This window comes from Coloeus monedula, assembly GCF_965178545.1.
Source record: "Coloeus monedula genome assembly, chromosome: 27".
Classification (NCBI taxonomy): Eukaryota; Metazoa; Chordata; class Aves; order Passeriformes; family Corvidae; genus Coloeus; species Coloeus monedula.
In genome coordinates, this window is record NC_138807.1 from 6,474,921 (window position 1) to 6,596,816 (window position 121,896).

General features: G+C 45.9%; 6 protein-coding genes across 10 annotated transcripts; 4 read left to right on the forward strand and 2 right to left on the reverse strand.

Annotated features, from left to right (window-relative positions):
* Positions 1-66,399: 66,399 nt before the first annotated feature.
* On the reverse strand, positions 66,400-66,672 carry TINCR (TINCR ubiquitin domain containing; the record flags this gene model as incomplete). The annotated part of the gene is made up of 1 exon (XM_082297919.1): positions 66,400-66,672. Exon 1 carries the CDS (start codon positions 66,661-66,663, stop codon positions 66,400-66,402), a length of 264 nt encoding a protein of 87 aa, XP_082154045.1. The 5' UTR covers positions 66,664-66,672.
* Positions 66,673-77,467: 10,795 nt separating this feature from the next.
* On the forward strand, positions 77,468-85,991 carry TPM4 (tropomyosin 4; the record flags this gene model as incomplete). 4 transcript variants are annotated; one of them, XM_082298085.1, is made up of 9 exons in its annotated part: positions 77,468-77,585; positions 79,539-79,660; positions 82,581-82,714; positions 82,986-83,103; positions 83,527-83,597; positions 83,783-83,858; positions 84,149-84,211; positions 84,293-84,362; positions 85,584-85,991. In XM_082298085.1, the coding sequence occupies 9 exons, from the start codon at positions 77,468-77,470 to the stop codon at positions 85,664-85,666; spliced, it is 855 nt and encodes a 284-aa protein (XP_082154211.1). In that variant the 3' UTR covers positions 85,667-85,991. The 4 variants fall into 4 exon arrangements, with proteins under 4 accessions (XP_082154211.1, XP_082154210.1, XP_082154212.1 ...); XM_082298084.1 differs by lacking the exon at positions 85,584-85,991 and adding an exon at positions 84,873-85,472; XM_082298086.1 differs by lacking the exons at positions 77,468-77,585; positions 79,539-79,660 and adding an exon at positions 80,430-80,580.
* Positions 85,992-86,215: 224 nt separating this feature from the next.
* Positions 86,216-93,984, forward strand: RAB8A (RAB8A, member RAS oncogene family; the record flags this gene model as incomplete). The annotated part of the gene is made up of 8 exons (XM_082298073.1): positions 86,216-86,375; positions 86,730-86,790; positions 87,023-87,083; positions 87,443-87,520; positions 87,936-88,025; positions 88,660-88,725; positions 89,081-89,131; positions 90,047-93,984. 8 exons carry the CDS (start codon positions 86,216-86,218, stop codon positions 90,137-90,139), a joined length of 660 nt encoding a protein of 219 aa, XP_082154199.1. The 3' UTR covers positions 90,140-93,984.
* A 659-nt stretch (positions 93,985-94,643) lies between these two features.
* CIB3 (calcium and integrin binding family member 3) lies at positions 94,644-97,987 on the reverse strand (the record flags this gene model as incomplete). 2 transcript variants are annotated; one of them, XM_082298132.1, is made up of 6 exons in its annotated part: positions 94,644-94,665; positions 95,159-95,354; positions 96,091-96,238; positions 96,597-96,708; positions 97,564-97,598; positions 97,915-97,987. In XM_082298132.1, 6 exons carry the CDS (start codon positions 97,963-97,965, stop codon positions 94,644-94,646), a joined length of 564 nt encoding a protein of 187 aa, XP_082154258.1. The 2 variants fall into 2 exon arrangements, with proteins under 2 accessions (XP_082154258.1, XP_082154259.1); XM_082298133.1 differs by lacking the exons at positions 96,597-96,708; positions 97,564-97,598 and having other exon boundaries at positions 97,915-97,965.
* A 2,096-nt stretch (positions 97,988-100,083) lies between these two features.
* Positions 100,084-101,489, forward strand: FAM32A (family with sequence similarity 32 member A). Its single transcript, XM_082298113.1, has 4 exons — positions 100,084-100,193; positions 100,316-100,454; positions 100,548-100,601; positions 100,761-101,489. The coding sequence occupies exons 1-4, from the start codon at positions 100,117-100,119 to the stop codon at positions 100,827-100,829; spliced, it is 339 nt and encodes a 112-aa protein (XP_082154239.1). The 5' UTR covers positions 100,084-100,116; the 3' UTR covers positions 100,830-101,489.
* A 520-nt stretch (positions 101,490-102,009) lies between these two features.
* Positions 102,010-110,620, forward strand: AP1M1 (adaptor related protein complex 1 subunit mu 1). Its single transcript, XM_082298112.1, has 12 exons — positions 102,010-102,113; positions 102,643-102,799; positions 103,178-103,245; positions 103,786-103,916; positions 104,065-104,212; positions 104,547-104,673; positions 105,389-105,531; positions 106,226-106,297; positions 106,579-106,737; positions 107,350-107,475; positions 107,682-107,757; positions 108,706-110,620. Exons 1-12 carry the CDS (start codon positions 102,072-102,074, stop codon positions 108,726-108,728), a joined length of 1,272 nt encoding a protein of 423 aa, XP_082154238.1. The 5' UTR covers positions 102,010-102,071; the 3' UTR covers positions 108,729-110,620.
* The last annotated feature ends 11,276 nt before the right edge of the window (positions 110,621-121,896 follow it).

The following is a 121,896-nucleotide window of genomic DNA, read 5'->3' on the forward strand; positions in this document are numbered from 1 at the left end:
AAAGCCAACCAGAAACTAAGCAAAGTCCATTAAGATCATCCATGGTAACTCTCCATTTAGCCTGTTCTTTAAAGAAACTGGCTGGACATCTGTAATGTGTTTTCTCTGTAGACAGATAATTCTGAAGGTAGAACCCAGTCTCCAAAGAGATTTAAGCTTTCTTAAAAGGAAGCAAACGACTCTGTGTCGTGCCACATAAGACATTAATCATTAAATGTTACTGTGCCGGTTTGGCCAAATTTAGAAATATATCCTCTGAGAGAAGGCAGGTCATCACCCCTCCCCCACCAGGTTCGGGAAAAAATTAATTTTCCTCAAAGGAAAGTGAAAGAGATAAAAACTATTTATTTAACAAACACACAGGAAAAGGAAAATACTGCTAAATAATAAAAATCTCTCACTGTGGAGAAAAAACCTGGGAAAGTGTTCGAGTCCTCCCTTTGGCCCCCTCGGAGCTGGGGCTTGGCCCAGGGCCAGGCCCTCTGTGCTCAGTGGAAAGTCCTCCCAATGTGCTCTGATATTGAAGCAGTCCAGTAGAAAAGGGAGAAAATCCGAAATTCCAGGGAAGGAAAAAAATTCAACTCTCAGTCTCTCCCCGGAGAAAAAGAAGCTGAAACTGGCCAAAAACTGACCCGGGAGCCGCAAGCTGGGTGCCTTCTCCCTCCCCTGCCACAGCTGGGAAAAAAAAAAAGTCCCTATCTGTGTGTGACCTTGAACAAGCTGCAAACTGCTTTGAAAAAGTTTTGCTCAGTTTTTCCTTCCCTCTCTCAGGCTCAGTTTAGAGGCATAGAAAGGCACAAGAATTAATTTCTGGGCATAGGCAGCAATATGGGATACACATCATAAGGTCACCCCAAGACAGTTACGCGGATGACTGGGGAAAGAGGCCATTTGTTACAGGAGGGAGAAGACAGAAAGTAGGGACTTTTTTTGGCTGTGCTGCCAGGAGAGCCAATTCCCATCTGTGGGTTTGATGCATTGTTTCATAAGTAACAGTGTTGGTTTTGCACGGGAGCAGCTCTCGGAAACCATAACGTTTAATGCAGAATGAAATGTACTCGAGGAGAGAGGTTCTCTGTGCTATTTTTGCCATTGGTGGAAAAGGATGTGTCTCACAGTTGCTCTCCCTAGTGCCCTCAGCTCCTGCAGCAAAGACATCCGTTTGTTTGTGGTCCTTGTATCAAATGTTGCTCTATGCACCAGAGACCATCTCTGGGATATTTTTGTCTTCAAAAACTGTTGCCATTGCACAAAGTGAGCCAGAAAATACACACATTGTGTTGTCCTGGGCAAGAGATGTTATTTTTGTTCTTTCTTCCTTGGTATGAGTCTTTTTGAAAGCAAAAGCAATTTGGGCTAATGGAACTTGCTGTTTGTGGGCAGGAAAGAACGCACAGCACTGGAAGCGTTGGAAAATGCAGCTGTTGTGGGGATCCTGGATTTATGCTGGTGTAGAGCAACAAGTTCTGGATGTAGAGCAGTTTCCCAAAGGTGGTTCCCAAGACAGAGAGCCATGCCGTGAAACCTGGTCACCATCCTCCACAAAATGACTCAGGTGATGTCCCAGGGTGTGGAATTCTACATTTTGCTGCTCAGTGCTCTGGCTTTTTGACTACAGTAGGAAATATTGTAGACGGAGTTGGAGGTTTTGTAGACTGCTCTTGTTAGGAGCAAGCTAATGATGAGGTCAAGGACCCTTGAGGCAACTTTCCTTACATGAATGTACAAAGGTCTGGTTTTTAGATCGGGGAGAAACTCCACAGCATAAAGCAACAGCTCCAAACTTTTCATACATAAACACAACTCCGAAACATGTTCCGTGTGTCTGCCTCCCCACAAGACACACATGGTTGTGTTTGGCTTTCCCTTGCTACTCCTTTTATCACTCCCTCTCCAAATTAAGCCAGAAATTCTTCTCTCCAAAGTATTCCACTCAGAGCAGCTCTGCATTTCCTTCCTATTTTCAGTGAGTGCATGCACTTAACTGCAGCTCTCTTATTGAGGAGTAACAGTTAAAAACTACCAGTTTCAGTGTGGTTTATCCCAATCTGGAGTAAAAGCCTGACCATCCCATTAGAGATGGTTCTGCTTTGCATGCAGGAAATGTTCCCAGAATGCTGCGTTACCCTCTGGCACGTTTACCTCTCCATGGACATAATCAAAGCTCTAGCTATCACTGCTCTACTGTCTAGCACAGCTCCTCCTAATGATAATATTTTTCTCATCTTAAAACAACTCGAACAATCATGACTAAGTACCCAGCAGGTCAGTTGGGAATAATCAGGTTTCTGCCTTCATCTTTCAAAGGGAGCAATGCCTGTCAGGCATCTCAGGGTCTCTTTGTCACATACCCAGGCTTTTGGGGGAATTGCCATTAATGGCTGAGAACGTGCCTTGGCTTTTCTCTTAGTCTCTTATCACATGATTAGCTAATGTCTGTGAAGCCCAGGAGGACTGGGTAATGATAAGGGATCATCAGGAGAGATGGAAAGATAGATATTGTTCTCTAAGAAGCCGTTAGGGTTTCTTCCGAGATAATTATCTCCTGCTCTCTTCAAGACTCTTCTCTCACAGGCCCCTGGAACTCCCCTGAGTCCTCCCACCTGTGATGGGGCACAGCAGAGCAACAGAGGGGCAGTTGGTGACTGGATCTCCTCAACCCTGTGGAGATGGTGCTGGGTGTGAGTGTGAGCAACCCACACCCTCCTGCTCAGCCTGGGCCATTGAGACTTGCACAGCCCCTGCAGCCTCTGGCTCCAGGATCCCAAGTACCATGTGGGGTTGGAGATCATCCTCCTTGTGTGGGGCATCATCAGCCTCACTGGTAGAGGTGGATTTTAGATTCCCCTTTTCCTTTTCCCTGCTCCACAGGGGGCTGGAAGAGCAGAGCAAACATCCTGCTGAGTGTCTGTGTCTCGGCACACGGAGCAGTTGGGCAGTCGCAGGCGATGGAGCAGTTTGAGACATTCCTTTCTATCAGCTGCTATAACCTGTCTCATCTGAGACAGTCACCCACAGTGCGTGCACATTCCCAGCTGTTCCAGTGGAAAATGAGACTGATTCCTCTAATCTGCCTCTCCCCATGACTACAGCTCAGGGATCCCTGGGGCAATCATTTCTTCAGAGCTGATGCTTTGGAGAACAATCATTCATACCCCACGAAACAAGTGTCAGGTCTCCAGCAGAGCAGGAAGGGCAGAAGCAGCTATCCTGAAACAGCTGGTGGTTTGGAACTGAGGAATTGGAAATGGGTTCAAGGTTTCCTTCACATTTTGGTGGTTGCAACACAAGCCACAAAGGAGGAGGATTGGAAAAGCACTGACTCCCAAACCACAGCATCGTCAGGGGTAGTTCCGGGCTACCGCAAGTGGAGTGGACTGGGGACTCCAGCACACAGGAGATGAGGCCAGTCCTGCTGGTTCTCCTTCCTCCTGCTCTTCTTGCTGTTACGGGCACGGTTACCTTGGATTCACTCTTTAGAGGCTCTGTCTGTGCTGCTGACTATCCAGTTCATTATCTGGTTGTAATTGTTTTGTCTTCCCTGATCTTTTGTTCACCTGTGATGAGTGTACAATCAGTTTTTCTCTGCTCTGACATGAGTTACAGGCCTTTTGAACCCTGACTGATTAAAGTTTCTTCCTTCTTCAAGTAAATTGGTTCCCATAGAGCTGTCCACTAGTGTGACTCCCTTCACTATCCAAACCACATCTTCCCAGCTGACAGATGGATCGCTCAAGGGTTTGTGGTCATTTTGCCAGCCTTAGAAGTTTGGGGGTGATTATATTCCCAACCTGGTCAACTTGCTTTTGTTGTTTTCTGGGATGTTTCTTTTTCCACTCTATGTATTAGTGACTGATGTCCAGCCTTAGGCCCAACTCTTCTCATCCTACTGGAGCCGCAGCTGTGAGAGAATATTACTGTTATCTATGACCTGAGTTGCACTTTTGAGGCCCCTTCCTGGCTGATATTAGTGTGAGGATCTGCCCCCAACCTTCACTGCAGCTCAGTGAGGAATGGATTCCTGAATAGGAGCTGAAACCTGCAAGGCACTGCACCATTGCACCTGATCGTTTTTATTTTTGTACATAAAAGTACAGAGAATGGTGCAACCCAAAGAAAATTTGAAGGATTATGCTTGAGAGACTGTGCTGAAAGGGGGAAGGTGAGTACAGATGAGGTGTGGCCAATGCCACACTCCATCCCAGAGTCGTACCTGTGTCCTGTGCAGCCTGGAAATCCCTGCGTGGTACCCTCTGCAAGGGCTGGGATGACAGTTCATATGTGCACAGCTCAACAAGGGTGGATTAAACTCGGCTTCATTATTTTCAGAGGCTTCTGCAGCCCTTGCCCGGCTAGCAAAAATGTTTGGGAATTTGGCCAGTAACTGTGTTAACTGGATAGTAGGTTGGGTATTTATTTGAATGTCAATTTGGACAGAAATCAATTAAAAAAAAAAACCTCTTAATATGAAACTGAATAATGAAGCAGTAGTAGAATCAGACATTTTTAGCAGAAAGAAATGCTTTTTTATTACTTAAAAACAAGCTTAAATTAACAACTGCAGATAATGATTCCCTGGAGCTAGATAAGGGGTTGAGGATCATTGCTCCCAGTGATGACAGGCTACTCACTAAATTTGGTGAGTTACGTTTCTAGTTGAGGTTTCATAGCTCTGATGCATTGTCTCCAAGTGAGCGAGACTTGGTCGACTGGCAAGCCAAATGACTCACAAGTTGACCGGAAGAATAGCTTTCCCCCCTCAGCTTCCATTGGGTAAATGATATTTGGAAACCACCAGCTATGTGACAAATTGTAAGATTCATATCATTTGAAGAAGTGGAAAAGATGAGTGTAATCTGGAGACAAATGATCTTGTGTCCCAGGTTTCTGGCAGAGGAGCTGTGCGCTGATGTCATTTCAGAGGCTGCTGCTGCTCATTGTGGCTTTGGGAAGTGCTGAGAGTGACACCTATTTTGGAAAGACAGGTCTAGAGCATGTGGCATCATGCACGAAAACCCATGATGATAAGAAGAGACTGAGGGTATCCCTGGTCCTTGCTGATCCATCTCATCCCCACGGGCACACGGAGCACTGCTCTGACAGGGCTCTGGGCGTGCAAAGCGCCTTGTGGATCTGATCTGGCTGAACACCAACCCAGCAAAATAAGTTTTTCTTTTCAGGCGATCCACTTTCCCAGCCCTTTTCTCAGCCTGTCCACATGCCTGGATGGGTCAGCACAGTGCAGGATAATGAGAGGACAGGGATGAAGAGAAGAGTGTGGATGCAATTGGCTGAATTTGCCACTGAAGGTTCCATCAACCAAAGCCACAGCTCAGTTCTCTCATTGCCTGAATACACATTAGAGCAAAGTGATGCTACCCACTGCTTTCCAGAGGGTTCAGTGTCAATGGATTAGACGTGCACTTAGATTAGAAGTCGGATTTCAGTGGAGTTCTGCCTCAATAGCAGCTTTGTGAGACAAGATGAGAGTGAGTTAGTGACAAAAAGCTAAAAGTATCAAACAACTCTGGCAAAATGAGGATGGCCAGTTACAGCAAACCTTCATGGAGACATTTGTCCCAGCACAGGGTGACTGTGGCCAGCCCAGAACAGGTACCAGAGTCCAGCTGCAAGGCACCAGAAAATCCTAGAATAATTTAGAATCAGTCACATTTTCATCCAAATGTCACAGAGGGAAAGTTTCTTTAATGTTTTTGGTATATTTAATGGTGTCTGAGCTTAAAATAAACCTACTAAAAGCTCAGCTTCACCTTGGATTGCAGGTCCTCTGTAATCATTTGCATTGGTAAGAGTGGTGTAATTCGCATTTCATTTATGCCCAGGCCACGGCGCAGGCAGCAGGAGGGGAATGTGGCCTCTTTTCTCACTAGAAACTCTAATGTTTCCAGCTCCAAGTTGGACACTGTTGCAGGGTTTTGTGAGTCTTGTTTGCCTCTACTTAGAAGAACAAAAAGTAATTCATAACTCAAGTGCAACTAGTAGGGAAAACAGAGCAATTTGCATTGAAACTTCCATTTACAGGGTAGTTAAAGCTGCCTGGTTTGCTGTGCATGTGGGGTTGGGGTACCCCAAGCAGATCATGCGTGCACAGCCACAGAAAGGAGCTGGGGCCAGTGGAACACCCGTCCTGGGATTGCTGGTGACTCCCATGTCCATAGGCTGCACATTATAAATTGTTACTTTGCTTGGAAGTATTTGTGCCCTTGTCCCTGCTAGTATTTACTGGAGCCTGTCTCACCGTAAACATCCCCCTATTGATGCTGTTAGACATAAACCAACTCGGGTAAATCCAGTGCAGACAAGGATATACTGGAGAAACATGGACTAAAGCCTGTCAGATTTATTTTTATTTATGTCGATTTCTACACACATAAAGCAGCTCTGCAAGACTTTGAAGGAACCGGGGAGATTCATGTTGTATCCCCCCATACCCTCAGGAGCTGCATGCAAAGCTACACACTGGGTTTTGACAGCAAGGATTGAGCCCACAGCCTCAGGTTAAAGCTAAATTATTTGAGCAAGAGAAACAATCCGCAGACTGTGAAAAACAGCTTAAAGCCACTCATATCTGAAATATAGAAAGCTTCAGCCAGTGCTTACTGAAGCCAGTGGCTCTCTTGGCTGCAGTGGGTTTGGCTGCATGAAGATGACCCGTTCCCACCCCTGAGGTCTGCAGGTACCCAGGGAAAAGGGGCTGTTCCAGACACAACTGTCTAAGACCCATCTGTGGTTGCATGTCTAGAGCAGAGCTCTATTACATTCCAAGGAATCCATTACATTCCAAGGAACAAACTATCTTCATCCTCCTTCCTTCCCTGCTTCAGCATGTGGGACAAGGAGGTGGCTGTTCCAACAACAAATATCCCCAATCTTGTTTTTATGTGCACAAGTAATTCTGTTTCAGTGAAAGGCTGCTGGAGTTGTTCCCTGTCCATCAGCCTGATAGTGGTGATTTATTGGTGAGATACGGAACTATTTCTGTCTTATCTACTTGGAGCAAAACGCTCAGGAGCTGCTGTTTCTCAGTCAGGTCTGAGTGGATTCATAGCTGAGGGAGCCATGGCCTCTCCTGGCAATCTGGGGTGCTTTGCTGTCCCCATGGGATTCATCTGTAGCCCATGCTGTTTTTTCCAGACCCAGGACTGCAAACATTTCACATGTTGGGGCAAGAATAACAACTGCCTTTCTCAGCAAATATAACCCTGCACTATTTACAGTGCCTCTGACTCAAAATCTCCCCCTTTTAATTTCTGCTTCCTTCTCTTCAGAGTTATCCAGAAGAGCACCAGTGGATGCAGGATTCTCTGCAGCCACCTGGTGAAGCTGAGCTGTCAGCTCTGGATGCCCTGGCAGCTCCAGAGCCCCCTGTATCCAGGAGGTGGATGTTGGGTGAGCTGGCACAGCTCCAGGGTAGGTGCTGGGAGCACATGCACAAGGTCTCTGCTCTCTGGCTGGCATCCACATTGCCTCTGCCTCGAATCCCGTGGCTAACGCTTCCTTAATTTGCTCATCAGTAAAGTCCTTGACATCGCTCCACTGAATTACGGTTTAATTGTGTGAGCTTCCCTGATAATGCCATTCACTGACATAAGGCTCAGTATAAAATGTTGATTTCTTGGTTGCCTGTAGCTGTGGTAGTGATGCTCCATAGCCATATGACAATGACTGTGACTTCGGGCAGGAGGATTATAGGAGGTGACACTCCACACTTCAAATCCTGAGCGAACAGAAACAGGCAGTGCTCCTGTCAGTGATAAAGGTGGGGAAATTGAGGCAGGGGACAGCTAAAGTTGATTCTCTGTTAGCAGAATGGAAGAGAAAAGGAGAACATGGAACATTCTCCTCAAAAAATCTCTGGGATTTCTAAATTGTTTTTCCAAAGAAATAATTTCTTTATTTTCTTTGCAAAAAGGTCCCATGAAAGGACAAGTTTTTTATTTCAAGAACATTTTACTTTAGGATCTTTCTGACAGTCCTAAACAAAAGTTGAGTGTTCTGGACACTACTTTTCAATACTTTGAAATTAATGACTAATGTTAAGTATTGTAGTCACTGATTATTTGGGAAGAGAGATCAAGTCCCTGGATCTGCAGGGGCCCAGAGAAGCCCCACCGCATCCCCATCCCTGGAAGTGTTCAAGGCGAAGCTGGATGTGGCTCTGAGCAACCTGGTCTAGTGGAAGGTGTCCCTGCCCATGGCAAGGGGTGGAACAAGATGATATTTAAAGTCCCTTCCAACCCAGGCCATTGTGTTATTCTGTTAAGTGTCCTGTGTCCCACACTGTGCCAGCAGGATTGGAAATCCTGAGGCTGAGGGGAGGCATCACATGGGGAAGGTGCCACTGAGAATGTTTTGGGGTAAAGATCTTTAGCAAAGACTCCTGTTCTGAAGATTTTTCTGCCTCTCCTTCAGGTCAGGCCTCTGCAGCCTGCTCAGGAGAGCTGTGTGTGTCTTTGGGTCTGCACTGGTGTTGTCATGTCTGACACTAATGGAGAGGATGTGTTTCTCCATTAGAACTTTCCTGACTGTGAAGTGATTTCCACTTTGCTGGTAGTTCCTGGTTCCCTGTGGTTAAGTGAGGACTTTGGAGACTAAAGTCTGTCAGGTATGGATCAAGGTCAGGAGACCTGCTTTTGATTCTAAAGATTTTAATTAACTTTGCACCACATAGAACCTGGGCATGCTTGAAAAGAAATATAGATAAATTTTACATTTAAATATTTGAATAGTGTCTATAAATTATGGTGGCTGTAAAAAAGCCCTGCTCAGGCAGGCTGCAGGAAGAGAAGAGATTTGCATAGCAGAATAATTGGTTTTGCAAATAAATCTGGTTCTTGAAATTTGTAGATTAGCAATAATATGTCTCCAGATGAGAAGGAAAGGTCATGGATGAATAAAGCAACAATTAAACTTTCAGGAGATTATTAAACTAAACACAAACCTGGCTAAATGCGTATGAGAGAATGTCAATAAAGGACAGGAGTGGCCTGTCAGGACTTGGGAGCCTCCAGGATATTAATGTTACTTGGAGATCTTTTCTCCCCATGCAGCTGCTCTTCTTGAAGTAACAGCCTTTGCAGATTCCTCCCTAATCTGGACAATCCATTAAATAACCCAGTTAATTTAAGCCATTTAAATCCAATAAGGCTGGTGTGTAATGCTATAAAACTCTAAACAAAATCCTTGGAGAATTACCACGTTAACTGTTGCACTGCAGGCTCCATCCATGCCTGATGCTGGCAAGAAGGTGCCTCACAGGGAGACAAGGAGGGAATCCTGAGGTTGTGGAAAGGTGGGGTTTGTTCTGAGTCTGAAAGAAAAAAGAACAGAACGGAAAAGCAGTACTTTCCAAATGGACCATGAAATAGATCTTTTATGACAAGGGGAATGAAGGACGGTGGAAATTCTCATTTCAAAGGATTGAAAAGTAGTGTCCAGAGTATGCCCTCAACTTTTGTTTGGGACTTTCAGAAAGATCCTAAAGTAAAATGTTCCTGAAATAAAAAACTTGTCCTTTCATGGGACCCTTTTTGCAAAGAAAATAAAGAAATTATTTCTTTGGAAAAACAATTTAGAAATCCCAGAGATTTTTTGAGGAGAATGTTCCATGTTCTCCTTTTCTCTGCACCTCTGCTAACAGAGACCGTGGGAGGCACAGGGCTGACCACGCTCCAGACACCTTCAAATCCACCTCTGAGCTTCCTCCCACAGCTGGATCTGAAAGAAAGCAGGTGCATGAGGTGGTGAGGGGGAAGGCCATGCCCACCTTCTCCTACCTTGGAGCTTCATAGAGATCAAAGTCCCTGGTGCTCAGCACGGCTCCTGCTGTGTGAGCAGCAGGAATCACGTATGATCTCCAGCCCAGTGCACCACAGATGAAACCTTCAGCAGGAGGTGACTCCCTGGGTTGTTACCTGTCCTCACCTACCAGAACGCCACATTTTCCCAGGGGAAAGAGGGCAGTGGGAGCAGAGGAAAGGAAAGCTTTCAATGATTTTTAATTCCCTCTCTCTCCCAAATGTCAGGAGGGGGACAGGAGTTAAGACATAAGGTGGGAAAATAAAGAGTCCCAGTGGATTTTACTGGACCAAGGCTCAGCCCTAACCAAGCTTTCCCAAGCCTGGTGCCCTTGACATCAGAAAACTTCCTCCTCCAAGCATATTCTGCTTCTAAATGCCAGGTCTGGATGGCCCCATACTGTAAATGGCTGCCTGTTGCCTAGTTTCCAAGCAGCTTCTCTCCCTCCCCTTGCACACAGACAGACACTGTAGGTGGCTAAAAAAACCAATACACACAGGGAGCCCTTCTCCTAGAAACAGAGCCCAGACATGAAACAACCCTGCCAAGACAAAACATGCCACCACATACCTCATTTTCCCTTTGGGGATCATAGAGGAGTTGCATATGACAGATGTGAGTCATATTGCTGAGTGCAGGTCTGGGAGATGCTCAGATATTCACTTGAGGAGGGCAGGAAAAGGATCAGATGGAGCAATAACTCTCTGTGCTGCAGTGCTCCTCTTTGTGAGCTCTGAGGGTGTTTTACAAAGGAAGACAGTGTCAGGATCCTTGTTTTAAGAGGGGTGCTGAGAGGAAGCATAAATTCTCCAAGGCCACACAGCCTCCAGTGTCAGAGCAAGGGTGAGAGCCCAGGGTACCCAGCCTTGCACAGCACCCGGGGCAAGGCTGCCCCAGCCATGTTCTTGACAGTGGCCTTATTGCCTGAGCAAAAGACTGCTGAACCCACAGGTTCAGCCTGCAAAATCCAGGATTTCTCTTCTTTAATTATGCTCTCCGCAGATCAGGGGGGAATACCTGCCCCTGCTCCTCAGGAGCGTGGCCACGTACAGGCTTGTTCAGGGCATTTCGTTCCTTGAAATGATTCATTTGTATGTAAAATCATATTAGCCTTTATTGGCTGTCTCCACAGACCCTCCCAGCACAGACAGCTCTAAACCTTGAAGTGCCATTAATCTTTGGTGTGCTCTGCCTGCTCTCTTTTGTGGTACCTTGTGGCTGGTGACCTCCAGCAGAGGATTTTTGTTGTTCTCTTTGCCCTGGAGCCCTGGTAGAATCTGCAGCAGCTGGTACTGATCTTCCTGGAGTGGGAGGGAAAACAGGGGGTTCAAGGCACCTTCACTGCATTGACAGCTGAACACTGAGCTGCTTTTCCCTGGGCAGGAGATAATTGCTGGGGAAAGGCCAAGTCCTGGCACAGTGGGGAGGGCCAGGAAAATTCCTGCTGAAGTTCTTGTCAGAGTTGACGTTGAGCGAGTCAAGGCAGCCTGTGATGGTTGTGTCTCTACAGTGCCTGGCACAGGGGGGCTGCCTCTGCCCATGGGCCAGGGGCACCATAGGCAGCCAAAGATGATGATCAGGTGAGGCTGAGAGCAACTAGAAACTCAGTAATAGTTTTACTGCAGATTTATGATTTGAGGCTCAGGTATTGATAAAAGTCAAGCCAAATTTATGTGTGTCAATAGATGGGCACATTCATGTTAGGAGGCACTGGTTCTTCGAAGGAGACAGTGGCAAAATCTGTGTTTCTCTCAAGGTTAAAGATGGCTTTTTGGGACCAGGGGGACCACAATCACCTCACCTGCTGAGCAGTTTTCCCTGGCAGCTCTGGAGACACTCTGGGTGCTGGGAGAGAGGCAACTTGGGAGGGAAATCCAAAGCAAAACTTGAAGCATCCTGTCCACCCGTGGCTCAGGGAAAGGCTACTGCTAGGATCTCTCTGGCTCAGTCCCTTCTGGGGTGGTGTGCAGTAAGGTTTGAGATAACATTTCAGATATTCTCTTCATTACAGCGTCTGCCAACCCTGATCAAATATGTATTTTTGCCATTTCTCTTGGGATGTAGCCTTTTTGAAACCTCTGCCTCTGTCAGATTACAGTTGAATTGGCCAGTGAGTTCAAAGGTATGGGGGATAAGGAAAAAGGGAAAGGATATAAATGCACACACGAGTGTGCACACACACTGATCACTTAAACCTGGTTTGACAGGAGACCAGGCTGACATTAAATCTATTTGGCAATTTGCTGGCTCTGTTGAGACCAGGTGATGAGTTGCAAACTTGCTGATTTAGGAAGGAGGAAAGTTGCATTGTTGCTGCTCATGTCAAACCATATCACATTCCCTCCTTCTCGTGCTGGCATGAGAACAGCACAGGACACTCCGGGGCTGTGCTGTCTGCAGACATGTCCTGCTCCTGATCCCTGCCCTCACTGATCATGTCTTTGTGGGCCTGACTCAGGTTTCCTGCGTCACATGGAACCTTTGCAGATGCCAGAGCTGTGGCACTGTTTACAGAGAGGAACATGCTGTCTGCCTCAATTAATTCAAGCAGTTCTCTGCTGTGCTCAGGCAGGATTGATCTTTATAGGGGGTACCATGGGAAGCAGAAATAGATGCTGGAGTCTCTTGCCATTTGAACCTGAGGAAAGCACAAGCCACACTCAGAAATCAGTGGTGCTACATCAAGCTGACATTGCCATGGCCAGGAACTGCCTCTGTTAAAGACACTTCTGAAGGAGACGCTGCAGTCTTTCAGCAGAGAGGAGAGGTTGCAGGGGACTATTCTGTGCAAGGGGGAAAGGGGAAAAGGTCCCCCTAATTACTTACTTCCTGAGTGGATGCAGGGACAGAAATCTTCATTGTGCCTGAAGAGCTCCTGGAGGAGCAATCCTGCGAATCAAAAATGGTGTTTGTTACCCTTTTTCTAAACTACAGCCGATCTGGATCCCTTCAGCTCTACTATCACTTGCCACTTTCTGCCAGGCTTCAGAAGTGGAAGACAAAAGAGATTTTATTTTCCCTCCTTCAGTCTTTGGGTGAGAGCCATCAGAAAGCAAACGAGGCAGAGCTGGTGACACAAAAGTTGTCAACATTTGCTTGGTGAGCGCGTGTAAGCTTGGCCAGGTGTGAAGCAGGATTTGGTGGTGAAGGTGTTGCATTCTTAGTCCCTAAAGAGCACCTGAGGTCACAGGCCAGGGAGGGATTGTCCCGCCCTGCTCTGCACTGGGGCAGCCTCACCTCCAGTGCTGGGGGCACTCTGGGCACCACAAGATCAGAAGGATCCAAAGCTGTTGGAGAGTGTCCAAAGGAGGGACACGGAGCTGGGGAAGGTCTGAGGAGCGGCTGAGGGCACTTGGCTCGTTCAGCTGCAGCAGAGGAGACTGAGGGGAGGCTCCTGGGGGCTGCAGCTCCTCCCGAGGGGAGGCGGAGGGGCAGGGGCTGAGCTCTGCTCTGGGACAGGGACAGGAGCCCAGGGAACGGCTGGAGCTGGGTCAGGGCTGGCCATGGAGCTCAGGGAAAGGTTCTTCCCCCCGAGGCTGCTGGGCACTGCCCAGGCTCCCCAGGGAATGGGCCCGGCCCCGAGGCTGCCAGAGCTGCAGGAGCGTTTGGACAGCGCTCTCAGGGATGCCCAGGCTGGGGTTGTTGGGGTGTCTGTGCAGGGCCAGGAGCTGGACTCAATGACCCCTGTGTGTCCCTCCCAGCTCAGGACATTCTATGATTCTATGACCCACACACAGCCCCAAAAATCAGAAGCTGCTTTTAGAAATGTTCATGTGTGAATCAGGGCCTCTGACTGTATGTTGCTTTTGCATCAGCTGGGAAACCATAAGGAGGTTTTCATAACCATCATTAGGAATTTGCTTTAGGAAAAATATACTGAGAGTCAGTGTGGCTTGTTAGATAGCCAGACTGTGAGACAGCTGGGCTGAGGGCAGCATGGAAATTGCTCTTCTGGCTAAGGACCGCAGCTGAGTGAGAAATCTCTAATTTGTTTCATGGCTTTGACTGGAGGAAACTGGAGAGTGATGGGTATGGGGGGAGACCACCTGAAACAAAGTTTTTTTCCATTATCCCTTGCCCAAGTAAAAATAATTGGCCTCCAAAAGTTGTGCCTGTTCCCCATCAAAACAAAAGATTCTGTTGCTTTCTTGGATGCATTTACCCTGTTGTTGCAGTTCCACACAAAATGCCCTTTTTTTTCAAAGCAAAGTATTGAGAAGATTTTGCTGCTTCAAAAGAGGAATTTTCCCACATTGCCGTTTTGACCTAAGTGCATGAGCAGTTCTTGCTGACCTGCAACCCAAAGTACATTTTTTTTCAGTAAGTGGGGAAAAAACCCTAGCCGGTCTCTGAGGGATTAAAGGTTTGGCCAAGACTGAGCAATTGTTCCATCAAAACAGCGGGTGGGAGATGCTGTCAGAGAACTTCCCATTTCTTTGGCTGAGGGTCTTCCCTTTTGTATTTTGTTTGCTTGTTTGTACTTGGGTGTGGAAGCAGTGTCAGACACAGCAATGTCAGGGCGTTTCATACAGTTAAGGAGCAAACTAACCATGTCCCCACCATCCCTCCCCCTGCCCTGGATGTGATGCTCCCTGGGGCTCCCTGGAGTTCCTGTAAATCCCAGGAGGTTGGATGCCCTTGTCTGAGGCTGGAGGGCTGCCATCAAAGAGATGCTTTTGGGCTGTTTCAGTGAATTTGTCACTTCTGGGGCAGACTTTCCTTGCCATGGCAGGGGGAAATCCATCAGTGCTCATTGCTGTTGATGTCAAAAGCCACTGCGTGACCCCAGGGGTGTCTCCTAGGTGTTGGTGACAGCAGGTCTGGCAGCAGAAGGGTTGGAGCACACGTTGTTTCTTCTTGAGCTGGCAGAGTGGTAGCGAGAGACGAGCCTTTGAAAAGCATAACAGCCTTCCAGGGAAACAGGCAACAGGGATCCCTGCTGTTGCTTGAGGTGCTGCATTCTCCATTGCACACTAGCAGGGAACATGTGGGCAAGCCCAGGGGCCCAGTGGCTGCAATCACCAAGGAGAGCTCGAAGTCAAGGATCATCATCTAATTAGTCCATGAAATACTTAGCAAGGTTATTTTTATCTCAAGCCCTTCAGAACATACATAATCATTCCACCTTAAGTCTTTCAAAACTTGGTCTCTATGGAAACCCTGATATAAACGACTGCTCATTTCATTTCAGAACGTCTGAGCTGTGTTGCAGCCTCCCCATGTGTGTGGCCACACTTACATGTGTACGCACCCACCCCACACTGATCTGCATTCTTTCCTGCTGGTCTTCCTCTCTACCCTTCAGATAACAGCACTTGGGGTTTATTTCTTCCAAGCACTGCATATTTAGATCTGCAAACCTCTAAGGAATTTTTGTTTCCAAACTGGAGGGAGGCGGGAGTGAGAGAGAAGGTAGAAATCTTTGTGACGCTTGAGTTGATGTTCAGCCCGCTCTTGTGGGATTTGGGCAGAAACCTGTAGGATGCTGCTTGTGGCTCCATGAGCCATCTAAACAGAGTTTAATGTGTGAGAAAGCCACTTTCCTGATAATCCTCTCATATTCACGAGAGTGTTACTGATTTCTCTATATTTCACTTGTGAACACAAGAGGGCCACGTTTGGTGGGAAATAAAAGGCTGCCAGCAGCTTTGGGAAGGGAAGAGGGGGGAACTGACTGGAAGAAACATTGAGCTTAAGTGCATGTGGCTCCGAGATGGTCGGGCTGGGGTAGGATGCAGTGCCTGACTGATGATTAGCTGCATCCCAGGCACAACAGCATCAGCCCCTGCTTCCCTTCTGCTGTTCTGCCCCTCTGTCAGTCCCACCACTGAGGCAGATGAATACATTTTCGATTTAACAAACCTGTCCTCCCTGCACTCAGGGCTGTCATTCCCTTTCTCTACAGTGGGAAACTGAAGCATAGGCAAGTTGCAGTTTCAATCCACCACAGAACAAAAAATAAGCCTTAGCACGCTGCTTTTAAGCAGCTTGCGGATAGCGACCTACAACAGGACTGAGTTGCCTTGGGTCTTATGGGTGTGCCATGGGGAGATTTTCCTCTCTGTTCCAGGAAGATCTCTGCTTTATGTAGGTGCCTGCATTTTCTTCATGCTGGGGACAGCCATGAGGGATCAGGGATATGGCTGGTACATCCAGGGGTGTTGAGCAGGCTGGGAAGGTGGCAGATGGGCTCTGCAAGCAGGGCCAGCTGCAGCCACAGGCAGCTGGGCAGCCACTGCTCCACCCCGTGAGTAACTCCGCAGCAGTGACACCAGAGAGCACCAGCCCCGGGTGGCCCAGTCGCCCTCTCCTCTCCCCTTGTTAAATCTCTGTCTGCTGCTCCCAGGGGAGGAGGCCACTGCATACAACTGTGACTTCTGTGAACTGTTGGGTTTGTTAAATCTGATTCCATGTGCCTTCTGGAGAGCTCCCTGCTTGCTGTACATGCTAGTAGGAAAGGATATCACAGGAGGTAGTAGAGCTTTACCCTATACCTACTCAACACTTGTGTTAATGTAAGATGTCTCTGCACCATGTGGTGCTGCTGAGAAGGAGTGAGGCTGAGAGCTGGAGAAAACCCTCTGAGAATAAACCAGAACAGAATCCCTTTGAGCAATGGCATAGGTCTCCAAGGACAGCTGTCTTTTTCCTAAAAACGCCTCTTCTAAGCCCTCAGCTAATTCCCTGCTTCTCCCCTGTCCTTCCACCCCTCCAGGCCAGCTGAATGGCTGCAGGACATCCAGGGGGATGCTAGCTCCCTCACCACCCTCCCTGTTGCAGTCTCCTCTTTGGGAATGTTTCAGAGCTTCTCCAGCAATTTTAGCTCTGCCCTCATTTCAGTGTCCCATTTGCTGACAAGTCCCTAAGGACTTGACTGCCACCACCCCCAGAAGGCTGCCAGGGAGGAGTATGGCCCACTCCTGCAGGCAGAGGAGGCTTGTTCGCATGCTCAGTATAAAAGGCAATTTCATTAGTTTGCAGCCCTGGTTGGGAACCAGAACTGGCACCAGAGATTGTTTTCATGAATAACACCCTGGCAAAATACAACTGGTAGCAGCTTGGGTGGGATATATATTTAATCTGCCCCCTCTCATTTTTGGATTGGCAAACTGGCAGGTGCAGAGTGGTTGCCTGTCACTCACTGTGGGTGCCATGGGTCACACCAGGGTGCCTGGCACACCACCGGGCTGTGGTCCTATGCTCTGCATGTCCATTGGATCAACAGCTGGCACAGAGACAGGGCTCAGGGTCTTTGTATCACATTCCATGTGGACTGCTGGCAGGACAGACACTCAGAATCATAGAATCATTAAGGTTGGAAAAGACCTCCAAGACCGTCAAGTCCAAGCTTTGACCTAATCTCACTATGCCCACTAACGGTATCAGAAAGTGCTACAGCAACTCGTTTTTTGAACAAAAGTGCCCTGCTGACTAAGGTGTAGTGAGAAAACCTAGAAAATGAGAGGTTTTTAAGAAAGAGGTAAAACTGGATCACCTTCAAATTGCCTTCACTTCATGCACTGGGCTGATATCTGTTTGTTCTCTGCAGAGTCCTACAGAGCTTGTAGCCTTTTGAGAGAAGGCAGTGTTTCGTCTTCTACACAATTAAGAAGAAACTGGAATAGCAATACCAAGGACTTCATAGAGACATTCAACATCTCAGCATAAACTCTCAGCCTGTGAAGAAATCCTGTTTTCTGCCTATCTCAGGAGTATCTAGGCAGCATCCAGAAATCACTGCTTACAGTTTTCTGCTGTGAGCACAAATGCCACTCATCGGTGCTGCACGGAAGCATGGCAGAGGTTAAACTTTAGAGCTTGAGCATGAAGTCCCTTCCTTGGCTTCTGCTGCTGCAGCAGGCTCAGTTTCTCAGGCTGCATGAGCTTTTCCAAGCTGCCAGAGTTATTTAGGAGCTCACAGGTAAGTTCATGGAGTGCAGCAAGTTGTGCACCATCTCCTTTGCACAGCTGTGCTGCAAGGCAAGGGGAGTTCGCTGAGGTTTAAACCGGGGGCAGCTTCCAAGCTGCCAGATCAGGGCTAAGACACTCTTCGGGCCTAGGAAAGAGGGGACCCAGCATAACCCTTTGCTCTGGCTACACAAACATGCCCTAATCCCACAAAAGCTCTCACCAGCAGGATTTTCCATACTGGTCTCCAGTGGGATGAATGCTCTCACTGAATCTGGCTGGAAGGTTTTTCTTCCAAGAACCTTATTCTCAGTGAGAAGAATGCCATGTGCTGTTCTCCAAGGCAAGATTTCTTGATTTGATCTTTATTTAGAAGAGGGAGAAATTATGGCAAGAAATGGGGAAAACTCTGGCAAATCAGAAGAGAAATTTCAGTGATAGGCAGCGGGACTAAGCCCCACAACCTTGGGGGTGCTGCTCAGCCCTAGCTGAGAGGCTGTTCTCTCCTGTGGGTTTATGGAGCAGAGCCTTTTACAGAGCTCTGTTTACAGAGACAAAGCACTTTCCAAGGTGACTCATTCACCTTGGATTGGAGGCAGCTCTCCTCATTGCTGTGCTGGAGAAACGTGTAAAGACCAGTGGCCTTCCCTTAACCGTTGAGATGATATCACTCGCCAGAAACAGCATCCAATTTCCTGATCCTATGTTTGAACAACAAACAAATAAGATATGAGCACTGGAGCTACAGGCACATCTTCTTCATAAATATCAAGAGGCATGAGGCTCTGGCATTAAACACCCAACTCTAAATAATGCCTCGAGCCAGAATTGTTACCCGCTACCTTGAATACAGCCCCACTCCATCAGCAGGTTACAATAATAACAAATAAAACACGGAATTATAGCTGTGCAATACTTGAAAATGAGTCTGTCACTTTGCGTCTGGGCTGGAAATCAATCACCAAGTCTTCGAATCAGGTTCTGCTATTAAGGGCTGAAAGCAGGAAAGATTAAAGACACGTCCCTGAAAGTCTCTTTCCTCAGGTATGCTGATCTTCCACAATTCTGAATGGATCTTTTTTCTTTCCTTTCCTGTGACTTCTGTCATTGTCGTCTGAGTGGTATCCTTTGGGGCTGTTATTATTAACTAGTACATGTTAAAAGGATCTGTTTCATAGATGGGCAGGGAAGGGGGAGATTAAATTCATTTGTCTCTATAGGTAGGGTAACAGGCACATGCAAGACTCCAGTTCTCCTTCACAGCAACAAAATGGAGGAGTAGATGGAGCCCCAAAGTTTGCAACACCCTTTCTACTGACTGCAATCCCATTGCCTGCATCTCGTCCTGTGGAATCCTCTTGGGCCTCAGAGCCAGTTCTACCAAAAGATTTCTGGAGAGGAGGGAGCATAGCCAGAGCAGTGTTGTGTCGGGGGTACGGCAGTACATCGGCACACTGAAATCCATGTTCCAAACCTTGGCTTTCTGCAGCAATGTCAGTGCATCCCTGTAAACAGCATTTTGCTTCCTGTCATGGGAAACAAGGCCCTGGGAAGGAGTGAAATATCTTTGTGCAGGAACTACATTTGCAGGGATCCAACACCTCTTGGCAGCTGTTCCTCAAGGTTCCAATTGGCACTGCCTCCTCTTGCTTTCTTCTGGTTATTTAAAAGAGGTTTCTTCCCTCCACTCCCATCATCCCGTGGTGACTAGAGCAGAGGAAGGGGGTGTTCTGAAGTGGGCAGGAGCCCAATGAACTCTAGGGGAAGGGGCTCCCATCTCCTTGAGTGACAGTAATTGCTACTTGCTGTGTCAAGCAGTGCGTGCTGGAAGCACAGGCAGGGCTCTGCATGACTCAACAGGTTTCTCTGTTTAAATATCTTTTAAACTTACAAAACGAAGTGCTTTTTGCCTTTACTCTTCCCTCCCTCTGCTTCCCCATTGAGTGCTTTGAAAGAGCTTTGTTTTAACTAAACAGCATTTTACATTTCATGCAGAACCATCGTGTTCCGCACGTTTGTTTTCCCTCCGCCGTGACAGGCTCTGACATTATTTTGATGAGAAGATTCCTCAGCATTTTGAAACGATGTTCAGTCTTCCCTTGCTTGGGGTTGTTTTTTAACTCTCTGAGCTTCAGCAGCCCTATAGCAGCTCCTGAGGGAATCTGATTAAATCTGGGGAGCTCCAGTGACCAATTCCCTTTTCTTCTTCACTTCACAGTCTGCAAAGGGCTTACAATATTTTGTCCACCCAGGGAAATTCCCTCATGTGGTTGTACCGGATGGATTATTCTGCTGTAGATATGCTGGATTAGTGGCCTGTAGGGCTGAATTTCGATTGGAATAGTAAATCCTTGACATACAGGCAAATCCTCATGGAGAGACATTTCCTTTACCACAGAAGATAGGAAGAAAGGTGCTTTGCCAAATACAAGGAAAACCTTCATTATCTTGGCAAAAGGACATAATACAAATGATTCCTTCATTGCAGGGGCAAAGGTGTGTGGAGGCAGACAGGGTGCTGGGGAAGGTGGGGGGGGGCTGCAGGGAGGGAAAGACGGTCGTGTTTTCTCAGGTCTGATCAACATGAGGATCCCAGCAAAGCTGACTTGAGAGTGTCTGTTCAGGGACTGGCTTTGGAGCAAGTTTCAGCCTGATTGTAGCCTGATTTCACAGACAGATGCCTGATTCTGTAGCGTTTCCTCTGCAGCAGTTTCCCCCAGTAGCTGAGGTTGTCTGGCTGAAAGAGGGAATGGGGACGACTCCAGGACATATCTTTGAACTGCTGCCACCTGAGGCTCGGTGCTTCTGCTCCCTTCTGCCAACACCTGACTTGTGTCACTTGTCCAATACACAAAGATGCAGTTGCCCATCAGGGTCTTGAAACCTATCCCCGTGGACCTCATAATCTATTCAAACACCAATCATGGGTTTTTCAGCTTCATCAAACTGTTGGCTGTCCTAAAGACCTGTTTGGGAATGCAGGCAGTGTGTCCTGCAACCAGTTGCCCTGCCCTGAGCTTTGGGATGGTGAGTGTCCTCCCATCATTGCCCTGTTGCCATGAATTCCATTCCCTTTGCTTTGATTGAGATCAGGAATTTAATTCTGTCTTCCTGTGGGGTGGGCAAAAAATAGAGGAGGAATAAAGGGAAGACAAGGAAGGTGCTTAAAGACCAGCTGTAGTTTGTGCTTGAAATTGGAAGCTTTTCAAAGCCTTCCAAAGGAGCTTAGAGGAGTCCACAGGTAGGACATGCTTTCGAATTTCCTGGCATCTCTTAATCATTAGCTGCATCCAAGGGGAATTAAAGAATGTCAATCAACATAAGTTATTTTTCCTGGGAGCATCAGCAGGGTGGGCAGTTTTTGTTGTAACTTAAGCAGGAAATTGAAATATCAGCATCGGAGTGTGAAATACGCCATTGCAGAGAACTCTTCTTCGTAATGCAGGAGTAGGAATGGAAAGAAGATTACACACTATTAGTCCCACTAGAGTTTTGCTCTTAATCTGCCTTAAATTGAAAAATTGTTTGGAAGTGTTAACAGTTGTCTTGTGCCATAAAATGGGGGGGTATCACAGGCATGTGGCACCCAAAGTGTTGAGACCAGAGGGGTCTCGGCACGGAACAGCTGAGGTTCACATTTCCCAGGGGTTCACCTGCTCGCCTTCACTGTTGTAGCAGAGCAAGGTGGTCTTCACTGTGTCACTGTGGCCCTTTGTGGAGCAGAAAAGCAAACTCAGCCTCACGGGACAGTGTGCCAGGAGGGCACATGGCAGGAGGCTGCAGGGCTGAGCATCCTCATGTCTCACCTCATCACTTAGTCCCTTTCTGGGACAGACCCTTTCTTCTCAGGCCTCAGAGCTGCATCGTATCTCATAACAAGAAGGTAAATCTTGAGCCACATTAGGGGTGTTTGATTCAATTTGAGGCACTTGAATACGCACTTTAATTGAATCCCTAATATTTTGAAAGCAGGGAGGGCTGTCCTTCCATCAGAACAAAAGAAAGGCATTTGGTTAACACTCAGGAAAAAAAAAACTCCAAGAAAACATTTTCCTGGCGCTAGTGTATTGTTTTGTTTCACTTGTGCATAATCATTTCTCCCAATAACATTGAAAGATTTCATTTGGGCTTTTATTGTATTAAAATATTAACTGTGGAATATAAAATTATAATAAAACATTAGCATTAATATTTTAATACAATCCAAAGGTTGAAACAAAACATTAAAACTGCAGAGGAAGCGTAGGGTGGGGAAGGCAGCATACAGACAAGGGAGGTTTATGCACATCATCAGCTGGGTCTGTCTTCTCTGCATCCCAATTATCCTGACGTGCCCACTGTACCCAGGCGGGCCTGCTGCTTCCTCAGCATCGGGGAAGCTCCTTCTTTCTTTAGATTTAGGAAGAGACTTGGGCAAGAAGAAAAAAGTGTCCTCACTATTTTTGTAAATGAATGACTCCTGATCTTTAAGTTCACACCAAGGAGACAGATGCACACAGAGGCCCAGTGCTCTGGGGCACTGTGAAGAATGTCACTGAGCTTGGAATACATGGAAGAAGAAATTTCCTTGCAGGGAGAGAGTTTCTATCTACAGTATGTCAAGAGGAAAAGGAAAGAAGAAGAAAAGCCTCTGAGGGGTAATTTTTATAGCATGCATTGAGAGAAGAGACAAAGTTTGAAGGCTCCCAACAGCTGATGATCTGCACAGTTCCTGCTACCTTTCTGCTTGGAAGAGTATGAATGGTTCAGAGCAAATGAAGGCATAATGTTATTTACCAGCCCTGGCTTTATTAGGGACATTCATTCTCTTGCTCATAACCTGCCCTTTTATTTTGAAAGGAGCAAGGACATGGACAGATGTGTGGTGAGATTATTTACTCTGCCTCAGGTGTTCTCAGCCCACTTGGGATTTGGGGATCTGCTCTTGGTGCACAGGGCTGGTGGCTGCACACACAGCCAGAATAGCTGTGTGTGACCCCACAGCCGGTGGGAAATCAAAGCTGTGTTTCAGATACTGACAGTCCCCCAGAGAAGTATTGATTTCAGTGGGAACTTTGGCTGCCAGGGAGCCAGGGCAAGGAAGGGCTCACACATGGGGTTCATTTTCTTTAGGTGTGTCCTAAAGACACAATTAGTAACTGGCCCCACTGGGCAGTAATGAAATATCCACTGAGGTTGGAAACTAGTTGGACTGTTTGAACCAAGAAGCCCTGAATTTCCCCATTAAGGTGTCCACTGCTAACAGAATTAAGCCTTATATTACTGGGCAGAAGACTAATGGGTTGGAGAAGCCTCCAGAAAACTGCCTTGCCTCTTTCTCTCAGACATGAAATTTGTGGTCATGGATTTTCTGATCTTTGTTTTCTGCTGTGCTTAGCCCAGGTTTCCTGGTGCGGGGCAGAACCTGCTACTTTTTCTTAAACCTTCAGTCAAAGCTTGGGGGTTTTGGCCTCTGGTTTGCTCAGAGGTGAGCTCCGGCCATGGAAACAGAGCTTTGGAGAGGCATCATCTTTCCAGTGGAGTTTGATGCTGTATTTAACTCCTGCTGAGGAGAAGACTTTGAACAGAGAACTTCTTCTGGCCTTTGGTTGTGCCTCTGAAGCTTTGTTCTCCAGTGACTGATGGGTGAACAAAAGCCCTGGAAAGTGCCCAAAGCCTCAAAGAAAGCAAGGAACTTTAAAAACTCACAGCGGGCTTTCGGGAAAGTGCTGAGGAGAGCCGGGAGGGAGGGAGGGACACCTGAGACGCTGCCTGGAAGCAGGCACCTCTCTGTCTCCCACATCCACTCTGGCCACACTGCTCAGTCCAGACTGGTGCAGTGCCTCTGCTTCTCAGTCAGGCCAGTGTGACTGGGCACTGCATCACCCATCCCTGCAGCCCTCTTCTTCTTCACCCTCACACCTCAGGACTGGTCCAGCGCAGGGTTTGCAGGAGAGCCGTGGTTTGTGTGGGCTTTGGCAGAGGCTTGGAATGTGCCTCAGAGACTTCCCAAACAGCAGTGGATTAGCCAGGGCTGGGTCAGGGCCTCTCAAACCCTCTGAGCTCATCCACTGCCGGTCTGAAAAATCCACTTTTCACTGCTTTCTGTTAGAGACTCTTCACCACCAGCTGCCAGGGCTGTGTTGGAATCAGCTGAGGAAGAGGGAGGAGACACATTATTTCTTCTATTGGAAATGATAAAAGGGAAAGGCACAAGGGATGAAGGAAGTTGTGCTGATTAGAAGAGGCTCTGCCTTTGAACCATTATCACCATTTTGGTGATAATTTTGGACATCATCTGTGTCTCACAGCTGGACATATGGCAGTAGATTCCTGGAGCAGCAGCACAGCCATTTCACACAGCAATTACCCTCACCAAATCCTTAGAGACTGCAATGGCAGTTTGAAGCACACAACCTTTGTGCTTAGGGGGTCACTTTTGGGGTCATGCTGGACCTCACAGAGCTTCCAAGGAGAGGAGCTGAGTCCCCACCTAACTTATTGCATATGGGGTGAGTCAGTTTGGACCCATTTGTCCCTCTCCTCTGGTGCCTCAGGAACTTGGGAGAAGCAGATCACTCACAGATAACTGGGATCTCCAGCACATTTGTGCCAGAAATCTGCCAGCTTATAATTAGCCTCTATGAATAATTCATGGCAGACACTGCGTCCATCAGACCTGACAGCCGTAATCGTTTTGCCAGCAAAATATGGGGTTTGTCTTATTTGTGAAAATGATTCAAGCAGCTTTTTTGGGGTTTTCTGAATAGAAAAGGGAATGGTACATGTGTCCATGCCTGTACACAAATATATATACTATGTACAAAAATATAAAACCAGATATATCCGCCAGGCACACACACATGTATATGCTCTGCATGATCACTCTGTAATAGAATCTCTGTTTGGATATCATGAATCAAACCTCTCAGTGATGTAATTGATTAAGCCAATGGCATTGCAGCAGGAATGAAGACATATTTATATCTGCTCTCTTTTACAGTCTAAAAATACACTGCAATTCTGAATGGATGTGTTTTTAGGCAGATGGATGAGTTTTTAGGGAGCTGCATTTAGAAATACCTCCAGTCCCGTATTTTGTTGTTGTTTTTGGAAAGCAGGGAAGGAGATCAGTCTTGGGGTCCTGTCAGGAGCCTTCAGATGTCCTCTCTCTTTAATGCTCCATCACACTCTCTCTCTCTGTGCTTTCATTCTTAAATACGGTATGTGTCCAGGCTTTATTAATTTATAAAATAGCTGATGGTGCTGGGGAATGAATAGGGCTAGGAAATATCTGACATGGCAATCAGGACTGCTATCACAGTGAGGCCTGATTTTTGCTGGAAGGCAATTTGCTGTAAACCACCAAGGTTAATTGATTGCAGGGGGGGCATGGGGGAGGGGGGAAAGGAAAGAAAAGAAAACCCCCTCACAAATTATTTGGGCAAAAATTCTCTTCTTGCCGTGGTGTAAATCTGGAGCAGATCCTCTGATGTTTGCATGGCTATCTGTTGTATATGACAAGGCCCTTCCAAGCACGCTGAGGATGGTATTGCAGGCAAAGGTGTGTGTTGCAGACCAGCAGTTTCCTCAAAATACAGCCTCTCTTTATTGCTGCACACTCTAATTCCAGAGGCGCATCACAGGATCAGTGGTGTTTCTCTCCATTGGAAGGGAGATGGCACAGCCCAAGAGGCACTGGGCTGCCTGAAGGTGTCACATGGTTTTCAGTCCAGTTGTGTCAGGATGATGAAAAATCATCTCCATGTTTTTTCCTCTTGTTTTTTGGCATTTTGCTTTTCTCCCTGCTCCTCTGAGTTGTGCTATTCAGTCCTTTGATGTCGCTGCACTTAAGTGAAGGGTTGGGTCAATGCAAACAGGGCTGAAAAAGCTGAGAGTGATCTCAAGGGTGGAAAGAGGTTTAGTCTGGGAGAGCAAGGACTCTCTTCCTGGGCTGGTAAGGGATGAACTGCTGGTCGGCAGAATCGAGCAGGAGACGTGATGCCCAGGCTCTCCCTCTGCTGTCACATGTGACCGCACACCCTTGGGAAAACCCACCTGCTCTCAAAGAGCACAGACCTCCCACAGACATATTTTGCAGCAATATCAAAGGCATTTGACCATGCACCTCAGAAAGTGCTGGGAAAATGGGCAAGGTCACAGTCCTGGTACAGTATCCCCAGGCTGCTGGACCCCAGGAAGGCAGCAGACACACTGGCCCCAGAGCAGGATGGTGGATGTTACTCCATCCCAACTCGCCTTTGCCTGCCAGCAGCTTTAAAACAAGGCAGTGGAGACTGACTTCTATAATGCTCCACAGTGACAAACAACAGCGGGAGAGGCACTGGCAGAGGGTCACAAGTGTTTCCAGCTCCTTTCCCCATCTCTACTCAGTGATCCCAGGCAGAGGTGTGACACCACCTGCTAACACACTGCTCAAGATGACTGATCCAAGTAGAAGTGACAGCTCTTGGCAACAACACATCACAAGCCTTAAAATTCAACCCAGGTCCTCCAAAATGTTCAGCTGAGTTTTAGAAAGGTGAATTCTCGCTGCTGCCCCTATCTCCTCATCCTCAACGCAATGATGGAGGAGGATGGACCACAAAACCCTCTGAATTCTCTTGCTCTAGTAGGGAACATGGCCATGGCTGTGGAGTTGGGAAGAAGGTCTGTCTAATACAGCAGGCTCCGGAGGCAGCTTTGGGCTGTTCCTCCTAAACAGCCTATGTCATAGCCTAGATGTGGTGCATAAACCCATCTCTTCCTCCCCATCTCCAGAGCAATGAGAGACACCCAGGTAATCACAGGCATTGGGTTCATGCTGTGTGCCAGGAGGGACACAGGTACATTTTAGGACCAGGTGTATTTATCTTTACATCCTCCCAGCCCAGCAGCACGAGCTCTGAGTGAGGTTATGGGGATGTGGAGAAGGATGGGAAGTGCAAGTGAGGGTGGAAGCATGTCCCTGACCATGCATGAGGAGCCAGAACATGTGTGGGAGGTGGAATGTGGAGAGGAAGCAGGTGAGTGGAGGGCCGGGTGAGTGTGTGAGTGTTGTGTCTGCATAAGGGCTTCCAATGGCCCCATTAGAAAGAACACAGAGCACTGGAACCCCAGTTGCTTTCTTCCTCTCAGACAGCATTTAAATGCCAACACACTAAGAAATATGATGCATTATTTAAAAGCCACTGTACTTGACCCTACAAAGAGCTTTTCTACCACCTGAATGTCAAGGAGAAAGAAGTTGCTGTTTCACTGATGACGAGTGCATCAACCTCCTTCTCATTTACAGTGTGACCAAGGTGAGAGGCAAAGAGCTGCTGAGAGTGGGTGTGGGTGCATGAGGGGACAGGTACGAGACCATCACAGTCACCCCACTGCAGCAACCCAGGGAGCTGACGCTCAGGACTGGGGAAGGTAAGTGAGGGGAAGATCAGTCCCCAGGGAAGGAGTACAAGTTTAGGAGCGGTAGCTCTTAGAGGAAGATGTTCAGAGCTGTTGAGGCAAGTCTGTTGTTTGGGCTTGGTGGTTCTTAGTGCTGGCACTGACTCACCAGTTAGGCCGATGTGTCTGCCCATCCCTCAGAGCAAGCAAGCCACAATCCGTGGTTGCAGTGCCCAGTGAGGCTGGACACATGCTGGGGCTGGGGCTGGAGCTGGTGTGGGAAGAGGTGTTGGGCCATTTGGTCCTCACTGTCTGGAGCTGCTCCTCAGCAATATTTCGCCTGCTGCCTCTCTCCCTTTTCTTGGGGCAAAGCAGGTTTGGCCTTGGGTTTTATACTGCTTGTTTACCAAGCTGCAAACCCTTCTTTCTTGCTGATCGATGCTAGAAAATAAAACGTTTCCAACCTCCTGTCCTGTTCTCTGGCTTCAGAAGAGACTTGTCCATTCTCAGAAACTTTCAATGAAACTCCTTACAAGGCTGTGAGTCATTATCTGCAAGTCACCGTTGGAACAAGGTTGTGAGCAGTAGCAAAAGTCAGAAACTCAGATCTCTCTGTAAGCAAAAATCCTCAATCACTTTATAAGCAACCAGTGGTATATGTCTGTATCTAGTAAATGTTGTTTCGAAGATGAGAAAAGGTCACCAGTTAAAGCGGTGGCATTTCACCCCTTATGACCTCACTAGAGGTTTTTCCCAAGTTAATCACCAGTTTTATTTATTTAACAATGAGACTGACTTTTTTCCCCCATGGCTGCACAAAACATGAACCAAAGCACTCTTTGCAGGATGAGATGTGTCACATAAAGAGGAGAAGTGTTTAGTGCTGAGATGCTTTTCATATTCAAAACACATGAAAGGTGGCACGTAGTAAAAGTGAGAATTAAGCTGCTGGGTGTGTTGGTGATGTGAGAGCATCGGTAACTGATTGACCCAGACCACATTCTGCTTCAAGACTACTTAAACTCTTTCTTGGGCCCAATTTGTTCTGCTAATTCTGTCTTGTCGTCTTTAATGCTGCCAGATCAAAGGGTCAGTGCAAACAGGGTAGAGAGGAACAGGATCAAGCAGGTCAACTGGGAGATCCAGAATCATTGTGAAAAATAGAGTTTTACTGGGCAGGGCCATTAAGTCAGGTACTGGGAGGTTATGATCACAGCCAGTTTTGGATAGCAGCTATAAAGCTGCATTAAGGAGACCGGCTGTGGTTTGGGAAGCTGTGCTTCCAGCCCTGCTGAAAGCCATGGAGTCCTCTGAGATGGTCAGTGGGTGCTCCTGCCATTCTGGGTGGGACATGAGTCTGGCACTGAGCAGATGGCTTGGGCATCCCCACACCTGTCACACAGCTGGGGGAGACCCCACATCACGTCCAGGCATCTTGGGGTGCTCACAGGAGCAGAACATCACCAGCTCGCTGTCCTGGGTAATGTGAGTGGAATTTTTCAAGACTTGGTTGTTAGAAAGAATCATAGAATCACAGGCTGGTTTTTGTTTGAAGGGATCTTAAAGCTTATCTTTTTCCAAGCCCCCTGCCATAGGCAGGGACACCTTCCGCTAGACCAGGTAGCTTACTGCCTCAAATAATTGGAGCTGTCTTGGGTACAGGCTGTGTGTCTTTTTCTTATCCTTCACTCCACGGTGACTTTTGAAAGCCCTGGGTGAGGCACCGACAATAGTCAGCAGCACATGATGAGGAGAAGACTGCGGGTTGTTCTCTTCCACTCGTGGGCAGTTTGGAAATACCTCTTGGGCACGGTCATGCTTTTAGCACCTGCAAAGAGAGACATATTTGTGCTTCCCTCTTTTATTTATACTGTGGAAGGATGAAAAAGTCACAACTATAGTATTTGCAAGTGCCAAAATTACTGTATTTCATCTCTCCTACACTGGTAATGATGCTGTGTCCTGGTTCCCTGCTGCTGCCACTCCAGGCAAGGCTATCAGGTGACACGTGGACGAAAGGTTACCTAAACCTAGCAAGAATGGACTCAGGTTTGGAGTGCAGTAATCAAAAAGTGAAATTTCCCAAGCACTTTTGGAGTAGCTGCAATGTTTTTGGCTTGTATTTAGGCACCTAACCCAGACTGAAACTTACAGCAAAGCTTAGTCTCCTTGCAAGAGTCTTTAAAACTTGTTCTCAGAATCCAACATGGATTATAAATCATTAGAACAGATGAGGAGAGATCCAGAATGGATGAGGCATCAGTAAAACAGATTAGTTAGAATATAGAACGGATCTAAAAGCATGAACAGCTAGGGAGATTATTAGTTGAAGAAGATGAGATTAGATAGAACAGCTCTTCTGCTACCCTGGCTTTCCTGTTCAGTCTCACAGCCAAAAGCAGCTTGTGCAACAATGCCAAAAATCAAAACATGCTTCCTCCAGGATTCAAAATCCACCAGCATTTGAATTTGTCCAGAACCCTGTCTTCACCCCAGCCTGCCTGTCTGTTGTGAGATGGATAAAGAACACAGAGGAAGGAAAGGTGAGTGTAGCAGTCAGCAAGGGGTTTTCTAGAGTTGGGGTGCAATGAGCAACCACCTGTGAGTTCAACTTTAGTTTTCTGGAGCTAAAAAAGAGGGAATGAGTCCAGAGAGACAAGATCACTCAGTGCTTGGGGTTTTATGTATCTTCTACACACCAGCAGTTGTTGGAGTTGACCCTTTGGGTATCTTGCTTACTGTGGCTGGAGATTTTTAATGTTTGTTTTTCCAGAAGCAATAATTCCAGTGGATGGAAATGCACTTAAATCTTCTTAGGCAATTAACTCACTTGCTTTGGTTCATGCTATTACTGGAAAACACTATCCTTTTCTTTATATTAAAGAGAGATTTGCAGAGAGGAGGTGGCAATGAGACCCTTCAAGTGGGCCAGGAACTGTTCATCTGGCAGGAGTGAGCTGAGCACTTGCTTGCAGACACCACACATAAACCATGGAATCACCTTGTTAACCCACTTTCCAGCAGCCACTTCCCAGACTCCTGCCTGCTCTGGAATATTCATGTGTTCATGGATCATTTTAATGAACTTACCAACATATTCATAAGCTATCAGTTGAACACTTACTAATAATTTTTAATAATTATGCTTTGGGATCATCTCAAATGTGATTCCTCGTAAATGTGTTGTAAAGATGACACCTCCCCTCTGTGTTTGACCAGCTCAGTTCACAGGGTAAGATGCCTCTGCAAGGTGGGAGGCTCCTTCCGTCCCATCCTACCTAGCCCTCAGCCATATCTTGCTCAGCTCTTACCAGGCAGCATATTCTTCTTCCCTGCGTACTGGGAAAGGAGCTAGTAGGAGAAAAGTGCAGAATTTACTGGGTGATGGTTCACATTACCAAGGCAAATGAGTGCTGCAGGGCAGCAGCATGAACAGCCATGGCAGATCCTCGCTGCAAATGTTACAGGGATTTCCAGATGAGAATTAATGGACTTTCCTTGGCTAGCGTAGGAGAAAATGTTCTACGTGTGGTTGTTTATTATTTCTGTTACAGTCACTGTTCTTGCTTATTGCTTCCATCTGTTGGCATCAAACTATTGGCTCTTGTCTTATCACTGGGATGTAAACCCTTCACGGGCAGAGAGCATGGTTTGGTGAGAGGCAGAACAAAAGCGACTGGAGAAATTTAGGTGTTTAAAGACTGGGGTGCCTTAGAATCAGTTCCAGAGAGGAACTCAGATACTTAATACCCAGAGGTTTCATTTGGGAGGAAATATGTTTGATGGCCTGAAATATTAAATGCATAAACTGTTACCTCTTAAGTCTTGTGAAGTCATTTGCTGCAGACCATCGTATCTTCAGCTGGTGCCTTGGGACATCATTGCCTTTGTTGCTCGGGGTTCTCGGGGAACCGATCAACCCAGACCAACTCCTGCTTAAAGACCACGTAAACTCCTACTTGGGCAGAAGTTGTTCTGCTAATTCTGCCTTGCTGTCCTTAATGTTGCTAGATTAGACAGGACAGAATCAAGCAGGTCAACTGGGAGATCCAGAATCACTGTGAAAAATAAAGCCACTCTCCAGGCCGTGTCTGCATCCAGTGAAAGAAACAGCGGCTGATTTTGAGGGAGCCATGAGACCCACTGGTGGCTATAAGACTCCACAAACAAAACTCTCTATCCATGCAGGCAAGCACTGTCCCTCCACTGCCCCAAGGAATCCTCCAGATAATCCCATGCAGGTGGCACAAGCATTGCCATTTATCCACAGTGGTTTGGAAAACTTGGCAGGAATGGGAGATGCTGCACTAGGTTGTGTGCTGTTTTACAAATTTTAATCCTCACTTTGAATTTTCCAGCAGAATGGGTTTGTTCTGCCTCTGGGCTGGAGGGAAACTTCTTTTCGTTACCCTGGAAACATGAAGACGACAGATCCATCGTTCGTTGGCAAGAGGGAGAGGATGAGAGAGAAGTACGTGACAAAAAAGCGTGAGTAAGAAGGCCTTTCAGAGGTGCCATCTTGATCTGCTGCTTCAAGGCTGGGAGCAGGGGGAGTGCTGAAGGTACCACCAGTGCTCAGGATTCCCCAGCACTTGCTTGGCTCTCCTGTAGCAACCAACTCACTGGAGTAATTTTGCTCAACTTTGACAATAAAGCAGCGGGTGATGGATTAACGTTAATAACTGCTTGCTCCCTTCCCAGCTCGGGCAGCCTGGAGTCAGCTCATACTTTACATCCTCAGTCTCTTACCTCATTTGAACCTATGGTGTTATGTATGCAGAGCACACCCAAAGGTCAAAGAGCTGCTCTGTGAGGAAATGGCTGAGCTGCTGGACAACAGCTCGTGTCCTGATACTGTAGATGGGAACAGGAGGAATCCAGGCACGCCCACTTGGAAGCCACTTCCCCTCCACAGGGAGCCCATGAGGACATCGAGGCAATCCACCTGATTAAAGTCAGGCGGAGTTTACATCTCCTGGTTAACTGGCTTTGTGAGGAAGGCAGTAGGTTGTTCTTGTCCAAGCAGTCACAAAAGAAGCTGTAACATGCAGTGTGGGAAAACTGACCACGGGCACAAGACACGGGATAGGGAAGGGATTGGGCTCTGTATATCTCTGCTGCTCTTGCAGAGAGCCAGCAGTGAAATGTGCCCTTGGCTCCAGGTGAGGCTGGAGCATTTCTGGGTGTTGTGTCCTTGGTGGCAGCTTCATAACAAACTGGAGAAGTTTTCTATTCTGGATTCTGAAGTCCAGCACAAGCAGCTGGGGGAGAGCTGCAGCTTGCTGTGAGCTGTATCCCTTGGTATACACATCCCTACACATCCACACTGCCAAGCTTGAACTTAGGGCAGGGATCTGCACTCAGCTCTTGAATTACTTGGTGTCACCACTTGTCCTGGAGGGTACAGGGCAAGGAAACCCACGGTGCCACAGAATCCCTTTTCTTTTGCTGTGAACTAAGAGCTCTGGAGAGGATAAACCACTTCTCAGTGTCTTGGTGAGCTCATAATTAAATTATTCAAATAAAAGAATGTATTTCTGCCCCTCCCACTGAACGTGCAGGAGTTAGATTCAGGAATATTCTTTTTTCGTGATGGAAAGAGCAGGTGGAAAGGATATTGCAATGCAACATTCAGCTGCTTAACACCAGGATATGTAGTTCCTGCCCCACTAAGTTCCCTGTGCTCACCTCCTGGTTCCACACCTTGATGATATAAGTCCCCTTCCTGCACTTTGTCTCCCTTCTGCCCTCCAAAGCACCAGCTCATATTAATCTTCTCTCTCCTTGCTGAGTTGCAAAGTGCTTAAAGGCAAGGTCTCCATTTTCTTGCTCCTATGAAGTCCCCTGTGCTCTCATGGCACTATGCAAATAAATACATGGTAATGAGCAAACACCTCTCATCCACACTGCTCCCGGGGACAGGGAACCTGGGGTTCACCCCAGAGCTTGCAGGAGTGCCAAGGAAAAGGTGCAGAATCACAGAATAGTTTGGTTTGGTGGGATCTTAAAGTGGCCCCAACTTCTGCCATGGCAGGGACACCTTCCACTAAACCAGGGTGCTCCAAGACCCATCCAGCCTGGCCCTGGACACTTCCAGAGATGGAGCAGCCACAGCTTCTCTGAGAAACCTGTGCAGCTTCGTTATCCATCTTCCCCCCTCTCTACCTCACACTGCTCCTCCCTGCTGCCACAGTTTTGCCTTTATGTCTCCAGTTTTCCACTTGTCACTGTCCTGTGTCCCCATCTTCCGTCGCCACCCTGCTTCTCCCAGCACTATTCTGAGAACAGCCTCAGCTCCTCTACAGTCCAGGGAGGAAGGGAAAACTGAAAGGAAGCCTTTCCCTTGAAGAAGGACGATAACCAGCATGGGCCAGGTAAAAGTTGTTGGTTTGGTGGGTATGGGAGGAGCTGCATGTGCTGAGATCTGCAGGCTGCAGTCGCAGCGCAGCTCTGAGCTCAGCTGGATTTTAACCTGCCACTGCCATCTGCGGGGCTGTTGGTGCCAGCAGCAGAGCCCGGCAGTCTCGGGAGGATGCTGAGCTGCGTTACGGTTATTATCCTCTTCCCCAAGGAAGTTTGCAGTCCCTTTTCTCTCCCTTGCCCTGTTGCTGGAGCAGTGTCAGTGGAGCTGCCAGGCAGAGTAGCAGCAGCAAGAGACAAGTGCAGCAAATGCTGTTTGACAGTGTGCTTTGGATGCATTTCAGGTGAAAACACAAAAAACCCCGGAGCGTGTTTGATCTTGGGTGTACCTGCCTTCCATATTCATGTTCGTGCTCCTCCATGTCATTAGGGGATTAAAGCATCGTTAGCACACAACGAAAGCCTTTGATAACACCCTGCCCTGTGCTCCTCCTTGTCTTTCCTTTTGGCATTTCTCCTGCCCCATCCTCTTTCCTTTTTTGCCCTCTTCTCTCTCTCTTTCTCTCTCTTTTTTTCTTTTTTTTTTTTTTTTAATTAATCTACTCTTTTTCAACCTTCCTTATTTTTCTTCCCAGTAATTTAATGGATGCTGGGGAGTAACACCTCACCAAGATACAATACAGTGGAAAGGACTGATTCTGACTGTTCTTACACCAGTGGGGATATTGCTTTTAGTGTGACAAACTAGAGGCAGCATCACCCAGTGCAAATCCGTGCAGCTGTATCCAAGTCCACAGCAGCTCTGGGAGAGCAGAGGACACTGCAGCTGAGTTGGTGCAAAGAGGGTGGGAAACACAAGCAGGTCCCGGGCACAGGATTCTGGTGTAAATCCAGGAGTTATTCCACCGACGTCGGGAAAGCTGCTTCAGATTTACACCAGGAAAGCAGCGATCAGTACTCGGTGTTCAACATCCACTTCGCAACTCGTTACTGAAAGCTGCAGCATTTGGAGCAGCTGCTGTAGAGTGCCAGTAGTATTTTTAATAAGGGTGCTGAGACCAATCTACTCCTGTATGGAAAACGTGACAGCAATTTAGATTGAAAGCCTCTGTTTTCCAGACAGACACTCAGCCAGTTAGTGCAAACAAAAAGGCACTTGTAACTCCAGTCCTTTAATCTTACTCTTTGCTTGGTGATAGATAAGGTGTCTTGACATCAAATTGCACTAATATGGTCCTCTGAAGATTAGCACTGTGGACAATGCTCGTCGTCTGGCTTTCTCTGATATGGTTTCTGAGTGTAGCAAGGTCTAGTGGTCAAAGCAGGGATGCTGGTACAGAAAATGGGCTGTTCTCACACTCCTCCTGCCTCTAACTTCCAGTCTGCCAGTGGCTGACCTTGCCTCTTGGTTTTTGCAGTTGTAAAATGGGCATAAAAGATACTAATTACCAGGGTAGGGAACTCGTTAGGGGATGGCTAATGATTATTGGCTTGCAAATTACAGAGAAGAGTGGAAAAGAAACAGAAGGAAGGTTTTGCAATGAGTGTGGGATGCAGGAACTGCTTCTCTAGAGATCCCAGAGCTCTTTCCTACATATGGTCTCATTCCTCTCGTTTGAACTAAGGGGCAAAAAATATAAGGTCAAGCAATTTGCTCAAGGTCATGTGAGAAGTCTGGAATGAACCCAAGTGTTGCAGGTGCTGCCTGCAGCCCTGGGTTGTGCTGCCTGTTCACAGACAGGCTGTAAAGGCTGTCATCACATGCAAACCCTCCCCATCTGGGATGCATTGGACAGAGCTGGAATCACATCAGCACATCCAGAGCAGCACTGGAAGGGGAGAAATCACTGCGCAGTTGCTCTGTTTCTGCACATCCCATGTAAGGCCAAGGAATGGAGAGCCTGGGCTAAATTCTGCTCTCAGTTTCCTTCCATGTAACCCCAAAGCAGCCTTGGGAGAAAGGTGCAGACTTGCTGGGGTGGGTGTGGGAAAATGACAGGAGCTTGGAGCTACTGTGTAACTTCTCAGGCTCAGCAGTGTGCTCCCTCCACCTTCCTAAGGACTCTCTCAAAAAACCCAGGCATAAAAATAAGCCTGAAGCCCACCTGGATCTGCCATGAGTGTGTGGAGGAGACGCTGCCAAGCCCAAAGCCCGGAGCTTTGCTGTTGTTGGTTACTCAGACCACCAGAATGGGGTTGCTGGACTCAGTCCTCGCCCGGAATGAGGCTGCACAGGTCACTCTCAGCTGGGCTCTCCATTCCATGGCACACGTCACCTTTAGAGAAGTTTCCCTGCTTCCATGACTGTGGGCCTGTCCTAGCACCTCACTCTTCATCTGTATGCTTGGCTTTGGGTGGACTAAAAATGAAGGGGACTCACCTGAATTGGTCCCACAACTCGCAGAACTCCCACGCTGCTCAAGATGCTCTGGAGTCTCCTTTGTGTTCTCTGCCGAGGAGCCATTTCCTGGCCATGCCGCTGAGCCAAAAGGCAGCATCAGGGCAGGGAGGCACAAACACCTCTCTGACACCACACTGTGATTGTCCATGACTCCACTGGCACTGGAGGAGATGGGAGCTGTGGGAGCAGTGTCAGCCCAGCAGGGAAATCACAGCAGCCTCTCCGAGATCAAACTGCAGAAGACTGGGTAAAATGGACAGGGCAAGAGAAAAAAGGAGGAAGACACCTCAAGTCAATTACACTGAGAAAACTCTGCATGAGGTGAAGGAACTTCCCACAGAGCCACGGCAAAAGAAGCAGCTGGAGTGGAGAAGCAGCACAAAGGCACGGACCCAGCAAGGGATGCCGAGGAGGGCAGTGGGTTAAACAGGCTTGGGAGAGGATATGCTGTGGCATGTTGGATCCTGCGTGCTCCTGATGGAGCTCCCTCTGGAGAGGCCTCGTTCAGCATGGGAACAGCCATGGATACATACTGAGTGGGAGGACAGGTAGAAGAGACAGTGTAAAATGAATGAGTAAAAGAGGTTGTCCATCTGTCTTCCCAGTACTGGGACTGGCAACGTTAGGGAAATGTTAGGGAATGGCTGGAGATGTGCCAGGGGGGTTTAGATTGGATGTTGGGGAAAGGTTCTTCCCCCAGAGGGTGCTGGGCACTGCCCAGGTTCCCCGGGGAATGGGCACAGCTCCAAGGCTGCCAGAGATCCGGGAGCATTTGGACAATGCTCTCAGGGATGCACAGACTGGGATTGTTGGGGTGTCTGTGCAAGGCAGGAGTTGGACTCAATGATCTCTATGGGTCCTTTCCAACTCAGAATATTCCATGATTCCATGATTCTGAGACTTATGGTCCTTCCCTTTCAAATACTTCCATGCGAATATAAACAGAGCTCTGCAGCTCCTGGGGCTGCTGTGTGCAGGATCCTCGTGTCAGGCTGCAGAGCAGACAGGCCAGTGACACCAAGCTGTCCCTGAGAAAGTGGGGTTTGCAGCACTTTCCCCTGGCTATGCCAGAGCTCTGTCCCACACCAGGACTGGCCACACCTGACAGAGCCATCCAGAGGATCACGGGGCAGGTAGAGGTGGGAGTCAGGAGGAGCTGAGAGGTGAAGGACCAGGAGTGACTCAACATGTGAAACCTGACAGAGCTCTGGCCACAGCATGGGGCCACAGAGGGGAACGAGCCTCATCAAATTGAAACTGGGAAGGTTTCCAAAACCTTGTCTTCATGAAGCAATAGCATGCAGGTTTGCATAAATATCTCTAAAATTCATCAAACAGCTCAAATGAAATACACTAAGGAAGGAACCACTTCTGCATTTAAATTTGTACACAGTTGCTCCAGTGTCTTTGAAATCCAGAGATGCCCGCCCCTCCATCAGCCCAGGAACAAGGTATATTCCAGATGGTTCCCCCATCCTAAAAAACTGCACTGCACAGCCGATTAAATTCTGCTTGTTGTAATTAAGCCCGACACAATTAGCTGTCAAGCAGGGCACTCATCTGTTTTATGTTGCAATCTCTTCAACAGGCAAGGCTGCTAGACAAGATTGTCACTTTTCGAAAAGATTTTCATTAGTTACCCTGGGCTCTGTGTCAGACACTGAAATACAAAAATGTGTTCTGTAGCCAAGTCAGGGAAATTCTCATTTAATGTTCCACACAGTATTATGAAAGTAATGTACTCTGAAAATGAATGCATTTTGGAACATTTTGGAAGAAATGCAATTTGTCTCCTAAGTAATAACTGCATGTTCATGAATTTACTGATTTTTTTTCAATATGCCTTTCATAAAGTTGGGAAGACTTTTTCTGACCTAAAATGAGAGGAAGAGAAATTGTTGATTTTAATGTTAGTCCCCTTCCCTCCCTCTCTCCCTCCCTCTTTCTTTCATTCCTTCTTTATTTTCCATCACTTCTGTGCACTCTCAGTGTAAGGACCAGGCATTGTCTGATGGATGTGGGAGCTTGGCATGGAAGAAATATGTAGCTCAGAAATGGAAAAGACAGGAAATAATTGTGGTTGGTGAGGAACAAGGGAGTTCCATCTTTCCATTACTTTAAGAACAGAGAGCAAGAAATCCCCTGTTGCTCCTCACAGTTCCCCAACCAGAAGACGCAATTACAATTTTCCCAAGTTTGGTGGGATGGTGAATTTTCTGCATTGCTAATGGCAGAGGGTGAGTGGGGGTGAAACACCCAGAGTCGTGGGTGCATCTCACCACCCAAATTCAGATTTGCAGTCAGAGAAAGTAAGTAAATATTCCAAGCTTGTGGAGTCTTCTCCTTTCCTTATAAATAGATGCTGGATTCTAGGACAAACTCTTCAGCTCTCTCCAGTTAGTGCATTGCCTCCCTCTGCTCCAGTTTGTGTAAAATTGTACCTTCAGTTCCAGTGCTGAAGCATCCATGACTGCATTCGGATCCAAAGGCCTAAACTGGGGATCTTGCACAGCCAGGATGATGAGAAGCAGAGCTGAACAGCCACTGAAGTAGTGGCTGAGCTTCCGTCAGAAGAGAAATAGATGAGTCAGAGTTACTGGGTTCAATTGGGCAGGAATTTGGTAGAAGGGAAAATGAAAAACCAGATTAATGGCAACAAGTTGGAAAATAAAAAGAAAGTGGATGGGCAATTACAGTAATAATTGAGACAGCAGTCATTAACTGGCATGAGTGAGCTCAGCAAACTTCTGCATGGACTTTAACAGTTGCAGTATGACGTGGTTCAGGGTTGGGTGAGCAGCAGGGCTGAGGCGATGGTGTCGCTGCATCCCTCCAAGGGTAGAAATTAATCTCCTCTGATCTGTGATTGCCCCACACTTGTGTACTCCTGTATGCCCTTGAACAGGAGCAAGTAGAATGGCATATACTACTGTCTTGATATGCCTGTACAAATTGGGGTTGTCAGTTTATATGTTGAGATGAAATATAGTTCTCAGGTCATAAGAAGTTATGTGCTGAAGTTGGAACCCTGCTGTGACAAGCATTACCCGGCTTTGTTTGCTGCCTGTTACTGGCCATTAACTCCCCAGGCAGACTCTCTGATTCAGAATTCAAGTGGCTTTAATCAGGCTACACTTACTCTCCTCGGGAAGGAATAAAGTTCATTCAAATTAACACCACTTTATATCCAAATAGGAGCACCCCCACGTGAAGTTCAGTGTGTGTTTTAAAGCCTTGCCTTTCATGGCACCCCTTTTCCTCACTCGATTTCCTTTACAGTAAGGCCTTTCCTTGAAAAAAACCTCACATTTTCCCAGGAGCAGTTCTGGAAGTTGTCTCATTCCTGCCCTGGGTGTCTGCACAGGGCCAGGAGCTCAGGGCTGGAGTGGAGCCCAGTCCACTAATCAGAAGGAAGAGCAGGAAAAACTCCACAGGAGCATGAGACGTAGCAAATAACAGCAGAGGGGTGAGCAGGAAAACACTCTCTTAATTGAGCTGGGGAGAAGAAGGAGCACTGGTGATTACAGGGCTTGCAGATCTTTGTTTAGGAGAGCTGTGATCCTGCGATCCGTCCTGTCGCACAGAAGCAGCCAAGGAGCCCTTGGGAAGCGCCATGCCGGGAGGAGCTGAGGCAGAGCGGCTGTTTGCAGAGCATGTGGGGTGCAAGGCTGTCTAGCTGCTGCTCCAGAGCTGCTCTCAAATGCTCCAAGCACTCCTGGTCCAAAGAGCAGAGTGCCAGGGCTTTTCCTCTCTGGCAGGTTCCCCCACTGCTGCAGCCAGGGGCAGGATGACCGTGGGATAGCACAGATCAAAGCAAGGCTCTCTCTTGTGTCCAAAATGCTGGTCAGACAATGGTCCTACACACTGTGCTGTGCAGGGATGGGGCAGAACAATGCAGAGTCACAGCCCGTTTGCCACAATGACAACAACTGAGTAAATCTGAGACGCGGGAGAGCCCAAGGGTCTGTGCTCAGCTGCACGGGCACGGGTGCCGTTTGACCAGGTCTCTGGACATCTGCTCTCCACCCTGAGCTACTGCTCCAGCCCAGCTGCTGAAGCTTTAACATTCCAGGCAAATGGCTCATGTCTTTTTTTACATTGGGATGGAGTGCCCGGGCACAAAGAGAGGATCTGTGAGGAGCCACAGATGTATGGCAGCTCTGCTCCAAGTCCTCTGGCCGCCTCCTGTGCAGGCAGGGATGAATCTGGCAGATCCTGCCCTCAACACCCGGCTTCTCCCGCAAGCTGCTCACTCCAGGTGGGCCTGGGACCCCCATGGGTCCCTTCGGCTGGTGCTGGCACCAGAGGGATGCTGGCTTGGCTGCTGCATGTCAGCACATAGGAGGGATGTGGTCAGGGACTCTTGGCTGGCTGTGACTCACTGATTTATTGCAAATAGCTTTGGGCAGAGCTGCTGTGATAACAGCAAAAACCAAATCCCCAAAAATGCCTTCCCACTCCATCCTTTAGCTGGATGTGCTACTGGCAGGGGCTTTGCCAGCACCAAGTGCAAGGAGCTGCTCACGGGGTGCAATGAAACCGAGCTTTGATTTTTTGTGTCTGTTTCACCCTTTACTCCCTCTATTCATATTTGTCAGCAGGATTTCCTCCCTTCCCAGGTAATCAAACTGAGGGGGATTTTCCTCTTTTGTGTTTTAATGATGGGAGACAAGTCAGGAAGAGATCACTGAAGGAAAAAGGCCTCCAGGTACTGGTATAAAGCTGCAGGTGCCTCCCTTCTCCCCATGCTGATGCTGCTTGCTGCAGGCCGGCAGCTTCCTTTGGCTTCTTGACTGGCTTTGGTTTGGGATGGCACATAAGTAAAGCTGCAGCACTTAGCCCTGTGAGTTCCAGCCTGTGCCTGAGGAGACTCACAGCCCTTTTTCTTCCTCCTCAGCATCTCCCTGATGAGGGCCAGAGAGTCCTGGTTTGGCACAGCAGACCGGCAACCACAACACACTGCACAACTCCCTGACACATTCAGAGCCATCATTAGGTCTCACTGAAACTCCACACTGGTGAAGGTTTTATCACAGTGACCTCCTACAACATCACAAACCCCAAACTATCACCCCCGTTCTCCAAAAAGAACGTGAAGAGATGGATGAGCAGCTCTCTGCTGTTTTTCAGGTGAGCAAATTTAAATATGTAAGTCTGCCTGACAGTTTCAATTATTATTTTTTTAAGTGTGCTACAAGAGAGAAAAAAAAAGATATTTATCACAAAAGATTACTTTGGGGAAGGGAGAGGGAAGGACAGGGGAACACTAGAATGTTTTATTTATGGGAAAACTGCAAATTACCTTAATAAATTCCTTTACTAAGCTGTGTCAGCTACTAAAACATTGTTCTTTGTGGGTGAATAACTTTTAATTTGAGTGTTCTAGTATTCAGCAGAGTGAGGTAATGGATTAGCAATTGCCTGTATTGTAAATGTCATCTTGGCATAATTAGGGTGATTATTGTTAACCAGTGGAGTTTAGTATTTATCTGTCACTGGGTGAGGGAATATAACAAAGCCCCAATTAGTTATAAATGGTGGTGGGTGGTGGGGATGGAACAGCCTTGGAAATGCTATTTTTGTTTTAAATTTATTTCAGTGTTTATTTGGTTTTAACACTGGCATTAATGGGATCTCCCCCGACTAGAGGGGTGGAGAACCATGTGCACATATAGATGTCACATGTGTCAGGGCAGGAATTACAGCAGAGAAGGTGGCAAAATTGGGATCAGCTCTTCAATTCACTGCACAGGGCAGAGGTTGCTTGCTTGTGTAAACTGTCCTCCACTGTGCCCAGCTGGGAACACACGTAATCCCTGAATCCATCCGGTATTGCAGGCTCAAGAAAGCATCAAAAGGTGTAAGAAAAGCTTTTTTAACTGACCCCATCCTGATGTCTCCTTTCCTGATTCACTCACCTTTGTCCCTTTGTCCTAATGGCTTTAAACTGCCAGAGAACAGGGTTAGATTAGATATTAGGAAGAAATTCTTGGCTGTGAGGGTGGTGAGGGCCTGGCACAGGTTGCCCAGAGAAGCTGTGGCTGCCCCATCCCTGGAAGCATCCAAGGCTGGGTTGGATGGGGCTTGGAGCAACCTGGTCCAGTGGAAGGCGTCTGCCCATGGCAGGAGGTGGAAAGGGATGAGTTTTAAGGTCCCTTCCAACTCCAGCCATTCTGTGATTCTTTGCCTTTGAAGCCATATTTGCTCTTCAAATGGCCAAATGAGCATTTGATCTGTGTAACAATCACTCCCTGGGAAATGGGAACAGAGAAGCAGCAGAAGTTTCCGTCCATAGAAAGGGGTGTTAAGCTACTGGAAGATATCAAACATTACCCCAGTTTACAGCCATCTGTGGTGCCTCTGCTCTCTCCCGTTCCCAAACACCTGCACCCACAGGCTGCAGTGCAGTTCAGGCAGCCTTTCCAAACCCAGCCCTCAAAGCTGCCTGTCGGGGCTGCATTGCTGCCTCATCACCTCTGATGGACACCAGCACACCCAGGCTCAGTGCCAGCACCAACTTGAAAGTCTTCATTCCCATTTAGGCTTCTCACTGCCCATTCACTTCTCCCAGGGCCCTGTATCTGATAGTCAAATGGATACTTCGAGAGGAACTGATCTGAGTTCAGCTCTGCAAGGAAAGGGATGCAAAACCTTATTACAGCAGCTGTGAAGCAGTTTTCCCCTTTGGAAACCTCATCTCCTTTCCCCCCAGGGCAGTCAGCAGCTGGCTCAAGGCTCCAGGGTTAATGTCCTTTGCGAATACTTATCTGGCCTAATAGAACTGGGGATATTGCTATCACTCACAGATATTTCAAATCCTTCCTCTTAATCCTGACAAGCTCTTGCCCTTAATAACTTCAGTGGGACTTTTGCCAGAGCAAAGACTGTCAAGTCAGATTCTCAAACTAAATGAAAAGAAAAGCAGGAAGGGAAGTTCAAGGTGAGGGTTTGGTGGTTTTTTTTTTTTTCCTTTGTCCTTTTTGTGGATGTTCATAGCTGGAAACTGGGGTTTTTTTCCTTGTGATTATCTAAATGATGGATGAGTCAAACATCCTGAGAAATGTTTCCAGATCCAGGCACAAATGACAGAGGATGAACTGAGCAAAGCCATCAGAGGCTGAGAAAAGAGAGAGAAAGAAGACTTACAGAGCTGATAGGGAAATAAAAGACAGTGGGAAGAAGGAGGTTTCAGAGGAAAGCAGGGATCATGTGCTTTGTGAAGCTTACACACAGAAAGAGCTGATACATTTTTAATTAATGGTTATTTAAGTACATCGTAATAATCTGTTGGTTTAGGCTATGTCAGACAACAGGTTGCTTGTGGCCACAGTATCTTGGGTGGGAGCTCTTTAAATTCTTTGGAAATCTTTAGCAGTGCTCTGTCTCCTGTGCACAGATTATCTCAGTTTTCTTCAAAAATGACAGGGATATTTCTGTACTCTGTCCACAGCACAAAACCTGGAAAATATGAAGATGAGAGCCAAAAAGCAAATAAAGACTTGGTTCTTGTTTTAAGATGTTCTGTGATTGCTGGAGATGCTCCTGCGCTAGAGAGGGAAGAGGTTTGATCGATGGCCACGGGGTTCGGAGGAAGCACTGCTGAGAAGTTCTTGTCAGGATATGAGCCACAGGAGACAAGGAGCAGCAAGAACAGGAGATTTGAGCCACTCTTAGGAAGAATTACCATTTTTCTGCACCTTTTCATAAGTGCATAAGAGGCCATGGGATCCCTCTGGGCACCAGAAACAGGACGGCTCTTTCTCTGCCCAGCCCAGGACCAGGTGAAGTTTGGCCAATGAATATCCCCTGGGGGCTCATACTCCTCTAAATCCAATCTAACCCTGAACTATTTGTTGTCTCCCAGTGTGCAGAAACTCACCTTTTCACCCAAGGAAGGAACTGATGTCACCACAGGAAAATCTGTGACATCTCTGGGAGGATCCATGAGCCTGTGGCCACAGCAGGGCACAACTGCAGCAACCAGAGTCTTGCCAAGAAAAACAGGAGTTGATGGTTTTGGACTGGGTGTGACTTGGATTTACTCCCCAAAAGATTGCAAAGGTACTGCTTCCATTGGAAACCACATAAAATCTGTAAATACTCAGTAAGCCTAATTTATATCCCAGTTATACCTGAAACAAGCCCATAAGTCCAATGTTCGGGGGCTTTTTGCAAATGCAGCCAGAGTTCTGCTATTATTTATTTAGATGCATCTGGGAGTTCACCAATTTGCAGTGATTTGCCAGTACAAATATTTTTCAAAGAAAAAGGTTTCCCCCCTTCTCTGTAAATATTCTGCATCTGGCCTTTGTGAGAAAAAGAAAGATGTTTCAGTCAAAGTAGGAAAAATATAAAAATCTATAAGCATTTTATAGAACTCATCAAATACAATTTTAGTTTAGTTTTACAGAGAATCAGGACTTTCTATCCTCTTCAGCATCTATGGGAAGGTCAATATTACTCCTGTAAAATCTTCAGCAAGGTTTTTTACTTGGCCATGTCCACTTTCCATGGAAAGTCAATAGATACACTCAGAGCAATTCCTGAACAGAATAGGAGAGATGGAAAGGGAATTTTTGAGAGGTTGAGCTGTGAACTGAAACAGAATCTAATTCCTTGAAGGCTTGATTCAGCCCTACTGAGAGATGGGAAATTGCTTCACTAGAAGCAGGAGCTGACCTTCACTGAGAGACAAGCCAGGATCTGGAGGGGCCTCAACTGCTTCACACAGGCCCAGACACAGCAGCTGCCACCTCCTCACCCTGCTCCATTTGGATCACGGCGGTCCCCGTGAGAAAACAGAAATTCCTCATAATGAATGGAGTGGGAGGTTTGGCTCAGCAGCACCACTTAACGCCTGATAATCCCTCATCCCAATTTGCTCCAGTTTATTAGGCATCCCTGGAAGCAGGCGTGATGCCATGGAAACATGATGGCAAGTCGAGCTGTCAGCTCGGGGCCTCTCTGTCAAGGGGTTCTCCAGGGACAGCAGAGCTGGCACCACACAGGCACTTCCCTCTCCTCTTCCCAGCTCCATGTCAAGTGTGTGAAAACATCCCCACGTTGCAGCCAAGAGGGACACTTTTTCATCAAGTCTGGAGGGAAAAACAAGCCAGCCATGTCCGCAACTGTCAATGCCAACAATCCTCCTGTAATAACGGCAAAAAATCCAATATGGGCAGAAAGGGGCAGACAAAAGTGGCTGAATTAAGCTGCTCACATCTAGAGGGACCAGAGGGAAGTGTTGCTTCCCTCCCCCCAGCCCTTCCTTTTCAGTGTTGCCACTTGGCTCAGATAATTCACTTTTAATAGTCTGGTTACAAATGAGATTGTGAAGGAAGCATGTGGCTGAGAACAGGGATTTCTGAGTCACATTCTCATTTCCCCCTCATGCCTCCTAGGCCTTTAATAAACCTCAAAGAGACATTAAGAAAACACTAAGAACTCTTTATCTGCTGAGATTTGGGAACTGGTACAGCAAGCAGGCAATAATGGATTCCATGTATTTGCAATACATCCCTGAGGCAGTGGCCGAACAAGGGGGACAGGAAGTTCAAGTGCTCAGGACAGAGACTGCCCAGATCAGGAGGCTGGAGAAGGATGGAAAGCAATGTCTGAGGTTGGGTGAACATGGTTTCTCAGTCTCTCGGGAAGCTTTCAGTTGTGCTCATGCCTCATTCCCTGGGAAACCCAAGGGGAATTAAGTAGCTGTCATTTGTGCTTTGAGACATCTTCCACATCACCCCCAACACGTGCCTGTGTCACTGGGGCCAGGTTAAGTCACAGCAGGAAAAGGGAAGAGAAAAGGGGCCACATCCTACCTCTGCCTATAACACCAGTTCAGCAGATAACTGCAGGTAGCAGGAAAATCAGATGCACGGAATGAAGAGGTAAATGTCCCCCCAAGGCAAAGAAATCAATGCAAAAATCAAGTAGAAGTTAAAAACACGTACACAGAACTAATTACAGAAAAAGAGCTAAGCCTGGAGTGGATAAAAGTCCTTGCTGAAGGAAATGGCTCAACCAGGTAAATGGAACCGTTGGCCTCAATGGCTTGGGTTATTTATTTTTTCTCTTTCTTCATGTAGGTCAGATGTCCTCCTGAGGGCGTTTCTCTTAACCTCCCTCTTAGGTTCTCAATTACACACTCAACACAAATTAACAACAACAACAGATAATAGAACAGTTAGAGCAAAAGAACCTCAGAGGAAAACACAGTGCACTTACACCAGAGCAAATAGGAAAGGGTTCAGGGGAAGGAAAATCAATGTGGCTGATATTTATTACACTCTTTATGGAGGGAGATGGGACTCAACCAGAGCCCATTTAGAGTTCTGTTCCACTTGGATTTTGCCATAAACAAAAGTAATGAGTCCAGCCCTTCATTACACTTTTGTGCCCAGCACATTTTAATTAGGGTTAAGAAAATACACAGGGAGTGGGGGAAAAAAGAAAAGAAAAAGTAAAGAGAAAGAAAAGAAGTGATAAAAATCCTCACCTAATTCATAATTTCCTGTCAGTTCTGCTCAGGCTTCAGCTGGATCTTCCAAAAGCAATATTCCCTTTCATTTGGATTGGGTAGTTTCTCTTCAAACAGCCTTTTGATGCCACACGTGAAGAGAAACCAACCAACCATGAGCAGGGAGGAGAAAGGGAGATAAAGAAGGCAAACAATGCAATACGTATGGAATCTAACCCAACACAGCATCCCACACTGGGAGGCAGGGACTGGTCATGATGACTGTAATTCAGCACGAGTGGGAACAGCACAGAAAAAGAAAGGGCAGAGAAAAAGCACATTGTGAGTAATCAAATCCTCTTTGCTTTCACCCACAGGTGTGCCCAGACACACTCCAAGCCATGCAGCAGGACTGCACAAGACCCTCTGTGTGTGCACACACTTCGGGGCTGTCTCCACGATCCCCACGAGGGATTCGTGTCCCGGGGCGTGGGGCACAGCAGAGGGTGTTGCGCTGGCTGCTGTGGAGCGGGTTCTCACTTACTCTTCCCCATGCTGACTAGCATGTCAAAGTCAAATGTGTTTGCATGCAAGTGTCTGCAGTCACCCACAAAATGTGTTCTCCCTGCTTGATCCATCCAATTACATGACTGACTGTGCCCAGACTCAGTGGAGATTGATAGCGTTGGGATCGGACTGCGGTCAAGGAATTGGAAATCTGCTTTGAGGTGAGTCCTGCTTCAAGTCTAGCTCAAATTCAAATTATTTCAGTTGTAACAGAGAGGGGGAAGAGAAACAGAGTAGGTGAAATAATAGCTACTGTCTAGCTAAGATAAGCCAGGCAAGACAAAATATTAATTCTGATTCTGTTAGCACACCAAACAGAGAGACATGTAATTCCATCCACCTGTCCACATCAGAGAACATTACTGTCACTGATGGTGCATAATTCAGGGGTGATAAATCAGTAAAACCAGGTAGAAATGGTAACATTCCACTATTTGATGCATTGATAATAAGCCTATCCAAGAAATCGAGATTCTCAGAGTTAGTGGCTCACATTTCTTTGCAGGTGGAGGTGTGGGCTGGCTCTGAAGCTCTCAAGGTTCACAAGCCTCACTGATAGTGGAGAACATTTCCAACCCCCTGCACAAGCCCAGCACCAGGCTGAATGTGACCCATCTCCTCAAGCTTGTGCCCATGTCCATGTCCATCACTTGCTCCAAAGGGTGGATGAGATGGCTTCAGACCTGGAGATGGAACCCTGCCCTGCTATGCTCTGCTGGCTGCCAGCTCTGCCAGTGACTTGCTGTGTCATCTTGAGCAATCACCATGGCTAGATACAGCCCCTTCCTATCAGATGGCTCATACAGGTGCTCTCATTAACCTCACTAGCTAATGAGCCAAAGCCATCACACAAATCTGTTGATGAGGCTCACTTGGAGTCTTAGAACACAAGTATTGCTCCGCCAGCCCTCAGTATTCCATCCAACACGATCAAAAGTCTCTTCCTAAGGCTTGCCAGCACAGCAGGGGTAAAAGGAAATTGGACTGGGCTCACTGCTTGCTCGAAAACAGAGGTTTTGCAGGTATAACACGAGGAGCTCAAATCAGCATTGAGACGAAACTGTTCCCTACTCTATGAAATTAGAGCATTTCAGAAAAAGGGCACAACCAGTTTATGGAGCATCCTCAGTCTGTCATTTTCCCTGCTGCTCCAATCACTTTGGTCTACCCTGGAGAAGTATAATCACCACCAAACACAAAACAAAGCCAGGAAAAAAAATCTCATGGTTCAGCGAAGTAGGGAAACCTGCGACTCAAGCTGTGTCTCTGCAGGAACTGGAGAAAGCTGCAGCTTTCTGCAGCTACCTGGAGCTTAACTGCCACTTAAAGGAATTATCTTCTGCCTTTATCCCTAAGAAAAACAACTATTTGTAGGGAGCAGACAGACAGACAGGGAAGCACATTGGAAATTGCTTTGTAGACCTGCTTCCTCTCCTTTCCCCTTGATCAAAGTGACAGAAAATAGAAACAATAATTCAGTCAAGAGCAACAGGAAAGAGAAGAATTGCTGGGAAGGGCATGAGCTTCCAGAAGCTGGAATAGGAAAGGCCACTTCCCAGCATCTCCTGATCTCGTGTTCCTTCCTCAAGCACCTGCAGCTGTTTGATGGCCTGGCCCTACATCTTGCCAAGGACACCCTTCCTATGTCACCTCTCAGTGTACCTTGTGTTGCTTTTGGCATTATCACAACTAATGTTTTTAGGGAATTTTCCCAGCATTTGATAGTCCAGTGCCTTCACTGGGATTCTGCCAGGAAGAGTATTTCTTCTCTCCTTTTAAGAGAAAAAGCAGCTCTGTCCTCTTTCATATACACCAGGAATAACTCCTTGCTGAAATGAGCTCCTGGCTGTGGGAGAAAGGCACTGCACTGACAGGCCTAAAAACTGACAACCCACTATTAAACTACAAAAGAGTCACCTCCCCAGTGGTGGTGGTGGCTTGGCAGCAGGAGACTTCTCTCTTCCAGCATTCTTTTACTGTACTAAAAGCTTCAGAGGAAGTTGTAAGCAGCCAGAACTGAGCAGATCTAGCCAAATGTATCAGAAGCTTAAACCCTGGCTTAACCCTGAGTTGTGCTTCCTCTGCCCTCTTCATTGTCATACAGCCTCACCTCATGCCTTTATGTCCAGAGTCCGAACACCTCTCTGAGCACTTGGTAATGAGCTCATGGCTAGACCAAGGCTTCAGTTAACTCATTTTTGCTTTTTTTCTCCTTTTATTCTCCATGTTAGTGCCTCATTAGTCTATGGGTGGTTCTCCTTACTCCCACATCTACCTTGTGTCCCTGTCTCTTCTTCATCCGAGCACATCCGTACACATCAATCCACAAACACTATCTGTTTCATTCTCAGCATTTGGCTTTTGAGCATTTGCTTTCAGAAGCACTAAAATCATCTAAAATAATCCAGACTCTTCCATGGCACCACATTCTCCACTTCACTATCAGCAAAGACTTTATATTTAATTTTTTTTTCCTTTTTTCACTGTGGAATATTTTAATTCAAACCACCCAGCATTTCCTGCGCATGCCCTGGGAGGCAGAGCAGGAAAGCAGTGGGAAAGGCCTCAAATTAACAGCATAAAAAGGGAGTGATGAAAGAACGGCACTGGGCCAGGAAGACTTGATCTAGACATTCATATCCCAAAGAATAAGCTTGTAATTTTAGAAAAGTCAATTTTTTAAAATTTTTTTTTTTAGGAAATAACGTATTTCCTGCAGTAACTACCCCCCTGGTCAAAAAGCTTCATTCCTCGCAGTTTCTTGCTTTCATTTTCTTGTCTTTGATCCTCAGCTCAGGTATATCAGAATCTTTTTACAGAAGTCAATAGAGATGCATCTGCTTATGCGAGCTAAAGATCTGGCCCAAACCTCAGTCTATATTACAAACAACTTTCAAAGAGATTCTTGGCAAATGAAGAAGGGAAAATAAAAGTCTTTTTGTACTGTGAAATTTCCCAGGAACAAAACAAATGCACAGTCAAAACTATTCAAATGACATTTCAGGAGATCAGTCACAGAATCCGTTAATGCATTTCTTTCTAACAAACGGAGTGTAAGTTTACTCTGGGCTTACAGGCTAACCTGTTCTATTGCCATCACAGGCAAACCTGATTTCTGCCATAAGACCCAGCTCAGTGTTCACAGAGTCTCTGTGAGGAAATGGACAGGATTCTGCCCAATGTAATAGGGTTTAACTAGAAGAATAAATAAGAATCCTATCAAAGTTGTATCAGCTCTTGAAAGCACGTTACATACATATGCAAGTAAGTCAGGCATATACCCACCAAAAATCACTCGATTTTTCAGAATATAAGATCAGAATCAAGTGTAGGGTCTCACATCCATAAAACAAATAATAAATAAAACAGTGCCATTCCCTGGGGTAAGCAGTTCTGAAACCAATGTGACTCAGTAAAACTCTGCACAGCACAGTCAGTCCACAGCATTTATAGTTAAAGCTTGTAGCTACAAGCTTGGGCCTGATCCCCCACTGCATGGTGCAGACAGTAAATTATAATTATTCCCACTTTTAAGGTCCTTGCCTAAAGAGTTTTACTCCTATAAACGCAAATAGCTGCCCCCCATCTTCTTGTATTGCTGGAGCAGAAAATGTCTCTGCAATTGTGATTCTCTCTTGACTCTATTTGGTGGCCCCATTACATCCACTTCAATATCAGCTTTATTCCCATGTGCACGTGGATCATTTACAGGCAGTGAGTAAAGACTAGTGATGCAGCTGAGACTCTTCAAGGAGGCTGGAAAATTGACTCTAGCTGGTTCCCTAGGATTACGGATATTTGCAGTCCTGTGCAAGCCCTCTGGAGCAGAGAAGACTGAAGGGAGACTCCTTGGGGGGCTGCACCTTCCTTCCAGGTGGAGACAGAGGGGCAGATGCTGAGCTCTGCTCTGGGACCAGGAACAGGACTGAGGGAAAGGCTGGAGCTGTGTCAGGGGGTTGGGATGGATCTCAGGGAAAGGTTCTTCCCCAGAGGCTGCTGGGCACTGCCCAGGCTCCCCAGGGAATGGGCACAGCCCCGAGGCTGCCAGAGCTGCAGGAGCGTTTGGACAGCGCTGCCAGGGATGCCCAGGCTGGGGTTGTTGGGGGGTCTGTGCAGGGCCAGGAGCTGGACTCAGTGACCCCTGTGTGTCCCTCCCAGCTCAGGACATTCCATGATTCTGTGATTCTATGACTGCATTTGGTGCAGTCCTTCAGAGAGCTGGGACTGGGCTGAGACTCAGCTCCTTCTCATTAATGCTCTCTCTTTGCTTCCAAGTTCACACATGCCAACTTCACTGGCATGGATGGAATAAGCCTGGGGTACATGGCAAACAGTGTTAGAGAGGCTGTGATAATGAGTAAGCTGGAGCTTCTATTTGTGCATCAACAACACCACAGTCAGGTGCATCCTAGCTGTGGGCATTTATTTCAGGTGATACTGTGAAGGACAGAAACAAGATAGCAAAAACATTGCATTCAAGACAAGGTCTAGCAGTAGTGAGAAAGCTCTCACAAATTAGGCAGAGTTCACCTGCAGGAATCATAGAATCACTGAATGGTTTGGGTTTGAAGGGACGTTAAAGATCATTCAGTTCCAACCACCTGCCATGGGCAGGAATGTCACTCACTAGACCAGGTTGCTCAGGGCCCCATCCAACCTGGCCTTGAGCACAGGCTTAGAAATAAGCCCAAGCAAAAGTAAGCCATAGTAATCACAGGTCTTTCAAAGCCTCTGTTTCATTTAATAGCTTTACAAAATCAGGAAAGTATTTATTATATCAATTTACAGATGGGAACATAAGGACTCTGAGAGGTAGTGGCTGGCACATTCAGATCCTGTGGCTGAGATCCACATGTGCTCTGTTGCGAATGGTGCAGCAAAGGGTGATCAGGTACATCTCAGGTTGAACATCTACACATTACAGCAACCACAGACAGGGGCCACTTGTGAAAATCTTGCCCAGTTAATTTCGTGAGGATCACATGGAAAATCAGTGACAGAGAAAAACAAAGACTGCTGACCACACAGCTCCCCCAGCTCTTTTCCCCAGGAGACTGATTTCAGGTCAGGCTCTGTGGTACTCAGACATCAGGCTCTCTAGCCAGTCCCTTTTTTTCCGAAGGGTGTACTGGCAAACAGTTATCCAACTTTCAGAAAAGTCTTTACCTTTGATAACTCCATAACTGTTACTATCATGTTTGCCTCAAGATTTGTATTTGAATACTGGATTTGCCCCTCCCTGAATCCCATTGACTTAGGGCTTTCATTTGTTTATGTGTCTTCTTCTCCTCCTCTTGTTTTAATTAAGATGCATTTTACTAATTATCTGAAGAGAAACATGAGCACAGATTAAAAACTGAATTAAGTAAGAAGCTGGGGTATACAAGATTCAAGGGAAGGGCTGATGTGGCTATGCTCCTGCTCAGACATTGTGTTTTTCCAGTGACTTTCACTCAGGGAGTCAAATTTGTTGCTCAGGCATTAATTAACCCTCTTGCTTTCCCATGAAAAGCACCTACCGGTTCCCTGCTCCCCTGCACAGGAACTTGCCTGTGAAAACAGAGCATGACACAATTCCCTATTAAACGCATCAGATTCCCTATTAGATCCATTACGGAGGGTTTGGGCTCCATTCTGACCATCTGCCTGAAGACAGCAAGAGTGAAAGAATGACAGTATTTTGCTGATATACTGAAGGGTAAATCCTGTGCATCCTAGGAAACTGCTGGCCCTTCCCAGTGCTGGTGGGAAGGTGATGAATTTGCCTTTGGGATTTCCCTCCTTTGGGGAAATCAGAGTGATTTTGTCAATATCTGTCCCTTCGTGAGCTCAATCCTGCTGTTCTAAAGTGGGAACACAGAAGAGCAGGGGCAAGTTTAAGTGACTCTAAACCCAAGCTCAGTGCTTCATATTCATCATCAAGATTCTGCAAATGGTAGTGAGAGCAAGGCTTATTTGTTGATGCCTGTTTGTAGGGGTTTATTTGTTTGAAAAGGCTAATCAGCCATCGGAATGCAGAGGCAACTGCTTAAATATAAAGGAAAAGGGAGAAATGTTCAAAGCTATTCAGATGAGGTGGCATGGTTTGAGTTTTGATGTCGGTGTGCAGCCAACTGACAAATGCTGAGCCACAGTCTGGTGTAAATCCAGATGAATTCCACTAGCATCAACAGACTTCCTTCCAATTTATTCTGATGTAACAGAGAGCATGATATTTCCATTCAGATTTACATTAGATTTGTTTCCTGTTTTCCGTAATTCAGTCAGTTCCCGTTGTGTACAAAAGCAGCCTGGGCCAGATCTTGATCTTATTTGCATTGGATGAAAACAGTTGTTTCAAATGAAGCTACACTGAATTTATAATTGCATAAATAAGAGGAGAATCTGATCTATTCCAAGAGAGAATTTCCCAGGGCGTTGCTGTGTGAGAACACTCCTGCTGTGGTGATCAGGTACTTTGCCATTGATTTCAATAGAGAAATTTCATCTAAATCCTGGACTGAAGCCCTGAGCTTGAGCCACTTTGCACATCCAAGGTCTAGAAGCCCCTCTTTCCTCCAGAAGATTAGCCAGCAAGCCAACACCTCCATGACCTGACACACAAACACCATGGCTGGCCTTAGGAAAGCATCAGGATGGAAAGAGCTCAGCCTTGCCTGGCAGAAATCCTCCTCCAAAGATAGATTGTCCCCGATACATTTCATTTATCACACATTGTTTATAACCAAAGTGCTCCATGTTGACTTTGCTTCCTACTGAGTTTCCTTCCTTGAGGCCCTTCTGACTCCCCTTGTTCCATTGTAATTGGAAATTTAGGAGCAGTACAGTTATCCCCTGGCAGATAAGGCTGCCTGTTTCAGCAGCCGTGCTACCAGTAATAAATTGGGTTATTAGTAATAACCAATAAGAGTGTTATTCCCAGCAACATGTGTAATCAAGTGGATTTACTCCTCCCCATTGAAGCTGCTTATTTCACTGCTAGCAGGAAAATAAGGCCATTTAAAGTCATTTATGGTAGTTGCAAAGGCTTTTCTGAGTAGATATACAAGTTATGTTGCCATAGCTTCTAGGAGGACTTTGAACTGAGCTCATCCATCTGGCTTCACCACCTCTCACACTTGTTCCTTGCTGTCCTCTGGAAGCCACGATTTCCATGAGATATGGATAGGCATTGTTCTCACTCTGGATCTCACAAGTAGTACACAAGTTCAGGTATCCCTTACAACATTGACCTCCTGATTGCCAGCTCTAACACTTTATGAACACAGATATTCCTAACACTCAGTCCTCAAAGATGAGAAGACATTCAGTCTCATTCTTTGTTACCCATGGCCTGGGGAAATGCAAAGCAGATCTGCAGTAAAAGCAGCTGTATCAACAAAATATCGCTTTACATCACTATGACTTGCCATTTGAAATGAAGACATACCTCTTCCATTTGACTTTTCAGGCTCCTGTGCGTTTAATTCCACAGTAAATTTAGATTCCTTTACAAATTTAAATATTTCTCTTCATTTACAACATTTAGCACTAAACATGGGAAAACAGTGACAAGAACAACCGCAATGACACCAGTGACAGCATCACAACTACGAGGCCATCAGGATTAGGGGCACATTATGTTGTAGATTGAAATTTCAGCATCTCTATGCTTCTCTCTTACCACGTGATCTCAGCCCTGCGCAGAGACAGCAATTACCCCATGGGTTTGGCCTGTAGTATATAAAACAGAGCCTTGAAAAAACAAGACAATCATCAAATTTCCAGCGTAGGCGGAATCTGTCTGTTAGGTTTGCACACACACATTATCAGGGCCGCCAGTGCCTAAAGGCAGCCTCACATCGAGCTTGTGCCTATAAAACACAAAGGCACAACAGGCTCTCTCCTCCTGATCCTTCACAGAGCAGGAGCAGAGTTGAAGCTATCATGCCATAACAAAGGCTGACATGACTACTTATTTGGGATTTTGTTCCCCACTGTTTTTATTCCACCATGTGATTTGCATTACAACTGGATCCTAATTGTCCATTTTAGCAGGCAAAGAGCAATCTGGTACAGATCATAATAAGTGAGGTAAAGCAGCAGTGTCACAAAATAGGTACTACCAGGCAAAGGCAGCCTTCCTGTCTCCCAGGGCTTTGACACCGGCTGATTAAGCAACAGAGCAGCACTGCCTGGAATTAACAGGAGTCCAAAAAAACCCAGGACAGTGGAATTCTGCTTAAACAAAGCAAAAGTGCCAGAAACCCTTTCACTGGTGCTTCCTGACAGCCCTGAATGTCTGAGGCAGTGCCAGACAGCACCATTGAGCTGAGATGCTGCTACTGTCCTTGAAGAAGGGACACTTGGAAGTGACACACTCAGGGCCCTGTGAGGGAGAAAGGAGCCCCTGCCAGGCTCTGCTGGTCCCACTGGAAGCCCTGGGAGGTGACAAGACCCAAATGGCCCCAGCAGCGTGTCTGACATAGCATGGCAGATGGGCACAGAGCCCCAGAAAGAAGCGTGTGGCCCTGAAAAGCAAGGCCTGGAGCTGAAAATCTTGAAGGAGAGCACTTCCAGGAGGAAATGCCACATAGGCTAAGAGAGGATAATGTGACACAGCTGCCCTGTGCCAGCGGGCCCTGCAAGGAAATGAGGTGCAGCTGCCATGGGCTGGAGAGTGTTTGCAAGTGCTTCTGGAGGAGGGAAATCCATAATGAAACAGCCTCAAAGGAGACGTGACATGGCCTGCTTGAGACCTCAGGAGCTCAGCCACTGTGTTGAATTCTCCCGGATATGGAAAAACCTTGGTATTCCCAGAGCTGCTAGTGCAGACTCATTGATTAGTAGGCAGGGCAGGAAATTAAATGAGGCAGGTGAATTAAAGCCAGACTTCACAAGCTGCATCTGTTCCTCCATTCCCTCTGGATACAACACTGATGTAACTTTAAAAAGTAAATTTAGTGCTGAGGAAAGCTGCCAGGCTGATGACTCTGTAAACTGAAACATTTGATGCATGCGTGTCTCAGGTACAGGAGAAGCACAGAAGAGCCACTGGAACGTACCCCAGCCTGAGCTGCCTGACTAGAACACAGCAGCTGGTGGAGATGACCTGCCCAGGCTTGTCTTCTGCTCGTGAAGCTCAAGAGAAGGAGCTACTGGAAAGGCCTGGCTGCAGCTCCAAGGTGGAGGTAAACAGCAGTGCTTTGGATAATCCCATCTGCGATGCTCCGTCAATAGCAGGATCCCAAAGGTAACAGTCCCAGCAAGAAGCAGTCCCATCCACAGAGCAGCATTGTGGAGTTGCAAACTTCTCCATCTTGCAATACACTCAGGACCTAATACACCTTCCAATGCTGGTCCTTGATCTTGTCCACACCTGTGTTTACAGAGAACAAGGGAAACATCCATTTCACAGTAGTTCTTACTGTCAGCATCTTTTCTGGCATCCAGGCAACTCCCCACACCACCATAGTTAATTTAGTCTTTCCAGATATCCCCCTGGGCCACAAAAAGCCTGCCAGAGCTGACCAGAGCTGCCAGCTACAGGCAGGAGGTGTTAGAGTAGATACTGGACCTAATCCAGCTCAGGTCAGTTTGCTTTTTGCAGAAAGGCAAAACCCTGAAGAGCCTGGATGGTTTTGAAGGACCTAGAAACGCAAGGAGGGACAGGACATCTCAAATAGAAGACTTATTTTTCCACTGAGGCATGTCCAGAAGGGGATTCAAAGCATCCCTCTGCCCATTTGGTGATCTGACCTTCTTGGACAGACTCAGGTAAACCCCAAATGTCTAAATTACACTATAAAAAGTGGCTTCCACCTGTTCTGAGAGCAGCTGAGTGGTGTGATCCCACCATTTAGCAAGCACTAAGGATACCTGTAACTAGGAGTAATAGGCAGCACGGGGAGGACGAGTAGAAGAGGCAGTGTAAAACAAGTGAGTGAAAGAGGTTATCCCTCTGTCTTCCCAGTACTGGACTGGAAATGGTAGGGAACAGCTGGAGCTGTGTCAGGGGGGTTTAGATTGGATGTTGGGGAAAGGTTCTTCCCCCAGAGGATGGCTGGGCACTGAACAGGCTCTCCGGGGAATGGTCATGGCCCCAAGGCTGCCAGAGATCCGGGGGCATTTGGACAATGCTCTCAGGGATGCACAGGCTGGGATTGTTGGGGCATCTGTGCAGGGCCAGGAGCTGAACTGAAGAAGTTCCTTCCAACTCAGGGTATTCCATGATTCTCTCATCACTAGAGAGTTGCACAGTTCTGTTAGCAAAGCATTAAACAAATCTCTTGCAGGAAACAACAATATAATAAACAAGCAAACAAAGAAAAAAACCAGACAGCTCTTGTTCCTCAGAGCACAGCCCCTGTTCTCAAGTGTCTTGCATTGGATTGTGGCATAGAGGAAAAAAGCAGAAATATCTCAAATAGATCCAGTTAGTTTTACCTCTTTAATGCTGGTCCTGTGGCTCTTTCTAGGTGGTTTGTGGGTTTTATCCTACTTTTTCCCATGTGATAAGATGCATCATTTGAAGGACAGCAACCAAACCAGCTCTTCCTGCTCTGAAGAGAGGCAGCAACTGCGCTTAGAATAAAAGATTGTCAGCCAGATTTGACATGTCAATCAAAGCCTATCTCTGAAAAAAACATTAGTCCAGGCAGCTCCCCGCACCATCACGGTTAATTTAGTCTTTCCAGATATCCCCCTGAGCCACAAAAAGCCTTCCAGAGCTGACCAGAGCTCCAAGCTAGAGGCAGGAGGTGTTAGAGTAGATACTGGACCTAATTCAGCTCAGGTCAGTTTGCCTTTTGCAGAGCAAAAGACTGTGATTATCAAGTCCAGGGAAGCAAATCCTGTCTCCCAGGCTCTGTGAAGCAAACCGTACCTTTTACTAGACAAGGGGCATAGATTTAGGACTCTGTTGCTCAGTGTGTCCCATCTCCAGTGGCACACATCCACTTTAATATTATTATTATCATTTTAATTATTATTTATGACTACACCCAAGGCTGTGTGAGGCACTTTCCAAGCACTCAGGAAAGTACTGGCTCTGGTCCAAGAAATTCATTATTTCAGGATAGACAGACATGCAGAGGCGCCGCACGGTCAAGTGGCAGAACTGCTGACCCAACAGCACCAGCTCTCCACAAGCACCTGCCTTGTTGGTTGACCTTGGAAAAGTCACATTCCTTCTTCCCACACTTAGTCCCATCCCACTCTTTGTCCATCCCAGTTGCTTGGACTGAAAGATGTTCAGCTGTGACTATGTTCACATTTTTGTCTTAGAATCTCTTTCTGTGCAAAGTCCAAGTATGTACTTGGGGGAATATTTTTGTTCTTTGGGAAAAAGAAAATGAAAAATTCTATTTTCCATGACATTTTGTCAAATGCTTGTGTTGGAAAAGAAGAATCAACTGTTTTCTCATGGCCAAAAAACCAGAAAATGCAGACTTGGAGTGTTTGGTAAGACAGCTGCCAGTCATTGGAATTTTCTGGGGAAAGTACCATAGAGATTAGTGGAACATCCATTTTTTCTCTTGAAAAGAAGTTTGAACCTAAAAATCAAGTTGTTCTGTGAGTAAGGAACTGGTGAAACCCGTTCCTTCTCTGATTTGTGTATTACAACTGCTTTTTATTTCTTCCTTTCTTGGTGCTCCCAGCTTACTGCAATATCCTCAGGGCACCTGATGCCCTCCAGACCTTCCCAGCAAAATCCTTGGCTGTTACAGCAGCTTCTTGCATCACAGGGAAGGGGTAGCAAGTGCAGGGCCTGGCTTGAAGCTGGGCAGGAACTGATTGACCAGTCATATCTAAATGCCAGCTTGTCACCTGGCTGCTGCATTCCAAAAGAGACAGGGAGAAAGAGGTGTAATTACCTTTCCTTCAGTAGGATATTAACTTAAACGTCTCTCTTCTATCCAGCTGCTGTTTGTTCATGAAACTTGCAGGAATATTGGGTCTGTGACACCTCTCTCTTTCCATCAAATTGGGTTGAATCAGGTCAGCTGGTTCAGAAGTTATTGGAGCAGGGCAAAGTGGGGGACCAGCCCAGATGGAAGAAGAACACAAGGAGGCTCATTGCCTTATAAACCCTGGCTCAAAAATGAGGCAGTTTTGGTGTAACTATGGGTCCCTGAGATCAGGTGAGGTGGTTGCTGTCACAGAGACCAACCAGTCCCTGTCTTTCGGATATACAGAACCTGCCAAGCTCCAGGACTGTCTCTAGTGCACTTATCACTTATTTGCTGTACAGAGCCTGTAACCTGGAAATGGGGCTCCACTGTATAGAAAGTGTTCTGGAGCCCAGACAGTCCCTAACCTGAGTCATTTACTGCTGGATGGACAGGGTGAAAGGGAAAAATAACTGTCTTGCACTTACATGTAGGAAAACAAAAGCCAAGACCAGCAACATACTGCAGAATCCTGAAAACGAGTCAGAAGGAGGCTCAGATGTCCCATGTCCCCATCTAGGGCCCTAAGCAAAGTCCACCTCAGCTCCTTCTCACTCCATCGCCCAGGCAGAAATCCCCTTTCCTGGGTGTTTCACTGGTTCATTACTCCCAGGAGCTGAGTCAGTCTTACCACGCTCCTCCATTGGCAGCTGGGACCACATGGCATGCTGAAGAGGAAACACTGTTTGTTGTTTTGTTTGGCTTAATTATTCATGGGCACCATGCTGAAAACACTTGGGAGTTGCTTTCTGAACAGTCCTTGAGCTGGTGTGCAGGGACGAACTTACCAACACCGGTGGCCAGGCTGCCTTTCCATGGGCAAGCTCTCTTCCATCTGCTTCCCTTCAGCCCTTGTCACACTCCGCATCTCTCATGGCTTTGGCTGTGCTCTTTGACATTATCTGAATAAGAAAGAGGCAAATACTTGGAGCACTATAGAGATGCAATCAAAAATGGCATTTGACCAAGCAGGCACTGACCCTGACATGTGGAGAATGCAAACCTCATCCTCTGACTGGTTTTGTTCTTTGGTCACACTATACAACTCAGGATAAGCCACTTGCAGGGTTTCAAACCTGTTTATCCTTCCACAGAAGATGCCTTCATCCTCCTTCAGATAATCCACAGCTGTCTGGAAGCCTTTTTCTCATAAGCAAGGCTCTTCCTCTTTAGTGCCTGCTCCTGGAAATCCATTTTTCATCTTAGAACAAGGGCAGTCTGTAGCTTTAGGAGCACTTTGAGACTGTTTGCAGTAAGACAAAGCTTGAATTGCTCTCAACACATTCACCCTTGGGCATCAGCACTACATGGTGGCTTTCTGGGGTTGTGGGTCCATCAACATTTTCTGACAGGGGTACAGACCCTCCATAGAAGGCCTAAACTTAGCAAAAGTAGAATTATTTTCTAAGTTACTCTTCTGAAAACCCTTAGAAATCACCCAGGGCTACCCCCTGGGGTCTCCAGAACAGTGCCTAAAGCTCTGCCAAGTTTGTAGGGGTACCTCTTCAGGGCTGGAATTTGCTTAGAGAGCTCATCATCCCACCTTGGACTGCAACTAAGGTTCTCACGGCCCACAGCAGCTCTACCAGGCAGCCACCCTATTCAGGTGAGCCAGTAAGAGCAGGGCTGAGTTTTTTGAGTCCTGTGAATTGCTGTTTGCAATTATGTTTGCAATTTATGACAAGAAACTGAGCCTGTGCTGCAAATATTTCACCAGGTCTTAGAGAATTTCAAAGTCTGTGGGGTGGGAGGTTTTGTTGTGTTCTACAAAAGGATCAGTCTAGTGAGGCTGATATCAGTCACGGATTGGGTTTTCTGTAAAACCCAGGACAGGATTCATATTTCAGCACTTCTGTCTTCACTTGAAATTTCAGCGGACTTTGATAGCCAAGGGTTTGCTGTGAACCCCCCCCTGAAGCACATCTGTCCCACAAAACACCATGACACAGGAGAGGGGATTTATCCCAACTGCGCAAAATCTTCACCTGATATAAATCAGCACAACTACAGAGAAGTCCAAGAAGCTGGGCCATATCACACCAGAAAGAAACCTAGTTTAGGATGTACTTCCCATTCATTAATTCTTGCCTAGAGCCAAGACAGACCCCCGGGAGACATATTAGCTCCATTTCATCTACTGCAATCCCATGCAACTGCACAGGGAGGAATTCAGATCATATGGACCACATTCTCTATTGATGCAACCCTGTGTTTTTGTTAAATGAGCTTCTTGGGCTGAGCAGTAAGTAAATGAGCTAAATACAGGTGTGACTGTTTGGCCTGTACGCTGTGAGGTGTCAGCAGAGGTAACTGCACCAGTGCTTTCGGAACTTAAAAATCACTTAACTGAGTACACCAGCAGAGAGCTTGGCCCATGAGTAATACACATAAATACTACCTTCAGCCACTGAGATGTAGTCAGCCCCCCACCTGGCTGTTGCCTCAGTAACACATCTCTAAGAGGATATTTTTAAGCCAGTATTATTTATCCGGTAGGTGGAAGCGGGCCTGTTAAGGCCATACCAGGTCAGCATATGTCTAAGCATGTACTGAAGAACTTAATTAGTTCTCCCTGAGAAGAGAGACTCCCAGTGCTATTTAAAGGATCGTTATTCTACTGCGAGATGCCTTGGAGCCTGCTGCTAGGCCTCAGCTTAACAGGGCAAGGCTGTAGAAATTGGATGGGGGTGAAAAGTCTCCCCTCCATGCTGAGGAGTAATTGCTGAGCAACCCCAGGAGCGGGAGGGTCAGTGCAAAGAGCAGGCCTCACAAAACCACACTGAAACTCAGAGTAAAGAACTTATTTCAGGTCTGAGCTTTCAGGGTCAAAATGTGTAGATCCCATTACTTTTTTCTGGTTTCTAGAGGTCCAACATCACCTGCTGTGCTTCCCAGGCAGCTCTGGGGACAGTGAGCAGGGGTGATAGAATAATGATGTAAGTGTAGAGAGAGCCACTGCTGAGTGCCTGTCATTGGTCCTTATGCCATCATGGAGTCAAACGTAGGCAGGAGTTTAGCATCAGCTAAACTGGACCTTGTGCAAGTGGCTCAGTCATAGTTTTCGTTTACACTTCCGAAAAATCAGAATGTAAACTGAATGTCAATAAGGGAATGCAACAGGCTCCCTGAGGATGGATGGGTTTGTTATTATGGCAGGAGGTAAAATAACCATTCTTGAGTGGATGGACCTTTGGAAAACTACACTGAACAGCCTCTGAAGAATAAAACAGGTTCCCAAGAAAGTCAAAGCTTCTATAAGGACTGGCACTCACAAGGGACACTGAGGCTGCATTGCAGGAGAGGGAGAAACCTGGACATGCTTATTTTGACCTAAGAGTGGCTACGATACCACGTGGGACCTTGGTCTGCTCCTGGAGTTGTTCCTAGATGAGTTGTTATGGTAACTGAGCTAATGTCCTGAGATAGATGCTTTCAGGTGGCTCCAGGCCAGAAAATCAACACCAATAGATTCCAGATAATAGACTTCTGCTGAACTCAGTGCTGGCATCTACTTTATTTAACCTATTCACCAATGACTTCCTGAACTCCATTCTCCAGGCAAGGCATATATGATGACAAAAGCTGCCTGGCCTCAACGAACCTCAGCTTCCAAAAGGCTGAGGGGACCCATGCCCTGTGGCCAAGTCTGTGCCAGTAAATCAAATGTGCCTGGGACTTTCTCCTACATGTAGAGGACAGGTGGCACAGAATGGCTGAAGTTTTCCTATTAAATTCTTACTCTCCAAACCTGCGTGGGCACATCCAGGCATCCCATAAGGAGCAGTCCCTGGCCCATGCTGGCTCCTGAAATGTGCCTGGACTGAGACAAAAATTACAGGGCAATACTCCAGCACTGTAACACAGAGAAGTCCAGGCACTGCTTGATTTATTAGCACAGACCTTGCCTGGGTGACTGCTGGAGGAGACTGTGCAGGAGAGGAACCAAGAGCAAAGGCTCTGTCAATGTGCTTGTACTTATACCACACACAGATCCAGCTGGAACTGCACATCCCTAGGAACTGGGCATGTCTGGGTATCGCTCTGGATCACCCAGTGACATCCTCTGTTTGAAATAGCCCATGGGTTAAGTAGTGGATTCACCAGTTCAAGGCAACATGCCTCCATCTCCCACTGAACATCAAAACCAAGCAGCCAAGAAACGCTCAGCGAGGAGCAGCTAACTCCATATGCCCACGATCCAGCACTGCTGCTCGCTGCCCCACGGGTGGCCTTGTTGATCAGTGCTCCACAGCACGCAGCCAGCAAAGAGCTTCCGGGCAGCTCGCTGTGGCAGTCAAAATACAGCAAGAGTGGTGCCAGTTTCAGGAACTCCCACATCACCGCCAGACCAGCTGAGCAGCTCCCTGGCTCTGGGGCCCTGCGCCGCCTCCAGAGCGAGCCAAACGGGTTCTGCCGTGGCGTGGCCCACAGTGCCAGGACTGATCATGCCTTGGGCGTTTGGGACAGCCTATTGCATGCCCGTGGATGCTTTTGCATCTGTGCTGGGTGGCTGTTCTGCTCATGCCAAGACCCACTGGTGGGTGGTCTCCTGCTGGGCAGTAGTGGCCTGAACACCACATGCTGGCCCACGGCCACTGAGCTGGGGCATTTCTCTGCTTCATTTCCATTTCAACTCTTGCTTTGCTTGTTTTACCCACTGGTAAACAATGTTATTGTAATATGTCACTCTCTAGGGCAGAAACTGTTTTTCAGTGAGTTCTTTGCTCAGCCTCTCCTGCAACAGGATTGCAATTTCAGTCAGCACAGCACTAATGTGATTAACAGGCTCTGCACAAAGGGGAATTGCATCCTAGGTGGGTGTGATATTCACAGTTCTGGCCAGCCCATGTGCTTTCCCAGGGAGAGAGGTCATGTTGACTGATTTCCAAAATGGCTTGCTCGAACTTTTAAACATTAACATCTAAATAAATTTTCAGCATTAGCTGGTATGCTGATCCCTTTCCTGCCAAGCTGCCGCCTTAAGTGAATTTTTATGACCAAGTTACAAACCCCAGAAAATACCAGCAAGAAGTGGAAATGCTGACTTGGCCTTTGCTAAATGCCAATTATCTACAAAGGCATTAAGCGGGGAGGGGAGGATGAAAAATAGGGTCATTTTCATGTTTTCTCTGGTTCAAAGCAAACTGTACCGTGAGCCCATTGTAGGAACACACAGCATGCAGAGTAACCATTAATATTTATAGGCACGACACGGAGCTGCAGACCTTGGCAATCACAGCAACTCCACTTCTGGAGCTAATATTGCTCTCTTCGGCTGGTACCTCAGTACAAAAGAGTAAGTAGGAGACACCAAGATTTTCAGGGAGAACTGAAGAAGTAGATGCTTGCCTTTGATCGGGAGGGTCCATACTTCACTGAGTTGGTGAAACATTAAAACCAACTCTTAAATCCTCAGGACTGCTGTCCAAATGCAGCACTATGTTTTCTCTACCCCCTCTGCTCCTGTGGCCCCTAGACAGTCCCAACACTGCATGGGCTACTATTGTTATAGTCCCCGTGGTTATTCACTGTTGCCCAGCTGATACAAACCAGCGTATTTCCAAAGACACTGTTGGTGCAATATGGACTTGTAATACCTAAAGATCTACTTCAGTAATCTCAATACTCAAATTGGTACTGTAATCTCAGTTACAATACAGCCTTCTCCCACTCTGTATTTCCCAAGTCCCAGTGGCAGTGAGAGACAGGCATCTAAAATCCTCTAAAACCTCTCTGTGCTGAAGACCAGGCAAGGTGCTGAGTCACAACCTGCCCTCAGCCCAGGACTGTCCCACGCAGGGCAGTGACTGCCTAGCCACACACGAGCACATCTGAGAAATATCTAAGGGAACTCTCCTACCATAGCTCAGTCACCCCACGAGCCGTTAGAGAAATGTGTTGCCAATATCTGGGCATTTACATGCCACAGAAAACCCTCTGGGATTGGCTGAGGTTGGCACAATAATCCTTTCTGTCAAAAAAATCAAGGAGATGTGACTTCAGGTAGAGACAGGACACTCCCCACACTGCACCCAGCCCTGGCAAAAGCAATAGGATATTGGCCAAAGGTGCTTGTTTAGGAACCAGAAAGGTTTCCAGGAAATCCAAGGAAAAATGTATTAGAAATCCCATTCCCTTTTGGATGTACTCACAAAAATTGAACTGTGACTTTGAGCAAGAGGCTCTAGATTTTCAAAAATGGCCAGTGACTTCAGCTGGGCCCTCTGAACTCACACGCCCACCGGGGCAGGATCTCCTGGTGAGTTTTGCATTGCTGCAGTTACACCTTGCTTTTGCAGCATGTGGGAAGGTGCACAGCACACTATGGAAACCAGGCATCTACCAAACAAGCATCAGTATGTGCACTCCATCAACTCAGACCCTCCAAATCCTTTTTTACTCTCAAAAATTCAGACTGTAAAAATTAGGAAAATAAACACTGGAAACAACAACAAATAGAAGTGCTTCTGCCATTAAAAACAAGGCAAAAAGGAGGAGCTGAGCCAAGTTAATCAGAGAACTGAAATGAGATGTTGGAGAAAGGGGACGTGGGTGACTTGGGGTTTGCAGTTAGTTGAGTGATGTGAAATCTCTTGTGTCTGGCTGAGCTCTGAAAGGAAATGCTTTATTAAATCTTCTTTGTGTGAGATTTCAAGCTGCCTCTGGACTGGAAAATAGGACCATTCCAGTATGTGGGATATAATCAGGAACTGAAGTCTTTAGTGCAGGTTTTTCTGCAGAGGAAACACTGATCAGCATAGACACAAACTCAGAGGGCTCAGGATTTAGGAAGGTGAATTAGACACAACGTACCCGCAACATACCTCCTCTACCCAGTATCCCCAAAATGCTTCACAGAATGAATCATGCTGGCAGTAACAACCAGGCATTAGGAAAGACAGTGCAGGTGGGCATAAATTCACCACACTGAATCGAAACTGTTCTGTGGGCCAGTGAGTCCCAGGTCCATTATTTCAGTTTTCATCCCCACTGGAACATAGTGCTTGCCGTGATTGATCTCCCATGCACTGGCTGTCCCGGGAGTCTCACTGCACTTTCTGCTGTGATTCAGACACATTTTGGGCAGCTGCAACCTCTTGCCATCCCTGTCCAGCACTCCTCGTGCTTTGCAGTAAGCTGGCGGCTCACAGCTCTTCTTTGTCACAGTAAGACTGTGCCACCCCCAAAAACCTGCAGGAAGTATTTCCTACAAAGGAGTGGGGAGACACAGGCATGACAGAATAGGACAAGTGAGAGGTTCCCAGAACACTCTCCTATGTCACACAATCTTCCCTGCCCTTTTTCTTGTCATGTCCTCCCTCTGTGCTTGGCCACATATCCAGGAAAACGAGACCTGACCAGAGACAGGACAGGCAGCAGCAACCAGATTTCCTCCTCTGACCTGCTTATTTCACAGCACAGCATGTCTGGATATGAAGAGCCTGGAATCTCAATCCTGCTGGAAATGGCAGGATTTGAGTTCCCGGTCTGCTTTCTTCAAACCCCAACAAGAAGGTGTCCCAAGGGGCTGAGACACACAGAGCGCTCCCCTTCCTTTGCACTGCCTCCATGGCAGATGAGCTCCTTGCCTACCTTTTATTGCTGACAAGAAGGAGGACAGAACCGTTCTGGATATTGGCTTCTTTGAGAGTCTCGTGCTCCTCGAGCTGCCTGGAGTTGTAATAAAATGTCTTCTTCCAGGAAGTGATGCCCTCCCGTACCAAGAGAGCCCGTAGGTCCATCACTGTGTCCCTGGGCCTGACCGTCAGGGGCATCATCAGGTCCTCGTCAGCCAGGTGCACCTTAATGTGGTACCTCTTCCATCGAGAAAGGCTCCTGCGCAGCGTGTCCATCCTCTCCAGCTCAGCAGGGCCAGTGTGGCAGAGCGGAGCATCCAGCTGGGAGATCAGCAAAGCAGGGATGTGGCTCTGAAGAGGCTGTCTGCTGCGAACAACTTAAAATGTCCGGCCAAACCTGTTTCTCCCAGTTGCCACGCTGCATGCTTCACATTCCAGGGAAGAGCTCACCTGGCTCCATGAGCCTGCTGGCTGGGAAACATCTCCATGAATCATTTCCACACACCCCTGAATCCCATAATAATTACAATGTCTTCATGAAGTGCTCTTCATTCCAATAGCTCGCAGAGGACTTTTAAAGCCGGATCTCCACAGACATTAGAAACATGAGTGCATGTGAGAAATGAATGGGTTTAGCAACCTCATGTCTCCTGCTCTAAAAAGCTGCCAGCTGGGGAGAAGATCAGTTAGCAAAGTAGGCATTTAGCAACCTCACAGCTACTTAACATGGCTACTTTAATGAAGAAAAGTACAGCTGCATAGTGACAAATTCCTCACAGAGGAGAGCCAGAGCACCCTGAAGAGATAGAGCCTGGCTGTGTGAACACCCCTCATCATTGCAGTGCAGATTCCCCCAGGAGATCTGCACAGTTACTGTTCACAAACGATGTGGGACCCTCCAGAAGGGGTAGGACTCACTCACTCCTCATCATACCCTCAGATACCTGATATTGACTCACACGTGCTCCTCGCTGGTGCATCGTCTTGATTTCCTCTTCCTTTCAGATTGCTGTCTAATTGCAGGGCTGATCGTATCCTGCTCAACACGTGAGTGGGATCAGCACCACGGGGCTGCAGGCACAGCAGGCAAACAGGTGGCACAGAGGCCTCGAAGTGCCAAGAGGAACCAGCCATACTTTGGGAAATACAATGCCACCTCTGAAAGGAAGGAACTGATGCCAGCCACAGGCTGGAACTGACCAATCCTGCAAGGCAGACTGGCAGTCACAAGATGATACTTCAGAGCAAACACCATGAAGATAAGGAAGCCTTTTTTTCTCTTTTTCTCAGAGATCAAGTCACCCTCTTACCTTATAGGTAACTTTTCTGCAGCCCATATTACAGGCATTAATTCCCTCGTCCATTCTTCTCAACATAGACCAGTATTTTCAGACCAAAGTACTGCAAGACAGTTGAGTTCAGGGTCTGCTCTTCACTGAAAAGGAGCTGCTCTTGCCTAGAAGATAACAAAACAGTCTGATTTTCAGATATGGCAGCAGTCGGCTCCCATTGAGAATAAGAGAAGTGTCCACTCTCCCATGGGGAACAAGGAGGTTTCCACCTTTCTTCCACACCTCCCTTTTCCCTCCCCAGCACATTATGTCTCTGCCAAGAACAGCAGCAAATATCTTCAGTTACACCACAGGCAGTGGAGATTTCCCTGTGCAATTGAGAAGAACCGAGGCTTCCACTTGTAACATTTTCTTTTCAGCTTGGGTATGATTGTTTTGGTGGGGTCTGGGATTCTTGGGTCCTTGCTCTGCCACTGAGTTGAGATGAGTCATGTCATGCCTTCGTGTTTCTGTTTACTCACCTTATGACTGCAGTATGGTGTAACACATGGTCATTAAGTACCTTGTGGGAAACAGGAACTGCTTTTAGCACAGTCATGGTTTTAAGAATGCCTGGATCTACAAATATGCCAATAGTCTTGAAGACAGAAAAACACCAACCCTATTAGAGATGGAGAAACTGAGGGATAAAGCCGTTATAACCAAGAAAAGGAAAAAGGTCAGGCTCTGGTCCCCATATCCAGGTACCTCAGCGAAGGGTCTCATTTTCAGAGACCTGCAACAACCCTCAAGCCCAAGGCCTGGTGACTCCTTCTCCATTGGGGTGACATTCACTTAGGGAGTCAAACTTCATCCTGGGTGTAAAGCCAGAATCTCAGGGGTAAAGCAAGGGTCTGATCCAGTTCCCAGAGCCATCCAAGGGCAGACTCTCATTGACGGCAGCCAGACCTGGAACAGGCCCCAGACACACCGTGGTCTGATGGCTCTGGCCAACAGAATTTACCCAGTGAGTGCCAAGGGGAGCATAAGGCATTCTCATTTCAGCAGAGCCTGTCTGGTGTCAGTGAGTCCATCAGCTCCATCCTTCAAGCATACGTGACAGCCTGACAGTTGCCAAATACCTCCCTCAGACACCTTTCAGACAGATCCTGTTTATTTTTAGGACAGCTCTTTCCCATCAAGGCTCAGATGCAAATCATTATACAGAATGGGGGGATGGTGGCAGGAAGAAAACAGCTATTATTTTTATTTCTTTGCCTATGTGGTTACAAACTTTCCTCGTGTACTCCCACCTTCCCACATTGGGACCCTTCATTTTATGAAAAGGGATGATATCCTAGCCTATGAAAGCAGGATAAGGAGAAGCATAGCAGTGAAGTCAGCTTATGAAATATTGAAGCAATGAAATCCTCACTGGAACACGTGAATGTCTAATGCCAGTTTCAATTAATTCTGAATTTTTCATTAAACCACTATTAAAAGCAAGAGGACAGCAGAAATAAGGGAAATTGACTTGAGCAGTATATTAAATACCTTAGTTTTGCTGGAGGATGTTTTATTATCTGTCCAAAGCAATTATTTCACCAGCTCCTGACGCTTTGTGGGCTAAACAGAGGTACAGGGTAAAGTTCTAGATGGTCTTTCCTCAAAATTATTTTAATTTCTGTCCCCTACCCTGCACCTGACAGCTTGTCTCTGGTGATGTCTCTGGCACATCATATCTGGAGGATAAGACATGGAGTGGGAGTTCTGGGAATCTGTAATAAAGTGTCACTCTGGCATTATTTACAAATCAAATAAAAATTTGTTGACTTAAGCTTTTCCCCATATAGAGGGCAAACAAAAGACATGCAAATATTCAGAGGCATTCATTAGGAAAGCTGAAAAGCAATTTAAAACCCGGGTGGGCTGTGATTTTTTTATGGACAGAAGAAATAAAGCAACAGCATTTATAAAATGTCTCCTCTTCTGCTCTCAGAGCTTCCTTACTCCATTGACTACAGCAAAAGAGAAACACCTGCCTAAACTAGGTGCTTTGTTAAGATGTCTCAAGCTGGTTGAGATGATCTTGGACCTTTTCATTTCTTCTCATAATGACAGAATAGAGACATTCATTTCTTAGGTGGGTGGGTTTTTGGTGCAGTTGTTTGTTTGACAGTGGCTGTTTGCTGTGCTGCTCTCCTTGAAAAGGGCAACAGAGAAGCGGGATGCTGCTCAATTAGAAAATAAAGGTTTCGATATGGAAATACAGGTTTCTTGCTACCAGGAAATAGAGGTTTCTTTATCTGCTGGTGTCAACCATAGGGAAACTGAAACATCTGGGAGAAATCTGACCCTGATTCCCCTGGCAGAGCCTGTAAGTCTTTGAGGAAACCACTCAGCCAGTGCTGTCATTCTACCAAGGCAGACCCTTTGCTGTTCCCTGAAGCTCTCTGATCCCAGGACTTGTGGTCAGTAGTACTGAACATTAAGGACTTCCCTCTGATGTTTCTTTGGGGTGACTTTTTGTTTGGGAGCAGAGAGAGAGCAAGGGATGAAGCATGAGAGGTGACTACCCTGGTCAGGTTGACCAGACTTTGCACTTGCAGTTCTGTAACACTGGGTACTAAAGAGGGGCTTTTTGTCAGACTCCCCTAAATACTCAATTCAGCTGGTGGGCACATTCTCAACCCAAACACTGTTCTCCCGCTCCATTAACTGAAGGTGCAGAGGAAAGGCTGCAGCATTGTGAACTCTGACACCCACACTAGGTGCTGAGGAGCAGGAGGCTGGGAAAGGTTCATTCATAGAGAGTGAACAGCTGTGCAGGCTGCACAGTGATAAAATAAGGTTATAAATCTCCAGTCCAATATGCAGCTGTCACCTAATTCATCAGTGCCCCAGATATCTCAGGTGATGGGGCAGCCTAAGTCACTGGTATTTATATTTCTAAAGTACCAGAGGCCCCAACTAGAGCTGCACCACCACATGCCAAGATGAGTAAGGCTTTTCCTATCACTCAGTGCTTTACTCCTCCTGAGATGTGCTTGGTTATGAAATGACTGGGCTCACTTTATATGTAAGTTACATCTACAGCAAATGAACAAAGAGCTAATAAATGATTAATAAATGCTTTGAGAAATGAGTAATTAAATGCAACAGCTTTTTAGAGTGCAACAGATAAGCACAAAATATGTAAGCCCAAGTGATACCGCCTTCTCCTGATATAACTTATCTACAGCACACTGCTCACATCTGCAAGAGGGCTTAGGAACACTATTAACTTCTTATGCACCAGGAAAAAAGAGCCTTTCTGTGATAGAGGAGCACTTCTCCTGGGGATTAAGACAAAATCCTCCTTGTTTAGACATTTTAAATCCAGAAAAGCTGGAAGGTGCTTACTTTAATGTATATGGGAGGTATGAGTGTCAAGGTGTGACCCAACCTCCCATCCTTGCCTGGCATGGGGGAAGGTGTCAACATCTTCCTGCCCTGTTCTAAGCCACAGGCAGGAGCTCTCCATCTGCTCCAGCAGTATAATAGATTTTTTTTAAAAAGACAGTACTTTCATTCTTTCTGCTACAAATGAGGATTTCTGCCACTAACACAGCTGAAGTCACCAAGTAAAGCAGATCCTGCTGCAAGTATCCAAATCAGATGCCAAAAAGCCCTACAACTGCCCTGGCCAGCTGCCCAGCAAAAATATTGCACTACTGTGAGTTGGTGGACTGTTTGGCATGGAATTGAACTTCAAAGGGGCTCCAGGAAAAAAAAAAAAAAAAAAAAAAAAAAGGCATTTATATTCAGTTTTGAAGGAGCAAACCTGCCTGGTTTTGGAACACAAATGAACCTGCAAGCTTTCTGAGCAAAAGTTGGATGTGAGTTGGTGACATTTTCTGGTGGAAAAGGCAATGTGAAGGAAAAAAACCCTGGTAATGCACATGTTAAATGAACCAGTCAAGTGCAGACAATGGAAAAGCTGAAAAATGGATATGGAGAAAAGCATTTTGTGGTGGTAGCTATTTCTCACTGCAGTTCTTTATAACTTCCCACATGGGAGATTCATGACCCTTGGAAGAAGTCTGTATCCTCGGGGTTTGGCCTGAGGCAGCCCATGACTCACTTGCCTGAGAGGGTTGGCTATAAGCTGAGAAATAAGCAAGACAACAAAATGGTGGTGGAAACAGCAAAACAAAAGACGAATTAAGTGATGGAAGAAATAACCTCAAACCTCTGCGCACAAAGGAGGGCTTGGATGGAGAGAGAGCAAATGCTTGTGCTACTGAGGACTCAGAGGAGCTACCATCCCAGGCAGAGAGCTCCATTTCGTTCAGGTGAAACAAATTCAGGTGCCTCAGTCTTCAAAAGTGAGATGGGTGGAAATAGAAGACTTGAGGCTCTATGAGTCATTCCAGCTGCAGCACCATCATTTCCCAGGGGCTCAAGGAAGAGAGAGAATCTATGGACCTGCATTGCCATCTAATGGCAAGGGAGAGGTTGAAGCATTGGCTGTGGCCCAGCAATGGGCTGAAGAGTAAAAAAAAGGAGGGGATGGCCCGCAGGGATAGTCCTTTGCTCTAAATGCAAATCCCGCCTCTGCAGCTGAAAGGTCTCACCGATGAAGTCCAGAGAAAAGAAGGGCAGTCAAAATCTTCCAGTAGGGGCTGCCGATTCCTTCTTTTCTAGGATCCTCTCCATTCTGTATTAGCCAGAAACATTAACATGCATTCAGGATGGGATTTGCTTTCTTCTGCTGTACCCGATGCTGGCAGTGAGACAGGCTTCCCAAGCAGGTGTGTATTTCAGGCATCAAGTGAATTCTGCCATCCTATTCAAAAGAGTGTAAAATTCATTATCTCAGGTGTCCAAAGATCCTGCCGGGAAATGCAGGTAACTGGGATTATTAAAGAAAAGAGGTAAATTTCCCTTGGATCTAGGCACAGGAAAAGCAGATCTACCACTTTCGTCACACTTAGCCCAGTATCTTGTGATCATCCGTGGTCAGTAATGGATAGTTAATGAGAACGTATCAGAGAGAGAGTACTACAAGTTGGTACTGGCGTACCCTTCACACTGAAAAGGGTAAGAAGGAGAGCGCCCTGCAGGGAGAGCCCACAAAGCAAAAAAAATCACTGAGGTGTGAGGGTTTGCAGATCTTGTCATTTAAAAGGAAATGCCAGGAAGAGACAAGTTTCGTCTTCAGTCTAGTGCCACCTTTTCTACTGATACACCATATTATATAGTTTCTACAACAGAAAATTTACAAGAGAGTGGATTGTTAGGAGATACTTACGTTAGTAAAATGAAGGAATTTGGGAAAGGATTGTCAACAGCTTCTTTCTTCTGCTTTGAACTGCTTCTAGCCTTGACACATGCAGCTTTGTATATGAGGAGTAGGAGCTCAGTCAGTGTGAAAGAGGAAGGAGATCTTTTATGACCGAAGTTTAGAGCAGAGCAGGAGCTGCAGGAAAAACTGGGGGATAGAAAATGTCTGTTTTTCCCAGCTAGTGAAATGGGCCATGTTGTGGGTCTCAGCGGACTGCTGGGCCACAAAAAAGGAGCAGGGATTGACAGCATAGAAAATGTTGAGACCTGCCAGACTTCAGGCCACAGGTCCGACCACTCCCAGTCTGTTCAGATGCCTGCTGTGACAAGCTTCCCATGCAGCCTGCTGCCAAAGGAATGAGCACACTCTCCAACAATCCAACTTCATTTCCTGCTGGTATCCTCTCATATTTACACACCAACCTTGCCAAGCTTTGCTCAGCCCAAACAATCCCTCAGAGAGAAAAGGAAAAATAAAGGAACCCTTACAGCCTGTAAAGCACCTTCTTGCCTGCCTGAAACAAACAAAAAAAGAGAAATGGTTTAGAGTGCTCTTCTTTCTCTCTTGGTTGTTCACTGTTTCCCAAGCTAATGAAAACCAGAGGCTGTGGGACTGACGGGATTATCATCACTGAGTGAATTTTTCAGGTCTTTCTCTCCAGTTCCTGAAGCAGGGAAGGGAAGAAGGGAATGCACTTCGTTGAAGGGCTATGGAGGGTGACATGTTCCTTGATGTTCCTTTCTAAATGTGGCTCTGAGTCATGCAACGGAGTTGATTAGAAAAATTATCTTCCCGCAGTTGAAATAGAAAGGAAAAAGAATCTTGTTCAGTGTTTGCTTCCCCAGCCCTGATTCCAAGCCTCCCCGAGCCTGTGACAGGAAGGGGGCTGGTGAGCTGACTGGAAAACCACTTGTGCTTCTCTCAATCATAGAAATTATAAAGCAGCTGTGAGAGCAGCCACAGGAACAGCTCAAAATGCACACCTAAGGGAACAAGCAGCTGTAGTCCCCAGGAGCAGCGTGCACAGCCTTGCATCAGCCTCCATCCCACAAGTTCCTACATCTGTTGGGTCAAACAGGGCTAACACAGTCCCCCCTCTGTTGCCTCCCCTTGTGTCTTCAAACTACACCCCAAAACGTGCTCCTCTTGAGTCAGAGAGCCTGTGGCACATCCAACCTTGCAGCATGCAGGACCACGAGGTGAAACAGGTCTGAAGGCAGGATGGCAGTGGTGGCATGATTGAGGGAAGGAAGCCCCGAAGGAGCCACAAAACACAGCCAGCTGGTTTGAACAGACAGAAGCAGTGTGAGCTGGACCACTGGGCTGCAGCCAGCTGAGGAAACTTATTAAAGGTGTATCTTTAATAATCTGTCCCAAAGAAAGCTGGTGGGGATCACCACGGCTGTGCTGAAGAGGCAGCTGCAGCACGGTCGTGGCTGCCATGACCCCACGTGTCCTGTGATCACCCTGTGATCATCCTGTGGTCCTTGGGGTTTCACCCCCAAAGCCCTGCAGTACCTACTTGCCCTCGACCAGCAAACTCCCAGGGCAGGAGGGCGAGAGGTGCCAAGTGATCGTGATTAACGTGGTTTATTGGGCTTTAATGACATCTCTGAAGGTTTGGAAACGCTGGTAACACAGTGCTTCACCCCTATGCCCTAAACACGTTCCAAGCTGAGGACTTATGTGATTTTACCTTCCACTGTTCAAATCACAGAACAGCTTAAAAATCATTGGAATTGGACCAAAAAAGTGCCCGGGGGCCAGCCTGCCGCGGAGGTACCCAGAAAAAGCACATTTAATTACGTGAGGCGTGCAGAGGGGCACAGACGCACACAAAGTGGCAAGAGCCAGCGCTGTTTTCCAAGCAAACACTGAACTTACAACTGATAAAAATTCCGACTATTGTCTTTATATGAAAACAAACAAACAAAAAGGTAAACCACACCCCTCCCCCCCCCAAAAAAAAAAAAAAAAAGAAAAGAAAAAAAAGAAAAAAAAAGCAGACCCGAGCTGCGGCTCCAGCGGGCACCAGCCGCCGTTGGCGAAGGCCGGTGGTGCGGGCCGTGCCCGGGGCCGGGCGTGGGCGGGACGATCGCCCACAGCCCGCCGGGAGCCGCAGTCCCCGGGCGCCGCCATCTTGGCGCCGCCATCTTGGCGCCGCCTCAGCACAGCCCTGGGGGGGCTCGCGGCAGCCATCTTGGGTGGGGGGCGGTGGGGCAGGCATCAGGCGGTGGGAAGAAGGCTGGGTTTTAGTAAAAGTGATTAGTTTTGATTTAAACAACAGTAAATCATTGTCGTGTTTAAACCCCAGCACCATGTAGCCACACACTTGCTCACCCACAAGTGGGATCAGGGAGAATCAGAAGGGTAGAAGCTGGAGAACTCGTGGGTTGGAAGAAAGACGGTTTAATCGGGAAAGCAAAAGCTGTGCACACAAGCAAAGGAAAACAGGGGATTAATTCACTGCTTCCTGTGGGCAGGTGTTCTGCACCTCCAGGAGAACAGGGCCCTATCCCATGGAATGGTGACATGGGAAGACAAACGCCATCACTCCCAAAAGTCCCCCATTTCCTTCTCCTCCTCCCCATTTATATCCTGAGTGTGATGTCAGATGGTCTGGAATATCCTGGCTCTGTCCCTTCCCAGCCTCTCAGGGACCCCCAGCCCCCTCCCCAGCACAGCAAATAAGTGGCAGGAAAGGCCTTGGCTCTGTGCAAACTCAGCAATAACAAAAACACCACCATATTCTCAACTCTGTGTTCAGAACAAATCCAAAACACAGCCCTGTACCCGCCACTGGGAAGGAAATTAACTCTATCCCAGCCACAGGCATTGGGCTGGTGTTGGCTTTGTATCTGCTTTACCATCACGTTTAGCTCAAAAAAGGGCAGATTTTTCCTTAAAAGTCTCTCCCAGAGGCCCTTCAGTGCCATTCCAGCTCAACCCCAGAGGATGGGGAAGTTCTGGGTCTTGTGCTGAGCGTCCTGGTGCCCTCACGGCTGGGAATGCTATAAGGAGTTGCGAGGGAGGGACTGAAAGGTTGTGCAGGGAGTTCAGACTGTGAGTGACCCAGGAAAGAGCACAGGGCTGCAGAGAGCAGAGCACGGCAGAGCTGAGGAGGGAAGGGGCATCGTGTGGTCAACAGCACCTGGACTGGGGAAAGAACTGGGGAAATGTGAAGGCTGGATATCAAGAAAAGGTTCTTCCCCCAGAGAGTGGTTGGGCACCAGACATATTCCCCAGGGAACAGTCACGCCTCAAGGCTGCAGAGCTCCAGGAGTGTTTGGGCAACACTCTCAGGCAACTCCCACAGGGTGGGATTGCTGGGGTGTCTGTGCAGGGCCAGGGGTTGGACACGATGATTCCTGCGGGACCCGTCTCAGGATATTCCATGGCTCTATGCAGGTCCCAGGATAGCAAAGTCAGAAAGTGCTGTCAGGCTGCCCTGGAAGGTGCTGTACCTCAGAGCAGTCAGGACAAGGCAGTGTTGGGCTGTGAGGCTCAGCAAGAGCATGTGAAGGGGTGGAATGATTTTGGGGATGTGTTTAATAGAGCTGCAAAAGGAAGCAGAGCTTGTTGTGGGGCTGTTGGATGCTCTGCTTGGTGTCCTCTGTCAGTGGAGCTACTCCTGAGCCTGCTTTTCCCTGACGGAGTGAAGGTGACTCCCTCACACAGCAGAAAGAATAATTTACAGTGCTCATCAGACAGCAACTTCAGGTGTTGTTCAGTTCCCCAAGTATTTAATGAGGGAAATTTCAAGGACAGGCATTCAAACTCACTGAGTTTGCCTTGAGCCTGAACTTAGCATCCAAATTTGAGCTCTGTTATGTGTTATACTATCACACATTATAGCTAGTTCCTTAACACCAGTGCTTATTTTTACAGCAAAAACCTCTGCTGTCTCATATCCTGCATCTCTTTATAACTTAGCTACCTCTTAAGCATAGATTTTTTTTTACAATTATTTATTTATGGATGGATTTATTTTGGAATGATCTAAAGAGATCCTTCCCTTCATTAGCCTTATGCCATTATTCCAGGAAGGCAGGCCATCCCCACAGATCTGCTGGGTTTGTTAACTGCTCTGCACACACAAAGGGGAGCTAATCAGCTTTTCTTCAAGCATGTGTTCATATGTCAACACTTTTGCTTCTGTCAGAAGCTTAAAAATGGAAACAGTTTTCTCTTTAAGAAAACAGGACCCAAATAAGGAGATGGAGTGGTGAAGATTCCTCCAGTGAATCTGTTCCAGCTCATTCCTTAGAAAGGCTGTGCATGGAACACCGGAGAAGAGGCCAGTGGATCTGGGTTTTGTCCAGGGGGCTCTGGGTTTAAAGCTCTCTACAACCACTTGTAGCTCATTTTCCCTGTGACTTGCTTGGGTACAACTTCTTTCTTTGTCCAAGCTGTTAAAAATCTAAAATTTTACTCATCAGATTCTTTTAGTTGCGTGACAGATCAAGCCTATCCTTGAGCAAGAATGGAAGCTATCAAGAAAAAGATGCAGATGTTGAAGTTAGACAAGGAGAATGCCATCGACAGAGCAGAACAGGCTGAGACGGATAAGAAGGCAGCTGAGGACAAATGCAAGCAGGTAAGTGGAAATAAAATCAGTGGTGGTGTGTGTGCTGTGGAAATAAATGTAACAAAATACTGTGTGGCAATGTTCTGATTCAGAAAGCAAAATAATTTGAAGTCAGTCAGTTTTCTGTTAATCTTCTTTTGAAGTTTTTTGCCTTTTTGTTATGCTTGTACAGCCAGGACTAGGCTGTAACTTCTCAGCCATCTCATTCTTTCCAAAATTAATATCATCCACAGATTATTAACAGTACTTTGTCTAAGTTTTCTTGAATCTTACATAATTGTCCTAATTTTCTCATGCTTTGATTCCATGCAAAAGGCCTTCACATACTTAAAATCAAAGCTGTAAACCTTGACACCTGTAGGACTAGTCCTAATAGAGTCGGCTGTGTCTAAACATTAATTAAGCCTCTCCTTGAAGCGAATTAATAAAGTTCACTTCAAGTTCTTGGTGCAGAGAGTGCCCCTTAGAGGTGTCAGCCCAGACTCAACAGGAGATATGTTCTCTTATTTTTTTTTTGCCAAGAATAATGAAAAATACCTTCATTTGAATGCTTTTCTTTTAACTGAATTCTAGTGATAACATTTTCATATTCTTTTGCTTTACACTGTTTTTATTCTGGGTGTCTGTCTCCTATTTGGGCTTTAGTATTTCCAGAATGATCTTGAAATGTTAGCTGACTACACTCAAGTTTTTACAGCACTTCTTGTAAAAGTACCACATCTTTCCTTTTTATGTTCTGTAAATTTGGCTGCTTCTACATCTTCCACACTGCTCTAATATGTTACAAGCATTCATCTGGCCTAATATTTCTTCTTCTTTAGAAAAATAAATCTTTGATCTTACTCCTCTTTTCTGAATTGTCTCAAAATTTTCAGCTTTTTTTTTTAATGTGGGCACAGCACTCAAATAGTTATTTTAATATTCATACACAAAGCCAGCATCAGCTTCATGCTGCTCACTGTCCCTCTGTTAGAACGTCCAAGCAAGGTTTGCAGTTCTCTCACACTGTCTGGTTACTCTCTGCAATATAACAACATTCCAGAATAGCACTACCAAAAATGTCTTTAAAACTATCAGTGAAACTAAAATTAAGGAAGTACACCAAAACACAAACTATTTTGATAGAGTAAATTTCTGTGAAGCTGGAGCTAAATGGATAAATCAGTGTCTCAACAGACTGAGCTGTTTTGTGTTGCAAATGGAAGAATGGAGCAGATGGGTTTGCAGGCCCACCCTTATCAGCAGCAAGCCTTTGATAACGTGAATTCTTCAGGGAGCATGAGACAGTTTGTCATTAAACAGTCTCCCAGCAGGTTATAAATAGCACCATTCTAGTGAACAATAGGGATTTATATGGTATGGAGGAGTCTGAGCCTCATGGCATAATGAAGCATATCGTGTTGGGCCACAGTTAGAGAATAGTCCAGGCTGAGTCCCACCTATAGCAAGGCCAGCCCTGTTCCCTCCCACATCCAGAGTATCTCATTTGGGTTGAAGTGTCCTGAACCACGCACAAAGATCCTTAAGGAAGGACCACTAATTTTTTTCCCAGCTGTACAGGAGTTGAATAGTTTCCTGAAAAATCACCAGGTAATAGAGTTAGAAGAAACACAAGGACATAATTTAAAAACATCTATAATTACGCTGCAAAACTGCTGCAGGGAGTCCAAAATAAGAATGAGGTGAAAAAGAGCTTATACGAAGTTCTGCATTAAACCAGATCCTGTGTGTGTGCTGGCAGGGAATGTTGTTCAAGGATGACACGTTTTTAATGATCTTTCCCTGGCAACTGCTACCAGTCATTCTCAGACTACTCTCACCAGCAGAACTTTGATCTGGTCTTTTGTGACTTTTTGTGTGCTATATTGGGTTAAAACTAATAGTAAAGAGTGGTTTTATCATATTAAACTGTAACTGATACTACAACAGTATGCTCACTTTGGGATTTCTTTCTCTTGAAAGGTAGAGGATGAGCTGGTAGCTCTGCAGAAGAAGTTGAAAGGAACTGAAGATGAGCTGGATAAGTACTCAGAGGCTCTCAAAGATGCCCAGGAGAAACTGGAACAGGCTGAGAAGAAGGCCACTGATGTACGTATCCATGGCTAACACTTGCCTGTAACTCTGCCCTGTGTATTTTGTATGCACTTCACTGATCATATGCATTTTGCCGGGGATAGAAAGGCAGGGTTACGGTGCAGGGTTTTAATCTCCTCTCCCCTCTGCTAAAGGGAGCGGGGCTATTCTGCACCGAGACCATGGCACACGCAGCTGCCCCCGGGAGCCGGCACCACTTGAGGCTCGATGGGTACCTGGTGGGACCCCCTGAAGGGACCCTGGGGGGCCTTCCCCCTCCCCCAAAATGGATGGAAATTCTTTAGGAAAGGAGAAACCTCCTTTAATAGAAGTAAACAAAATGGTGACTTTTGAAGGAAAATGGGATGGCAGCAGAACTACGCCGTGGCATAAGGATGCCCTTTCCCTTCATCCCCACGACAGGGTTAAAGACCAGTCCAGGCTCCCCACCACACCCCGCTCCGTTGTGGCAGTGACGAAGCGCGGGCAGGGCCCAGTAGCAGCGTGAAAACCTCGCCTTTTGACGGCCGGGGGGCCCGCGGAGCGCGGCTGCCGGGGGCTGCATCCCTCGGGGCGGACGGGGGACGCGGGGCGGCCCCGGGGCGCGGCTGCCGGGGGCTGCATCCCTCGGGGCGGACGGGGGACGCGGGGCGGCCCCGGGGCGCGGCTGTCCCGCCCTGCCCGCGCCGCCTCCTCAGTGCTGCGTCACCACCTCCAGCCGCGTGACGTCATCGGGCCATTGAAAGGCGCGGGCCCGCCACGTGCAGCAGCGCCGCGCGCAGCCCGCCGTCCGCGCCGCGCCCATGGCCGCGCCGAGCTCCCTGGAAGCCGTGAAGAGGAAGATCCAGTGCCTGCAGCAACAGGCGGATGAGGCGGAGGATCGCGCCCAGGTCCTCCAGCGGGAGCTGGACCTGGAACGGGACCTGCGGGAGAAAGTGAGACCGCCCGGGCTGCCTGCTCGCCTCTCTCGGTCGCTCTCTCCCGGGCTGCTCCTTCCTTCCTGTCTCTGGCTCTCTCTCGCTGGGGCGTGCCCGGCTTTCCCTGCTGCGGGATGATGGCTTGGCCGCCGGCTGCCTCCATCCCTCGGCTGTCCCCGCGCTGCTCTGCTGCACTCCGCGGGAGCCGCCGGCGCTGCCGCAGCGCCCGCACCGTCCCGTCCGTCCCGTCCCGCGGGGGAACCGGGCGCGGCGGCGGCTCGGCCCCGGCGCCCTCTGCTTATCGCGCTTTGGGGCCCATCCTTGCGGAAAAGGCGCTCGAGCACCGATCGGCACTGGGGAGCGGGTTTAGTAGGAAATGGCTGTTTAATTAGGGAAAAGCGCCGCATGACACGGAGCGGGGAATTCCCGCCTCTCGGCGCCGCACCGCTGGTTTCGGCACAGCTGGGAAATGTCCGAACTGCTGAAAAATAACTTTAACCTCCTGGTTTTCACAGAGAAATGCGAATTCTCCGCTAGCGTGCGGCTCTCCCGGGGTTGGACAGCTGGTTTCACTTAGATTTGTGTGCGATCAGCCTTCCCGGCATCTTCCTGCTATTTTATCACATGTCAGCGAGTTAGTTTTACCGTATAAGGACTGCGGGCTGCTGCTGGGAGAGGTGGAGCCAGGCTCACCCCAGATTCCCAGTGGCCCCGGCTTCATAGCTTTGGAATCCTGCTGAATTAAAAAATGTGACTTAAAACTACCCTGTCTAGTGGAAGGAGTTGCTGCCACAGAACAGATGCCAGTTTTTTACATGATCGATGCCTTGTGTATAAATCAGGAAGTTAAACACAGCACTGGGTAAAAACAGATGAAATGTTGGATAATTTATGACTAGAGGAATCCTGGGTCAGCTTCCATTTGGAGTAGCCACTGAACTCCTTTCCAAGATGGCTCAGATGCAAATGGAAACCACTTTCTCTAGCTTAGGAGTGGTCAGTGACCAAATTTGCTAAACTGCAGCAAAACACTTATTTTCTTCCAAGTGTTCTAACATAAAGCATAAAACAGTCGCCCTTCCAGGGTTTATATCCCGTAAAAGCATTTGGAAAGAAAAAAAGTTAATCTTGTATATGGCAATCTTCCTCGGATGTGGGGACAATAAAGTGCACAAACCTGGCAGTTAATGAAGTGGGGCTTTATTTTCCTTCAAAAACAAGCAATTAAAGGAGCCATGTGTTAATAAACACATATTTATGGACACCAATTTGTCCACGTTGTCTGTATGGAGCATTTCTCCTAGCAGTCTCTTCCATTTATTAGCTAGTCTGGTTTTTTATATGTTAATAGTGTTCCAATTACTGTGCAGTTTATTCAATAATACACACACAGATATTATTATTAAGAAATGCATCCTGCCTAATTCCTTAAGTACCGCAGGAAGCAAAGTGAACTTATTTTAAGAACATACCTAATTTTGTCCCAAAAAAGGCCTGACTCTGCCATGCCGAGGCCACTGTCTGTGCCCAGCTGACCACGTAGATTCTACAGTGTTTGCAGGCTCGGGAGCCAGGATGGATCAGGAACTGGCTCAGACTTCACAGTGAGCTGTGACAGGGTGTCACTGGATGAAACCAAGGGCAGAGAAATCAATGGTGAAGGTTTTGGAACTAAGCCATCGTGGAAACAGTTCATTTTTTAACTTTGGATAGATGCAGCCCTGTGAAGTGCTCCAAAAATACCCCGATCCATTCGCAATCCTGTAGTCCTTTTTTTGTGTGGCAGGAATGATAAGTACCATTAAAAAAGGAAAGGACAAGCACACACTCCATACCTTGACATTCCTGGGATGCCACAGTTTAAGCAAACAAAAAAATCAGAGGCAGAAGGGCCCCTGAGCTCCCCTGCATGTCCCAGGGAGATGCTGTTGCAGTTTTAAGGAAACGGATTAGCTGGGAACATTTGCCAGCAGCAAGTGGCCTGTGTAACCCCCGTTCTGGGCGGTTGTTTCACACAGGCTGAAGGTGAGGTGGCAGCTCTGAACAGACGCATCCAGCTTGTGGAAGAGGAATTGGATCGTGCCCAGGAACGACTGGCCACAGCCCTGCAGAAACTGGAGGAGGCTGAGAAAGCAGCAGATGAGAGTGAGAGGTATGTTCCTTTTTTATTTTCTGTTGGTTAAAAAATGAATGTATATGAATAAAATATTCCTGTGTAATTTAGTATCTGCATATACTAATGTGGACGGCAGGTCAGAGACTTGGAACTTTTTTACAAGCTTGATTGGGTAATTCCGTTAGCCTTGATGAACATGGTGGTCATAATGGGCCACTTTTCAGTTACAAATACTGAATTCCACTTTGTGAAGTTGAGCTACAAGTGCTAAAATGCTTCTACATTAAACATACTTTGACTTCTGCAGAGGAATGAAGGTTATTGAGAACAGAGCAATGAAAGATGAAGAGAAAATGGAAATTCAGGAAATGCAGTTGAAGGAGGCCAAGCACATTGCTGAAGAAGCCGACCGCAAATATGAGGAGGTAAAAGGGAGAAGGAAAGGGTTAAACCTACAGGAGAGCCATGAACAATAAAGTTACTCTTCAGTTTAGTCCCTCTTTGTTCAATTGGCAGTGGGTGATGCTTCAACCTTGCAACAGTCCCAACAAGGAGGAATTTTAATAGTGATTTGCAGCATCTTAGGTACCTAATGCTAAAAATACTGCAAAATCTAACTAAGTGGAGAGGGCTGTTACATCTGTGGGTGTATGCTTTAACCTAATTTCCTTATTCAAAGGAAGCAGGAACGTAGTGCTTCCGAGTGCTTTTTGAAAATTTCTAAGGAAGGTGTCCCTGCCTGTGGCAGGGGATGGAACGAGATGATTTTTGAGGTCCTTCCCAACCCAAGCCATGGTGTGATTCTGTGAACTACAGACTGGCCTGATGCAGCTGTTGTCTTTTTACAGGTTGCCCGTAAACTGGTTATTTTGGAGGGTGAACTGGAAAGAGCTGAGGAGCGTGCAGAGGTGTCTGAAGTGTGAGTAACTTTTTAGAATACAGTAAAGGTCAACACTACATTTCATTAGAAAAATCTCCTGGTAGGCAGGCATGTAGGTAGTACTTGTAAAAAAGCTTGTTTGTACACTTGTCCCTTGTATTTCTTAGACTCCTCCAAATCATAACAGGCACACTAGTAATTCATACTTTATTTTCCCCTTACAGTAAATGTAGTGACCTTGAAGAGGAGTTAAAGAACGTCACAAACAACCTGAAATCTTTGGAAGCTCAGTCTGAAAAGGTTGGTTCTTTCAGTAAACTAAAGGATACAGGCAAAGCCAAACCTTGTAAATAGAATTCATAGACATAAACCAGAAATACAAAGCAAATGAGAGGTTTTACCTGCCTGCTTGTAGGGTACCACTCCATCAGTTCTGCCCAAACAAGCCTGAAGGTCTGGGGGAGAGGAGAAAAGCACGGAAATGGTGTTTACATCTGTTGTAAAAGTGGTTATAAATAGGTCACAGTTTCATAAACTTTTATTATTGTTGCTACAACTTCCCTTGGAGAGTGTTCGTTGTTTTTTCACAGTACTCGGAAAAAGAAGATAAATATGAAGAAGAAATCAAGATTCTCTCTGACAAGCTGAAAGAAGTAAGTTTGGCCATCCCCCAAACTGTCTTTGGGCATACTTTTTTTAGGAGCATCCAGTGATGCTATTTCAACTTTTTTTAGGCTGAAACTCGTGCAGAATTTGCAGAGAGAACTGTTGCCAAACTGGAAAAGTCTATTGATGACCTGGAAGGTACGGAATGACTCAAGTTTCTTTAAAAGTGGTCAGTTTCAAATCAGAGGACAAATTCTAGGAGTGGGTGGTGGATTTTATTGGGAAAGAACAGCAGCACTTGTCAGGCATATTGGTAGATGGGTGTGATGTGTCCACGGGGCACCTGCCATGTGTGGTGGAAGTTCTCCTAAAAAACGTTTTCTTTCATAAAGTTGGTAACAATGACCTGATTCTGGCCAACTTACAGACAGAGGGACTCAAGGGCTCAAGATCCCAACCCTACTTAATCTGCTTACTGGAAAATAATTGTGAGATTACAAAAAGTTCACATAGGTGAAACTTCTCACCAAGCAGCTTTGTGGGTGTTTTGCTTTCCTTCCGATACTCAAGTACGCCTCTGTTTTCTTCTTTTGTTTTCTTCCCCAATTCCTTTGGCTGCTGTTGCCTTTTGCCTGTCTCCGTTCTCTTCCTGTGGCCTCTTCCCTGCATTTCTTGCTGGCCTGTTCCTGCTGCCCTCGTGACTGACAGACGAGCTCTACGCTCAGAAGCTGAAGTACAAAGCCATCAGTGAGGAGCTTGATCATGCCCTCAACGACATGACCTCTTTGTGACCTGCCCCTGTGTGGAGACACAGCGGGCTCTCACTCACTGTGTTTTCTCAAGCTTTTCTTGCCTGTAATCCCTGTCACTCCTGTGCCACTTCCACAAGCAACCCTTCCACCTCTGTGGGAACTGAGCTCAATAAAACACGATACCTCTACCCTTCATCTTTCAGGGATTACTTCTGTAAAAATCACCTCAAATACACTGGGGATGACGCTGAAAACACATTCAGCTCCTCATGTAGGGTTGGGCAAGACACAGTCAGGATGGGCCAGGACCTGGCTCTGGCAAACACTTGAATTTTAGTGTTCCCAGGGATGCGGGTGTCGGCAAAAAGCTTTAAGTGCACTCAGCGTCTTCTTGTGCTCCAACAGCCTGGTTAAAAACCTCTCAGTCCAAGGAAAACCCAGCAGGACGTGTCCTGTAAATGACACATTAGAACACAGCTCTTTCGCATTACATGAGACATGTCCAAAAAACCTCCCTAAAGGACAGCAATTAAAAAAATTGGCCCCATTTTGATGATACAGATATAAAGGTGTCTTAAATATGATGGTAAGTTACCCCAGATTTTATTTAAAGAGAAAAGGCTATAAAATGTGATTTAAATCTTGTGGTTTTCTTCTTTCTCACTAGAAAAACTTGCTCAAGCCAAAGAGGAGAACTTGGGCTTGCACCAGACACTGGACCAGACGCTAAATGAACTGAACTGTATATGAGAAGCGCAGAGCTGACAGCAACCAACAGGAAGCAGCCCTGTGCCTGCATCGCTGCATCGCTCTCTCCTTTCTCTCTCTGTATCCTGGAACAGCCAATTAAGTTATGACCAGCACAGCCTCACGACAGGCTCTGGGCGTCCCTCGGGGCCATCTCATCCCGGGGAGCCCCAGCCGCGCCGGGGCCGTGCGTGTCCCATCCCGTGGCTGCTCCTCACGGTTCGTTAGTCTTTTTATATAAACCCCGGTAGAAGCTGCGCCCGAGCGGCGGTGCCACCTCCGCGGGCCCCTGTCCCTGCCGTTTCATATTAAACACTTTCTCACAGTACCGAGGCCTCCTCGCGGCTTTTTGTCCGGCTCCTGCTCGGGGGGCGTGACGTCACGGTGCGGGCGGTTACAGGAGTGGCGTCACTATGCCGCCGCCCGGCCCCGTCTGTCCGCGGCAGGAAGTGACGATACCGGCCAGCAGCCAATCGCAGCGCCGCCTACACCCGAGTCCAGGCCGCCCACCAATGGCGTGCGAGCTCCCTGCGCCTTCCGCCGGGCTCGCCAATGGGCGTGCGGTGGGCGGGGCCGCTGCCCACAAACATGGCGAAGACCTACGACTACCTGTTCAAGCTGCTGCTGATCGGCGACTCGGGCGTAGGCAAGACCTGCGCCCTGTTCCGCTTCTCCGAGGACGCCTTCAACGCCACGTTCATTTCCACCATCGGTGAGCATCTGCCGGGGCCGCGCCGCGCTGCGCTACGCACCGGCCCGCCCGGGGGTCCCGCCGGGGCGGCGGCCGCGGCTCGTCCCGTTTGAGGGTTTGGCTGCGGCCGCCGCGGCTCCGGGCTCGGGCCGCGGGACCGGCGGGGCGGGTTCGCTGGCATCGCGGGGGGCTCCGTCCGGGGGCCGTGAGGGGCTGCTCCGTCCGGCTCCTCAGCCCCTGGGGACCAGCCTGCGCTGGGGAGCAGCGGCGAAGAAGCACTGAGGACGTGAAAGTGAGCAGCGTAATGGAAGGGAACGCCGTTAGATTTGGCCTCTCGGCAGGCCCTCTGAGTAAAGTAATTGCTTCTCCTTTCAGGTATTGACTTTAAAATTAGAACGATAGAGCTCGATGGCAAGAGAATCAAACTGCAGATCTGGTAAGGCTTCTTTGCTGAAGTGGGTGTTTGATACTGGGGCTGTGTGGTGTGCGTGGGGATGTGTTAAGTTTTTATGCAGTTGTGCTGTTCAGTAGTTTATGGTATCTTAGAACCTGAAAGGTAGTTCTAGTGCTCTGAAGACTGGTTCAAATTTATTTAAAGCTTTTGGTAGTACTAACTTGAGCTAATGGTGGTGGTGGTTTGCGTGAGCCCCGTGTTCTGTCTGTTCCAGGGACACGGCTGGGCAGGAGCGATTCCGGACCATCACAACCGCCTACTACAGGGGAGCCATGGTAGGAGCAAATGGGTGATTCTGTGATATGGGTTGTGATAAACCCAACTGGATGGGTCAGGTCAGCTGGGTCTGACGTGGGACACTCACAACTGGCCCTCTCCCAGTGTGGTGCTCTGCCGGGCTGGACACTCACAGCTGTTCTCCTGCTCCAGGGGGTGCTGGAGCTGTGCTGCGGTGATACGGGACTTTGGAAAGGCACCTTCCTCCGTGTTTTGCTCTATAAATACATGTCCTGCACACCTTATCTCACTGCCATTAACTGTGAACCAGTTGTTAAAAATAGCCACTGTTGAGTTGCTCCTCTCTGCTATGGATAAACCTTTAACTCCTGCTGAAACAATCTTTCTTTACCTTTAGGGCATTATGTTAGTGTATGACATCACCAATGAAAAGTCTTTTGAAAATATTCGGAACTGGGTGAGGAATATTGAAGAGGTAATTTCTCTCTTTACTTATTGCTGACTGATAAAGGTGCCTTTTCTTCCTCTAAAAGTAATTGAAGCTTAATTGCTTGAGAAGCATTACATTTTGTCACGTGCTGCAGGGTACTTGGAAGATAAGTGGGATGGAAATCAGTAATAGCTTCTGGTCTGATAATGATTTGTTGTGAGGGCTGTAGGCCCTGTACTTTTGAGAGTACCTAATGTGACAGTTTCCTTCCCCAACAACTGATCCAAGAGCTGCCATGGTGCAGGTCACATGCTGGGATGAGGGGTTGGGGGACCCTGGAAATCTGTGAAGATTCTCGGGTCTGGCATCTCTGTGTTGGGTACTGAGTGGGTGCCTCATCTGTCTGATAATGTTTATCCACGAAAGCCAAGCCTGAGTCTCTGGTCTATGTTTGTCTCAGCATGCCTCTCCAGATGTTGAAAAAATGATCCTGGGGAACAAATGTGATGCAAATGACAAAAGACAAGTCTCTAGAGAGCAAGGGGAGAAGGTAAGTGCCGTGGCTTTGATGCATTTTGACTTAGGCTTTTCAGAGTCTAAAAACTGCACTGATTATTGTCTGCACGCTGCCATGGTACCACAGTGGTGTTCCTGAGTGGAATGACTGAACATTCCCCAAGCTGTCATGGCAATGCTCTTCCCCACCGGGATCAAAAGCTGAACCCATGTTAAGGATTCCTGTCAATCATCTAACAGATGCAAGGCAACAAGCGGGATTTTTCTGAAAGGATGCTAGAGTTGGACATGGAGAAGATGTCTCTTTTGGCTGAAAGCCACTGACACAAGATGGATGGGATTATCTTTTCTGGTGTCAGATGTTACTTAGTCAAGGCAGAGGTTTTTTCTTCACTGTGGTTGTTACAAGACTGACGAGGTATCTATGCAAGAAACAAAGGGAAAAAAAAAGAGCTAGTTAAAATGTGTGCAGAATGTAAAAGAGCAGAGCAAAGCCAGTGAGATGCCAATTGCAGAGAGATTTAGTTCCTAATTTTTGCAAATTGTTCTGCCTGAACATATCCCCAACTCCAGTGACTGGTGGCAGGAGGGACAGAGGCTGTGCCCAGGGGTGTGTTTGGAGCTGTTCCTGCAATTGTTCAACTAATGTGCAGTCTGCTTTTGTTCAGCTTGCTGCAAGTTTTGGGATTAAATTCATGGAGACCAGTGCGAAAGCAAATATAAACATAGAGAATGTAAGTACGGATGCCTTTCTCTTGTATTTATTGTCCTATTTGTGCAAACCAGCAGTGTGGACAGTTGCCCATTCTGGTGGGATGCAGAATTCTATTGTTAGGTACCACAGATGGGTTGTTAAGCACTTTCCTGCTGCACAGACCCTGGCTGGGGGTGCCGTTGTGGCTTTGAGCTCACAAAGAAGGTTGTGGAGCTAGAGAAGGAGCATTAAAACCTGGAGCAGAGGAAAAAATACTGAAAGCTTAATGTTCTTGTATAGTACATAGAAACTTAGGAAGGCAGCTTATTGCTAAACAAAACTGCTAGAAAACATCTTATTTACCCTGTAACACCGAACTGTTTGACTTGTCACAGGCATTTTTCACTCTTGCAAGAGATATCAAAGCAAAAATGGACAAGAAGTTGGTGAGTAACTTTGATTTCATCCATGCTGAATTTAAATAGGAGAAAGAAAAAAAAAAAGCAAACCAAAAGCCACATTGCAAGAAGTGTTTCACAGTATATAAAAAATGTATCGTGGTCTCTTGCATGAAGGATCACTGAAAGTTCTAGAAATGTATTTTTAGTTCGTCAAGCTGTGCTCTGACATTGGCTGTCTCTGCATTTCAGGAATTAGCTGCAATGGTTGACGTTTTCTAAATAAAATTACCTATTATTTGTTTTATCAAAAATCAGGTGGGGGGTAGAGCAGTTTAATGATACTTCTCACTCTTGAAGTCTGAAAATCATATAAATTAGAGAGGAGGTACACATCATACTTCAGGGTAGAAACTTCAAACTGTTTAAGAATAGGTAAAGAATTAATGGTTTTGGATAACCTTTGCATGAATATCCTGAGCAACAATTGGGTTGTCTTCTTACAACAAATAAATGCATAGTGATGTTGGATTGTTCCTTAAGGAATGTGAAATGAAGCTAATGAAGGTTCCTTCTACTCTTACTGATCTTTCCACTTTCATGTGACCAGACATGAGCTGATACAGTGGAATATTTTGGGTCTTGCTGACAATTCTTAGGCCTTTCAGCAAGAGCCAGACGTGCCCTGTAATTTATTATTTTTTAATCTCGGCTGTCTTTGAGTTGATGGAAGCTGAGGCATAGGCACAGTGTGAGCTGGTTGAAGCCAGAAGCTGCAGATGCACTTCTCCACTTTTTTGTTGTGGCTGATGTAAGACTCGGGTAAATGAGTGAAGCTTCTTGCTGATTTTAAGAAAGGGTTTTGTGTATGTCAGGTTTGGTTCAACAGAATGACCAGATGAAGTATGGGTGGAAGAATCTGTTAAGTATAAGCAAGTAACTGGATATTCTTTACATCTTCAGGAAGGCAATAGCCCACAAGGCAGCAACCAGGGAGTCAAAATCACACAAGACCAGCAAAAGAAAAGCAGCTTTTTCCGATGTGTTCTTCTGTGAGGGACATGGCCTTAATCTGAGCTGGATTGTGCCTGTGCTAAGTGAGGTTTCCTCTGTCTGTGGACTTAGTGCTCCCGACATACCTTGTCACTTTGTGACCATCTGAATAAGAAATGGTTTATTTTGGTAGTTGTCTGACTCTTCAATTTTGGAGATGAAACAAGTTTATTTTTGTCAGATTGCCACTGGGCATGTGTATTGTCTAGCAGAGGGAGAACAGATCACATGTGACCTGGGATGCAGCATCTTTGCTGACAGACTTCAGTCTTCATTCGTATCTGTCATGTATCCAGTTTAGAAAGATGAAGTTATGATCAAAATAAGAAACTTAAATGCCACTGTTAATGAAGTACAGGTGTGCATACATGGTACACGTGCATACCCAGTGTGTAGCTGCACACAGACCAGTGGCATGAGACCATCCCAGAAATGCACCGAGGTGAGCAGTGCAGGCTGATGCCTTCCCGGGAGGTACGAAGGAGCTTTCTGCAGCTCCACCGCTTTCCTACTACAGAGAAACTCCTTTATCTGCCTGTCTTTTGCTCAGTTGTGTTACTCTAGACAATCCACAAGTACAATTGAAGTTTTAAAAAAATTCTCCTCAAAGGAATCTCTATTTTTTTTTTTTAATAATGTGTGCTGTAAATAGAATGGGTCCTTACCATTGGGAATTTATCCATGTTAGACTTGACTGTGCTTAATTAAGTACTCCAGACATTTAGATGTGTTTAACAAGAGCTGATGGCTACAGTGAGTCTTGTACAGATGATCTGTCATCTGTTCTTGGAGAACCAGGATCAGGCAGGGACACTTACACAAAATCTGTCGCCTTACAATGGGTGGCTTTACGACTCTCCAGCTGGGAATGACTCCAGATCTATCAAGACATAGTATGTTGTTTTAAATCGTGACAAGGAAATGTATTGCACTGCTCCCAGTCGTGTGTTCCCAAGCACACTTGCTCACATATGCAAATAAATATTGCACATCAGAACACTTTCTGAAAAGAGACTCTTTTAGACTGAGACTGGCCTTGCTGCTGGATATTGATCCCCACAGCTGTCAGGCAGCAACAGCCTGTTCATAGCATGTGCCAGTGCACATCCAGTCCTCACGAGAACAGTCTGTGTTACTCATTCCCACAAACCCAGTCCAGTACATTCCGATGTGTGAAATGCAAGAGCCAAGTACAGCTCCTCAGTGGGTGGTTGCTCACAGGTCAGGGGCTGCAAGCCTGAGTCTGGATTAGACTGACAAAAGGAGCCACTAAGAGCATCATCTTCCGAGGCTGCTGTCAGGGGATTGCAGTGATGCTGTATCTGACTCCAGTGAAGACACCAGCTGTGTCCTGCAGCTTGCTGGAACTGAAACATGCTTTGTTTACATTGACAACTGCACTTAAGGGTAAAATTAAAGTTAATTTTGAAGTTGTTGAATTTACTCACTGGTTTTGTTTTCTTCAAGTTTGTGATACTGAACTCTGGGCCTCAGAGTTGTGCTAATAAGTGTTGCTGTAGTTAAGAGATCTGTTGGATTCACAATTAAACTTCGTAAATCTGCAGCACGCAGTTGGGCCCAGCAGGAATACTGCCTGTTCTAAAATGGAAAAAGATTTCACTGTGTAAGTTACTGGTTTATAAAAATGCATTTTAGATGCATTCAGATGATCTGTGTCCTGATTAAAGCTTTCCTGTAAACAGAACCTTATGATGGTTTGGTTTTTTGTTTACTTGTGGCTTTTTAGCATGAGGACTTGATGAACATGCACTGTAGTGGATTTACACACAGATGTATTTGTAGGATAAAACCATGTTAAGTTACTGAGGAGGCTTCTAGACAGCCTGTACTTCAGAGTGTAGTTAACACAGACCTGTAGATTGGACAAGCAGCACCTCTGTCTTGAGCTAAGGATGTTTTTAAAGAGTTTGTGTGTGCTTCAAGAAATTATTGAGGCACAGCTGGGGAGGTGGTAAGACAGACTGAATTTCTTACATAACTAATCTGTGTAACAATTTGCTTCTGGCTTAGTAATAACTGTGGATTGTCTTGCATCTGTCTTGTGCTTTATACAGCCAGATGTTGAGCCAGATTTATTTTTCAGAGTGACTGGAAAAATTGGTGGTTTATCTAACATGATGCCATGGGTCTGCCATGATGCTGGTTCTTGCCTGTGGACTGTATCAATAACTCATCTCAAGACAGGAAAGCAAACAATATTCATTTACAAGTGGGTAAAACTTGAAGGATGGTATTGTGATTTTTCACTCATTTTCTAAATCTGAAGTTCCTCTTGCATTCAGAATTCTTTGTATGTGAATACCTTCTGTTTAAACTTACGCTGGTTGTTTCATATGTTTATGTACCTAATTATAACATTATTTCCTTTGAAATGGTTGGGTTTATGAACAACATTATTGCTTGATTTCAGGAAGTCTCGTACAGTTACTGTGACTACAGTCATCACTGTACTTCTGGGTGTGAAGGCTCTACACAGACATTAAATCTGTGTAAGCAACATGAAACCTAAAATGCAAGTGTAAGAGAGGAAAAGGTTAAAGACACTGGATTGCACATGGGCTTTAGCTATGTGTCACTAAACACAGGCACCAAATCTAGGAGAAGTACAGTATGTTTCCATCACATCATTCAATTATTGCGTTTATTAAGTATGAATGTAGCGGAAAATGCAATTATCAGAGAGGTACTGTGTAAATACATACAGCAATCTACTTGTGTCTGAGCTTTCTTTAACTAAGGAGGAAAAAATCTGAAATTGGGTCCAAAATCTGTAAAACTGAGGAATCTAAGTAGGTCTGCAAAACTGACTGTGCTTACTACATATTCTCAGTGTCTAAATACCACTAAAATGTCAGGTAATTGATTACCATTTGTTTTGTAGAGAAACTAACCCATTTTTGAGCATGTCCTCAAATTTCCTTATTTTAATGAGTATCATGGAATTCTGTGGTTGACCTTATTTTTGAGGCTGGTTGCAGTACTTGCATAGTCGTCACCCCTTGGGGTGGAGATCTGTCAGTCTGTCAGTAAATGGTGGAACTGCTGTTCTAACACTTGCTTAACACTCGTGTTGTCTGTGTCCTGTGCTGACAGGCACAGCTCATGTTTCCTGACATCAGAACCTTATGCCAACATCAGACTTCCAGACTCAGATTTATAAATCCTATGGATTATTGTAAGTCTCTTTACTGCTGCTGAAAATTATTTGGTCTCTCCTTTCATGTGAGATGCTGATCATCTCCCTGATGGTTGCTAAGGGGTTATTGTGGTGGTGTGTTTGGCCGACGATTATGCTCAAAACTGCCATGATTTCTTGTTCTCTTGGACCTGCTGGGAGAATGCACAAACAGCTGTGTGAGGATGGACTCCTTTGTACTTGTAGAAGTTGTAGGGCTTGGGGAAGAATGATGGTTGACTTGTGTCTTCGCATCTAGCTTAACTAAAGATCTGTTCAAAGGAATGTAATTGGTAACTGCAGTCTGAGTGTTCAAGGCTGCCTTATTCCCTGACCCATCCTTCACTGATCCCGGGAGTTGCTGTGGTTAATAAAGGTAACTGGCTGGTTAACTCGTCTCTCCAGCCTTTCTGCAGGAATCGTCTGCTCTACACAGTGTGAGTTGGGACTTACAACTTCGTTTTGAAGGGAATTTAATGCATCCCAAAATTTGTAAAAATAACTGTAAATTGTATTTTTTGAATGGTCACTTTTGGCTGCCACCGTTCCCACATTACAACTGCTTTCTTAAACACTTCTCATTGATCTTCTTGTTTGTATTAAAACGAAACTGTTGTTTATTACAGTGTCTGTTTTTACTCTCTTGTACAGGACCCTGAGCACTGCATAAATAAACTTCTTTTGAAAAGAGAATTTTATAAACTTAAAAGTTTGTCAGTCCTATTCATCATTTGTGTATAGGGAGCCTGGTGGGTGTGGAAAATAAGGGATTTCCAAAAATGGAGGAGAGGGACAGGACCTGAGCTGGACTCTTTTGTCTCTAAACTATGCTGACTTTTTAATTGTAAATCTGCATTGTGGGAGAACACTTCAGGAATTGATTCACTGGACCATTTATTAAGACCATAAACAATCAGAGGAGTTACTTACGGTTTTGAAACTAAAGGGATTTTTTTACTTGTTAAGGCATTTTTGGGGTGAATTTTTAGAGGTTGTAGCTTGGTACAAGTTCCTTCACTACCTGGTGGTATCTGAACTTTAAAAAAAATACTTCTCTTTTGACTGTCCAGGCCAGGTTTGCTCTAGCTGAGGGTGGGGAGTAGACATTTTTCTAACTTACAATCCTGATGAAGAGCTTAATGAATTGTTCCTTTTAAAGAGAGAAACGAAAGACAGTTCTCTGACTGGTTCAGTTACCAGAAGCTGTCCTCTTTGCCCCTCTCATCTTGTGCTCTCATGGTTGATAATCTCAGGTGAAGTAATAGTTGTTGAAAGTCCCAGAAGTGCTCCCGTCCCCATGTTTGACTAGATTCAGATTCGAATATGAAAGGTGCTGTTAAAAAAAGGTCATGATCACTTATGTATCATTCTCTTCAAAGGGTTTACTACAGTTAATTCTAGGACTATTATAAATTGGAAACTTCATTTTTCAAAGCATTTGCAAAGACTGGGTACATTAAATAAATGCAAGATTCAAATGCAGTTTTGTGTCAGATGTGCATCAGAAACCACCTTGACACTATGTTAAGCATTGAGTGAGCAAATCTCATGCACTTATCAATGCAGCCTAAGTGTTAATACTAACTCTTTAAGTTACAAGGACCTTCTGTCATGTAAAAAGTACTTTGGAGGTTCAAAAGCAAGTCAAGAAGCCTCCAGGCTTTTTCAAGTAACAATTTTTGCAGTGTTTGCAGTGGGCAACTACTAGAAGCTGCCAGGGAAGAGTGGTGATCTGCAAAGGCTGAAGAGATGTAAACACAGATTTCAGAGGCTTCTGACAAAGAAACTAAGAGAATTTTGTGTTAGAAATTAAAAGCAAATATTACCTGAGGAAATCTGGAGCTCGTACGATCATATGCTGAAAGTCTTCCAAGGACAGTTTGCCATCATTATCCACATCGGCCTCGTAAATCACCTTTTCACACACAAGGCTGACTTCTTCCGGGGTCAGTTCATTTCGGGTTAATTTGTTAACAGTTTTCTCTAGATCTGATTTGCATATGTAATCATCATTGTTGAAATCTGACAAAGGCGACAATTTAAAGTGACAAAGGTCAGCATTTTACATGGTTGTTTGCCAAGACCCAATAGAAGGGTTTGGTTCCAAGGCTGTGATGGATTTTTATCAGTAGAACTCTCAAATCGGAAATGAAGTTACTTCTATCTACTTGTAAAAGAAATCAGTTCCAAAATAAAAATATCTTAATTTCTCCTTTTCATACAGAAGGGTAACAATTGTAAGTAGTTTAATGGTTAAACATAGCCTAGCCATCATTAAATCATTCCAGCAATATTATGTTGGTTTGATATATTGTTTTTCGTTAGCTGATCATAAAGAAAGTAACTGTAAATGGTACTTAAAAAAAAAACTTTACATTTGTCCTTGGAGATAAAAGCCTGCAGTGTGCTTCCCTCCCTCCCCCCTCCCAAATCCACCCTACAGATTCATGGGCAGCCAAATCCCCTGTGCTGTACTTTTCCAAGCAGCCCCTCAGACAGAAATACTTCTTAAATGTTATCAGCTCTTGAAAACTGCCAATAATTTCAAGTTGTAAATTTTGTAGTAAATCTTAATCCCAAATAAATCAGAGACAAAAGGATAAAGAAAACCAGAAGTTTTTAGAAGAGGGAGAACAAACATTCAAATGCAATTAAAATAAATGGTAACTAGATATCATTATGGTGACAGTGAGGATTTTGCAGCTCTACATGAAGCTGCAGGATTTCCCCATTTACTTCTTACGCATGTCTCACTCACCATAAATTTTAAAAGCATAATAAGCTTTCAAGTCTCTGGGAGCCATTTCACTTAGCACAGAAAACATGTCCAAAAAGTCATCTAAAGTCATGTTGCCATCTCCGTGCTCTGAGAACACTTCTGCTATCCGCTGGCGAAATGGGTTGTCCTGGGAAACAGAGCACAGGAGCAAGGGAAGGTCATCCTTACTAGCACTGATTTCAGTGCAGGTAAGGCAAGTGGAGGAAGATTATTTTTGTTGAATCACCTTTTTGGCAAATTCTCCCCTTTCTGCCTTTTAAGTTCTTGTCTAATGCTGTGTCAGAGGCAGACCCAACCACACCCTGTTTAGCCTTTGTGCTGTTTCAGGGTGTTTTCTGGGAATTACTAGAAGCTTCCAGAAAGAGTTTTGACTTCGATAGCCCAAATTTATTTCTATGTCAGCCTCCCAGCAATTAGTCCTGGATGAATTATTTAAAAAGGGTAGATGAAACTGAAATGTGTCACTGGAGTCGTGTGCTCAGTACCTTGAGCTCTGGCATGCTGCCAATGAGCTCGTAGGGAAGTGTCACGGCTGGTTTGTCAGTGTAGTCAAGGGGAACGAGCTGCGGGGCCAGATCTCGGTACCTGTAAAACAGCCTGAGACAGAAAGAAAGGCTTGTTGGCTGAACGAGCTCTTTAGACTTCTGAGAACAATGTGTTTTGCTTTTCCATCTCATTTTTCACACTTTGCATCCATTACTAGATGGAGATCAGTCACTAAGTAACAGTTAGTATGTTTTTGTTGGAAGAACCATTATTAAAACAAGCAACATAACTGTAACTGGTGAAAAATACAAAGTTTCACTATAGAACTGTCAGGTGTAAAGGCTTACACGGGACATGCAGCCAAGCCCTTATGAGAGGAGAACAAGTTCATGTTTTCAGTGAGGACTCTCAGTCCCACCTGAACAGAATCTGATCCTGCCTTTATCAGACCCTCTGGCCAGAGATTAAACAGGGAGTTCAATGAGGCATATGAAAGCTTCGGGAAAAATGCATCTTGGAGCAGCAGTGTAATCATTCACAAAAAACACATGAAGAAAACTTGACAAAATCATTAATGTTTTCATAAACCAGTGAAGTGTTCCAGAGAATATATATACTTTGAATATATATATATTCAAATATATACTCCAGTATACTTTGAAGCATCTGTCTGAAAACAATGTGAGAGAAACGTGGATGTTGCTGCACTAAGATGTAATTTGTTACATTTATTTCTAATAAATAAAGAGGACTAGTACATTAATACAAAATTTAGAATTCTGACTCAGTTTAGGACAGGGTTTGGGAATGAAAAAAGCCAACAAAAATGCTCAGATTGCTCCAAGGTATCACTCTAAATTTGAGTAAATCCATTTGAAAATTATTTTTTAAATACCTTACCCCGTATGTAATCTGACTTTACAGTGATCTCTGCCCTTTACTCACAACATGCACACAGAGACTCACCTCAGAATTTCTTTCCTTGTGAAGAATGTGCAGTCCTATGAAGTAAGAAAAGGTAAAACATGTAATGACAGTTTTTAGCACGCATTGGCCCAAACTTTTCCCATGCAGTGACTTAAATGGAGTTATATTGTAGTGTATCTGTAAGTATTAAAGATTTCTTTTTGGCATACAATTAGGAGTATTTTATAACCCTTCCTCTTGATGTAGAAATCAAACTATGTTACTAAAATCTTTGCTGCAATTCAGTGCTTCTACTTATTAATTTTTAAAAGATGTCGTTTTAAAAAACCCAACAACACCTTTGCCATTATTCAATGTTATGTCCAAACAGCCCTTTAGTTTGCTTTATACCTGATATGCATCCAGTTGCTCTTGAGTGAAAATGGTTTGCTTGTTGCCCATTTTGAGCTGGGAATACTGACTCTTGTCAGTTCTTTCCTCAAAGGCACCTTTATAGGTCGTCTGGATATTCAGTTATTAAAAGCTGCAACAATGAGGTTCAGGTACAGCAGAGGATCAGGTAACCAATTGCTACAGGCTGCAAAGTATCATAATAGGAGCATTTCATCAAATCTTTAGTCTGGCTGCTTGAGGCTCTTATCCAGCAGCATTCACCCGTCTCCTGTGTGCACCACAAAGACTCAGGTTACAAGATCTAGCCAAATAAGTAATAGCTGCTCATTAGTGCCCTTCAGCTGCAGGTAGATTCAGTGGATCCTGCTTTTTCATGCCTTCAGATACAGTGAATTAACTGAAAAGTGTTAGTAGCATTTTCCATCTTTAAAATTTAACAGCAAATGATGGAAATTTGGTAACCCCTCCTCCTTCTCACTTTTTATAGAGTCATAGAATTGTAAAGGTTGGAAGAGCACTTTTAGATCATGGAGTACAACCATTAATGCAGCACTACCGAGGTCACCATTATACCATGTCCCTAAGTGCCACATCCACACATTTTTTGAACACTCACAGGGATGGTGACCACCACTGTCCTGGGCAGCCTGTGCCAGTATTTTCCCTTAATGCACATTGTTGTAATACACTAATGCTAATGGTAGTTTGTACTGGAGGTAGTACCCATAAAGTCCGCTCACTCCTTTTCTTCTGCATCATCTGCCTGATGTATGTTACTTCTAATTAATGGTTATTAGCATGCCATCCATCCATACTGATACAGATATGGTCTTTACACTGAAAAGATGAGTGTATAGTTCATACATGTAAACAGAAATGTGATGCTACAGGCTGTGTGAAAGATGAAATAACAGGCGAAAAAAGGAGGAACTGGCTGCACAGCATGTGGCAGGCTGCTTTTTCATGGATCTGTAAAGTCTCTGTTTCTGGGTCACTGGTTCCCTCTGGCTGGTGGAAGATCTGTTCCCAGGGCAGGCTTGCTCATCAGGGCACCTTCACATAGAAAAAACTATCTGGAATGGTTCTGTTCGGGGTGGAACAAGAAGTGTGGGGAGGGATAGGGCTGGTTTCTCTGAGTGTAGCCTGGATCTCCAGGTATTCTCCCCGGGGTGACTCTGTCCTGTTGTCCACAAAATCAGATTTATTGGTGCAACACACCAATAATTACACCCTTGAGAGAGACACTGATTATTTGCACAAGTCTGGATGCTTGGTGGGTTTGCACAAATCCAACACACCCCACTGGACTTTCCATGCCATTATTTACAGAAGTTCAGAGTTAGTCTTTTTCCAAGGTCAGCCCCTCGATTATTTAGTAATTTCCACACAAGTTAGCCAATCCCTAGCTAACTTCTCCACATGCTCAGGGAAGGGTCTGCATCTGGTCAAGGTCTTTTTGACACATAGACATGATTTTAAGTATTATAATGAAGATAGTTCAGCTGTTGGATATAAAGATCTTGAATCTTTTGCCATATTATCAATGTATACATACACATACATCAACATTTTTATTTACTGCATCCCTAAATCTTGTTAGTTACCATATGTCTTTGACTAAGGGCTGCTAGCTGCTGTCTTTCCACTCATTAGGTCTCCTTTCTTGCTGACTAGGTTTGAAAGTGTACAAAGCGTTTACATCAAAAAACATTCTCATTTAAGATGATCTTGACGTAGTCCACATTTTGCAAGTCCCACTTCGGTTCCCCTCATGGAGATACCCCCGGACTGGGCTCAGTGTCGCTTCCCCTCACGGAGCGGGCGGACGGGGCTCGTTCCTGGTCCTGCTCACGGAGGTGCAAGGCGGCTCATTCTCACCCGGGTTCCCCTCACGGAGCTGCAAGGCGGCTCATTCTCACCCGGGTTCCCCTCACGGAGCTGCAAGGCGGCTCATTCTCACCCGGGTTCCCCTCACGGAGGTGCAAGGCGGCTCATTCTCACCCGGGTTCCCCTCACGGAGCTGCAAGGCGGCTCATTCTCACCCGGGTTCCCCTCACGGAGCTGCAAGGCGGCTCATTCTCACCCGGGTTCCCCTCACGGCGCGGGCGGACGAGGCTCGAGCGCGGTTCCCGGCCCGGGGGCGGCGCGGCCGCGCCGTCGCAGCGCTGCCGGCAGGGGGCGCGGCGCGGCCGTTCCGCCATGGCGGAGTACGAGGCGGTGCAGCGCGGTCCCCTGCGGCTGAAGGGCAGCGGGGGGGCCCTGGGGGCCGGCAAGAGGTGGGGCGGGGGGCGAGGGGCAGCGGGGGAGAAGGGGGGATGGTGAGGAGGGACCGCGAGAACGGTGAGCGAGGAGGAGACACACAGCCCGGGGCTGGGCGCTGACCGGGCCCTCCCCGCAGGAAGAAGAAGAAGGCGAAAGACAAGGCCCAGATCCTGGATCAGATCGTGAGCAGCAAGAAGCAGGAGGAGGAGAAGAAGCGCGGGCTGGACAAGCGGACCCCGGCGCAGGTGGCCTACGAGAAGATGCAGGAGAAGCGGGTAAGGCTTTAAAAACCCCCGCCAGCCCTCGGGTGCGGCCGCTGAGGGGGCTGCGAGGGCCGGCAGTAAGCGGCCCTTGTGTGTCTCCTGCAGCAAATGGAGCGGATCCTGAAGAAAGCGTCGAAAACCCACAAGCAGCGAGTGGAGGTGAGCAAAACCATCCTGAGTTCCTCAGGCCAGCGTGTTTATTATTGTTGGGTTGAAGGAACCCGTTTCACCTTGTGAAACACAAGCAGGGACGCGGGGGGTCTTGTGGTTCAACTTGGTCATGTCAGCAGCCGTTTTCTTTCTCTTTCCCTCCCCCAGGACTTCAACAGGCACTTGGATACTCTGACTGAGCATTACGACATTCCCAAAGTCAGCTGGACCAAATGACCGGGCTGCTTTTCACGGCTCTGGAGCTGGAGTTGTGTTTTGTTTGTATCAAGCGGGGTTGCCGTGTAAATCTGTCTTTTCTCCATATTGTCTAATAGATCTTCTAAGTTTTTATGACTTTATACTGTTTTATTTTATAGTCTTGTTTTTTAAAACCAAACATCCAACAGTGACTCCTCTGGGCTGAGGAGCTCTGGTTTATGTCGATGGAGAGGGCTGGTTTTTTTAGTGTTTATAGTGAGATTAAGGCCAAAACTAATTTTCTGCTTTCCAGATGGAAAATACTTCTTTATTTGTTTGGTTCTAACAGTTCTCCCTTTTTGAAGTGAAGAGTCTGACAGTCTCACATTCAAGTTTCTCTCCTAAGTTATGTGAATTGTATGATTGCTTTCTATCAAGATCTGTCAGAGGCCACGTTGCAAAATGTGAAATATGTAAAATTGTCTTAAGAAAGGATGTTCTTTGATATTTGATCTTTGTATTACTTTCAAGCCTAATCAGCAAGAAGGGAGGCTTAATGCATGAAATAGAGAGCAGCCAACAAGCTCTAAGTGATGTCCAAGTTTTGATAGCTGGTGTGCTGGATTTCTGGCATCCCACCGAGCACCCAGGCTTGTGCAACTCTGAAATAAATAATCAGTGTGTCTCTCGAGTGTGTAATTACTGGCTTGCTGCACATCGGTTACTGAATCCGATTTTTGTGGAAAACAGTATCATTTCTATCCTGAGCTCTTTCAGAGATGAGGGGTCTGCCGCAACTCATAACTTCGATGTAACTTATTAAAACGCTTCTTTTATCCCTTTTTTTGGTGCTGCTTTACGTATAAAATCGGGGCAGTGCGCTGAGCAAAGTTCGTGTGTGGAGTTTTGGAAGCGCCGAACCTGCCTTTACGATTCTTACCCCCTCTGAGGAATGACGTGTATCTTGATGTTCGAAACCCTAACGCGCCGCTTAAATCGCAATCTTGTTCTTAACCCGAATTAGGTCCCGCTGCGGGCGTCGGTTGAGCCCTGGGTGCTCAGGATGTGTCCGGGGCTCCCACCTCAAGCAGGGCGGCCTTGGGACTCTCGCCTCGCCCCGCCCCGGGGCTGTGCCAGCGCTACGGGGACTATTTAACAGCTCCTTGCCCGCTCGATGTGTCCTTCCGCTGCACCGCGCGTATCGCTGCGCGCAGCCGCCGGTTCCGGCTCGTGGCGTCACTTCCCGCGGAAGCGGAAGGCGCGCGGGCCGGGGCCGGGGCGATGTCGGCCAGCGCCGTGTATGTGCTGGACCTGAAGGGGAAGGTGAGGCCCGACCGCGGCGGCTCAGCGGGGCCGGCGCCGAGCTGGGGCTTCCCCCGCCGCTGTTAGGGCTGCGGGGGCCGCGTTTCCTTTGCCGGCAGCGCCTCGCTGCCAGCCCGGGATCAGCCGAACGGGGACAGGGCAGTTGTGGGCCGGATCCCCTCGCAGGTGGAGGTGTTGAATGAGGCGGCAGGGCCCGCGGCATCCCCCGGGGAATAATCTCTGCCGTTATTGCAGCTGCTTTGCCTCAGAGGAGTTGCGTGTTTTCCTATCCTAAAATCGTTGTTAGGCCGTGAGCAGTAATAGGGGAAGGATAGGTCTGGAAAATACTAATACGTGACTTTGCAATTAAATCTTGGTATTTGTGTTCTAATCGGCAAAGTGTTTTGACATTGTGATTTGCACTTCAAAATGCAGAGAGGCTTGAGGGAAGCTGGGTGATTTTAAAAGGGCCTTTCAAGCATTTGTGTGTCTTGCACGATAACGTCCTTATGAAAGAGAAAAAACAGGGATTTGGTTGCTTTCTCTGTAGGTTCTGATCTGTCGGAATTACCGTGGAGATGTGGACATGTCAGAGGTGGAACATTTTATGCCGATCCTTATGGAAAAGGAAGAAGAGGGGACGCTTTCTCCTATCCTAGCACATGGAGGAGTTCGTTTCATGTGGATTAAACATAACAACCTGTATCGTATCCTTTGTCCTACACACGTGTTGACATGCCAAGGGCTGCTGTTATTTTTCTTTTTAATGTCAAAATGCAAGTTGGAGAATGGGGGAAGTGATGTAAGGAGGCTATATTCAGTAAAGTTGGTTATATTAAATAAGCTTTTTTTATGCTTTATGTAGTGTAATATGCACCAGCAGCATAAGGTCCAGAAAAGTGTTTTTATTGATTTTGCTCTAATGGATGATTTAATCAATGCTTATCTTCATATTTCCTTAGATCAGAGGTGCTGTTAAGTCATTAATGCTAAATTTTTCTAGCCAACTCTTAATTGCCTAAAAGTTTTTTTGAATGCACTTAGTAAACTTTTTAAAATGCACATTCCTGAACATCCTTTATCAGTTGTTGCAACTTCGAAGAAAAATGCTTGTGTATCACTGGTGTTTTCATTTTTATATAAAGTAGTTCAGGTGAGTATATTTCAGAACCTTTGTGTCCTTTTCAGTTTAAATAAAAGTGCGTAGAGCTTTCATATTTTTTAAGAACTTTGATAGTAGCATTTTAACTTTATATTTGGTTATTTTGTAGAACTATCTTCTTAAACCACTAATAAGGGCACTGGTATTTTGTAGCTGAGTAGGCAGAGGATGGGGCACAGTGCTGTAAGGAGTTGCACAAGACCTGAGCACCTGGAGGAGAACTGTGAATTGGTGCATGTGTCGTGGCACCTCACACAGATCCTGTGTTTGGTTCTTCTGTACCTGGTGTGAAAAATATTTTCTCCAGAATAAATATTTTTCATAATAGTTTCTTCTAGGATTCTCTGTGTCTGTTTTAATTGTGGTGGGTTTCCTGGGGCTGATCCGAGCAGAATGCTGTTTGTGAAGTATGGGGTTTGGGTTGGAACTTTAGAAGATTATTATTTTAGATGCAGGCGTACCTTCTGCATGTGCTGTGCTTCCTCAGTTAATGTCCTTCTTCTCCCCCTCCCTCCTGTCATTTCATTTCAGGTTTTTTCTGAATATTTCAAGGAGTTGGAAGAAGAGAGCATTAGAGATAATTTTGTTATTATTTATGAGTTGTTAGATGAGCTTATGGATTTTGGTTATCCACAAACAACTGATAGTAAAATTTTACAAGAGTAAGTATCACTCTGCATCACTTACAGCGACAAAGCCCTTGGAATGTCTTGAGCCTTTTTCCATAGGCAGACAAATGTTTTGGTGTGTTCCAATTATCAAAAATATTAATTTTCTTTTTTTTTTAATGCCAATTCTGTGGTTGTGAAGGTACATCACTCAGGAAGGTCACAAACTTGAAACTGGAGCCCCACGCCCACCTGCCACTGTTACAAATGCTGTTTCATGGAGATCAGAGGGGATAAAATACAGGAAAAATGAGGTTTTCCTGGATGTCATAGAGTCTGTTAACCTTCTGGTGGGTACCTTGTACTCTAACTTTTTATATGATAACCTGCAATAAAAAGTCTGACTGTGGATAGTGTGCTGTGACTCCCAAAGCGATGTAAATCATTAAATACCCCCAAGGAAATCCAGTACAAGTAATGCTTTAATTATGTGTATTGCTGATTTTTGGATATGTCCTTTGCTCCTCTGTCTGCACCCCTTCATGTCCCTGATCTAATTCACTCTACTGGATTAATTTCTCATAAGAAACACATCCAAGAAAACCCAGGGCATGGGCACAGGGTGGGAGTGTTGCTTGATGTCACAGCATACCACATCAGACCTTTCCCTTCATCTTTGTTCAGGTCAGTGCCAATGGAAACGTGTTACGGAGTGAGATAGTTGGATCCATTAAAATGAGAGTCTTCCTCTCGGGAATGCCAGAGCTGCGCCTTGGATTGAATGACAAAGTTCTCTTTGATAATACAGGCCGTGAGTGTTGCAGTAGCACAATAATCATGACAGGTGCTATCTAGAATCTTGAATTTTGGGATGCTTGGGTAGCACTGTAATGACAGAATCATTAAGGTTGGAAAAGCCCTCTAAAACGATCAAGTCCAAACCAACACTACTGTGTTCCCCACTAAGCCATGTCCCCAAGTGCCACATCCACAGGCCTTTTGAACACTCCCAGGGGTGGTGACCCCACCAGTGCCCTGGGCAGCCTGTGCCAATGCTTGACCATCCTTTCAGTGAAAAAATTTTGCCAAAATCTAACCTAAATCTCCACTGGCACATCTTGAGGTTGTTTCCTCTTGTCCTTTCCCTTGTTCCCTGGGAGCAAAGCCTGACCCACACCTTGCTTCACCCTCCTGTCAGGGAGTTGTGGAGAGCAAGAAGGCTCCCCCTGAACCTCCTTTTCCCCAGGTGTGTCCCCCCAGCTCCCTCAGCTGCTCCTGGTGCTCCAGTCCTTTGCCCAGCTCCATTTCCTTTTCTGGGCACACTCCAGCCCCTCAATGTTTCCCTTGTTGTGAGGGGCCGAAAACTGATCCCAGGATTTGAGGCACCTCAGCAGTGCCCAGCACAGGGGGACGGTCGCTGTCCTGATCCTAGAAAGTCAGCTAAAAGGAAGGAATGTTAGCAGGCAGCAGCTGTGCTGTGGTGAGACTTGGGCCACAGTTTGTATGACCTGTGTGTTTTCTGCTAGGTGGGAAAAGTAAATCAGTAGAACTGGAAGATGTGAAGTTTCACCAGTGTGTTCGTCTCTCTCGCTTTGAAAATGACAGGACAATCTCCTTCATTCCACCTGACGGAGAGTTTGAGCTCATGTCATATCGCCTCAATACCCACGTGAGTCTGGATGTCTGCCTTTTTTAAATAGGAATGGTTTAGATTGTAGCCACAATGGCTTTCCCTTCATTTTTTTTTCTTAAAACATAGGCAGCACATGGGTTTTCAAGTCAACTGTTAATAGCAAAACTTGGTGCTTGCTCCTTTTGCAGAAAGAATAAAGTTTAGACGTAACTTGGCAATAAGTCTCTGTATTTTCAACTACTGTTGAAAATGTTTTTGAAATACTGTGGCTATGTTTTTAACTGCATAATGTCAGTGTAACAATTCATTGTGCTTATTAACAACAGTATTTATGTCACTTAGTTTTATTGGAGTATGGTGATAAAGATGGCCTTCGTTTCAGAAAAGTAAAAAAAATCAATCTAGAGAAGGTCTATAGGAAGGAGGACATAGTTCAGTCCCTAGTATGTTAAAACATCAAATATTTTCCGGTGCAAGTGTTTGTTATTAGGGATTAATCTGAGATGTACGTTTTTAAGCCTATAATTCTTGTAACATTTGCTCATTGGTATATCAGTGCTTGCTCATTTGTATAATTATTTCTTCTAAAACCACAATTCTGTCATTTTGAACACCACAGGCTGCATTTTCTGTGTGGTTCACATACTGAGTGTAGTTTTATGGGAAAGCAACATTTTGGTGACTCTGTCAGAGTAAAACCCAGAACTGTGATGTGGTTTTTCACCACCAGGTAAAACCCCTGATCTGGATCGAGTCTGTGATTGAGAAACATTCCCACAGCCGCATCGAGTACATGATCAAGGTCAGACATCCTTAAACAATCGTGGCTATTTTTAGTCTTCTTTCGTTTGTTTTCAAAGCTTGATGAGCAGTATATGCATTTTTGTACAAGTATTCAGTATTTCTGTGGGATTTGGATACCTTTGAAGAATTCATTTGTAAGTTATGATCTCAGTGTCAGTTTTGGTTCTCAGGATACAAGTTGGGGTGGAGGGGAGCTGTGTCTCACAGCTCTCTGAGCTCGCCAGCATCGTGGAAATACTTAGACCCTGCTTTTCTGCTCTGTTTTTTTTTCTTCTTTAGGCGAAGAGTCAATTTAAGCGTAGATCAACTGCCAACAATGTGGAGATTCACATCCCAGTTCCAAACGATGCAGACTCGCCAAAGTTTAAAACCACTGTTGGAAGTGTCAAATGGGTTCCAGAGAACAGTGAAATTGTCTGGTCCATTAAATCTTTTCCAGTAAGTGTTATTTTTTACTCTTACTACCCAAGAGTGTAATAATTAGTTAACACTAACATTTCAGTGACATTTAGGCTCTGCCTAAAGCAAACCCTCTCAGTATCAGACAGGTAGTAGTGGATTTTTCCTCTTTTTCCATGGATGAAAGATTGGAACTTGCTAATAAGATGTTGTTTATATTTGTTTCATTTGAATATTTTTTCAGAACGCAGGAAGAGAGCAGATTTTTAAGTGATGGCTCTGGATGGTGTAATCCTTGGCCTGGCTTTAGCAGCAGCCATTTAAGTTTTGTCAGGCTCTACTTCTTGGGTGGTTCCATGAGCATGAGCTCTGTCCACTGCTAATGGTGTGGTAGTGTAGCTGTGTGTCACTGTTTTATCTGAATTTTTGAGTATGAGGCTGGAGGAAAATGAATTATGCCTCAGACTGGACCTGCATCTTTAAAAAAAAAAGTATTTTTAAAATAAAAACACACGTCACTTTGAAGCCCTGGAGAAGAGCTGGAATAAATAGTGGATTTCAGCAGTCTGACATTAAGAAAACTACTTGTAACATTGCAAGTTTTTTATAATTTTTTTGTTTCAAGAAAAAAAAATTGTCCCTTTTGGGTAGGGTGGAAAAGAATACCTGATGAGAGCTCACTTTGGACTTCCAAGTGTTGAAGCTGAAGACAAGGAAGGAAAACCTCCCATTAGTGTAAAGTTTGAGATTCCATATTTCACCACTTCAGGAATCCAGGTTAGTGATTGAAAACAGAAATACTGATAAATTCACATGCTGGGCTCTAACACATGAGGTGTTTCTCATCTCGATGATTCCTGTTTAGTTTTATCCATAAAACAGATTTTTACACATAAAAGGGTTGGGTTTTTTGCTTTCCTTTTTTGCTAAATGCTGCTTAGCCAACGTGGGAGACTTTATATTTTACAGACCTTTCTTTCCAGGTTCGTTACTTAAAGATAATTGAGAAGAGTGGCTACCAGGCTTTGCCCTGGGTCCGGTACATCACCCAGAATGGAGGTGAGAGGAGGGGAATATTTTGTTTCTCCAGAATACACCTACAAATGGAAACTCCTGTTTTTGAGATGGAACTATCTAGTTTAGATACACAGTAGATTAAGCTATGCTGCTTGTTTTCTAGTCCCCTTTTTTGGTGTCTTAATTAAAGACCCAGTGGGGTAGAGTGGTAATGCTGTTTAAGTATTTCCTAATTGATCTGGAATTTGGTAGAGTTAAAAACAAACACATCATTAACAGTATGCTCACACATATCGTTCTGCCAGCTTTAAAATGTGTAAGACACTGTCTAGTAAAAGATACTAGATTTTTAGCAAGCAAAAATGGGGTGTTTGATTTTGTTGGGTGTTTTTATTGTGGTGGTGGTATTGTTGTCATTTGGGGTTTTTTGTTTAGTTAGTTTTTCACTTTTTTGTTTGTTTTTCTAATTAGTTTTTTTTCTGGCATTTAAGCATGACTGCCCACAATTGCCTTTATCTCTTTAGAGCTCATTCTCATGGCCACTCTAAGCAAATATAGGAGTTTATTTCATAGAATTGTTGAATCCCAGATTGGTTTGGGTGGGAAGGGACCTTAAAGCTCATCCAGTTCCACCCCCTGCTGTGGGCAGTGACATGTTCCACTGTCCCAGGCTGCTCCAAGCCCCATCCAGCCTGGCCTTGCACACTTCCAGGGATGGGGCAGCCACAGCTTCCCTGGGCAACTGTGCCAGGGCTTCACCACCCACACAGGGAAGAATTTCTTCCTAATATCTAGTCAAACCCTTCCTTCCTTCAGTTTAAGGCTATTCCCCCTCTCACTGTTTTATTGATATTTGCATATTCTTGTAATAATATATATTAATATAAGAATGCATTTTATCACCTTATCCCAACTTGCTGCTCTGCTTTACTCCTTTTAATGAGACAAATTACTAAAATTGGGTTTTTGTTGGTTTTTTCCCCTTTACAGACTACCAGCTCCGAACACAGTAAAACACCTCACAGGCACCACAGACAACAAAACTTCAGGCCTAGAATTCATTTGCAGAAGCTTCTGTGGTCCTGAGAGCTGTGAATGTTGTTGCCAAGGGTCTCGTTTCTGCAATCTTGTATTGACAGGAGAAAGATTGGAAACGTATTGATTTCAATAATGTGTTTGAGCTTTTAAACCATTAGTATTGATTGTGTGAATATTTATTTCGTTCTTAGAACATGCTGATCTTGCTGCTAAATGCTAATTACATTAGGAGTAGCAGTTACATTGAGGAGCCAGGAATCCAGAATGAACCTTGGGAATGTCTTGTTGATGCCTTGTCCGTCACAGTTGCAGAGTTTCTAATATTTGTATTTTAGGATCCCTTGAGACATTGGCAGCATTGTTCTACAAATTAGGGAGATGATTGTGCAATTAAATGACTGCTGAACACTTCATTGTATTTAGCCCAAGGTATTTATTTTTTTTTTCCTTTGATGGGCATTTGGGTGCCTTAACTCATTCATAGCTCTGTTAACTTATGAAAAATTGCAGAATATGAGTTGAAATTATCTGAAGTCAGAAAATACTGTTAGCTTTTTTTGCATGGTTTTAGAGGAATTAATCTGAGAGAACAGCTTCAAGTGAAAGGTTTGGAAACAAAAATAGGGGTTTGTTAAATACTAAGTTAACTGAGAACGAGAGATGATAGGAGTAAATGTCTGTGGGAGGGTCTCTGGAAGAAGGATTGCTGGCTCCAGTCAGTCAAAATACAGATGGAAGAGTTTCAACCTTGTGACACCCCAGGGCCTGGAAACCCTCTGCCAACTGACCAGTATTTGCTTTTTTAAATTTATGTTCATCAAACAAGTTCCCAACTGTAATATGTAGGCATAAAGCCTTAGATTAGGTATTAAAAGACCAAAACACTTCTAGAGGTGATGTAATTTGGTAGGAAGACTGGGAGTTTATTAATATTTTTCCAGATAACAGTAATATACTGCAGCCTCTTCCTGGAAGTTACTGTATAGGAAGAGGCCAACAAAAATACAGTTGCCATCTTTCTTCCAGCTTGCCTTTTGTGTTAATTTAGGGCAAATACTTCCCCTTTCTGCTGTAGTGTGCTAGAATTGTTTAACTTCATTTGCCCTAAGGAGAGATGTTTTCTTTCTCAGTGTTTTCTGTTTGTAAACAGCTATTACTGTACCTTCCTGGTAGAATGAATAACAGTTCACAATGTTATTCTTAAAGGTATTATTTTTCTTACATGCCATTTCCTTTTTTTTCTGAGAAGCTATGATTGGCATGGGTGTATATAGGTATTTTGGGGTTTGGTGATTTTTTTTTCAGGAAAATTGTGATGGTTATCAGTATTTTCTTTATACAACTTTTAGGATGTTTTGGTTTGAATTTTGTACTCCTGACAGGCGCTAAACTTAAACCATCAAAATCTAAATATTAAATATCTGTGTCTGCAGATGTGATGTGATAATACACTGAGTGCAAGATTCTCCACTTGTGGGAGAGTCCAGGAGTGTCCACAAAGAGTGAGAAGGTATTTCAGTCACTGTCCTCACCGAATCCTTGTAGGCTGTATGTAGATACACCTGTGTGTACAATTAGCCAAAAATCAGCTGAACTCCCCCAGGCTGCAGCTGCTGTGGCATTGCAGAAGGTATGCCTCAGGAAGTCTAATGTCTGGTGGTGTTTGAAACAACCAGGCACCCAGTTTTAGGCAACCACGGGTGTGGACAGGTGTATTCTGACTGTATTTGTCACCCAACAAGCTTGATGTTGAAACAAAATCATCTTGTTCAAGATTTCAGTTCCACTACTCATTTTCATTTGAACTATTAAGCTTATGACTGGACTAAAACTTTTTATATTAAAACTGTAACTGGTTGATGAATCACTTTCTGCTGACTTTATTTTTCCAAGTGTTTGCTTTAATTATGCCTGTAAAATGTGACTCTCCATAGCTTTGTTTTCCTCTTGAAGTTTGGATCTTGCGAACCAGAGCCATGTTTTCTCATATTTTATTGCCGTTTGACTGTTTGGATGATGGGGCATCCACTGTGCTTGTCCAGAAGGTAATAAAGGGTAGAAAGTCCTCTTTGAATCAGCTGTACTTTGCCTGCTCCTTTTTCATTTTGATCTACACCAGGTAGTAGCCTCTAATCTCAGAGTGTGCTCAGCTCTTCTAATGTGAGGCCTGGATAAGTGGAACAGAACTTTATAAATGCTGGAAGTATTGATATGCCTGATTTGTTTACCAAATTCTGAAAAAATTTTTGCTTTTCTATTCTCTGCAAAAGCCACCCAGACACCATAAAATTGGTGCTCAGAAGGCAAAGTGACCCCCCTCATTTTCATCCATTCATTGTTACAATGTGAGTGCCTGTACACCTGCACGGGCAGAAAGGCAGAAACAAGGGATGTTATTCCAGCACTTGATCTTATACAAGGAGGGCACATTTGGGTGGGATGCTGAGAAGAAACTCTTCCCTGTGAGAGTGCTGAGGCCCTGGCACAGGCTGCCCTGAGGAGCTGTGGGGCCAGGTCAGACAGGGCTTGAAGCAGTCTGGGACAGTGGAAGGTGTCTTGTTTAGAATGAGATGGGCTGTAATATCTCTTCCAACACAAACTAGTCTGTGATCCTATGAGTAATTTTTTTCCCACAAGTTTTGTTCTTAGACCAACTGCTAAATCTTCATCTCACTGAACTTCATTCTCTGCTTAATGTGGTAAAATGTAAATGTCTTGGTTTGCCACCATGTTATAGGTAAGTGCCTAATATAAAAGACTTTTAAGAGACAATTTGCATGTTTCAAGTGAAGTGTCTAATCTGTGCTTTCACCTAGCTGTGGTTTCATAGTTGTGTTGGCAGACTCCTGGCTCGAGATCCTTGCAGCAGGAAACATTCCCTCTCCCTCCCCAGGCACGCAGACCTGTCACTTCGTTACGCACGACTTAATTGCTCCCTGATTGATAACTGTCTCTCCAGGTGTGTCAGCGGCGCTCCCGTCCAAGTAGTTTTACTTCCTGGAGTAGTCCTGTGCGTAACTGCTCTCGGCTTAGAATGAGAGAGAGCCACAAAGCGCCGCGTTTGTGCCCCTGCCGTCCCTGGGCGGCTCTGCCAGCAGATGGCATTGGGAGCACGCGGCTCCCCAGTAGGGACCAGTAGGAGTCGCGCGAACGGTGTGTACCCGACGTGCCTTGATTTGGAAGGCACAGCTATTTTACTGACTCCGAGTGCATTAAAAACCACCCAAAACATGTAATAAAATTTTTTTAGCCTTATGCAGTGTGATTTTTTGGAGTTGAACCACTTCTTAATTTAGCTTGATAGTTTTAGCGTTATTATTGCTTTCTTTTTCTCTCATGTGGCTGATACTGCTGCTCCTGCAAAGTGCAGTGGAGGGATCAGCGCCAAGGGAAGCTGCATCACCACAGGAGCAGCTACTCGGGGTTGGACATTGGTGCTGGACCATTGCCAGGTCACAAATTAAACATCAGCTGGTGGTCGGAAAGCTCCTGTGTGATATAATATAGAAGAAGGAGGACCTTTTCACTCACAAACACTTGATTACCTCTAGAGAAAATTGGTTTTGTCTCGCTAAATCAAGCCAGAACCTACTTCCCAATCAAGTAAAATGGGTACCTTAGAAAAGCTTCATTCCACCTTGGTCTTCCAGCTGAAGAGAGTCTTTCATTGTGTGTCTTTTAGGGTTTTCCTACTCTTTCTTCTTTATTGGCATCTTTTTGTGCTTGAATACTGTTTGGACTGCTTCTATTTGCTTCCACATTCTAGTCTGAGCTGGTTTTGTCTATAAAACATCCTTACACATAAAGAGAGATTATGAGACTTTATCTGGAGTGGATTTGCCTCTGGTTAGGAGATTGCACCTGTTCATTTCTGACTTTATTCTGTGAAAATAAAAAGGCTAAACCTTGGCACCTTGTCCTTATCTTGTGCCAATTCCAGTGTTGCAATATGCTCAGTACTCTTTTTTTTTTTTTTCCACTCTGTGGTTGACACCCACTGCTGTTTGTAATTTCAGCAGCCCTGGCATGGCGAGGGTTGATGGCCTTGCAGAAAACAGCATGAGAGAGCAAAGTTGAGGGACAATATGAATAATCTTATTTGCCACGGTAACTATGCAACAATGCTGTTTATGCTACAGGAGAAGTCAAAATGTAAACAAACAATTGTAAACCTTTTTTCCATGGAATTTTGTGCAATTCAAAGTGTTCTCTAAGTCATGCCCTCCCCACGCACAGATAAAACTTGTTTCTCCTGTAGTTCCAGCACGTTGTCTTGACTCAGCGTTTCTGAAAGCACAGTTACTCACAGCTTGCTGCCGGCAGATGCAGGAGGTTCTCTTTTGGCGCTGTTGTGCATCAGGGAATTAGTGAAAAACGTTGGGTCTTTGGGGGCTCCAGCACAGGAAGGACACGGACCTGTTCGAGCAAGGCCAGAGGAGGCCATGAAGATGAGCAGAGGGCTGGAGCCCTCTATGGAGCCCCTTTCTGTGAGGGAAGGCTGGGAAAGAAAATCTTCGGGGTGACCTAACTGTGACCTTCCAGTACCTGAGGAGAGCACTCAAGAAAGATGTTAAAGAGACTATTTACCAGAGCCTGGAGTGAGAGGACAGGAAGGAATGGCATCACACTGACAGAGAGAAGGTTTAGATTGGATATTAGGAAAAAAATTTGGCTTTGAGGGTGGTGAGGCCCTGGGCACAGGTTACCCAGAGAATCTGTGGCTGCCCCATCCCTGGGAATATTCAAGACCAGGTTTGATGGGGCTTGGAGCAACCTGGTCTAGTAGGTCCTTCTACATTTCCTGGGTTGTAACTGTGACCTCCTGGGCTTTGTCAGTGCAGGGGCGGCATGGGGATCATGGTGTGGGCTCTTCACAGTCGTCACTGCTCTGGGCAGCAGCACATCTGGTCCTGTTCCTTCATACCAGGTCTTAAAAAGGAAAATGTAATTTTTTTTTTTTTTTTTTTTTTAAGAGATAAGAGTTATAGCTGAACTCAGATCTGTATTTTTTCTCCTGAAAATGAAGGATACTTGTTTTATCAGGATCTGTTCTGGGCTAAGTTCCCAAGAACTAGGTGCAAACAGCCATCTGAAACTGAGACCTTCCATAGCCCTCCAAAATTCATGGCATTACACTGGACGATTAAAGCCACTTTTCTTACTTCAGCTGTTCTGCTGCTCTGTGGTTGTTGACAAACTCATTGAACCAGAGGATTTGGATAATTTGGAGTTTAACATCAGAAATTATGCCCAGTTTCTCTTCTTCTCCTCTCTTCTCATCTCCATCTGATCTTATGTCCCACCCTGGCAGTTGCATCATTGCATCAATGAAACTTCATTTTGCTGTAGGTGGAATTACTCTGGGTTATTCTCAAAAAGTTGTGGACTAGATCGTGGAGCCTCCAAGTTCATTTGCAGGCTGATGGTCAAATAAATAAGCAGAAGCAGGCCTGAATCAAATGACCAGCAACGTGAAGAACAGGAGGCTCTCAGAGTCAGCATGCTGGGCTACAGCCTGTTCTGGAGAAAGTTTTGTAGGCTTAGTTCAAATCTTGGCCGTGGATTTGTACCTTGGATCAAAGTTTTGTTGCAGGCCCTTGTCCAATATAAAGCGAAGAAACATAGAACAACAAATATCTAGTGAAATCCAAACACAATCTGTTCTATGTTATGCTACAAAAATGAATGAACTCTGCCTCCCACCCACTCCCACTGTGACTTGCTGTGAATAAGCACCACTCAAAGGCAACCAGTGCAAGAAGTTGTGCCTCTTTCCAGCAGGAATAACAATGGAGCAAGGAAGAATGCTGACTAGGTTTACCTCTGCTATTCCAGTTGGGCAGGTGTAGGTGAAGAGCGATGGGGTGTTCAAAAGACCATTGAAAGGACTCACTCTTAGCACAGAACTGAAGCCCAAACATTCAATTATAAGGCTTTATTTTTTTTTCCAGTAAGTTAGGAAAAGCACTTTTCTGTCCTTCTCAAGGAATGTCCTATACCTCATCCGAGAATTTCTTAGACCATCTGAGGCAGCATGGTGGTTGCACCACAGATTTTGAGGGATAGAAGAATATTGAGGGAAATCAGGCACATAGGGTAAATCCATCCCTGTGTTATTTATGGATCTTCAAGCCGCTGGGTTACAGGTCACTGATGTACCTGTTGGATTTCAGGGAAAGCTTTGCAGAGTGATTCTTTATGGACAGACTCTGGATTGCACTGTTGTTGCTCCAAATAAGAAAGAGGACAAATCTTGCTCTGGGCTTTTCTGCTTTAAGTAGTTAAAGAGGTCATAGAAGCTGCTGGTTCCTCCCCAGCAGAGAATGAAAAATTCAAGTATCCCACAAAGTCCAGGAGCGAGCAGCGGCACTGGGTTTCCTGTAGTAGGGGGGTTTTACATAAGGGCTTTGTGAGCTGGCAGATATCCATTGGGTGGTGGGTGTGGGAGATCTCAAAGGTGTGTTAGAAACAGCCAGTTATTGAGAGGTAATATAACACCCAAATTCAGCTGCAGTTTTATATTTCCAAGAAGTCCTTTCTTACAACTCCTGGAATGCTGCTCCAAGCTGTACCTGTCACTGCTGCTGTCTGGCCAAGCAAAAGGGACAAAACTGCACAGACAGGAAGGGTTTGAAGAAATTTCAGTATAAAAATTGAGGGAAAAGCTTGGGGGAAAGGATAATGAACGAGGACTGTTCAGAAATGCTGACATTATAAACAAATGAAATCTGCTTTTTCATCTTCAGACACAAAAAGGCAGTCTATAAAGTTGAAAAGGAGTATGTTTAAAATGGACAAAAAATATTGCAGTGTAGAATTCCACCTTTGCACTCTATTTGTTTAGAAAAGGACTTATCAGTCAAGCACTGCCCTGCATCAGAGGTAGGAACCTGTTGCTTCTTGAGCTGAGCTCTCCTCTATGTTTCAGCCACCTCTAATTACTCCCCAAGCAATAATGAGCACATGGCTGCAGAACGAGTGTTTATTTTCTTTCTTGCTTATTTATTCAAACAAAAGCACAAGAAGAGAGGCTTCTACGTGTTGTGGACTCTACAATTGTTAAAGTTTCCGAGAGGTCACAAGGGTCCCAGATAACATTAGCAGCTAAGTGCTATGTTGTCCTGTTGTGTTATCAACAGGAAACATCTTTACCAGCACAGGAACTACAGCTTTGTAATTGGCCTGGTGCAAGAACATGACGGTATTTTCTCATCCTATCAGGACTCGGATATTTTGGGAACTGGTATATAAAGCTCGCAGCACACAGTGTCTCTTGGACATTAGGAACAGGTTCATGTCAGAAATCAGTGTGCTTTGCTATTTTAGTAGTTGCTATAGTTGCAGCATGAATTTTCTTGCCCTGCATGGTTCAGGATGGTATTTCATTACAGTCCATATGTGTGTTTTTACTATTTGAGTGCAGATGGACATGCTTAAAGGAATTAACATGGTGATATAAGCCTTGTAAAGAAGCCTTTAGCATATAAACAACAAATCCATGAATCATATGGAACAGGCCATGTTTAGATTTCATTAAATACCCATAGACTTCTATGGTGCAAGATTGAGCTCTATCCAAGCAAATTTCAGATTCACTCGATGATAAAATGTTATATTTGGGCTCTGAAATGAGCAGCATTCTGCATGATCCATGTGTTGAATGGAACAGCCCTTCTGCCTCACACAGTCAATGGCAAAAAAAGTGCAGGAACATCTATAACTAGTGTTAGACCAGAGCAAATAGTGTTTCAATGGATCTGTAAAGAGCTCTGTTGGAAGGGGGCCAATATTGCAATTAATATTCTGTATAGGATTACACCACTCGCTGATTATAGCAAGCCTCACTCGGCCCATTTGATAAAGCTGGAGTGGATTTTTCCACAGCTGTCATCACTGTTTACATCCAAACCCCCAGCGTGAGGATTGCCCAAATTTTTCCTAAAAAGTGCATAATGAAAAATTCTAATAGCTCAAGGGTCATTTTGATCCTTCAGGATAATCAGTGCTACACAACCCTTACTGCACTATTGTGTGAGCTCTTAGAGAGCTCACACAGCCAGATTTTCTAACTTCCACTCTTATTACAATTTTTCTTAAATGTCTCTTGACATCAGAGATCAAGGATATTTTTTATATAGCAATTCTTTTGGTAAATATGGACAAAAGGATCATTTTGTTACCAATAAAACTGGCTTCTACACTGAGAAAAGTCAGGGGTTTTCTTTCAATTTTATTTTATATAGTACACACTAAAAAAAAAAAAACAAAAAACCCCACCAAACTAGAAGTTTGCAGGCTCATTTGAGCACTTAGTTGGTCACAGAAGCTTCTTTGGTCCTCACTGATCCCTGTCTCAAAACATCCTTATACCTCCAAGCAAGGCCAGAGCCAGGAGCTGCAGCGCTTGAATGGCTCAGGATTGTTGTGCAAAATTATGTCCCCAAACTTATCTCCCTTGTATTGTGTCAAACACCCAAAATATCAGGGACTGATGATGACGGGTTATTTTGGAGGGGTGACACAGTCACAGATGGGGCACTGAGAGCTCTTTTCCTCCCTCTTGCTCACTCTTGCAACATGCTGGGAAAGAGGGAACATTTTGGTCTTCCTCACTGAAGTGTTGGAGTGACCAAGCTCTCTAAGGCAGCAGCACTGAAGCAGCTTTCTCTTTTCCAAGCAGTATTTTGTGACAGTAAAGCCAGAGGCGTTCAGATTAATGAAGTGAATTTTTTTTGTAGCAAACACAAGATTACTTTTTTATTGAGGTGAGAATGTGAATTCAGCATAGAAAAGAAACAGCAGCTGCAATGCCTGGAAGTTAAAGCAAAGTCAAGTTAGAAAAGAAGAGTTTGCTTCCAGCAGAGCATGTGTTTGTGTGCCAGCATTTGCTGATAGAATTGATGCAGGGGAGAGCTCGGTGTCCTGTGTGAAGATGGGAGGGAACCTCCACCAAAAAATGCACCTCTTCCAAAAATTGTAGCCCCAGAGATGCTGCCTCAGGTCCTGTCCTTAGGCGTGGACTCTGCAGGTGATGCTCTCAAGGGCTGTAGAAGCCCCTCACCTCCAAAACATCAGCATAATGATGCTGATGCCTTCAACATCAGCCTTCCTAGAGGCTTTTCCCCCTGCTGAGCTCATCAAAGCTCTTGCCCTCACAGTAACACCACCTCCACACTCACTTCAAGTTTCCTGCAGGTGCCGTGGGACGTCCCCAGCTGCAACTCCCCACACGCTGAGTCAAGGCACAGCACAGAGGGAGGCTGGGCTGGGTGCAGGATTATTTCTGCTCTCGGAGAACCTCTCACCCACGTTTCCTGCATGAATCCTGGGTGAGAGTGCTGGCTGTGTGAGGGCATGGGGAAAGCCAGTGGCGTGGGAAGGTGCAGTGGCACATGGTGTGTCCCATCTTGCCTTGTTGGGCAGTTGGTACCAAAAGTGTTCTGCTCCTTGCCCTCCATCCACATCCACAGCTGCAAATGCTGCCTCATTTTTTGGACTGAGCACCAGGTGTTTTTCCCTTTCCCCTCCAGGCCATTGGTTCTCCTGTCCTTTGCCATATGGGTTAGAAGCTGCTGGCTTGGTGCTTGTATTGGCCCTATATCTCCTGGCTTCTGACCATCTCCTCTCCCCATACCCACAGAGTGAGAGAGAAAATACATGTTACAGGTGCTTTTCCCTGCATGCATAGCACAGTTCTGAAGGGAGGCTCTCAGCCCACTGTTTTGTGGCCCAGCATTTAATGGTGCCCCATGCCAGACCCCATCATCAGTAACCCTTGGTTCAGAGCTGTTAAACAGCTCCATCAGCAGAGGAAAGGTTTCAGCACCACATTGTGGGTTCAGGACCATCTCAGGGCACAGAAGGAATTAGCAGGTCAGTCATGATGAATCACAAATGTCAGACAGAATGAATCTCCTCTAAGATCCTATTCCTGGCAGTGTCCATGTACTCAAGAAGGGTATTTGGACAGCAGGACACTGTCCTGAGCCCATGTCCTATAAAGCAGAGCTTAAAGGACTTGGGATAAACCTGCTGGAGCTTGGGGAATGGGCCACAACTGAGCTCTGCCAAGCAAAGATTCATGCCTTTGTGGAGCCTGGCAAAAGAGGCTGCTGGTAACTGGAGGTACCAGTGAGGTGTCAGAGCTGGTGGTGAAGGAGGCGTGAGTACAGCTGCACTTGGCTCATGAAGAGGGTGAGGCATCCTCCCCAGAGTGAGCAAACCAAGCCTTCTGCAGGGCTTTGAGAGGCTGCAAAGCACAGCGTGTGTAGCACCCTCAGGGTGCTGAGGTGTCTAGGGCTGCGATTCTTTGCCTCTCTGGGTTTTTTGGGTGGCTCCGCCACTGCTTTTATCTTGGTCTGTAACAGGGGAAGGAGAGTTGTAGCTAATTCCCACGGGCCTGAAAGAACAACAGTGAAATACATTGGAAAAGCTCCTCAGAGAAAGGCACAGAACTATTGCTACCAGTGTGGCTGAAAGTGAAAGGGCTGAAGGAGCCTTTGGCCCACATAGGGAGGGAACCGTCTTCTTGTTTTTCTGATACTCTTGAAAAGAAAGAAACAGCTGCTTTTCATTTTCTGTGTAAACCAGCACCTGTCAGTGCCAGGGATGCTGTCCCAGCCCCACAATACTGCATGAAGCTGGGCTGAGCCCGTCTCAGGGGTATTAGGGGCACCACTCAGCAAGAGCAGGCACAGGGGTTAGGGCACATTGGTGGGGAAATGACCTGAATTTTAGATTTTATTAAAAAAAACCCAAACATAAATTCAGCTTGTTTTGAGGCTATTGCCTTTTTAGCCATTGTTAGAATGAAAGCAATTGGGCACAAAATAGCTCCCATCCCACACTGTAGCACTGAACCTCTGCACTAACAAAGACCCATCACTGATCATGGTGCAAAGGATAAATTAACTTTTTATATTATTCTGTTGAAAAAGATACTCTTGCAGTCTTCTGTAAAAATACCTTTGGGCAAAACAGATTATTTTGACTTTGGCAACATCATTCACGAAACGCTACACCGCAAGTTTGGTCTGAAGGAAACCACACTCGATTTGACTCTTTTTATCTCATATCGGCGGCGGAGAGCTCAGTGCGGTTACAGTTCTTCTCACTTCTCAGAAGAGACATCATATTTAATCATTGTGTCAGTTGGCACAAACACCATGTTTGTAGTGAAATGCTAAAAAACAGCACATTTATCTTTCCCTCGATCAAGATTCATACGATAGAAGCTCTTAACGTTAAAACTCATCAGTAATGAAACATTTGAAGGGCTCAGCTACCTAACTTGTTTACTGTAGCTTATTTTAAAGAATGGTCTGATCTCTCCTGCCTAATATAATAAATACAATATCAGTAATCTCCACCCAAGGGCATTCATTCCTTGGCAGGTTTCACTTTGGCTCTAAGATATTATTTCTGGACTTTTTTGCGGGAATGACAACTACTAACTTGCTTCACTGAGCAGCGCATTTCAGAATCCAGAGCGCCTATAGGGGCTGCCTCACAGCATGTCCTTACCAGCTGCACCAGTGCAGGAGCCAAGAGTAACTCGGAGGGGGAGAGAGAATTGGAAGAGGACTGTGATTCCCCATCTGACCCACACCAGAGGGGCCAGAGAATTTCTCCAGCGTTTTCTGCGGTGAATCCATCATATCTGCTGGGAGTGCTGCAGCTCTCAGTGATGCACGGCTGCTTTCAGCAATGTTGCATCACCTGCTGGTCCTAGCACTGACCTGCCCTGATTCATGTTATTTTATTGGCACTGACTTGTGCTGTGGTATCGAGAAGTCCCAAGCCCACAAAAACCTCCCCTGCACCACAGAGTGAACAAGCACCAAAGAGAAAATCAAAGAGCTCGCTTGTCTCTCACATTTAAATCTAGTTGGGTTTGTCTCTGTCCTGTAGGGCCAGGTGTCCACTCCCCACCTTGCACAGCACTGTCAGTGGTAGCATAGGCTGAGAGCTCAAGGAGACAGGCAGTGCCACTGGTGAGATGCAATGAGTTTTGTTTGGGCTCAAGCTGCAGTTTCAAAGATGACAGTAAGTTTGAAAAATTGCTTTTCTGCCAAAAAGGCTGTTTGAGCTCTCAGAAAACCAACAGGAGGAGGGAACAACTACAAGTCTCACTGCCTGGCACGCAGAGCTGTCCTGTCCTTCTCCAGGAGCATCTTCCCTGGCCATAGCAGCACGCTCCGAACCAGTTCCGAAGGAAAAAAGGAGCATTGCTAATAGTCTCTGTAATTTATACCATGTCAGTTCAAACCCTACATCAGGTGCTTCTCAGCAGCTCAGGGTTGTGGAACCATTGCTTTCGTAGAGGGTTGAGTTTCGGTGGTTTCCAACGACTTATTCAGTTGATATGAAATTGTGGAGGAGTTAAAAACTCAGCTGTGCCCTAGGCCAAACAGATGAATGAAAAGCCAGTACAAGGCCTGCACTTTGCCCCTGAAGCAACTCATCACACGCCCAAAGCCGCCAGTTTCCCTCCTGCCACCAGTGAAACCCCAGTGCCGGTGACTCCTGGAAGGTGTGCACTCATGTCCTGCAGGATCACCCCTTTGCAGAATTTTCTGGGATGAAAAATTGAGCTGCTCCTCTGCTGCCACAAGCCCATTTACTCAGGAGGTGCTGCCACACAGCCAGAGGCAGTGACAAGATGGAAAAAGCACAACATTGGCATCACATCCCATCACAACACAGCTGAGCTAACGCATCATTGGAGGGGTGATGCTTGCAAGCAAAATCCCCAGTCAAACACAACCACCCAGATGAGCTCATGACAGGAGAGTTTACAAGATTTATATGCGTGGGGTAACTCCATGAATCTTGCACTCTTTTCTTCCACCTTTTTAAGGCCGGAGCTTTGGGCAGGCTCTTTGGGGAGGTTTAACTGGGGCGTGCTTGTTCTGTGCCATTTGATGCTGAGCTAGTGATGGTTTCTGATGTATTTGTACACACGCGACATGGATTTATTATACAATAAGGGTGTTTGTTTTTCCTAAAAATATATGGAAACAATTTCAAAAACCTGCATTATGGCTAAATAGCTCCTTTTTGCACAGATGACGCTGGCCCTTCTCCTCTTGTAGCTGTCCTACAGCTATTCCTTTCAGAAAAAAATCTTTGGAATTATATACA

Excerpts from the sequence above, each read along its gene's own strand:
- FAM32A (XM_082298113.1), top strand. The coding sequence starts at position 100,117 with ATGGCGGAGTACGAGGCGGTGCAGCGCGGTCCCCTGCGGCTGAAGGGC. Across the intron at positions 100,194-100,315 it reads GCCCTGGGGGCCGGCAAGAG|GAAGAAGAAGAAGGCGAAAG; the intron begins GTGGGGCGGGGG and ends CCCTCCCCGCAG. Across the intron at positions 100,602-100,760 it reads CCCACAAGCAGCGAGTGGAG|GACTTCAACAGGCACTTGGA; the intron begins GTGAGCAAAACC and ends TCCCTCCCCCAG.
- AP1M1 (XM_082298112.1), top strand. The coding sequence starts at position 102,072 with ATGTCGGCCAGCGCCGTGTATGTGCTGGACCTGAAGGGGAAG. Across the intron at positions 104,674-105,388 it reads TCTCTTTGATAATACAGGCC|GTGGGAAAAGTAAATCAGTA; the intron begins GTGAGTGTTGCA and ends GTTTTCTGCTAG. Across the intron at positions 106,298-106,578 it reads GCATCGAGTACATGATCAAG|GCGAAGAGTCAATTTAAGCG; the intron begins GTCAGACATCCT and ends TTTCTTCTTTAG.